This window comes from Lissotriton vulgaris, unplaced genomic scaffold (assembly GCF_964263255.1).
Source record: "Lissotriton vulgaris unplaced genomic scaffold, aLisVul1.2 SCAFFOLD_555, whole genome shotgun sequence".
NCBI lineage: Eukaryota > Metazoa > Chordata > Amphibia > Caudata > Salamandridae > Lissotriton > Lissotriton vulgaris.
This window is the reverse complement of record NW_028243517.1, coordinates 522,643-666,821: the sequence shown is the minus strand read 5'-3', so window position 1 is coordinate 666,821 and position 144,179 is coordinate 522,643. Positions and strand designations below refer to the sequence as shown.

Genomic DNA, 144,179 nt, shown 5'->3' with positions numbered 1-144,179 from the left:
AAATGTCAGTACAAGCACTGAAAATGTGCTCCCGTGAGGAAAGGATATTACGCACCGATTGGGGCTTACTAAAAGTTAATAAAAATACAGTCCCCCATGATTTTTTGTGGGATAAACCAACCCACCCCACTCTACGCACCATCAGTATTTCATGCAAGTTAGCGGGATTTAAACCTTTATTTTTCTTAAGCCAGTCCACACACTTGTTCCGTAGGTTGACCCATGACTCCCTCCCATTAGATGACAAACTAGGAACGCCTGCCAGAACCAAGACATAGGGGCAGGAAGCCGGGGAAGATTCAAGACATCAGTATTAGGCTGTTAACAGATGGGCAACACTCTAGTATTAACCAATTTGTTCTTAAGCGTTAGAAGATATACAAGAAGGGTGCTGTTTATTACAATCCTCCAACCCAGGGCCAGTAGCAGCAATGGGTTTTAAAGTGGTGCCATCTTGACCATTAGTACATGAATTACTGACACTAGCTGCCATGGTCACCAAGGTATGATCGATAATCGGAGGAGGAGCACAGTCTCTGAAATTATTTATACCAGGCTCTGGTGTAATCAACCGTTCTAAGTCATCCAATCTTTTTTGTAATATACCAATGTTCTTTTCAAAAAGAGCTTTAATATAACTCATCATGGTTCTCAAGCTAGAGTCCAAAACATCAATAATGTTACCTGTTCTTAGTGGGGGTGGTGCGTCATCAGTCTGAATACCAATAGAAGAGGTGGTCAGTATGGATGCAGAAGGAACGATGCTTCTTATATTTTTAGGAGGAATTTTGGGTTTCCTTAAAACAGGTGGAATGAATCGTTTCCGTTTTGCTGCAGGCTCCTGTAGATTGGTAGAGGCCATGGTTTTGGGGGCGCGTGCCCGGGCAACGAAATTTGAGCCATTAGGTGGAACAATAGGTGGAGTCTCCGTAATCAATAATGTTGGCGAGGGTGATGCCTCAGACAGTGGCTGTAAGTTTGGCGATAAAGAAAGACGAGGATAAAGGGTATCGCCCTGATTTAACGTCCAAGGATGCTGGTTAGAGCATCCAAGGACAAACGCCGTACAGTAAGCTCAATTTCGTGTGGTAAATAGTTGTCAGCCCTGACAAGAAAATCATCCAGAGTTCCTGCAGCTCCCTTGCGTTTAGTCATTGTCAAAAACTTCTTGGCCCCTACAAATTACCAAAAGAGTTACTAATAGGTATATATGCAATCGGGGTATTTGTGCTACAATATTAATAATCAGTACCTTCTGGCCGATGTGGCCCAAGTAGCAGATGTCAAGGGATGGGCCCAGCCCGGCCTCCTCCGGACTGTGACGGCCTTGGACAGTCCCGCCCTTGTCCCGGGCTTCTCCCGGGATGCTCCCGCACGCTCCATGCAGCGGGTGCCCAGGCTACTAACATGTCGAGGGAGGGATCCAGTGGGCAGAGTCACAATGCGGGACCAGGTGGTGTTGATGAAGCAGGGACTCCTGGTAGAGTTAGTCCCTGCAGGCATTCTCTGCGTAATCTCCTTCAGTTGAGGAGCCGCCCCAGGTCGCAGGCGCCAGCAAATGCCCAGGGAAGTGTATATTCTCGTCCAGAAACCGCGATGCGGCAAGCAGTGGCGGTAATTAGCGGTAAGATCTCCCCAAAGCGGCAGCCAGACAAGGACAGTCAGTACTCCTCTCACAGCAACTACGGCACCCCTTTGTTAGTTTAGAGATTGTGGGAGACAATGCTGGACACTATTACCTTACTGTTACATGTCATGGCAAAGTCACTGGAGTGAAGAAAGAACAGTTACAATGATAGTTTACTGTAAAAATACTTCAGTTCTTAGGTGTGCAACCTAGAACCATTAAGACTGGATCATGCCAGGTATTCCAGATCTTCCTATAAAACAAATATACATAACACATTCGAAAAGAAGATCATTCCAACACTGTGGTCAATCCAGGAATCTATCCTGAAACTTGCCTTGCGAGACCTTTTTGAAACCCCCTGATCATGATTAAAACTAATATGTGAATGGAAATGTCTCATCTTTAGCTATTTTAGACCTAACAATGTTATGTTGAGTGTCATATAAAGGAGAAATGTCTGAAAGAGCAAACATTCATACCTTGTTCCTACTCTGGGTATGGACAGTTGAAAAAAATAAAGAAATATGGCACCAGGAAAAGGTTAATGATTACCAATGCAAAAACAATGAGGGACCTATTCACAAAAGTAAATTTACACACATGTGTACATTTACTCTTAGACTTTGCAGTAACTTTACTGCTTTTGCCACGGCACCATTTCCCTAAGCGTATATACATATACAACCATTCTCCTTAGTAGCAAAGATTGGCCAGAGACACTACCATTGCTTGAAATCTGCAGAGGTTGTTTACTACAAGTGATGACTCCACACACTACATATATATTGAAATTGAGGGAGATCAAAATTAAGGGGCTCATTACGATGGCGGATAGTTGCGGTGCTGGGACTACCCGCCGGTATGGCGGCGGTCCCACTGAGTGAATTAGGAGGTGCCCGCCACTATGGCAGGCACATTCAGGGCCCTGATCATTGTGGACACACAATGCCAAAATGCCACGTAGCGCATTTCCATACACAACGTGGCAGGCACCACGCAGTGCGTGCCACCTTGTGAATGAAAATGTAAGGGGTGCCATGGGTACCCCCAGTGCACAAACATCCTCCCCCCATACAGAGGGGGCCCGCAAGGGGTCCCCAAACCCATCCTCCGCCAGCCTTTCCATGGTAGAGACTGTCTGGCGCTAGCATTGTCATCTGGTGGGCTGTGGCGGCTAGGCACTGCCGCCATTTTACCCATGCTGACCGCTCCGCCAGGCAATCGTGACGATTGTCTGTGGTGAAAGGGTGAAGGGCGGTCTTTGTTACCGCCGCGGTAACAAGGCTGATTCCACCTGCCATTCTAATGTGGCTGGGGAAATGGGAGTCAGGTGGCGGGAGGACCGCCACCGCCGGCCCAGCGGTGGTGGTCCTTCCGCTATCATAATGAACCCCTAAGTGCCAATTTTGTTAATTGATGCTGCTGTTGTACATTCTCTTGGTACATGCCATGGTTTGTAAGTACCGGAAATAAACAAACTGTAGGATCTAAATACGCAGCCTATACAATGCTAGACATTTGGAGCAGCCTCTTTAGGAAGTTTATACAAAAGAGGTTTCACACATGATAAGCATGCATGTTTTATATAGGTTGCACAGCAGTGTAGGGAATGGAATGTCCATTTCACGATGACTAGCATCATTGAGGGATTACAGGCATCCTTGAAGTACATTTTCGACATTTATTTATTTATTTAATATAACATTCGTGCTTTAGAAATTGGGTAAATAGATACATAGATTAGGAGACAAGTATTTATTTAAATCATGATAGTTGATTCTGTAAACTGTACGCGCAATCATGTTTTTATTGTGAAGTTTATGGTAAATGGCAAATCTATTCCGATTTATTAAGAAACATTAACATTAACTTTAAATATTAATCATGTGCAACACAAAAGATTATGTATTCTATGTCTGCATGTGACTACAAAATGGCTGCCTCGTTTTTAATCTTTTGAGATTGATTTGAACAGTTCTCTGTTTATGTATATGCTTTAAGATTCTGCCAATCATAATGCATTGTTTTTAGATTGAACATATTTTGTCACTATGGGTAGCTGACATTGACAAAGGCCAGGGAGCCGAAAAGTGTTGCCAGCTGTAGTTTGCACGTACAATTGAAAATGAAATATCAAGAAACAAGAAGCCTTGAGTGTCCAGCGTCTTTCTGAGGGAAAACAACATATATATACTATATATATATATATATATATATACAGGAAAATGGCACATTTTGATTCTGAGCAGCCCCTGAAAATTTGGGGGGGTTTCGTCAAGGGGGGGCCGAGAAAAAAGGGGGGTCCCAAAACGCGTTTTTCCCATTCATTTTTCCATAGGGCGGTTGGAATCACTTTTAGCTCGAACGGCTGAATGAATTTACACGAAACTTGGCAAAATTGTAGATATGGTTTGCCCGTCGTGCCTTTGCTATGTCTCAATATATGTGCTCCAGTGGATTTTGAGAAATTAGCGTTTCAAAAAACAGATATATCTGTAACAGCCCTCCGGTTAGCGCTCCGGTTTGCGTACCTGACGCGTAACGGAACTTCGCTAGGAGAAGCGGATTGGCTCCCCGGTGACTGTGAACATTCTAAACAGTCCGGAGCGGCCGCCATCTTGTGTCTCGGTAGGATCGAGACACAAGATGTGGCAAAAACAAAGGGGGAAATGAGCATAAGGGGGCAGAGTACATCCTCCCTGACCCCCTAGGTTTGATGAGGGGGCTTTAAAAGGGCCCCGCGGGGGAAAAAAAAAAATGTTATTATCGTTTTTGCGCGGGGGAGCGCTCGGTACGCGCACCGGGAAGCGGTCCGGGAAGTGTAATATTCGGAAAATAGGATAAAAGAATGTTCAAATATTGTATGTTTATTGATTGTCCTTTTTGTTTTATTTTTTTTAAATTATTTTTATTTAAGTACCAACATTTAGGTACCAATGCAGAGTCTAAAAATAAAAATGCACCGTTTTCTTTGTAGATATCTTGCATGTTGTTTCAGAAGTTATTGTGGTATATGGAATTCATAGCGTAGTCTGTCAGGAAAGCAGAAACACCATGGAGGCAGGAGATGATAAAGAGATGTTAAATACACATTGGAGATAATATAGTGGAAGAAAGGAAGTAACTATGAGCAAACTTACTATGTAACACAAAAAAGTTGCACAGTATATTTAAAATCTAATTTTACATTATAATCAATTTGCTACTAGTTTAAAAAATACATATAAAAATGAACAATTTTTGAATTATTAAATATAAATTTATTTTTCTGATTCGTTTTCAAAATTAAAAAGGACTTTTAATAATTCATTGTCAGAAATTTTCTCATTTTCAATTAGGTAATCTACTGATTCTACACATTGCAGAAGTTCAAAGTCCCGTGTTTCATCAAAGAATTCAGAGTCAATTTCTGTATCTTTGTTGCTTTCTGCAACAATTTCGAAGTTATTTTTTTTCTCTCCTTCCATTTTTGTGCTGTAAAATGAATTTTAAAAAAATATATCAGTACAGATAGGGCACTGTTGGGTTTAAGTACAGACAGGTAGTTTGGTTTTTTAAACAGTGATTTTATCTTTGGGCAGTGCATGGTATCAGACTGGAAGTAGAAATATAAAAAAATGTATGTGATAAAGCCTAAGTCAATTCTTAATTATACAAGACAAGCCTAACTCCATCCATAACTAAAACAGAGAAGTCTATCTTATTCTATAAGTATTACAGAGGGATAGTATATAACTATCAGAAAATGTTTTCCTAATTAACTTAAAGTGCAGAACATACTTCAGTTTTTAAAATAACATCTTACCTTTCCAAAAGAAGTTTAAGTTCTCAGTTGAAATGCACTTGATATGTACTTCAGGAAGTAGTAGTCAAAATGGCTGTGTTTCTCTCTCTTTCTTTATATATATTCGGGTACATAACCAATCAAATGTCATGAAATAATAGAAGATATTGAAAGTAGTATTTTGATTGGCTGTCAATTCTAACACTTTATAAGTGTTTTTGTTAGGTAATTTACCTCAGGATATTTAGTCAGGCTTACAGTATAATGTTCTCAATGGAATTCCATCAAATTTGGTTAAATGGTAGGGACTGCTATGTAGTAGGGCCTATTCTATATTTGATGAAAGTGTCTGTAGTGGTTTTTCTGTAAATTACTTTCCCACCTTTTTTTATCGAGCGCTTACCGGTGCGCTCCCCGGTACGCGAACCGGCAGCGTTACGGGAGTCCTCCATTTTGTGTATCGGTAGAATTGAGACATAAGATGGAGGACAAACAATGTTCGGAATGGGTAGAAGGGGGCACGGTAGACACTTTGTGACCGTCTAGGTTTTCTGAGGGGGGATTAGGACGCTGATATATGCAAAAATAAAAAAATAAAAATTTTGAAAATTTCGCGGAGGAGCGCCCGGTACGCGCACCGGTAAGCGAACCGGGGAGCGTACTTTGGTGAAAAAAAAAAAAGTTTGAAAAATATAAACGTTTTGAATGATCAGAGGTAGGGTAGCTATGAAAAGAGCTATTGGGTTCTGTGGCTAATTTAGGTACCTACAAGTAGGTTCCAATGCACACTTTTAAATAAAGGACGAATATTCTATTCCCTTTATCGGAGAAGTGCACACCATCTCTTCTGTAGATGTCTTGAATGTTGTAACGCAAGTTATTGTTGTATATTAAACCCATTCCATAGTCTCTCATGTAAGCAGAAACAGATTTATTCACATGTTTCCGTGCTTTCTCAAATTGGGGAAAAAATTGGTTGGACCACTTACATTTCTGTCTTTGACATATATTGGAATATACCAAGGCAGTTTGGGGAAAAAGTGTCAACAATTGAAGAAAGGTGTTCTTTAAAAGCATTTCCAGACCAACCCCAGTCATAGTGCCCAAATCATTTCCACCACAGTGCACTATTAAGAGGTCAGGGTTTGGCAGATGCATAATTTTTTTTAATTAAAAACATATAAAATATATTTTTGCATTAAAATAAGAATACATTTTACAGCTTTTGATATTTACTATTAAAAAACTATTGAAATTCACTGAAAAAACCATATGTTATAGACCATATATAGTTAGGAATTAGCATTTACAAAACCTTAAAAATTCACTGAAAAAACCATAGGTTATAGACCATATATAGTTAGGGATTAGCATTTACAAAACCTTATTTTACTCGCATATATAGTTAGTTCCACTAACTATATATCGCGCACCCGCAATCCACTGCTAATGATGTCACATATTACATCATTCATGACATGGTCAGTGACATCACTGATGACATCACTGATGACATCTCAAATGACATCACTGATGACATCACTGATGACATCTCATTTGACATTACTGATTACATCACTGATGATATCATTCATGTGATAATACGTTGAACCTCTTCAGACTCTAATATAACCTTACATACACACAGTGTAAACAGACACTCACAGACTGTCACTCATCCATGGAGTTACTCACACACCTAGTCAGTCATGCAAAGAATCAATCACACCTCCATTTCCTCAACTATACAGTTATACACACCTTACTTATTCAAACATATACTAACACATATTTACTCTTTTATACAATCCTTGATTGAAGTTCACAATGATCCATACAGCCACTCACACATTCACTGGCTCTTATGCACAGTTATTTATATATGTCAACTCTCACATGTACTGTGTTTTACATATGTACTTACTTTGACATGTAGCACTGAGATATCCATTCACTCACCAATACACTCATGCACACAGTCAACTACCCATATAGCTGTTTCCACATGCACTTTTGAACTCATACATCTAGTGAATCAACTGCTCACACATCTATGCACAGAGTCATACCCCTCCCAGCCACCCACACACATACTCAGTCTCCCATACAAATACTTGGACAACCAATCAATAACCCATATAGTTACTCATATAGCTACTGATTAACACATGCAGCAGTTTACAGAACAACAGACATAATGATGCACAAATTAAGACAGTTTAGTCACTAACCCATGCACTCAGTGAGACACATTTAATCACTCACTCATACAGTCAGTCATGCACCTACTAAATCCTTCATCCAGACACTTATACATCCACTCATTCTTCAATATGTAAGACATATTTTAACTTTACAGAAACATACAGTCACTGATGTTGTCATCAGTGATGTCATTTGAGATGTCATCAGTGATGTCATCAGTGATATCACTGACCATGTCATGAATGATGTAATATGTGACATCATTAGCAGTGGATTGCGGGTGCGCGATATATAGTTAGTGGAACTAACTATATACGCGAATTTCAATGGTTTTGTGCGAGTAAAATAAGGTTTTGTAAATGCTAATCCCTAACTATATATGGTCTATAACCTATGGTTTTTTTCAGTGAATATATATATATATATATATATATATATATATATATATATATATATATATATATATATATATATATATATATATATATATATATATATATATATATATACACTTTCAGAGTATTTGCCTGCTTTTCCGCCCAGAGGCCCAGTAGGATTCTAATGTACTTTCATACAGGGCTGAACTACAGTGCCCACTGTGGTAGTACTGCGCTATTCATCATAAAGAGTCTACAGGTACCAGCTTGCCATCAGAGAAACACACAACTGTGAAATAATTAGCGCATGTGCTCAAGTATCGTAGCAGCAGCTTCTACTGTTGTTCTTCACTGGCCTCAAAACACGTTAGGAAGATGTCGTAATTAAAACTTTGGACGGAGCCAGCATGGTGTGAGTTTTTTATGTCCCCCACAACGGTGAGATCCTACAGCAGGCGGCGGCGCAGGTAACACATCAGGCCGACGAGGAGGCCCCAGCCACCAAGGCATTCATGATGGAGCTCTTTGCTGCTATCAAGGAGGACATTCTGAAGGTACGCTCCCAGCTCTCCTCGGACATGCGGGAGATGCGCTGCGATGTTGACTCTATTGGGGAGCGGGTGGCCACTCTGGATGAGCATGATGTGGGCACCACAGACGAATTGCACCACCTCCAACAAGACATCATTCGCCTGACAGAGCAAAATCTGGATTTACAAGCGCATGCGGAGGTCTTGGAAAACCGCTCGAGGAGGAGCAACATCAGGTTTAGAGCGGTGCCCTGGAAGGGTGAGGGGGGAAAGCCTCCGAGACTACGTCTTGGCTCTGTTCCGCCAGGTCCTGGGCAAGGGGGACGGCTTCGAGCTCAAACTGGACAGAGTGCACAGGGTTGGCCTGCCAAGAGGGGCACAGGCCCCGCCACCGGACATACTGGTTTGCGTCCATGACTTCCAGATTAAGGAAAAAATCCTGCGCAAAGCAAGGGACCCTGCGGGCATCCAATTCCGTGGGCACCTTCCTGCCCTCTTTCAGGATTTGGTGACCTCCACCCTCATCAAACGCCGCAGTTTCAGGCCTATCACCTCCTTTCTACGAGAGCAGGGCATCCCTTACTGTTGGGGCCACCCGTTTCGCATCATCTTCAAATACAAAGGGAAGCTCCTGCAGCTACGCTCTCTGGAGGCAGCATTTGAGGCATTGGGCCTGGCTCGTCCGGATCCAGCAGCAGCCACTGACAACTCCCCGCGCCGACGACGCAGGCGGTCTAGCGAATGGCAAACAGTGGGGAGACCACTACCGACAGGGAAGCCTGACCCTTCTGCAAGCCTCTTGGAAAGGGAGGCGGCCGTCTCCTCTGTGGCGCTGGTGACTGAAAATGACCCGGCACCTTGACACTAATATGAAGACCAGGTCTGTTCTGCAGGGTGGTGTCGGGAGGGTTTGCAGTCTTGAGCTCTAGATCTTCGCTCATGACGGATTCCTGCACTACGACCCGGAGACCAACTGTCGGGTACCATGCCCGCCTTCCTTTGGGTCTTGTTTCATATTGGTTTCTATATTCTGTTTTGCTTTTGAGGGGTTTGGGGAGAGTGGGTGGGGGGGTTAGGGTGGGACGTGGTGGTAGCAGGGTATTGTTCACTGAGGGTACAGAACTACTGATGGCATCCTACATACGAAACGGGCCGCAGGGGGTAGGACAGGAGGGCCGGGGGTCTGCGTACTGGGAAATGGCTTGATCCGGGTTGGATGGTCCTATGCCGTTACCGCCAAGGGGAAAGAGATACGCAGTGGAGAAACTATGCTTTCATGGGCTCAATATGGAGGTAAGGGGTGGATGGCCCCCACAGAGAAGTCCCGATGGTTCCATAGACGATGCCGATAACACTGGGGACGTGGAATGTAAAGGGGCTTAACTCACCCCAAAAACGCCAAAAGGTCTGGAAATATATTATTCACCACCAGTTGGATATCGTGGGCCTACAGGAGACACACCTAACTAAATTAGATGACTCCCGCCTTAAGCATAAACAGTTCCCACTTATTTATAGGTCCTCAGTCTCCACGAAACAGAGAGGGGTGGCCCTTATGTTCCGCTCAGCCCTGCACTTTTAGCCCATGGGGGTCCAAGGTGACAAAGAGGGGCGCTGGATCATGGTGAAGGGGCTTCTGCGGGGTAGACCATGCACTTTTGTTGTATTGTACGCTCCAAACACAGGCCAGAATGGGTTCCTTCAGACTCTACTGGGGAAAGTGGTAGACTTTGCTGAAGGGCCGCTGTTCATTATGGGGGACTTTAACTTGGTATGGCAGAAAGACCTGGATAGTACTCACTCGCAGAGGTCTGACATGGGCTCCTTTTCCCCTGAGACACAACAGCAGGTCAGGGATATGGGGCTTTTCAATGCGTGGCGCTCCCTACATCCCCAATCCAGAGACTACACCTTTTTCTCACATGTTCATCGCTCTTACTCCGGACTAGATCACTTCTTCCTGAGTCAGTCCCTCCGAGGCGATCTACACAAAGCCAAGATTTTCCCATTGTCTGTGTCCGATCATAGTTTGCATGCAATAGGCCTACACTGGGGTGTGAAGAGTGGGACAAGCCCTAGATGGTACTTTCCGGCATCCCTGGTGCAGGACAAAACCTCCTGTACTGCGCTGAGGGGAGCTATACAGGAGTTTTTCACACTTAACGACACGGGGGACACTTCCATCTTTACCACCTGGGACGCGTTTAAAGCATGCATACGGGGACAGTGCCTGGGCCTGAATGCTTCCCTAAATAAACAGCGGGGTCGAGAATGGGAACAATTAGAGGAGGAACTCTCCACCCTAGAACAAGCTCATAAGGCTAACCCCTCCAGACGCGCAGTGCGACAACTCACAGCAGTCAGAGGGAAACTCAGAGCACACTACAATAATAGGGCAGAAGACACGCTGCTCAAACTGAGGCGTCTCTCCTACTCCCAAGGCAACAAAGTGGGGAGGCATCTCGCCAGGCAGCTCAGAGACAAAAGGGACAGAGAATATATAAAGGGGGGATTCTGGACAATCAGGGGGAACTGACACACATGGACGAGTTAAAAGCCGAGCTTTTTGGTACCTTCTATAAATACCTCTACTCGGGGGAGACCCATGATACCGCCCAGCAAACGGAGTACTTACGAATGCTACCGCTACCCCAGGTGTCGGCGGAATGGAATGAGACGCTTTCTGCACCCTTTACCAGAGATGACGTGTTAGCGGCCATTAAGGGTCTGAAATCCCACAAGGCCTCGGTGGCAGATGGATACACAGCCATCTTCTATAAGACCTTCGCCTCTGAACTTAGTCCATTCTTGGTCAGATTTATTTATTTATTTATTTTGAAGTTTGTAAAGCGCGCAGCTACCTCCGACGGAGGTGTCCCGGCGCTGAAGACAATATCTTGTGAGGTTCAGAGGGGTTCAGGAGGAAAAGAGTGGGCTAGATCAGAGAGAAGAGCCAGGTCTTAAGTTTGTTCCGAAACAGAGGCTCAGAAGTCAGTAATCTCAGTTCTGTTGGGAGGTGATTCCACAGTCTGGAGGTGGCTACTGCAAAGGCCCTTCCTCCCGTTCGCGCTAGACGAAAACGGGGGCAGATCATAAGGCGGAGATGATTAGATCTGAGATTTCTGGATGCCTGTGAGATCTTCAGCTTGTGTCTCAGGTAGGCGGGGCCTCGGCCATTAAGAGCTCTAAAAGTAAGGGTAAGGGATTTAAACTGAATACGTAGTCTCACTGGGAGCCAATGGAGTTTGATCAGATGGGGTGAGATGGAATGACGGTATGGGATATTACAGATCAGCCTGGCCGCTGAGTTCTGTACTGTCTGTAATCGATTGATGAGATACGCCGGGGCTCCAACGTACAGGCTATTTGCGTAGTCCAGATTAGAAGTTATGAGGGTGTGGACTACTGTCTTGCGTGAGTCTAATGGCAGGAAAGGGATGATTTTTTTAATCATGCGGAGCTTTCCAAAACAAGATACTGTGACTTTGTTAATTTGGGTCTTGCAGGGGAGGACAGTGTCAAATTGGAAGCCCAGATTGCGAGCAGCTTGGACAGGTACAGGGGGAGGATCTAATTCAGCCGGCTACCAGAGGCTGGAAGAGATGGGGGATTTCTGGTTAAAAAATAAGACTTCTGTCTTATCTGTATTCAGTTTTAAATTGTTAGAGGACATCCAGGTTGCGATGTTCACCATGCAGGGGCGAAAATTTTGCAACAAGCTTTCAGAATGATCTTTGAAGGAGAACACCAGCTGAGTGTCGTCAGCATAGAAGATCACTCTGACGCCCCATGATTCCACCACTTTTGCCAAAAGCTTCAGGTATACATTGAACAGGAGCGGGCTAAGGGCAGATCCCTGTGGAACCCCCCATGTCAACGGTTTCTTGGTGGAAAAGAAGGAGCCCAGCATCACTTGTTGGAATCTATCCGAGAGGAATGATTTGACCCAGGCGAGAGGGGTCCCACCAACTCCCACCTCTTGCAAGCGTGTGAGTAGTGTTTCATGGGAGATGGTGTCGAATGTTGTGGATAGGTCGAGAAGGACCAGCATGGCATCCTCTCCCCTATCCGTGCACTTACGAATCGACTTGTACACTTCTAGTAGTGCTGATTCGGTACTAAAGTCCGGCCTGAATCCTGACTGAGAGTCGTGGAACAGCGAATTTGACTCAAGATAGTTGGACAGCTGTTCTTGTACCGCCTTCTCGAGCACTTTGGCTGGCTTAGGTAGGAGTGAGATCGGTCGGTAGTTTCTCAAACATGTAGGATTGACACCGGCTTTTTTTTAATGGGGATTAGTAACGCGTGTTTCCATATGGAACGGACAACACCTGAATATAAGGAGGAGTTCCAGATTTCAAGCAGGGGGTTAATAACTAGTGGGGCAATCTCATTCAGAATCAGAGCCGGGGCTGGATCCAATGGTGAGCCTGATGTGCATTTTAGAAATAGATTCAGGGCATACTCCTTGGTGAGTGGTTTAAAAGTTGTAAATGCTTTAGTGCAGGTGGTGTCAGAATCTAAGGTGATTTCTGTACGATTCTGAAGGATTGTTGCCGTGATATTGGCAATTTTTTCCGCAAAAAAGTCAGATAGGCCTTCGCTAAGTGCTTGGGAGGGGATGACGGGAGCGGACAGAGCCGTGGGATTGGTGAACTCTTTAACGATGGTAAAGAGGGCCTTAGTGGAGTTTTTTGCGTTGACAATAGTTTCTGCAAAGTATACACTCATGGTATTACGTTTGAGTTTATGAAACTCTTTAAGGGCCTGTCTGTAAAGAGATTTGGTTGCAGGATCATAGGTCTGACGCCATAGGCGCTCCAGTTTTTTACATTTGCTTCTGTTTTCCCTTAATTCCAGGGTAAACCAGGGAGCTGAAGGTTTAGATCTGAGGGAGGTAAGGGTCTGTAGGGGCGCGACTTTCTCAATGGCGTTCATGAGATCTTTATTAAATGTAAGAACCGCTCCATTGAGATCGTCAGGGAGTGAGTCTGAGCTATTATTGTACGATTGCTCTAGGGCAGTACATGAGATCTTGTGCCATTTTCTGCCTTGTGCTCTGATGGCAGATTCCTTCTTAGGAGATTGGGGTAAGGACACCTCGAATGGAATCAGGGAATAGTCAGACCATGGCAGAGGTGTGGAAGGAAGAATTTTAAGCTTCGTACAATTAGAAAAGATTAGATCAAGGGTGTGTCCCACAACATGTGTGGGGCCTCAACCCCTTGTGTCAGATTCATACTTTGCATGGAGTCGAGGAGATATGTGGCGCGGCTGCAGCCACTTACCTCTACGTGATGGTTAAAGTCTCCCAATACCGTGAAATGAGGGTGCTTAAGAGACAGATCTGCGGTGACTGCTTATAGTTCAGAAATGGCAGACTGTGGGGTGTTAGGGGGGCTGTAAACCAGGATCCCTGACAAGATGGCTGTAGTAGTGTCCGATATGGAGAAATATAGTGCCTCTATGGGCCCTATATTTGTGATTTTTCTCGACGTGATCGTCAGGTGAGTCTGTAAGATTACCGCGATTCCACCTCCCGTCTTGGGGCCTTCGCGGCTTATACCTGTAAGGCGGTATCTCGGGGGCAAGGCAAGGGAAATGTCTGGGTTGGAGGAGTCTTTAATCCATGTCTCAGTCAGGAACAGTAGGTCCCAGGACATGGAAGACAGCAGCAACCAAATGTCACTAGCGTGGCATGGTAAAGAGCGACAATTTACCAATCCCATAGAATATGTTTTTATGGGTGTGGGATGACTAACTAATTAGTCATGGGGACATTTTGTGTAAGGGGAGAACGAAAAAGGGCAGCTATGATATTTAAACAGGAGGGGGCTAGTCAGAGAGAGGTTGCATGGTGTTGAGGGAGTGCAAGGCGCATTATTTAACAACCTGGCAAGCGAGGGGGAGACGTCGGGCACAATGGCGGAAGCTCTGATATCCGTCATACCCAAACCCGGGAAGGACCCCAAGAAGTGCGCCTCTTATAGGCCAATAGCCCTCCTGAATCTGGATGCAAAACTCTATTCCTCTATCATCGCCCGACGGCTCAATGACCTGATGCCGGCTCTCATACACCCAGACCAGTCAGGGTTCATCAAGGGTCACCAGACCCAAGACAATATGAGGCGGGTACTACATTTGATCGAAAAAGCCAACAAGTTTAAAATCCCAGCGTTCCTGGTGGGGCTCGACGCTGAAAAAGCGTTTGACCGGGTAGACTGGGGATTCCTCTTCCAGACGCTGGCCGCCTTCGGCTTCTCCTCAAGGTTTCTGACGATGATTCGGGTGAACTACCTCTCCCCTAGATCCAGAGTGGTAGTAAATGGGCACCCGTCCTCCTTCTTTGAGCAGTCCTGGGGGACTAGACAGGGTTGCCCCCTTTCTCCCCTGCTCTTCGCCCTCAGTATAGAGCCCCTAGCGATGGCAGTGAGAGACAATCCCAATATTCAAGGCCTACCCTTCACTGGGGAAGCACACAAACTCACGCTCTTTGCAGACAACGTCCTCCTCTCCCTCTCGGGCCCGGGCCATTCTCTCCCCCACGTGCAGACGGAACTGGAGCGCTTCGAGGCGGTTGCCGGATTCAAGGTTAACTATGACAAATCATGCGTGTTGAACCTCACACTACCCCACTCTGAAGTCCTCCGTCTGCAGTCATCAACACGTCTCTCATGGGCCAACTCCTCCATTGTATACCTGGGGATCCACTTGACCCCCACACTGGGGAAACTCTACTCAGCCAACTTTCCCCCGCTTCTCGCCCAGATACAGACCGACCTGAACCGCTGGAAGCCCATGTTCATATCATGGTTGGGGAGGGTCCACGCGATTAAAATGTCTCTTCTTCCCCAACTACTTTATTTATTCCAGGCTCTTTCTATTGACCTTGACAGGGAGTTCTTTCGGCGAGTAAAATCCATGATGCTACGGTTTATCTGGCAGGGGGGTCGTGTGCGCTTTTCCTTCACCATCCTGCGCAGACCAAGGAAAGAGGGAGGTGTGGAACTACCTGACATTCACCTGTACTATAAAGCTGCGCAACTCCAAGTGCTAGTAGAATGGTCGCAAAAGGAATCAGAAAAACACTGGCTCCATATGGATCAAAGCATAGCGGGAAGGACGATCTGGGATCTAGTGTGGTTAGCCAAGAGCGACAGACCTAAAAATGTGTACCTCAGTACCCCCACTAGCACTACGTTGAAGGTCTGGGACTCGGTTTCCAGGGACGAAAGGTAGACAACATTCACCTCCCCCTTCACTCCCTTGCACTTTAATCCTGATTTCCAACCAGCAATGACGGAGGGCCCCTTTGATACTTGGAGGGAAGGGGGCTGTTTAGCTCTAACACATCATTTCCATAACTGGGACCCACTCACCTTCGACAACTGTAAGAGGGACTATGGAGTTCAGGAGACCGAACGCTACCACCACATACAGCTACTACATTGGGCACTATCTCCTTAGGTGAGAGAAGCAGCTACACATCCCCTCACCAAGTTTGACGCCTTTATGACCAAATCCTCTTCCATGAAGGGCGCTATCACCTTTATTTATGGGTTCCTTCTTTCCACCGCCATTTCCCCTCGGCCTCACTACATATCCATGTGGGAGGGGGTGCTCCAACGGGATATTCCTGACACGGAATGGACACACTTATGGTCGGATATAGCTAAGTTTAACCACTCTGTGGAACTAAGGGAGGCACATATGAAAACCATGATGGACTGGTACTTGTACCCGGCCAACCTGCGACAGATATTCCCCGACACTTCAGATAGATGCTGGAGGGGGTGTGGAATTTTGGGAGACTTCCAGCACATATGGTGGGATTGCCCTATCATACGACCATTTTGGGAGGAAATTCTGCCCCACATTAAGGAGATGCTGGGGTACCCCATTCCTACCTCGATAGCCACTACCCTCCTGGGTCTCTGTGATCCTAGTCTCGACCATCAAACTAGGGCGGACAAGAGGAACATGTGGCTCAGCATCGGGGCTGCCAAACTCACCCTCATTGCTGCATGGAAACAGAGGGAAGCACCGGCCATCTCTCTTTGGCACTCGCGCCTTTGGAGGCTATTAAGTATGGAAAGAATGGCCGACATATTCCTAGACGACTTTAAGAATTTTGAATTCCGCTGGGGCCCCTTGGTTGCTTTCCTCTCCAAAGGACTGCCTTCCACAGTGTGTCCTGCCAGTGCTAGAGCCCTCCACTTGTTTCAACTGTGATCTGTCCACACTGTGCGCCTGTCTTTAGTACCTACAAGTTGCTACCACCACGGGGGAGGGGGAGGATTGTGGAGGGGGGATGGGGGGGGTTCCTAATTTTGTTATCATTACTGTGTATCCCGCTGATCGCTTCTTCATGGCGAACCCCACCAGGGTGCCACGCGAGGATGTTCGCCTTTGACCCACCATGAGAGGATGGTTATTGACTTTATGTTGGACAATACCGGTCAGACTTTGATTGATTAGCACTGCAGGGGTCTGGCCTACCTGCCACTGGTTGTGCATTTACCCAGCGAGCTGGGAGGCACCCCTCTTCGTCAAGCTTGCACCTATTTGAACCCTAATTGATGTGCCTGGGGCCTGGTTGAAATGAGTTCGGTCCGGTAAGGTGGGTTGAAGGTGGGCTCTAATTTCACAGCTAACCCCTGTGTGGGAGTTGCGCGGCATTGTCGTAATTTCATCCTTTTTTCTGTGTTTTACAAAGAAATGCCAATAAAAATACTTTTGAAAAAAATATATAATTTACAATAAAAGCATATAAGAACATTATTAAAAACGCCCAATATCTTTTAAAACGTCCATTGTCAGTGGACCAGCCGGGAGGAGGGAACTCTATCTCTCACATAGATTTAACTCCAGATGCCTTGCTGCAGGGTTAACTATAACAGAGTGGAGAATCACAGGTAACAAAAAAGCAAAACTAAGTGCCAGTCTTCAAAAAAATACCTTCGTTTAGACCACATAGCAAGGAGCAATTTCGAAAGTAAAGCAACATAAACTGGGTCAGTGTCAGATTTTAGGATCCTAAAGAATTCACGGTGGTTCCTAATGCCCAGTTTTCTGCACAATAGTATAACCCATTTAGACCTGGCCTGTTTGTATGCCGAGCATGAGAACAATACATGAATTACTGTTTCCTCCTCCACTAGGCATCCAGGACAGAGGCAATGGGTTGAGCCCGCCCACTTATTAGTTATTGCATAGAGCGGGAGCGTCCCATATCTAAATTGCAGAAACAACTTCCTTGCTAATGGGGGCTGTATTAAATCTAGCACCTGCTTAAATTGATAATGTGACTTAAAATCCAAGAACCCATGTGTTAAACTCATAGTTTTGACTGCCTGTATAAGGCTAGTCAATTTAAACTCTTTCACTACTTTAGCTAAAGTTTTTTTAGGGATGGCTAGACAAGATTCTTCGGTAGTGATCTATAAGTCCTCCATGCCCATAGCTCGAAAAGAATCCCTAAATAAAGGACAACCAAGGTATACTAAACACAGCCCCAGTGATGACATTACCGCTTTTAGTTCTTCCCGATAGTGTCTCAACTCTGGTGTACTCCACAGCCGTTGCCAATAAAGCAACGGTCGGGATGAAATTAAATCCACCATTGGGAGGATACCCAAATCCATCCTTAGTGGTACTAGGGGTGTGTTTGTTGGCAAAGCCAGGATTTGTCTAATGAACCTATTTTCAGTGAGGGTCAGGGCATTAGATGGACTGTGCCCCCACATTTCTGACCCATTGGACTCTGTATATTTCTAGCGGTGGGCTTATGACCTTTAAGGCACAACTCTTCTGGACTTTTAGGATTCCCCCAATTGCCTGGGTTAGCTTCAGATTGGCCTTGTTGATTTGGGGACCCCAACCCATTTTATCATTTAGGGAAAGGCCCAAATAATCAAAGATATGGACCCGCTCGAGCGGCCTGTCATCCATCATTGGGTGTGGGCAGTTAGTGGAATTGACATTGAAGACCATATATTTTGTTTTATTGATATTTACTACAAGGTTCCTCTTTTTGCAAAACTGGCTAAACTCCTTTAACACTCTCTACATCCCCATCGGAGATTTCGAGAGGAGCAGGGTGTCATCCGCAAACATTAGTGCGGGAAATTTGCGGAATGATATTTTAGGGGAATCCAAATCCTTGGCGGCAAGTAGATCTTCAATTAAACCGTTTAGGAAGAGGGTCTGCGCAAGCACGCATCCCTGCCTCACCCCCTTACCGACAGGGAAGGGGGCTGTTAGTTGGCCATTCTTGTCTTATCTTACTCTAGCGTATGTGCCCGCGTGGAGGCGTTTAAGTTGGAAACAAAGATATGGTGGAATTCCCATGTCCAGCAGGATGCTCCACAGATGGTCACGGTCCACCATATCAAACGCTGATTTCAAATCCACGATAAGTAAGATACAGGCTCCCACCTTCCCGAACCGCATGCTTCCAATAGATCAACTGAAGGCTAAACAGCTGATCTACAGTTGAAGTTTTAGCTCTAAAGCCTGCTTGCAACGGAGTTAGAACATCACAGTCTTCCATCCAATCCTGTAGTCTTTCTAATAACACCCCTGCAAAGATTTTTTGAGTAACATCAATGAGGCTAATTGGCCTATAATTTGCAGGTTCAATGGGGGACCCTTTTTTATAGATCGGAATGATCTCTGCACCAGCCCACGTGGACGGTGCTGGGAGGCCATGAAGAATTGCATTAAAAAGTAATAATAGATATGGAGCCCACACAATAGATATGGAGCCCACACATAGATATGGAGCCCACAAATAGAATGTTGCGGATTTCCTATGGGAAATAGGTCCTAACTATAACTACCTACTGGCGACCACCAGTTGGTAATATATATATATACACACACACACAATTATATGTGTATATACGTAGGTTTTAAAAGTCAAAATAAGTTCATGTATTTTAACATTCATTTATATCTCCATTATTTGCAATGGAATAGTGTTGCAATTTCAATAGTTTGCCTTGTGTGACTGCACTTTATCCAGATATGGCCCGAAAAACATTTGTAACTACTTTATGACCTGTATGGCTGAAGTAATAACATTTGTACAGTTTGTAAATAGCAAGAAGCTTAAACCTTTGGCGGTGGATGTTTGTCTCTTCCTAAACACATCAATAATTCTTCCTTTTCCCCTCCTTACCTTTTCCTAAACCTCTATCATTTTGTAATAAGAGTTCCCATTTTCCAGCCAGGAACCCCTGTTCTTCCCACAGGTAGAACAAAACGGTAGGTGTACATGTGGGGCAGATATCTCCTTGTAAAAAAGATAAGAGAGGTCTTCAGATATAGGTTTTGGGGAAACATTTTGTAGTATGTTGCACTTTGTGAATAAGTCCCTGATTCATCCTGTTGTTCACATGTATGAAATGTGCTTTTTCTCCCAGTTAACACCCCTGCAGGAACTAGCCATTGTACGTTGTATGTATACTACCATCACTCAAAGGGAGGTGACAAAGAGGACCATGTTTGTGACAGCTGACACTCTGGATCGCATCCTGACAGGCTCGGTAAGCACAGGGTCTCACTGACAGATGGTGCTCATTCACTCAGTCATGGAAAACCTCAGGACCTTCCGGCAGGGGCTGCAAAGCACTGCATCTTTCCTGACACGGCAAAGCAGAATTACTGCTGATCATTCAGTCAGACCTTTGGTATCCCAGATAGTTCCGTCATGGTTTGCAGCCAGTATAGAAACCAGCAAAGGTGTGATTGGATGGTTAATAGGGTTATACAGATGGCTCTCTTAGAGTATCTGCAATAATTAGCACTGGAAGATTAACTTGTCTCTGCAATAGATGTGAGTTAAGAGCCCAGCAAAAGTAGTACATGGGAGATACAATGAGGCATACAAAATAGCAAGATCTTCTTGACATGAAAAAGTCACATTTTTTACCCAATGGGAATAGGAGGGATTTTGTAGGATGTACCACAGGATGTTAGATTGGAGATCTCATTGAGCTGCAAGAAATGTGGCAGCTCTTTGAAAGACAGCACAGACTTAGTTTTACAGTGGGTGGGAATGTAATAATCAATAGGACTATATATCAGAATATTATATATAGAATATCATTTGACATCACCATCATGTCCTAAATGTGGCAAAAACTTTTTTGTACAATGTTTGTTAAAAAAATGTATTTCAGACAATATACTGACGAAGATATTCTGGTACCACACCTTCAATAGAATGTGGCATAGGATGATAGATTAAAAATTATAAGGGGTGATAGCGGGTAAATCCGTAGCACTCAGACAGGCAGGTACACCATATGAAAATCCAGTTTGTATGGCCATACTTTGATCTTGTGCATGGGCATGTGCATTGAAGGCAGAGTAGAATAACTATGCATTGACACCAGATGCTTCTGCATCATCAGATTATGTCAGGTGGACCTATACGATATATTAGATGCTGGTCCAGTAGTACTTGCAGTAAAAAGGTAGAATTTGGTTTCACATAGTGTAAAATGCAGTCATAGTATTTCTATTTCAATTAAAATGCAAACGCTTAACGTATCACTGTGTGCACACACATTATTTTTAACAATGACCTTTTCAACTGAGTAAGTTTAAGTATGTAAGTTTTATTTGTAAAGTGCATGGTTATTCAAAACCATTACATGGATAATAAAATCAGAAAAGTAATTAACCATAAAAATATGGCATTTTCCAAACAGTTTTGTCATTTACACACCAGTTTCTCATTTATTTCCATTAAGAAGCCTTTAAGGAGGAGTAAAATACAAAGTGCTGCCTTTTTTGTTGCCATTGCTGATACTATTGTGGGTGCAATATTCTATTATTCCCATTTAAGAGTTTTAGTAGAGAATCTCTCTACAGAAAGCACTCACAAGACAACAGTTAATCATTTTGTTACCTAGTATTTGCATGTTATTTTCTGTGATCCTTCTAGGTCCTTTATTCTGGTGTAGTGGTAATTTAGAGTTGATAGGGATGAATTATTATATTGATAATGAGGCGTGTCCTGAGGAAGGAAGTAATAGTGTGCCTCAAATGGTCTGCCTCTATAGAATGAGTGCAGTGAACATCAGGTTGCAATACAAACTAGTGTAAACATGCCACTCTGATACATGTTTAGGGACATCTGACATCACCAGCTAAACTCTAACCTGCACCTACACTGCACTTACACACCACACCTTCACTACCTACATCATACATGAAACCTACTTCCTAATGTTTGCTGTTCTACACTCTTGCAACTACATCAGGTACGACTAGCTAACATGTACATCCTTCAGCACCACATGCAGCCTACACTGCCGTCAGCACTCTTTAAAACAGGTGTCTTCAACCTTTCCTGAGCTACTATCTAATATAGGGAGTTTATACATGTACATAGATACCAAGGGGCGGATGTATCAAGATTCCAATTTGCGAATTCTAATAGCGATTTTTTGGGAATCGCTATTTAGAATTCGCAAAATGGAATGTATGTACAAAATCGCTATTTTTTAGCGATTCCTTATTATTCTTTATTTGCAAATTCGCGAATAATTTCCAATGCATTCCTATGGGCCAGGAGGCCCATAGGAATGATTTTGAACTAATTCTCAAATTGCGAATTCGCAATTTTCTAATCGCAATTTGAGAATTAATTCAAGGGTGCTGGGGTGTCTGAAAGACACCCTGCTGCACCACTGAAATGTACATATGTGTGCATATGGCGCACATACATGCCCCATGGGCATGTGTGCGCGTCACATGCCACCTTAAAAATTTTTTAATTGTGCATTTGTTGAGGACTTCGCAAATTACCATCAACTACAAGTTGGTGGTAATTTGCGATTCCTTAACCAAAATTCGCAACAGAAAAATGCTTCATACATAGCATTTAAGGAATCACAAAATTTGGGATTCCTTAAATGCTGTGGCAAATTAAGGAATCGCAAATCTTTGCGATTTCTTAATTTGCAAATTCTTGATACATTCTAAATCATGCAAAATGACTATTTGCTAAGTCGCAAAGGCCAAAATTCTGCGAATTTCGGCCTTTGCGAGTCGCAAAACGGTTGATACATCTGCCCCCAAATAACTTAAATACTTCCCCTAGAGTACCTCATTCCAGATACAGGGAACATAAAGTATTAATAGAACAGGAGATGCATTGCAAAGGTTTACTTTTGGGATCCTTGGGGATCAGCTGTGTCCCTTTGCCCTTGAAAGAACAAAAGAGAGTGAATTAGAGAGAGTGAGAGAAAGAGAGACAGACAATGATCTGAGAGAAAAAAGAGAGGAAGTGAGAAGAGAAAGAAAATAAAAGGAAAGAATGAAAGAATTAGGGGGAAACGGCAAGAAACAAAGAAAACAAATTAAATAGGAAAGAGGAAGCGATATTCAGAAAGACCGCAAAATAAAGGTGAATATCTACATTACTAGAGAAAAGAGCACAATACAGGAAATGAAGGAAGAAAGAAATTAAGAAGAAACGAAAAACGAAGAATCAAACTGTGAAGGTATGAATGAAAAGAGGGTAAGAATAAAGAAGGCATGACAAAGGAAGAGGTAGAAGGAGAAAGAATAAAGAGCACAACAGAGAAAGAGTAGCGAAAGAAGGTAAGAGAAAGAAAAAGACAACGAGAAAACAATAGAAAGGAAAGAAAGGAAAAAATAAGAGAACGAAAGTAGAAGAAAAAAGAATGAAGGAGATCAGGTCACTAGGGGATGAAGAAAGGAGAAAAAGAAAGAAAAAAGAACAACAGGTAAATACAACAAAAGGAGGAAGACAGAAAAAGAATAACAGAGGAGGAAAAGTGAAGGCAGAGAAAACAGATTGAACAAAAGGAGGGATAGAAGGAAACAACAAGAGAAAAATACAGAGAAAGAAAGACATTGAGAAAGACAGAGATAGGACAAAAGAAAAGAAGGAGAGGAGAGAAATCAAGTAAAGGTGAAAGAAATAAAAATAAAAATGGAAAAAAGAAACACAGAAATGGGAGGAAAAGAAAGAATGAAAGAACAAAGGAAAGAATCACTGAGAGAAACAGGGAGAGAAAGAAAGGTGGAGAAGAAGGAATTAGTTGGAAAAAAGAAATATGCCAAGAAAAAGAGAAAAAATAAAGAGATTTAAAGAGGGGAAAAAAAGTAAGAAAGAGACAAAGAATGGGAAAATGGAGGAAAAGGACCAAATAGAGATGGAAATGAGAAAAAAAGGGAAAAGAGCAAGAATAAAAATTAAGCTTAGAAGATAAAAGAGGTAGAACTGAAAAAGGTTGCACAAAAAGTGTTAAAGAAAGAAATAGTGCAAACAAATAGGAAGAAAGTGAGAAAGATAGAGAACGAGAGAGAACAAGAGAAAGCAAGAAAGAGGGAATAAAATACAGTGAGAATGGAAATGGAAAGAGAGACAGGAAAGCAAGAAAAAAGAAAGACAAGGAAAGAAGGTGGAAATAAAGTAGAAAAAAAAGAAATTATTTTTCAGAAAAGGATAGTCTGCATCATCTAGTACTGTCAGCTTTTGCCTAAATCATAGAAACAGGCACAGTGTTTTTAATAGCTGTGTTATCAGGTGGGCACCTGCCTTTTCACAAGCCTGTTGACAAGCAAGTATCATATGCGAGCCCAAATTCCACATGTAGGCAAGAGCTGAGAACACAAAATATATTCAATCTGTATGTAACAGACTTATAGATTCAAAAGCAAAGCTGTCTTGTAGATTTTGATTTGTGTTTTGTAGAATTACTTGCCTATTTTAGTGCCTGACGTGCACACAGAAATGTGTGTTCATGTCCGTATGTGTTTGTTTGTGTAGTTGTGTATGTGTGTGAGAAACAGAGAAAGGAGAGAGAAAGAAAGGGAGAGAGAGATGAAACCGCATTTCTTTTCACAAAACACACAATTATTGCTGGACGGAATGCAGAAAAAAATCAAAACATTCACCCCAGTCAAGGGATCTGGGTTAAATCCATCAAGCTTTTGCTCACCATGCCACCCCAGTTTAGACCTGACCAGTCATTTTCACCTCATGGACTAGGGGCCAGATGTAGGTAGACCTTTACCGATCGGAATCGGCCGAAAATACCGATTTTCGGCCGTTTCCGATCGGTAAAGGGCTAGGGAGATGTAGGTGCACATATTCGGTAATTTTACCGAATCTTTATTATTACCGAATCGGTAATAAGTACCGATTCGGTAATAATTACCGAATCGGTAATATTTACCGATTCGGTAATATTTACCGATTCGGTAAAATTACCGAAAATGCTATGTGGGTAGCCAATTTTCTATTGGCACATGGCTTACAGAATCGGTATTTTACCATGGAATACAAATCCATGGTAAAATACCGATTCCTGTGTACATGCACATCTGTGCATGTACACATGTGCCATGTGACAGACAGACGTGCCCTTAGGGCATGTCTGTGTGCCACATTGCACACATGCCCGTTTTGGGGGTGCTAGAGGGTGTCAAAGTGACACCCCCTGCACCCTTTAAGGATTCGGTAACGAATCCAGATGTTGGGACCTACATCCCATTTACCGATTTTGAAATACTGAATCGGTAAAATTCGGTATTTCAAAATCGGTAAATGGGATTTACCTACATCGGGCCCTAGATCAGCAAAGTGCACAGGAAATAGGTGGTGCTAGCTCCTTTTTTTGCACCCCATTGAGCCTTCTGTTTTGCAGCAGATGCTGCCAAGGCATGTGCGGGTCCTTTTTTAACAAGGTTTGTACTTACACCCATTTCACCCCCTCAGTGTGTCAAGATGCATTAAACCACTTGTTAGGTTTAGCCCCATACAAATGAGGGACCACTTTTGTCCAGGTTTTTCTGTCAAATTACTAAGCACTGACAAAGGCAAACTGGATCCCAGAAGATGTCTTTGGGAAGCGGTGCAAAGCTAGCACACCTACCCAGGCACACTTTGGGAGGAGCCATGAGGAGTCTCAGGGACCCAGTCATTCCCATAAAGAAAGATGAAGTTAAGCAATGTATCCACTTCAACATGCAGTCCGATATGCTGGCAGTACAAAACAGAACAGCATGGAAGTGCCACACATCCTCAACTCTTTGGCCTCTGAGAGTTCAGAACTTCACTGGAGAGGTCAACTTTTTAACAAAATATACAAAGAGACTAAGCAGTTGTAGACCTATTTTGTAATACATCGCATGGTCATTAAGATGCAGTTTATGTATGTTATTATTATAGTACTTTTGATTTATTGGCATGATGCTTTATCATGTATTTCCCGTTATGGCTACCTAAAACAGTCCATCATTTTTAGAGTGTTAGTCCTAAAATAAGATAAATGTTTGTTAAAATAATTATTCAGTGTTTTTAAAGCCTGTTTACTATTTGTTCTGATAAAAAAGATATTGCAGTCTCTATGTCATATATTGTGTTTGAAAAGAAGTTAAATATTTCACAAAATCACACATTAAAGTACAGCTATTTTATAGGTAGAAAACACTAACAGTCACATGCATCAAAGGATTTTGCAATCGCAAACGGTGCGATTCGCAAAAATCGGCCGTTTGCGATCGCAAAATCTGCTTTTGGAATGCATGAAGGGTGAAGGCCCTTGCAATTAAAGAATTCGCAAATATTTGCAAATTCTCAAATTGCGATTGCATTTAACGAATCGCATTTTGCGATTCCTTAAATGCAATGCATGAAACTTAAAAAACATTGCAAATTCGCAATTAGGGGGAGCAAATTACCATGAGGTTGAACCTCATGGTAATTTGCCAAAACTTTGAAAAATGCACTTTTGTGCATTTTTCAAAGTTTCATGTTGTACGGACACATGCCCTAAGGGCATGTGTGTACACAACATATGTGCATAGATTGATTTCAGGGGTGCAACAGGGTGTGCTTTGGACACCCCTGCACCCTTGAAATCGCATTCTCAATTTGCGATTCGCTAATTGCTAATCGCAAATTGAGAATATCTTCCCATTCATTCCTGTGGGCCACTAGGCCCATAGGAATGAATGGGAAGGTATTCCTTAATTGGGATTCGCAATTTGCGAGTTGCAATTAAGGAATTTTAAGAAATCGCTAATTTTTCAGTGATTTCTTCATGCATAGGCTTTTGCGATTTCTTAATTGCGATTCCTTAAAAATCGCAATTAAGAAATCGCAAAAGCCAACAATGATGCATGTACCTGTAAGTTAATACAAGTCTAGAGAATAGCCAAATGCAATTAATTACTTTTGATTGTAATGCCCATTTCAAGTACAGAAAGTGGCTATGAAAATAGTTCACACCTCCCAGCCAGTCCCTAGAAATACATTTGGTGCACACTCTAAATGGTATCAATCGCTTTTGGTATTCTCTGCAGTGCAGAAAGACATACATTTATAAAAAATAAAACTATCTTGGATGTGAAATAGAGGCAAGAATTTCTGATATTGTTCACGGGTGCACCACTATATTTATTCTATATATGACCCATCTTTATCCTAAACACTTTCTTGCTGCTAGTGCTCAAGAAATCTTAGGCTACATCCTTATTTTCAATCTGTTTTGGCAACTCATGGTTCTACTTGGTGTATTTCAAGGAGTGAATATATTTCTCTTATCTGCTCCGGTTCTGTCTTATTGTTGATTGAGTCGTAGGGCCTGATTCCGAGTTTGCCGGAAAGGGTTAGTGTGCCGCAAACTTGAGGGATAGCCTGTCTGCAATATTACAACTTCATTATATCCATGGATCTAATTAGGTGGACGGGATATCCATCATGTTTGTGACTAAGTATCCCAGCCACCAAACTCATAATCAGGCCCTTAATGATGGGTTTAAGCCTCTCCTGTGTCACAATAACTGCTCAATGCCTGATACGTTTTACTTAATTCTTGTTTTGGGTTTGTTTGTCTCTTCTTGTTTGTCATAAATCATTCAAATTACCAATATTTCCTTTTTCTGCATCTTTAGGAGAATGCAGCTGAACTTGAAAGGATGGCATTAATGTGTCAAATTGCGCTTACCAAGGGGATACCACGTTCAATATCCTCTAGGATTGTAAATCTATTTACGGTGCCTTCTATTCCAGAGGAGATTGTATTTTGGGCCATCCATCAAATGGCAATTCTATACGGTAATTTGAAATAATGCTATTTAGTTGTGGAACACTGTGATCTGTGGCAATCTACTGGAATTACTTAACAAAAGAAGAAAAGTGAGGAGGGAACATAGGCGCTCGTTCGTCTCCACTAACCTTGAATTAGACTAAGAAAGAGAACAAACTCAAAGCTAAGCTTCAATTATACCAATCATCAGGGTCACCAGAAAAACTCTCCAGTGCAGGGAACCCATTTCGTTTATGGAAGAACCCTCACCCACCAACCTAGTTGGTGTCATGTTCCATCATAGGGTTCCCACCCAGGGGGCCGAGTATCTCCTAGGTGTGCTTCGATGCCTAATTACAGCGGATATCTTTTTTTGTTGAGTTTCTTTTTGGTGAGGAGTGAATACCGTGAGAGAGAAAAATGAAGGTTAAAACTACCTCCGCGGTACCAAATTATTTATTATGTGGTCTAAGGGGTAGTGTTAAACGCAAGTTCTTTGGACATGAGTGAGAGATTGTGATCTCACACGTCTCTTAAAGGGTGTTCAATAGTCTACATGTTTCAGCCAATTAATTTTGCAATTGATTGGCTTTCTTAAGGATCTATGCTTCAGAGTAAATATAGCCCTGAACCTGCATGAACTATGCATACACGCTAAGGTGTGCATAGGTGTTTAGGGTGCATAACTTACCCTGAACCGCTTTGGTTCTATGTCCCAAAGGATGACAAAAGTGCTTTTAGATGGCTTGTGATTTTCCACTGTCCTTGAGAGGTAAAGGTTAATTCACCAGAGGGGCTCACCCCAACTGATCAGAAAGCCTCATCCCCTTGTCAATGTGCACCGCTCATTACTGTAGGAAGGATGATGTAGTCTTTTAAACCTCCCGGGAACACTGCTTCACCGAGATTCCAGAAGAGACGAATGAGTAGGTAAGTATGCAGGCGGCTGACCTTGATGCAGTGAGTAACTAAAGCACAATACCACTCACTTGAGATGTCACATGACAGGTACAGCCTGTGTTAAAACCATTTTTTCCCTGGTTTTTTCACCCTTACTACCATGTACAGAGTGTGACAATAGGCACCGCCTCCCACCGGGAACTATGTTGTGAAAAAGTTTAGTGCATTAAGTAGTTTGTACTTAAAAACCATTTGCTGACACTTGCATTTTATTCTGACAGTCTGCTATAATATCCTTATGCACCTTCCTTGACTCAAATTCAAATTCAAAAGTACTTTATTCGGTTTTCATTTTCAGAAACCATAAAAGGTAAATAATCCAAGATACAGTACAAACACATAATACATTTTCGTTACCCTACGGCAAGACATTAACAGGAAATTGATTACTTCGTTGTAGAGATGTTGGTGACATAAAAACATTTTCATATTAAAAAGAACCTTAAAAATACAATATCCAATTAAAAATCTAGACTTTTTCTACATTTCATTGCACTTTTTAAAAAAACGGCCACTAAAGGGACACATTTGGGATTCAGCAACTGCAGGTAAAAAAGAGCTGGACGTATATGCCGGAAATTTAACTTTTTTGAAATGGGTTTTAAAAAAAGGGATATGGGCATTTCATAGTATTTACAGAGGAACGTAAAGTGGAGCAGATCCTGTGGAGACTTGTTGTCGCAGCCACAGGATGCTAACACTTTCCCTTTGTGACTTTCCCTTGGTACTGCTAATAACAGGTGGAAAAGATTTAGTCTAAACCTAGTAAGTAGAAAACGATCATATGCAGATATTGGCAAGGACAGATATGGTTCCATATCTGGGGAGGTTTTAAGCGTCAGGTTTTGTTGAGAATAAAGGAGTGTTTTACGAACGTTATATCCTTTCTAGTTATACCTTCAGGTTTTGTGAATAAGTCCAGACGTCCCAGATCGTTAAAACTAGGGGCATATTACCAACAACTAGCAATAATTATCGGTATGTTGGTTTAGCAGCGATATTTTTATCGCCGAGCTGCGGCGATTTGTATCGCTAAGGAACCTTGCTATTATCAAGGTTTATCTTCTAAGCGATAAAAATCGGCCGAAATGCATGAATATCGCTGAAAAGTCAGCGATATTCATGCATTACCGAGCTAATGCTCTTAGCCATGTTATCCACCTACCATTGGATAACATGGCTAAGAACTGCTCAGGGGCAGGTGTTAGCTTTTTGAGATATTCGCGCTTAGCGCGAATATCTCCAAAAGTTGGTAATAGGAGATAGTGATGTTAGCGACTGTTTCCAGTCGCTAGCATCTTGGCACGCCCACTTTGCATGTCATTAGTGATAAATATCACTGACATGCAAAGCGGGGCCCAAGATGGTCGCTATCTCCTACTAGCTGTCGCTAACTGGTGTTAGCGACAGCTAGGTAATAGGGAGATAATTTACCTCCTCTTTCTTGGCTTTTAAAGCCAAAAAAGCGGAGATAAACCCCCTTGATAATATGCCCCAAGATTTTGAATACTTGATCCAGGGCATTTTGGTCCTGTGATCTAAGTTTAAAATGTCCCTCATAAGGTTATGTGTAAGACCTAGGTGCTTGTTGAGCCAACATTGAGGCCAAAAGGTCAACGGGCGTAAGACCAGCGTGTCACTTACATAGGGTAAACCAGTTTCTTCGCGGACTGACAGATTCGCTGTCCCTTTTGGGACGCTCAGTAGTTGTTTAAAAAAGTTATTTTCAGTCACCTGTAGGCCTACAAGGCCAGTGTACCCCATGTGTCACTCCCGTAGCTGGCTATCGATAGACTTTTGGCTCAATATATTTTTAACAAAGCTGCCACTGGTCGACTGCCCATTTTGTTGGCAAATCCGAATAAAGCGGCATTTTCCCTTGTAAATTCGCGCCTTTTTTTATTTAGGAGTGCTACCCAGTTAAGCCGGTGATCTAAAAGAACACCCAAATAGGAGAAGGTTGAACAGGTGGGCACTCTGGTTCCATTCACAGCAAAAATGTACTTACTTTTGGAACTAGACCCCACCTGCATCATGTAGGATTTGGTGTTGTTCATGGCCAGATCTCGCTTGGTCATGAATCCATTAAAGGCGTCAAGTAGGGTTTGTAAACCCTTAGGGGTGCGTGTGCGGAGGACTGCATCGCCTGCATAGAGCACGACAGGCAGTCCTCTCTGTCCTACATAAGGCTAATCATCCCCCGTGTCCAGCAAAACTCCTTCTAGGTTGTTAATATATAGATTAAAAAGAAAGGGCGCTAAAATGCACCCTTGTTGTACCCCCCGTTCGGTGTTAAAATTCCTGTATACCTTCAGTTCTATTGAGTATCGGATGTTGGCCTTGGTATCTCTGTGAAGGTCCCTTAGGAAATTCACCAGAGATCGCTCCACCCCCATGGCCTCCATGGACTGCCACAACCTTCCTCGGTTGACACAGTCAAAGGCCGAGGAAAGATCCATGAAGGCCATGTAGATCGTCCCAGGGCGGGCGATGGTGTATTTACCCAGGATCAGATAAAGGTTGAGGCACTGGGCCATTGTCGAGTGACCTGGGAGGAACCCGTACTGGATATCCAAGATTGTCTTATTCTCCTCAGCCCAGGTACTCAGTCTATTTCACTCACCCTGCCTTATTAATTGACGTGCTGGGGCATTTTGATGTTTTAATTTTAAATGGTAATAAATGGTAATAACAGGCTAATTTATAATCCGATGGCACACGAGGTGTGATTCGGATTTTCTCAAAAATCTGAATTACCATCTGATAGCCCCTATTTACTAGGCCATAGGCCTAGTAGAGCCCTCCTGCATTCAGTGCTGCATGCCAGACGATGCAACCACTACTCTCACAGGCACACCTATCAGTAGAGGATAATTAACTACCCGGGACACATGCATGGATGACAGGTCCCTACCATGGGGGACCTTTTAATTGTTTGTAATTATGTTGTGTCTCCTTTTCTCATGCATAAATGATCAAATCTGACGGTGAACCGTAACTGTAAGTTATGTACCTTACACACCTATGCACACATTAGCATGTATGCTTAGTTCATGTAGGTTCAGGGCTATTTTTACTCTGAACCACAGGCCCTGAAGAAAGACAATTAATTGGAAACGCATTGGCTGAAACATGTAGACCATTTCACACCCTTTCAGAGACGTGCAAGATCACACTCTCTCACTCACATCCAAATAACTTGCTTTGAACCCTACCCCAGGGACCACATAATAAAGAATTTGGTACCCCGGAGATAGTTTTAACCTTCATTTTTCACTCTCATGGTATTTACTCCTCACCAAAAAGAAACACAACAATAAAAACAGCTCAGCTGTAATGAGGCGTCAAAGCACACCTAGGAGGCACTTGCCCCCTGGGTGGGAACCGTATGATGAAGCATGCCACCAACTAGTTTCGTGGGTGAGGTTTCTTCGATAAACCAAATGGGTTCCCTGCAAGGCAGACTTTTTCTGATGACCATGATGACTGGCTTGATTGAAACTTAGCTTTGATCTTGTTCTCTTTGTTTGTTGAATCTACTGGAATCTACATTACTTTTAGGTCTGGCTGCAAATAGTGTTATCTTACTATGGCTCATGCCATCACCACACTCAAATACACAGAGAGTGGGCTTTGAAACATGTTCCAACAGATGTTGGCTTGTTCATTCAGGTCCCTTAATACATTGCTTGTGAAAGGTTTTTCACATATTGAATAAACCAATGACAGTATTGTGGATTTATACATTTTATAGTGGTGATTGAAAATGGGTCAATCACTAGCATTGCATATACAATACAAATTGAAAGCAGAAAAAAGCCATACACAGTAATTTTAAGTTCTCTCCTACAAATATTTCAAACAATGGCGGCATTGAGAATAGAGGCCCGTGCATTTTTGTCATTTTAACCTGCATATTTAAAACACTTCATTTTTGAGGAATGTGACAACTGAAATGAAGGAAATAAAACATCACTACTATGCTTTTCTACCAAGTGTCATAATGGGTACACACATAAACTCTAAAATGATTCCTTTTTAGACAGTGCTCATGAAAGAAACAAGCATGCCATCAGGAAGCTTCAAAATATGCAACTCCAGCAAAAGGCCTTAGAAGTGTATGGTTGTAACTTTAGCTAAATACAGGTCCACTGACAGCCACTTTTGAAGGACAAAATGTATTGCTGCTATTTTGGATATTATGTTAAAATGATGAATATTGTTTTAGATTTGTTGACGTTTGTGGTCATTTCAAATTGCAGATACACATTTCAGCACCACATACCAGCAGAAGATGTTCCTTACAAGTGTTATTTCATTATGTCGCTTGCTAAAAAACAGTTAAAAAGTAAAACAGCTCTACACCAACTAGCTACTTAACTATTATTATTAAGCCTTTATTTGTACAAGGAAATGCAGCAACTCTGCTATAATTCTGAACTCCTTAATCACCGTCATAAAAAGGTGCAAGTGAATCCAGGGAAAAAACAATGTGAAACTTTCTTTTCTGCCTACTGATAAAGGTCGATTGCGTAACGTGCGTTGTGAAAAGATGCATTTTGGGAACATTGTTTTGGCTTGGCTTAGGCAACAGAGGCTCCCTTGGCTAGACTCCCTACTTGCTTTCTCCAGAACTGTTAGTATAAACGTTGCTGTACATGCAGAAAAGTGTCGACTACACCAAGATGCAAAAATTGTAGTAAAGTCTTACTTGTGTGAGTCATGTTAAGGAAGAGTTGCAGTCATTTTGTCAGAAAAGAAAGGTCCTCATTTCTCTGTATCAAAAATGGTGAAACCTGGTTCCCATATACCTGGAGGGTTTGAAGTTTTATGGTCTACTGAGTAGAATATTTAGAAAGCAATACATCAAGTTATTTTACAAAATGTATTATAAAAAAACATAAGCTTTACAGCACACTCTTCATTTCAAGTTTTTAATCATCTTTTATTTTATTATTGATGTTTTTTCTATTTTCTCTTTTAGAACCAGAAATGGAACAATGCCTCAGTCTTATTCTCAGAACATTCTGTCCTGTAATGAAGACTGCTTCTACAGTCAACCAGAAATTTTGGTTTAGCCTTGGTGTGTACTTGCAATGGTGTAATGGTGGGGCTCTGTTTGATGCTTGGGGAGTGTGGGGAGAGTACACCTTTATTAAGTTCTCTTTTGTAACATTACATGAGAACACCCTTCATGCAAAGAGATGCAATTTCTGTTTGATGCAGCGAATACCAGTCCATATTCATCTTTTTTTTAATCTACATTGAACTCTTATTTGTTGCCCAAATCAGAATTCAACTGCAACATTGGTCTGCATAAAGTGTAACTCCCCTACTTTCTAGTACATCTGCATATTGAACTGGCATGCTGAGCTGCTGTGTCAAGTTTGCTATGTCATGACTGGAACACATCTCTTGTCTGAAGAGTACACCTCTGAGAGACACCCTATTAATTTCCGTACCAAAAATCTAAGGGTCTGATTTAAAGTTTTGGGGGACATGTTGCTCCATCACAAACGTGACGTATGTTCCATCAACTGATTTATTATAAGTTCTTTATAACATATTGTATTTGTAATAAGACGGAAGGGGCTATCCCGTCATGCTTTTGATGGGATACCCATCTGTAGAGGATGTATCCTTATGGCTAGATCAGATGATCTCGAAGCTGGGGAATAGGGTTCAAGTCTCGGCAACGACTCTGAACATCCTGTGACTCTGGGCAAATCACTTAATCTCCCTGTGCCTAACAAAATGAATATGTCCTTGTGTAATGAAACTGGTGCTCATGTACAGCACTCTGATACCTGATATCTTCGGGTCTAGTATGCGCTATATAACACTAAAAAAATACAGGCCTTATGTTGTGAAATCACATCCATGGAAAGAGGAGAATTAAAGCCTGTAGAAATTGTACATAAATTTCAAGAGGTCATTGTTCATTTCCATGGCACAGACATCTAGTTGCAACCTACAGCTCGCACAATTGCAAACTCGGCACCATATTAAGTAAAGGTTTAGACTGGTGCAAATCAGGGAGTACACATATTTTAACCATTTTTCCCACAGGAAAAATAAAGAATGCAGGAAGCAAGATCTGCACCCAAAAAACATGTGCAATAATAGGACATAAAAAGTAGAAATGTAATTTCACACTTTTTGCTATGTTTAAAATAGGAAATTGAGTAAATTAGTGTTTTTTCAGATATGTGATATTAAATCAGTCCAGTTTCTTCCTGCCTGAGCAGTAAAATAGTGTATAACCACTATACCACATTTTTACTCTGAATCAGCACTTCTTTGTTAACCACATAAAATGATTCACAAAATTACTAATAAGGAATGTTTTAATGCATCATCTTTTATATTTTTACATGCACTTTTTTTTATTTTGCCCAGAGGGCCAATATCTTCATACACTATGAACTTGTGCAAATCTGATTTATCCACTCTTATTTCAAAAACAACAATACTGTGCAAAATGGAATTGCGTTGCAACAAATTTTAAGTAGAAAGCAACCTGGTGACACGAATTCGGCCTTTCATTTCCTTTGAGTTCAAAACAATGAGTTGCATTAATGTGGAATTATTACCATGTATTGTCTAGAATGCTACAAAAGTGCAATAGGATGCAGAAGCGAAATGGAAACCATTACATGACCCATGAGAGTCAGAGAAAAGCTATGTGTATTGAGACTATTACCTGTGAATAATCGTTTAATATCAGCAGACACATTGCACTGTGTTTGCTCAGTATGTCCTATGCACTACCAGGCAAGGTGGGAAATATGTAGATAAATGCAACACTTAAGCCTTTGAGCTTTAACTGTGATTTTCTGTTTTTCTGCAAGTCATTGAGATGTTATCAGGCCAGTTTGCTGCCAGTGTAGACACTCCTGTAGTCACACTTTTCTTTGAAGCCTACTCAACCTGTAAGGCATTTCTTCTAGAAACCATCCCCAATCTCCAGGAGGTAAGTTGGGAAAGTGGGAAAAGAACAGAGCGCAGTGGATGAAGGTTGAGAGCTGTTACGTTTTGTGAGATGACTGATGCATACACATTGACTGCCCCTTCCTCTACCTTTGCATATGTACTTCATTTGATGAAATACAAAAAAAGGAAATTCATTCTCTTGACCCACATTTGTGATCTCCATTATTGTAGATAACTAAAATGTGTAAAAACCTTTATTGTACCACACCAAGTATCAAAAGAATATCAGGTCCGCTATATCAGACAAAATCAAAGCTAAACCATGTTATAATACTAAAGTATTAAGCAACACTTTTAAGTCTAATAAGCATTTTTGAAAAACGAAAGTGCCATAGAGAGATTCTATGGCAATTTAATAAAATAAGTGTTACAGTAGTCTCTTTTTTATGTCTACCACAGCCTGTACATGAAGAGGAGTCAGGGAGGACATTGGGATAAAATGATGGCACAGCTGAAAAGTGGTTGTGAGGGTTAATGGCAGGAGTTGTAATGAGGAGCTTCTGGGAAGAGATGACTTAAGTAGGGGAGTAGAAATTGTTAAAAACAGCTGAGAGACGTGGTGGAGTGGCAGGGGAAATACATACATTTAAAGAATGGATGAGGGGGAGAAAACAAAGAGGGTGGGTGGGGACCCTCATCCAAGTAAAACAAGAGAGGGTTGTGAGGGGTGCAGCATAGGAAGGTATGGTGGCGAACAAAAGGATCAATGCAATTTTAGCAAAGGAATATGAGGCAATTATTCTGATATTACATTCAATAATTATTATAAATATAACAACTTGGTACTATAATTTATTTGAAATATTTGTGGAAACAAATTCTTGGATAACATTTCAAATTTGTCTTGTAGATTATGCTGCCAGTAAAAACAAACCACTGCCTTTGCATGGCAGAATCACCTCCTAGGTAACAGATGTCTAGTGCAGCTGCCTCTCCAGGGAACCCCCACCTTCCACATGTGGCTCATGTTTTCTTAGTAGTTAATGTCTAGTGTGTGGAACTGAAAACCTGCTGTGATTTATCTTAACAGGTCTGGGGACAGGTCATCACCACTCTGGGACATTTGGCCTCCGTCCTGCCAGAGGAGCAACTAGATAAAGAGCTTCCATGGTTGGTCAATGAGGTTAAAAGGCTCCAGCCCCAACTGCCTGCTGATATGGCATTTCGTTTGCTCACGGTGAGTGTGACCTCTATTTGCTGTCCATGCATGTCACTTCAACCAATCCCAAGTGATCCACTCATAATGAACACCGTCTCCTATAGTGAGTGATTAGCTGCAATGAAACAATACATTATTGAGAAATGAGGGCTGAATACAGAACTAAAGGGTTCTATTGGTGAGTCAGTTACACCACATTTAGAGTCCGAGATGGTTCAGGCCTCCATCATGTGACTATTAGGTCATCACATTGGTATTCCACACCTGACAGTACAAATGTTGCGGGTATCAATAATTTTGAGATGTAAGAAAAATGCATGATTCCAAGCTTGCTCCTTAGGTACCCGTGAGAAATAGAAATACTATACAATTCAGACTGTAGTACCCCACTATTTGACACATTCAAGCATGGTAGTTTCTTAAGCATTGATCTGGTGTATTGTTTGGGGAGATTAAGGGATTAGGGGGAATATCGTTTTCCAGCATTCAGTCTAAATACTGAACTAAATACATTTTGATTTGTACACAATACGTGAAGGCAGCCTGAGAAGCAAAACTAACATTTTTATTTGTTACATATGAAATTGGGATAAATAAAAAATAAATATGAACCAAACAGTGGTGTTGAAATTTAAATAAACATTAGCATTGCAGTATTTTTCTCCACCTGTTGTTGTGATACTGAGTAAGTAAAATGTGGTTATGGAAGTGAAATCAAGCATACTGACGCTCCATATTGGTGCGTTGATCATAACGAAACAGCAAATCTTCAGACACTAGAGCCCTGTGATAGATCCTGAGCAGTTGGGAGGCTTACTGAAGCCTCAGTGTGCTCTTGAAAGTATGCTGTTTTAATTGTGCATAGAGCAAGATCATTACAGCAGCATTTAACCCTTGTTGTTGATTTTATGAATAGCTTGGACCTGCGACCAATTTTATTAAATCACATGTTATGAACCTGACACTAAAGTACATGAAAAGTGCCACTTTTTGCCCCAGGGCCATATTTAAGTAAGGTGGACAACTTTCCGTATTTAAGTATCGTATTAGGTGGAAACCATTAGTTAAAAAGAACATATGTTCCTTTATGAGAGCATGTGCAGGTGTTAATGAATTCTCCTCCTGTTTGTGCCACAAACCTCTGAAAATTATTCTGGATATATACAAAGGCAAATGCATACCAATTGCAACCTTTGGCAGTGAAATATGGGGTAATCGAATATAAAACAACTAATGATAGCAGAGAATAACAATCTCAGAGGACTTTTGGCATTGGGACAATATATCATCACTGAAATTATACATTAGGAATTAAGTATCAGTTGCATTATGGATTATATCAGGTCACAGCTCTAACAGCTCCGGTGTAGCGTTTGGTTAAAAGAAGTTCTAAGCCTGAACAGATTAATCATACTTGATTGCATGAAATTAGGCAATGTATGCAATATACCATGGCTGGTTTACATCAGAGATAATTTTATAAACTTAGAAAGACCAGGTTTATTTTCTAATCCATCCAACATTACCAAACAAGACAGGACCTGGTTAAAGGAAGCTTTTAATGTAAGAATGGCTGCTGAGCGAGAAGCATGTAATCTCTTTATTGTTTAGTTAATTAAAACCATACCATTTTTTTATACATGTATCAACTTTGATTAAAAACATACATTGAAATTATTTCATCAACCCAATATGTCACAATATAATATCACACAGTCATAAAACAAAAATCCTCAATTATCAGTGTTGGCAGAAACTCTCAAAATTGGTATGTAAACTATGTAAGACTATTGATTTGTTTAGGACTGACATGGAAAACCATCAAATAATGGGTGACAAAAGTATTACTTTCATTTATGATAGGAGTAATTAATAAATGAAATGTTGGGGCCCTAGGTCTATTATATTAGTCATTAGGACCGGTTGCTGTAGGCATTGTTTCTTCAGTGGATGAACCCTCACATGGTGGCTAAGACTTCCGAGCCTGATCATGTATATGAAGAAACTTAACCAGTTTTCAGTTCATCTGAGGGTCAGATGGATCAAGCCCTGTAATAACAGCGGCCCTGCGGGATCATATTCCTCTACTCCAGAAGGCTTCCTTTAGTAAAGTGACACATTCTGGATGAAGTTTCTGACAGGTATATATCAGGTGTGTAAGATCTTCCTGATGACTACCACACAAGCAACGCATTTTTAAGCCAATGTTTTTCCACCTGGGAGCGCCTGATAGTGGGGGATAATTTCCAAACCGTAGTGCCATCAGCCTTTTTTTGTGGACTTAAAAAGTTAGGTCTAAATAAGCCGCTGGTTTGAGGACTTTATAGTTGTTGAGTACTGTCCAGGAATGAGATCTTTGACTAAAAGTACTTTTGTTCAATCATAAAGAATGGAGTTTTGCAGCTTTGTTTGGTGTTAACTTAATTGTTAAAAAGGAAAGATTTTTATTCCAAAGGCCCAAAGTGCAAGAGGATTTAAGTGCGTTGTGCAAAAAAACAGTGTATGGTGATTTATTCCCTTTCTCGAGTTCTTGCCACAATGCCTCATTAAGGCTAGCATTCTCCACATATTGTTTTATCCAATACCAAACTTTTATTGATGAGTAAAGTCGGCCCAGTGTTTCATTAATTAGGCCAAATTGTAAGGGCATTTGAGCTGGCGAAGCGGTTTAAGGGAGTTGGAAGACCTTTTTAAAAATAATAGTTATTAAGTTATTCAGAAAAGTTGAGTCTTTTCGTAAAGGGCAGCACTGGCATACATTAAAGTTGGGAGTGTTTTGGCTGCCATTACTGAAATCAGTGGTCTAAATGATTGGCCCTCCAGTTTTTTTGCAAGTGAATTATAAGCAAAAGTTAGTGCACTTTCCTGTTGATCCATATAATTCTGCTGTTCGCAATGAGTCAGTTTATTGCCAATGTAATATCCTAGATATTTGTAGCTAGACACATTTTCTAAGGATTTTTCTTTCAGACAGATGTTATTCAGGCGGGCTACCCGATGACTAATAAGCATGGTTTTTGTTTTTGTTGTGTTGGGTTCTAACTTGTTTGCTGTTAGAAATTGTGGAAGTTCGGGGGGCGGAGCTTGCGGCGAAGAAAATGGCTGCATAAGCCTCGAGCTCCGCTCGGTGATATCAATAATCCTGCACTAATCCTACATTAGCAGTAAATATAGCGTGCAAATTCTGACCTCCTGTCCGGAGGAGAGCTGTGCTGTGCCGAGTGGGAATCCCGACTCTGCGCCGACCCTGGATCCCTGCGAACAAGAAGTAGGCAGGGCCGAACTGTGGTGGGCCGAGAAGCAGCAGCCTCGAGTGCTGAGGCGATCTGCACGCTGTAGCAGTGCGTGCAGCCGAGGAGTGACGTCCACCCGAGAGTGTTGCGGACCCTAACCAACTGCCCGAAACGGGTGCTGAGGGACAACGGCTGAGACTGCCTTGTGACGGCGCCTCGCTGCCGCGAAGCCGGAGGACTTAATTTGAGCTTCCACCGCGAGATAGACCGCGTTTGGCGGCTGTGGCGATTCAAGAACAAAGGAGGCCTGGCGAAAGGGGGAGCGTAGCACGGCGCTTGCTGCTGTCTGGTTTGGGCGCCACATTGAGGGGTTTGACTGCGGGGCCCCGAGTCAACTAAGGCGGTCGGCGTTGGCAGTGTGCACCCTCGAAAGTGCCCAGGGGTAGTAACCCATAACTTGGAGTTTGCTGGGCACCTGCTAAGACAGGAAGGCGGACGCCAGCGGGTGAGCCTAAATTGACAGCCTTACTGTGCTTCGGGACTGAACTCCTGAAGCTTATACATAATAAATTGGGCATAATTTGGCTGGAGGTGAAAGTCGGGCACTAAGGACGGATCTAGCGGGTGCGTGCTCTGGAATGCACATGGGGTGCCTGACCCGAGCCTTCCACTCCTCGATAGCCGAAACAACGGAGGTGTGGGGCCCTGCTGGATAGTTGCCAAGCACTAGGGCAGTAGTTGCGACCTAATCCCGCTGATAGCCCGATACTAGGCTGTAACGAACCCGGATCGTTATCCGGAAGACGGAGCCGCCCGGCGGCGACAGAGTTGGGGCCAACATTAAGGCAAGGGCACGACAGCACCAGATAAACACCGCCCTAGCCCAGAGTGCTGCACGGCTATTGTGCGCTCATCAAAGGTACACATTTTGCATCGCGGGGAGGGCTACCCCTGCAGGTGCCATACATGATGGGTCGAGGAGACAAGTCTCAGACTAAACTTTCCTTTGATCAACGGCGGTCTAAGTCACAGGACGAAGTTCACACGAAAAATGGCGCTTCACAGGAGGGCGAAGGCGCCGACGGAGATGCTGACATAAAATCTATGCTGCTAGCGATGGACAAGGGCCTTCAAAATAGCATGGCGGCATTGAGGTCTAAAATTGACGCCCTTACATACCGAATGGACCGGATGGCTGAAAGAATAGACAAGCATGCAGAAAGACTTGATATGTTGGAGCGGAGGCTAACTGAAGTGGAGGAAGCGCACATGGAGCTGAACACCGGGCATCAAAAAATTTAATCATTGATGAAGGCCCTGCAGGACAAGACTGAGGACTTGGAGGCGTGGTCTCGACGCTGTATCCTACGGATCACGGGTCTTCCGGAAACAACACAGACGGGAAACATGGAGAGATTTGTGGAAAAGCTACTCATCACTCTGCTTGGTGAGGAAACTTTTTCTCCACTGTTTGTGATCGAGCGCGCCCACCGATCCTTGGGACCGCGACCGAAGCCGGGTGCCCCCCCCAAGCCCAATCATTGCTAAAGTGCTGAATTACAGGGACAGGGACGCGGCTCTACGACAAGCCAGAGACAAGAAAAAGCTCCAATATGAGGGATCGGAGATCTCGTTGTACCCGGATTACACCGCCAGAGTACAGGAAGCTCGCAAACATTTTGCTCCGTATAAGAAACAGTTGCGAGACTTAGGCTTGGACTACGCGATGTTGTACCCGGCGAAGCTAAGGGTCAATAGTAATAGCACTCTCACCTGTTTACGGACCCACACGCCCTGCAGCAGGCTCTAAAAGGTTGGTCGAGGGAAAATCGCAAGGCTGCTGACGTACCTAGCAGCAAGGCTGAAGGGAGCAGTCAACTGGACAAGCAGGAGTGATTCGCCGCTTACAACTGTTCCTGTGTTACGGTGAGGTACAGGGGTAGTGCCTCATGGAGGAGCAATTCCAGACTGCCAGGGATTGAGGGGAGGGGGGATTTCGCCTGAAGGACTGCGCAGATTTCAAAGCTGCTGTGGAGAGACTAACGTTACAAGTGAATTTACAGCAGCAGTCACAAGAGATTAAGGGTCCGGGAAGTGCTCTATGCGCACAGGCTACGCACTGTTGATATGGGGTCTGAAATGCAATATTATGCTGTAGTTTTGCTATGATTACTCACAAGGATGGGGGTTGTTGCACTATGCTTGCAGATTTTTCTTTGCACTCCCCAACTCTAAGTGTGAGTGACCAGTTCCCCCCTAGAACTGCTGATGTGTGATTAACACCGTTGTGGGCAGTGGGTTTCATGTCTCCGGCGTAGTGCGACTTAGCACTGTTTGCTGACAACATGGCAACCTCGGCCCCAGCGCTTAATGATCTTATTTGACTCTCAGGAGTTGGAACCGGTTGGGGAGGGAAAGAGAGGGAGGGGGGATGGGATAGGGTTCGGCAAGATCAGGTTTTGGGAGGTCTGCTGTGGGAGGGGGGAGGTTACTGCTGGTTATTGTTATTTTGAGGGGGAATTTATTGTTTGCGCACACTGCCTGCCCTGGGCTTAAGCATCTCTCTGCCACCTATGTTACACGCGCTCCTGACAGATAGCAAATTCATTGTTGGGGTCTCACGACACTGTCTGCCACTCAACTCACACTTCGATCGACCTGATGTTGGGTGCACCTAACTCGAACACACACGACTCACCTACTAGGCTTCGGGCTCTTACGTGGAACGTACGTGGCCTCAATGACTATCGGAAGCTTAGGAAGGTAGTCAGCTACTTGCAGCGACAGAGGATAGACTTAGCACTCTCGCAAGAGACACACCTACCACTCACAAGCAAGATGTTACAGAGCAGAGGTCTGGTGGGTTGAATAGCGGCGGCAGGATTCACGTCGCACTCCAGGGGAGTGTTAACCTGGGTCAACCCTAGATCGAAGCTGACACTGAAGCCACTACAAGCAGACAGGGAGGGCCGTTATGGGATCACACGGTGTACAGGGATGGGACTGGATTTACTAGTCATTAATGTGTATGGCCCTAACTACTGAGTTCTACCGTAACTTGGCCAGTGTGGCTCGCACCTTTCCCACGTCGCAGTCGCTGTGGGGGGGAGATTTAAACTTAATACTAGACCCGGCTCTGGATATATCAGCTGGCCCACCACGTAGACCTTCTGCTGCAGCGCAGGCGATGCAAGCTGAAATGATTAGCCATGACGTGGAAGATGTATGGAGGTATAAACACAAAGCACAGGGTGGATTTACGCACTACTCTGCCTACCATGACATTCACACGCGAATAGACTACTGGCTGGCAAGTTCCTGTTTGCTGCGGCGCGTCAGTGCTTGCACAGTTCTGGCGCGCACTCTCTCAGAACACTCTCCGCTTCTGCTGGAGTTGGAGTCCCCTAAAAAGGCATTACCCCCGTTCACATGGCGCTTCCCTCCGTTTTCGCTTCTAGACCCACAGTTCCGAGGTGAGCTTGCAGAAGAGATCAATGTCTTTTTTGAAGCTAACATAGGGTCTGTAGACAATTTCCAATCAATCTGGGAGGCCTTTAAAGTATACATTAGGGGCATAGCTATGCCCAAGCACTCGAGCGTCCTTAAATCCATCCGGCAAAGACTGTCATTGTTAGAAAAGAAACTAGCTATATTGGAGGAACGACAAAGGAACACCACGGACTTAGCGATAGTTGAGGAAATTAAAGCACTTATAATCGAATACAACAAGGAGGCGGACAGAGAGGTACAACACATGGGCAAATATGCCACTGCACGAACGTATGGAGAGGGAGACCGACCTAGCTCACTCCTAGCCAGAATACAGAAGGGCAACAGGGGGAGGTCTCAGATTTCGGAGTTGAAGACGACAGATGGTAAAGTAATTATAGACGAGAGGGAGATAGCTACTGAGTTTAGGAACTATTATACTGACCTGTACTCCTCCAGAGGCGGAGACCTATTGGATGAAATCTCAGACTATCTTGAACACATATCATTGCCCATGCTTACTAACGCGCACCTGGAGTTCCTCATGCAGCCCATAGACAAAGATGAAATAGTTAAGGCCCTGTCGGGTATGCGCTCTGGCAGTGCTCCGGGAGCGGATGGGCTCACAGTGGGATTTTATAAGGCATTCCAGGAGAAACTAATCCTGCACTTGTCCACACTGTTTGATGACATCTGCGTGGAGGGGAGCATGCCACGATCAATGAGAGAAGCTCTAATAGTCACAATTCTTTAACCCGGAAAACCTCCCAATGAGTGCAGCTCCTATAGGCCACTTTCGTTATTAAATGTTGAAGCTAAGCTATATGCGAAGGTATTGGCTACTCGCCTCACACTTCTGGCCCCCGAGCTGGTCGCACCGGAGCAGGCGGGTTTCATATCGGAGAGAAATTTGACCTATAATATTCGAACAGTGCTAGATACTATGCAACACATCAGGCAGGACACTGAGGCCATCGCGGTCTTTCTCGACATGGAGAAGGCCTTCGACTCCGTCGAGTGGCCATTCTTAAGTAGAGTACTGCGACGAATGGGACTGGGCGAGCCATTTCTCCAAATGCTAGGCGCTCTATATCACAAACCAACGGCCAGGCTCCGACTGGGGGATCTGGTGACAGACTCGCTCCCTATTAGCAGGGGTACTAGGCAGGGCTGCCCATTGTCTCCCCTGTTATATAAGCTGGTGGCAGAGCCTCTTGCCTGTGCGCTCCGGGAATACCATGGGAATGAAGGAGTCAGCTTTCCAACATATAAGATAGTTGTGTCGATATACGCAGACAACACACAGCTGCATGTTCGTGACCCAGAAAATAATTTGTCATCAATGTTGAGAGACGTGGTACATTTTGGAGCTCTATCGGGTCTTAGAGTCAATTGGACGAAATCAGTAGCATTTCCCCTCACCCCAGTGACCTATAGGGTTGACATGGAATATCCATTGCAGTGGTCCACAGACCCGTTTCGATACTTAGGAGTCAAGCTGCACATAGATTCAGAAATATTACTACGAGAAAACTATGGGGTGGCATATGGTAGGCTGGAGGACGATGTAGAAGCGTGGTGCAAGCTCCCGCTCTCCATCCTAGGACGTATAGCCATCATGAAAATGGTGGTCCTCCCCAGATTCCTCTTCTTGTTTAGTGCCATTCCAATGGTACTCTCTAAAACCTTCTTCCAGACCCTGATGCAACTCATGATTAAGCTAGCGTGGGGAGACAAACAACCCAGAGCGAAGTGGACTCTGCTTATGCTGCCGTGTGACATGGCGGACTGGGTGTCCCTGATCTAGAACTATATTACAGAGTGGCACAGGCATCCCACCTTCACACGTGGATCCACGGAGATGCAAGGATCCCCCACCTCCGCATGGAAAGGCTCTTTGCGGACCCTCTGCCACTCCCAGCCACGGTCTTCAGACCAGTAGATCGAAGAACGGGTGTCTTGGACTCCATTGCAGCTACCAATCATGCATGGTACTCTCTTTTTCAGGCTCGGAGGTGCGCGCTTTTATATTCTCCTAGCATGCCCATTGAGTGTGCCTTGTGGATAGCGCCGGGGAGAGAAAAAGGCGTGGTGCAAGCGTTAAGCAAACTGCACATCAAGATGGCGGGAGACTTATTCGCGGATGGGACAGTGAAAATAAGCGATCAAATAACAATGGAGGGAGGTGAAGTACCCCTGCTATACCGCATCCAATAACATAGGGTGCATAGTGCATTAACGGACCTTTTAGGCCCTGACATGGCGGAACCGCCGGAGGTCCCAGAACTCACTCGTGTGATCAGAGCTGAGACCCCCAGGAATTTGATCACTAAGCTGTATAAACTTGCTCTGGAGCACAAAGGGTCTCAATTCACGAAAGCGAGAACAGCATGGCAAACTGACCTGCAAGTCGAAATCAATGATGACATGTGGAGGTACTGCTGTGCGAACACTAAGAAGGTGTCGCTGAATGGTAGGCATAGGTTGGTGCATTTCAAGTTTCTCCAGAGGGTTTATTACACCCCGGAGCATCTACACAGATATGGCCTGAGACAATCTGCTGAGTGTGAAAGATGCCATGAGCCGGTTGCAGATTTTATGCACCTAGCGTGGTATTGCCCAGGGGTACTGCAATATTGGGTCTATATCTTCACAGCCATAAACACGATCCTGGACCTTCAGCTGACCCCAGACCCGGCGCTTGCGCTGCTAGGATATTCCAGAGGCTTGCCGGTAGCAGTCAGACGACTCACAGATATGGGTATGTTAATAGCCAGGAGAGTTGTGGCGAGGTGCTGGATGAGGGGGCCACTACCAACAGCCAAAAGATGGGCTAATGACATGCTGTATTGCTGTACACAATCTGAGCTTTATAGCGACCTTCTCCCCCATATGTCCCAACCCAAGAACTTCTGGGGCCTGTATCTGACGCACTTTAAGGCTGGGGATACAAACGATGATGCAGGTATAGCCCAGAACGGGGAAGGACAGAGTCCTGATGTACTTACACACACAGGGGATGCACAACACACCAACGCTACGGGGTAACGTACTTGAGGCGACACATGGGAGAAATTCGCAGATAGGGGTGGCGGTTTTCAGCAACTCGGAGAGGCAGACAGAGACCAACAGGTCATGATCACATTTAAGAGAAATGAGTTGGCTCATGCTACACTGTGCGGCACTGTCCGGCTGCAGACATAAGTGAGAATGCTACTTGATTACCCAGCAAACACAGGGATATCTGGGGGCACTTGGACTCCAATCCTAGATGGAAAGTCCACAGGGAAGGGAGTAGGTTAGCGCAGGGCAGTTGGGGGGGAGGGGATAGTTAATACATGCTACATGGTTTTCTCTAGCCAGTAACATAACATGAATGCAATAGCACCTAGTGGGGCTAGATACATACGCACTGGGGGATAAGTTCAGTGTGACACAAGATTAACCCCTTCCCTGCCCATGATGAGCTCAGCTCGTCATGAGGCACAGTGGAGCTGTGCTTATGACGAGCTGAGCTCGTCATGAACAATGGTAAATCTGGAGTAACAGCACAGGAGGTGAAATCCATAGCAGCCAAGGTGTTAACAGAGGGGTAGGGATGCCCCATTACTTTTGCAATGGCAGCAGAGACTTGATTTCTGAATGAACAGTTTGCCGCCGGACCCCAGGGTTGTCGGCTAAATGGCTGTCATGCTACTGTAAAGTTTCTTGTTTCGGATTCAAGATACTCTGCCGCCGGCCCCCCTGGGTTGTAGGCTACAGGCTGTGTACATCCATTGAAAGAAAACAATAAAGGTTGTTTGAAAATAAAAAAAATAAAAAAAGAAATTGTGCAAGTTCAGTTAATATTCTGGTTAGGCCAATCTTGGTTAAGCTGACTAACACAATATCATCAGCGTGAGCAAGGTGTGATAGGGCTAAGGTGCCAAGATATGGGGAATGAGAGTTAATTGCATTAAGGTTTATTGACAGATCAGATATGAAAAGATTAAATAGATGTGGGGCCAGCACATATCCCTGCATCAGGCCTTTGTTCATATATATTTTTCTTGAGACTCTTGAACTGTCCCCGAGTTATACTCTTACCCATGTATCAGTATAAAATAACATTTAGTCCATTTAGAATTCTTTCTAGAATGTTCCATGCTCGCAGTTTAGTCCACAGAAGATTCCGGTCCACGCTATCAAATGCAGCTTTTAGATCAATAAAAACGAGATGCAGATTCTGTTTGTTTTGTCTTGCATTTCTCTGCAATAGGGGGGTGGATAAAATGTTAGATATAGTTCCTATCCCTTCTCTAAAGCCCGGTTGATTTGCAGGAATCAGATTGAGTTTGTTAGACCAATTAACCAGATCTCCCAGGATCAGGGAGGCAAGGTAATTTGATTCGACATCCAGCAGTACTATTAGCCTATAGTTGGATGGGTTTGTTTGTTCTCCTTCTTTGTATATTGGTGTAAAAATAGATCCTTGCCAGCTCTCTGGAATTTGGTTTAGGAGCTCAGCCTAAAAAAAAGGTTCTCTAGTGTTGAGCTCCAGAAAGCTGGGTCATGTTTAACAAAGGCTTACGGGACACCATTGTGCCCCGTTGCTTCATCTCTTTTGCTTTGTTTTTTTATACTTTTTATTGCATCTGCTGTGTAAGGGGACTTGTTTGTATTAGATTCCGTTATTTTGCCAAAGATCTTGTTTGTGGCATATGCAAAGGTGGTTGGTCGTCAGCACCTGGTTGCTGTGGATGACTTATGTGAACCTGCACTGTCTGTGTCCGTTGGGAAATATGGTGCTGTATTCCAAATTTCTGATTTATATAGTTTGTCCATTCTTGTTCCTGCATATTTAATGTTAGAGTGTTCCTTGGCCGATTCAATTCGTTTATTGTTTGCCAACATTTGTTTGAGTTATGATTTCTTGTGTTGTGTAATAGTTTTACCCAGAAGTTATCCGCTTTTGATCTTTTGTTCCCCCCATGGCTTTTTTAATAATGTTTTCTCTGCTCTTATAATGCTTCCCATGCAGGGCATTACTGTTTTTTGTTTGTAGCTTCCTTAGTGTTTTATTTAAGTCTCTTCTTAAATGTTGTACCTCACTTGTTAATCCTTTATGTGGGTTGAAGCATGGTATCTTGTGACAAGGTTTAATCCTTACAGTTGCTTGAGTAGACTCACGAGTTGCACTTTCGCTGTTGTAAATTGCAGCTGATTGCTTCCACTTGACAAGGTGAGGCATTTTAGTTTTATTGTGTTCAAGTTGCCTTACTGAGATGTAGAGGCTTGAAATCGTGTCAAGTTCAAGTTAAAAACAATGTGCTGAATTGAATGGTCGCTCAGTGTGGTGTATTCAATATAATAATGAGTAAGAAGTGGCGTTAATGGTAGCGTTATGATCGTTTAATCAAGTGTCGGCAGTGACATTGGGCAGTGGTATGTGTATTTGGGTGGGGTATCTTCTTCCGATCTTCCATTAATCACACACATTCCCTGGTATTCTAGAGCTTTTACCAGCTGTCGCTGATTTTGTCCTGTTGAGTCGGTCTATTTGAGAGCTGTTGCAGTACGCTCCAGAAAATATTGTCAGATCCCAGAATTTCATCTTCTTCAGATGTGTGGAACAAGTTTAGTTGAAATCCCCAGTTAGAACTATATCCCATGCTGGTTCAGCCCAATGTTATTCCGAGATGGTTTTAAGTAAAAGTGCGTTGTTGTTCTTTTTGGAGGGGACATTCGGCTGCGTGTAGTAGTTGATCAATATTACTGATGTCTTTTTCCCAAGCAATGGTATGTAAGTTTAATATGTTGAATACTCTAATCTGGAGAATTCAACTATTAAGAGGTAAAGTTTAGAGCAAATGCAAACTGTCAGGACCCCATTGTCCAGCCATGTTGTTTGCATTTTTCTGCCACCACTGTGTAATGAGCAAATCCAACTATAGGAAGGTCTTCCAATGCCTATGTCTCCTGTAAGGTTAATTATGTCACAGAAGACCACACACAGTGGAAGACCTTCTTCAAGAAATGTATTTGCTCCAGCTATATTCCAGGATAGAATGTGAATCTCGTTCTCGTAAGGATTTCTAGTTTTGTTTGTTCTTTGTCATTCTCTGTTACTGGGGGGCTAGTGTACCCGGAAGCCAGTGTCATTCATTTAAACTTCAGTTGTTTACTGGGTGACGATCTATGGCTATTCTGTCCAATGTTGCATGTGAACTGCTGCGTCCCTTAGCGCTCTGCAGTATGGAATAAACTTGTTTAGTAACCAGAAGATTGTTGAGATCTTGTTTAGGTTGATGTAAGTGATTATCAATCAGTGGAGAGGGGTAGCAAGGGTTTGTTGGTATAGATAGTTTTATACCGCAGTCCGCATATTGTTGGGAGCTGTTTATTATTAGCTGAGCAATTTCTGCTGATTGCCATGTAGTTAATGTTTGTTCCCTAGAGTCTTTTCGGTCTGCTGTAAGGAACTGGACTGCCAGAATTTTGGTTGTATGTATCAGTTTTAGGTTCCGGGATTACAGCCATGAGCCTTAGTATCTTACTTCTGTTCAAGATATCATGGCTGCCTTGTAAATTATATTCTGGAGTCCATATTATCTGCTAAATTGGGCTGTTGAGCTCAGTTATGTCCCTTAAGCTTTCCTTAAGTGTACTCTCCTTTGATACAGGGTTTATCTGGCTTTCAATATGATATCGTAGTGGTACTTGTGATAGCTGGGTTCCCTTTATCGTTTCTTTGCTTACGGCAATGATTCCGGAAATCTCTGGTGGGTCTGTATTATTATTTATTTCCTGCTGCTGGGAGCCCAGTGTATCGTCGTTGATTAGTTGACAGGTTTAGGACCTACTGTTATTCTGGGTAAAAGATTCTGAACTGGAGGCAGTGAGTGTGCGGTTGATCAGAGATGCAAGTTTAAAGGAGCTTGGTTTCCCCTTTTTTTGGATCCTTCTCTGTCTGTTCGCCTCTTGAGTTCTGATGCACACAAACCAGCTCTGTCAACTGACTTGTGTATTTCCATTTCCTCCTGGGGTTATAGCATAAACAGAGACAGTGGTATCAGTGGTTTTGTTTTTAAGAGACCCAGAGCCTTCTGTATTCATTCCTCCGGTCTCTTTAATTGAATTAGTTTGGGTTAGCGGGGGATTTGCAAGTGTTGATGACGATAGACTCTCATCTAAGTTTTTAGTTTGACATGATGTAGTAAAGATTGGGTATAGTTTGGTGAAGCTTTTCAGTAGGATGTTCCTTTATTCTATTTCTTGCTTTCCTTACTCTCTTTTTTTGCCTTCTGGATTGCAACAGTGTGTTTGGTTGACCTGGATATAGCAATAGTTTTGTTAATTGCTCCGCATTTGCATATTCACCAGTTTCTGTGGTAGAAGACTGGGTTGTGCTATTAATTCCAAGTGCGGAGACTGGCACTACTTATGAGGCTGCTTGTTTGAAGTTGAATCGGTATGATCTGTAATGATACTCTCCGGATGGGGGTTAAAGTGAACCATGTGTTTGTTAAGACAAAGAATCTGTTCCATTAAAGCTGGTAGAAAGCTTACCTTATCTAGTATTGGGCCGCATGCACATGAAGTGGGCTGGGTGGAGTCAATGGATGGTTTTAACTTTATACCTGCAATGTAAGATGCAATAAAGTTTATTAGGTCTATTTGAATGTCAAGCCTGTCTGACTGCATAATCAGAGTTTCTGTGGATGCTTGCAGCAACAGGGGTATGAGTTCCATCGGAATCTGTGTCGTGGTCCTTGCCCCGCTGTCTGTTAGGGGAATTTGTCTGGCATTTTCCTTAGGTCCGAGTGGAAAATTTGTACCTAAACTGGCAATTACAGTGAGCTCGGGGGGTGGGCAAGACTTAATAGCGCATTTTTGAGGCAACATTGTTTGTTGAACTGGCACATTGTTATTGCTATGTAGGAGTTCTTCCATGTCCTCTCTTCGCCACACCTCAGGCAAACCATCTTGCGAGTTTTGTTTGAACTTATTAGTGTGCGAGTAAACCTTGTCAATTTCTGGGATATGTAGGTTTAGCCATAAAAGATCTAGGTCCTCGTTACTCAATTGAGACGTTTGGGAGATAAATATGTGACCTTGGTCTTGAGTCCTAGAGAGTGCCCCAGGTGGGATGTCTTGTGCTTGTTTCTCTTGTTTAGTGACTAGACTTACTGGGATATTGTCTCCTTCAGTTTTTATTAGCCTAAGTGGCTGGACATGGGTTCCCCTTATATTGTTTTCTTTGCAGTCTGTGTGTACAAGAGCTGTTGTTGTTGAGATGTTATCTCTTGTTATAATTGGACTGAGTGGCAGCAAATGGGGAGTCACTAAACCTGGAGTATCTCCTGTTGCTGCAAAGATTACTAAACCCGGGTCCTTGAGCAACTGAAATATCAGGTGTTTCGTATTGCCTGAGTGCTCTTAGTCGATCTTCCAAACATAGTGGCTATTGGTGAGATCAATGGACTCCTTCATGTAGTACTAGCGCCGGTTGTTTTGGACGCTTCCCTAGTGTTTTGTTTTCCTTTAGGTCCTTTTTTGTGGGCTCCTGGTTTGTCGCCTGGTCCTTCCTGACCTAGCCAGATCACATATTTTTTTAAGGTTGTTACCTTCCTTGAGTTCCTGTTGAGTTTTCGTATTTGCCTTAATCAGGTTATGTTTACTCGTTTCTGTAGGAGAGTAGGATCTGCTTACTATGGCACGTTTTGCTGGTGTTTCACTGTTTTTCAACTTAAGTCTAGCTGGGACCCTGCTATTCAGGATCCCAGCCCAGCTGCTTCCTCTCTAACTTGATTTCATGTACTTTAGGTACACTCCAGATTGGTTACTTGTTTACCCTTGTGAGTCTCTAGTATGTGGTACCTAGGCACCAAGGGCATATGTGCCCAAGAGGCCTACCAGGGGCTGAAGCATGTACTATGCCACTTCTGGGAAGCCTTCCAAAATGGCACCACAGGTCTACTACTGCAGCCTGGGTAAGGTGGCGCTTGCACCCTTTACTAGGATATAGGTTAGCTATATCGACCTTCAATCACTGACACATATAAAGCTATAAGTCACTCCTATGGCAGGCCTTATCAATCCTGAAGGCATAGTGCTTGGTTTTGTGTGAAAGGGTGCCCAATCATGAGATGAGCCACTCTGCAGCTTTCTGAATCTATTCTCTGAGGCTGTTCTGTGATGCAGCATGACCATATATTCTTAAGCTCATTATATCCTTGTGGTAAATGCTAACTTTGAAATGGCTGCATGGAAACATGTGTCAAACACTTTGGAATCCTACCCCCCCCCCCCCCTCACCCCCACCGGTCCTGGTGGCGGGGGTAGAATTCCACCCTTCTAGAGGGAGAAGACATGTACACACTTACCTAACCGGTAATAGTTTAAAAGAGCCCCAGTATCACAAAACGGATGCTGCAGCCACAGACACGGGTCTAACCTCCTGCTGCTGGATGAAACCCCGGCAGGGGAGGCCTAGACAATAGGTTTCCTGTCACAGGGAGGTGTAACCACCATCCAGACAGGCTGTAGAGTATTGGGGCTGGATGGGTGCATTCATAGAATGCTTTTCAGACAGTGCTGGGGGCACACTTGGTGTCCCTGTGCATACCCCAGTTCAAACCGGTTGCAGGGGCACTCAGCCCCTGCTCTGGTGCGCAACTGGACAAAGGGAAAGGGGTGTTACCACCCCCTCCCTGGGCCCTCCCATAGGTGGGCCCCTAGAGTAAGTCCAACCCCTAAACATAGTATGAGATTAGGAAACCAGTCCTTAAGACTTTAGATTATATCTGGACGAAATTCTGCAACATACATCCTGGAAATTCAACATTCTATTTCAACTAGAAGACAGACAGATCTCCCTTGGGGGTCAAGGAGTGACTCCCCTGTTCAATCAGGCACCAAAGAAGCATCTTGCCAGTCTGCATTTCCTAGGCTTCCGCTGGATCCCGATGGATTTGCGACACAAGACATAGAGTTGCAGACTTCTCCAAAGCCAACACGAGATCACAGCAAAGCTGAGACCCGCAGCCCTCACATGTGACGTGGAACCGGAACTCCTGGACACCATGCGCATTTGCTAATGCATCGACTTCTCGAGCTTTCCCGAAGTTGCGCATTGGGCTAAATATAGTACAATACCGAGACCATCTGCACCAAAGATTGTGTGCCTACACTCCACAATTGTTCAGAGAGCCCGCTTCTAGCATTTCTGCTCGGGCCCCTTCGCGATCCCTGGTCCATCGACTGGTGGGTCCCCACAAAGGTAGCTCTTTTGTTTCTTTAGCTTCGCTATTTGCTCTAGATGTGCCCTGACTCCCCTCCAAAGGGTGAGTCCCTTAGACCTTGCTGGTCTGCACCAAAGCCAATCTTTGCTTTCTGCGTGGGATGCTGTTGCCAAGGCTTGTTGGGTCCAATCCGGATACCGACGCCGCAGTACTTGACATCCTTCGTGGGACAGCTCCGATCCAGCTCCGGGTTGTTGTTGACTTCTCCTGGTCCTCGTGGCTGAAGAGTCAAGCTTCACCTTCTGTACCTGAAATCACCCGACATGGGTGGGCATCTGCTCATCGCCTTTCTGGTCAATGGCTAGTGAACCAGACTCTGTCTCCTCTGCTTTTAGGTTCTTCAGATCTCCAATCCACCCTTGGATCCATTCGGACACTCTCTACTTGGTTGCCTGCAGCACTTTTCTGTAGCTCGCCATCGAAAACGACGACAAAACCCGACACGAAAAGACACCTATGCACCCGGCTTCCCTGGGTGAGATAACTTGAGTACTCTGGTGCTCCCATGGGTATTGACTCTAGAAATGTCTAGTTCTAAAGGGGTTTGCTCCAAGTCCACTTCTAAGTGTCCATAATCTTTAAAATTCTAATTGCAACTTTCTCCATAGAAATCAATGGTGATTCTCTCCTGTGTCACTACCTTGGGTAGTTCCGGGTTGCCCCAGCGGTTCTACAGGCCTGAGGCCTTGTCCCTATGTCTATCTTGGTTCTTATACCACTTTCTTAGTATATGGTCTGTTACGCCCCCTAGGGCTAGTCAAATATTGTGCTAATTTACTCTGTGCTAAATAAATTTACCGAATGTACTTTTGCCTCTAGCCTCATAAGGAGAGGGATGTGTTTAGAATAAATGCATATATTTTATATACATATGCCTAGTGTGGTTCTCCTTTTATTTTGTCATTCATGAGAATATAGACTGGTAAAACAAGCTGCTTTACATTCCTTCACGACTTAGCCTGAAGGCTGCTCCCCACAGCTACCACTAAGATAGCTTTCTATATAGGTTGTCTTTAAATCTACCATCAATAAGGGTCGTTTGGGCTAGTGCAAGGTGCCCAATAGAATAGTGGACAGCATATGCCAGGCCAACTTCTCACATTGATGTGCAGTGTGTGGGATTCCAGCTTGCCATTGTTTTACCAGAAAATCATAATCATTTGAAAACCACTAAAGGTACCAGAGGTACACATAATGCAAGCTTAAATACAGTAAGTTTTACTGAACTTAGGGTTGTCTCTCAAGGTCTTAAGTACACCCTTTCTACAACTCAAGAGAGGTTTAGTAGGTAAACAACTAGAGTAGGTAGTGCATACACCACACCTCACTAGTCATGACTTCAAGGACAGGGCCCAATGGGTCTCTGCCAGATGTCAGTCAAGTCTAGACATCCAAATATGACACATTCCCTATTCAAGAGTTAAGGGCTCTGTGTGCTATGAGGAAATTGAAGCTATGACAAAATCCCAATACCCAAAGCCTCATTGAGGCATTGCTGCTTGAAGACTTTAGACAGGCCTCAGAGCCTGAAAGGGTAGGCAGTGGGATGGGGACAGCAGAGGAAGAAGGGCCCAGTGGGGCAAACCAACAGGACCTAGACTCTGATGCTGACCAGGCAGGTAAACAGGACCTAGACCTGGACAATCCAGCTCTAACTGGAGATGAAGAAGGCCATGGTGGCCCTCTCTGTGTCCCCCCAGGAAGAGTTGAGGGTGTGCCTAGAAGACCCAGGTCACTTTCAGTGGAATCTGACCATTCTGACGACTCTGTAGGGACTTCTGTCTCTTCTCATAGGAGGGACACCTCCCAGGAGAAGAGAGAGACAGCTGAGGCTTAAAGAAGCTCATCTGAGAATAAGGAGACAAAAGTTAGCCTTAGAAAGGGAGTCCCTAGAGCTTGAAAAAGCTAGAAAAAAGATGGGACTAGAGTCCCAGGGTGACAGCAACTTCCCTAGTAGTAGGGAAAGGTCCTATGAAAATAGACACTTAAATAGATTCTCCCTCCCTACCAGAGTGGGGATGACATCCACAAATGGATAACTGCACTGGAAAAGGCCTGCAAAGTAGAAAAGGTCCCCGAGGAGCAGTGGGCAGCAATTTTGTTGCTCTCCTTTGCAGACAAAGGTAGAGACACGGTCCTCGATAAGGAGAAGAGGATGCTGATGATTACAAAGTCATGAAGAGTGCTCCAATAGATGGGTTTGGCTTAACCACTGAGCAGTATAGAATACAGTTCAGAGATACCCAGAAGACACAGACACAGGACTGGGTTGACGTCGTTGATTGTGCTACTAAGGCTCTGGAGGACTTGTTACTGGGCAGTAACGTGTGTGATTATACAGGATTGTATAACTTGATCATGAGGGAGCAGATCCTTAATAACTGTCAATATCAGCTGTTGCATCAGCACCTGGTAAACTCTGATCTGACCTCTCCCCAAGAATTGGGAAAGGTGGCAGACAAATGGGTCAGAATCATGGCTACTGATGAGGGACAGGAGGAAGAGAGTGACCCTCTCCGAGATTTGCTCTCCCAGAACCCTGATGATGGGTCAGTTGATGGTGTAACCTTGGCATGCAGCCTTACTGACCAGCAGCAAACTGATTGCAGACAAGTTCTCAATCAGTTCAGAAAAATGTTTTCTCTGACTCCAAGTCAGACCACCTGGTGCACTCATGAAGTGGACACTGAGGACAGTCTGCCTGTTAAAAATAAGATTTACAGGCAACCTGATCATGTCAGGGACTGTATCAGGACTGAAGTCCAGAAAATGTTGGATTTGGGAGTTATTGAACCCGCAGATAGCCCTTGGGCTAGTCAGTAAACTTGGTACCTAAACCTCACACCCAAGGTGGTAAGAGAGAGATGAGGTTGTGTGTTGACTACAGAGGTCTCAATGCAGTCACTAGGACTGATGCCCATCCAATCCCAAAAACAGATGAGTTTATAGATATGTTGGCCTCAGCCAAATTTCTGAGCACATTTGATCTTACAGCAGGCTACTGGCAGATCAGATCAGCTGATGATGTGAAGCCAAAGACAGCATTCTCAACCCCTGTGGGCACTATCAATTTGTGGTAATGCCCTTTGGTCTGAGGAATGCACCTGCCACTTTTCAAATGTTGGTGAATAAAGTCCTAACAGACCTGGAAGACTATAGTGCAGGATATCTAGATGATATTGCTGTCTTTAGCTCCACCTGAGAAGATCACCTGGTCTACCTGTGAAATGTTTTCTAGGCCCTGCAAAAGGCAGGCCTAACTATCAAGGCTACTTAGTGCCAGATAGGGTAGAGTCAGGTTGTGTACTTGGGCCACCTTGTAGGTGGAGGCCAGGTTCAACCATTGCAGAGCAAAATCCAAACCATCATGGAATGGGTTGCTCCAACTACCCAGACTCAGGCCAGAGCTTTCCTGGGCCTGACTGGGTACTACAGAAGATTTGTCAAGGGGTATAGTTCCATTGTGACACCCCTGAATGACTTTTGTTTAAATCTTTTTATTAGGGTTTTACTTTACAGATTCCCATGTGGGACGTCAGACAGGTCACAGGTCAATCATCACATAAGTTATTGATTACACATCAGCTACAGTTATAGCACATCATTATCATTCGGGTTCCATTCCTACAAATATGGTAACACATCATCTCTCAGGTATCTGTTAATAAATCGTCTTGTTACATGATGCTGTGCAGTATTGCGTCCGGTCCCTTGTGTTGTATAATGGCGAGGACTGGTGTAACTTCCTCCCCTCTACCTGTGTATGATTATCCTTTACTGCGTGTTCAATCGGTAGTGCTCTGTGAATAGGTCGGCTTCTGAATCGCCGCCTGGAACTTAACTGGAAACTGTGGGAAGAAACCTCTCACAAAAGAGAGGGGAGGGGGAGTACAAGGGGCGAGTGAGGACAGGTGGCCGTGGCGGGCGGTATGTGAGCCTGGTACTGGCCTAGGGGGTGGGGTCGCGTGCCACCCGTGATGGGGAATGAGTGATCTGTCATGGGAGCAGACGATAGTCTCAGTAGTATTGACTGCCTGTCCTATTCTATCCTCTCAGCGGGGGCTTCACTCGGCTGGCATTGAGACCTGTGACCTGGGGTGTTGGGAAGAATTGCGGTGTGGGGGTTGTGTCGGCTCCGGTGCCTTCTCTACTGTTGTCTCTTGTTTAATTGTATTAATAGTTGCGCCCACTCCATAGAGATTGGGTGTTTAAGTGTGCCTTTCACCTCTTCCTCTCTCAGGGTCTCTTCCTCCGCTGCCCCCCATTTGCTCACCGCTCCCACCCAAGCTGCTTTTGGGGGTCCTGTAGGGGCTCTCCAGTGCATGGCTATGTTTCTTTTTTCTAGGAGGATAGCTAGGGATGCGAATCGCCGCTGCAGCTTATCAGACTTTTTTTCGGTAAATTCCAAAGGCACACTCCTCCTATGTGGTAATGTGTGGCAGGTTGACTATTGTTTGTAGTGTACGATGTATTTTGTCCCAATAGCCTTGTATGGATGGGCAGTCCCAGAACATGTGTCTGAAGTTCGCCTCTAGTGTCAGGATATTAAACTGTATGTTTTTGAAACGTCCATTCCTGTAAACCTTTTTAGGGTATTCTGAGGCCAGGGACCATTCTTTGTCGTGGAGGGCTCGACCCACTTCGTCCTCCCACGAATGTCTCAATCCGTCCAGGGAGACATTGGTCAATTCCCCGATCGCTTTGTAGTGCCATGTTACCAGGTGTCTGCCTGCCCCCATTCGTAATATCGTGTGCAGTACCGGGTGTATTGGGGGTTCCCCATCTCGTAGGTCCCAGCATTGGCGACCGCTATCCAAGAGTTGCCTATCTGTTAAGAATTGCCCCTGCGGGAGGTCGTACCATTCAACCATGTCCTCATATGTTTTTAGTTGCCCTTCGTGGAACAGAGCTTCTGCTTCCGTCACGTTGTGATCGGTCCATACCTGCAGGGCTCTCGCGGTGTAGTAGTCTTCCTTTCGGGGGAGGCCCACCAAGGGAAGCAGTGGGGAGTATAGCAGCCGCCCTTTCAACATTCTGTGCACTCGCATCATGGGAGGAACGAGGTGGGATCACTGGAAGATTTGTGAAGTAATATAGCATTCTGGGAACCATAATCATTTTAGCTATAGCTACCCACCCAATAGGTGTCAGGGGTAGTGTCTTCCAGAAGCCCACCGCTGATCGTAGGCCTGCTAACACTTTGCAATGGTTACCTTCGTAGAGGTCCTCCGGGGAGTGATATAGGCGTACTCCCAGATATCTGGGGTCGCTTCGCTCCACTTCAATGTCTGTGTGCCTATCTCTATGTTCTGTGGCGCCAATTGGGGACCGAGTGGGTAAACTGTTGATTTTCCCCAGTTGACTTTGAGACCGGAGGTCTCTCCAAATTCCTGTAAAGCTGCCCATATTGAGGTGAAGCTGCCTGTTACGTCCCGAACGTATATCAGCAGACCATCTGCATATAGCGATACGCAGTGTAGTGTTTCCGCTATCGGGATACCCCATGCTTCCCCCTCTCGTCGTAATCGTATGGCCAGGGGTTCCACTGCCAGTGCAAAAAGGAGGGGGGAGAGGGGGCACCCCTGTCTAGTCCCCCTCTCCACCGGGAATGGGGCTGAGATAAGTTTGCTGACTCTCACCCTAGAGGTGACGCCTCTGTATAGGAGCTTTGTGTATGCCATCAGTGTTGGGCCAATATTTATTTTCCAAGGGACTTCAAACAGAGGGGCCCATGTCAGTGTGTTAAATGCCTTTTCTAAATCAAGGATCAGGCACGCCGCAAGTGGGAATCTGTCTTTTACCCTGTCCTGTATATGAAACAGTCTACGTAAATTATGCGAAGTATTAAATCGTGGCACGAAGCCGCATTGGTCAGGATGTACCAAGGCTGGGAGAATTTGACCGTAGCGATTGGCCAATAGATTTCCCAGGATCTTGCAGTCTGCGTTCAGAAGTGTTATCGGCCTGTAAGAGGCCGGGAGTGTTGGGTCTCTATGGGGTTTCGGAAATGTCACCAACACCGATTCGCAGAACGACTCCGGTAAAATGCCTCTGGTTAGGGTGTCGTCATATGTGGATGCTAGGTGGGGCACTATCTGGGCAGCGAACGTGCTGTAGTACTCTAGTGTGAATCCGTCCATACCCAGCGCTTTTTTCTTTGCTAACGGCCCGATTGTATGCTTTATGTCGGAGGGTGTAATTTTGCTGTCTAAATCATTCCTATCTGCCAGGGAGATTGTGGGCATAGGCGATGGGTCCATAAATTGTACCAGCTCACTTGGTGTCTCCGGTGTCGGGGCACGGTATACTTCTGTGTAATAGTCCTGAAATATGTGCAAGATGTCGATTTGGGAGTGTTTTAGGTGCCCATTCCTGACTGTGAGCTCTGTGATGGGATGTGACGCTGTTTTCTGTTTGACTACCCATGCCAGTAACGCTCCCGTTCTATTGCCCTCCCTGTGTGCCCTGGTTGCATATACGCCGAAGTTGTATTTGCGTAGGTCTCGTAGCGCCTCTGCGTGTAAGAGTTTTGCCACTGAGAGCTGCGCTAGTGTGGCCATCCCCTGGTCCGTGTCTCAGGACATGTCTGCCAATCTTTTCTCTGCTCCGTTTAGTGTCTGTTATAGTGTTCTCCGTACCCCCACCACCTGTTGGATACATTGTCCTCTGGCGCTGACCTTATATGTATCCCACTCTATTGCCCTGGAGGAGGCCGAGCCAGCGTTCCGTAGAAAATGTTCCTGGATATATTCCCCATGGATGTGGCGAAAGGCCTGATCAGTGAGACAGTCTTGGGGCAGTTTCCATGTTGGGACTGGGGGTTGGGGCGGTCTCCATCTAAGGGTCCCTATGTGTGCATCATGGTCCGACACTATCCTTCCCATAGAGTAAGCGTATTGCATCTTGGGTAAGAGGTCTGTGGAGCACAGGAACCTATTATGTATAACTCGCAAGTTGTGAGGGATGGAGTGAAAGGAGTACATCCTGGCGTCTGGGTTCCGAACCTCCAGGCATCCACTAGTGCCCAGTGCTCTACCCATCTACGGAAGCGGTCAGTTTGTTTATGCGCAGGCGAGTATAGTGGTGGGGAATGTGATCTATCTAGGTGTAAATCTAGTACGCAGTTGTAGTCTCCCCCTAGGAGCCATGGGATGGCTGTGTAGTGAGCTAGCACGTTTGTAAGTTTTTCCCAATACTGGTCTTGTTCCACATTGGAGGCGTATATACATCCTATGAGTATAGGTTGACCCTCTAATAGCCCTGTCATGCTTACATATCGCCCTTCCCTATCTATGTGTCGAGTTTGTTCCTTAAAGGGCACCCCTGGTCTTATCCATATAAGTGTACCTCTGATGAAGGCGGAGTACACAGTGGCACAAGAGTATGCCCGCCATTTTTTGTGCAGGCGGCCTACTACCTGTTCTGTCAGATGTGTCTCCTGTAGGAGGGCCACTTGGGTCTGTTGCCTCTTAACATAGGCGTAGACAGAGTAATGTTTCATAGCTGTATGCATACCCCTGACGTTCAGTGTGACGAATTTTATGTTTGTGGTTGGTGTTTTATGTGTCGTGTCTTACGAACAATCCGCGTTCTTCTCTAGCTGTATTGTCCCCTTCCCCCTACCCACCCCACCCGCCCCCCACCGCTCACCGTCTCTGAGAACTCTGTATTGTCCAGTCTCTTCACATCTCACCCGCTTAAGGATATCTGGGAAATTTAGGAAAGAAAGGGGGACAAACTGCAACTCTGGGGAACAGTCCCAACTTGGGGGACCTACTGCTGGAGGCAATACGTTCAAACTGGTCATCATAGGTAGACTTTAGTTCATTGTTGTGGGGTAGTGGCGGTTCCTCTCCCTGACTTCTGCCGGTGCGGCCGCACATTCATAAAAGACTGCGGGAATGTGCCCCCTTGCATCACAGTGAGTGTTGATTGTTTTCACTGGATTAGAGTGACTTTGTGTTATAATCATCATAATAAGTCCTGACGGTCGCCGCTCTACATCCCGGTGACTGGATGCCATTGCGCATGCACGCGGTTCAGTTCCGGGTCATGCAACTCTCACTGTGTGTCCTGGGCGCCCACTAGACTGTTATATCAATGTGTCAGCTGTTTGAGGAGTCACTATTGGAGGTGTCCTTGAGCCTTCTCAAGACGCAGGTGCGTCACTGCCCTCATCGTCAGAGCTGAACAGGCGAGGGCCTTCCTCCACGTCCGACCCTGACCCGGAGGCACTTAAAAGATCAGGGCGCCTCCCGCAGCGCGAGAAACTTTTACTTGCATTCTCTGGAAAATCCTACCTTTTGGGGTACATCAGCAGTATCGCCGCTGGTCCGGCTCACCTGCCGGAGTGAACCGCCGCCCACGCAGCACCGTGATTCACAGACTACACCTCCCAGGGTGCTTTGGGGGCTGCGCACCTGATTGACATCACCTCTAAGCGCCCGGAGGCGCTTAAAAGATCAGGGCGCCTCCCGTGGTGCGGGAAACTTTTACTTGCATTCTCTGGATAACCCTACCTGTTTGGGGACATCAGCAGTATCGCCGCTGGTCCGGCTCGCCTGCTAGAGTGAACTGCCGCCCACTCACCACCGGGACCCACAGACTACACCTCCCAGGGTGCTTTGGGGGCCGCGCACCTGATTGACATCACCTCTAAGCGCCCGGAGGCGTTTAAAAGATCAGGGCGCCTCCTGCGACGCGGGACACTTTTACTTGCATTCTCTGGATAATCCTACTTGTTTGGGGACATCAGCAGTATCGCTGCTGGTCCGGCTCGCCTGCCGGAGTGAACTGCCGCCCACGCAGCACCGGAACCAGCAGACTAAACCTCCCAGGGTGCTTTGGGGGCCGCGCACCTGATTGACATCACCTCTAAGCACCCGGAGGCGCTTAAAAGATCAGGGCGCCTACTGCGGTCCGTGTTTAAATTGTATTAATAGTTGCGCCCACTCCATAGAGATTGGGTGTTTAAGTGTGCCTTTCACCTCTTCCTCTCTCAGGGTCTCTTCCTCCGCTGCCCCCCATTTGCTCACCGCTCCCACCCAAGCTGCTTTTGGGGGTCCTGTAGGGGCTCTCCAGTGCATGGCTATGTTTCTTTTTGCTAGGAGGATAGCTAGGGATGTGAATCGCCACTGCAGCTTATCAGACTTTTTTCGGTAAATTCCAAAGGCACACTCCTCCTATGTGGTAATGTGTGGCAGGTTGACTATTGTTTGTAGTGTACGATGTATTTTGTCCCAATAGCATTGTATGGATGGGCAGTCCCAGAACATGTGTCTGAAGTTCGCCTCTAGTGTCAGGATATTAAACTGTATGTTTTTGAAACGTCCATTCCTTTAAACCTTTTTAGGGTATTCTGAGGCCAGGGACCATTCTTTGTCGTGGAGGGCTCGACCCACTTCGTCCTCCCACGAATGTCTCAATCCGTCCAGGGAGACATTGGTCAATTCCCCGATCGCTTTGTAGTGCCATGTTACCAGGTGTCTGCCTGCCCCCATTCGTAATATCGTGTGCAGTACCGGGTGTATTGGGGGTTCCCCATCTCGTAGGTCCCAGCATTGGCGACCGCTATCCAAGAGTTGCCTATCTGTTAAGAATTGCCCCTGCGGGAGGTCGTACCATTCAACCATGTCCTCATATGTTTTTAGTTGCCCTTCAGGGAACAGAGCTTCTGCTTCCGTCACGTTGTGATCGGTCCATACCTGCAGGGCTCTCGCGGTGTAGTAGTCTTCCTTTCGGGGGAGGCCCACCAAGGGAAGCAGTGGGGAGTATAGCAGCCGCCCTTTCAATATTCTGTGCACTCGCATCATGGGAGGAACGAGGTGGGATCACTGGAAGATTTGTGAAGTAATATAGCATTCTGGGAACCATAATCATTTTAGCTATAGCTACCCACCCAATAGGTGTCAGGGGTAGTGTCTTCCAGAAGCCCACCGCTGATCGTAGGCCTGCGAACACTTTGCAATGGTTACCTTCATAGAGGTCCTCCGGGGAGTGATATAGGCGTACTCCCAGATATCTGGGGTCGCTTCGCTCCACTTCAATGTCTGTGTGCCTATCTCTATGTTCTGTGGCGCCAATTGGGGACCGAGTGGGTAAACTGTTGATTTTCCCCAGTTGACTTTGAGACCGGAGGTCTCTCCAAATTCCTGTAAAGCTGCCCATATTGAGGTGAAGCTGCCTGTTACGTCCCGAACGTATATCAGCAGACCATCTGCATATAGCGATACGCAGTGTAGTGTTTCCGCTATCGGGATACCCCATGCTTCCCCCTCTCGTCGTAATCGTATGGCCAGGGGTTCCACTGCCAGTGCAAAAAGGAGGGGGGAGAGGGGGCACCCCTGTCTAGTCCCCCTCTCCACCGGGAATGGGGCTGAGATAAGTTTGCTGACTCTCACCCTAGAGGTGACGCCTCTGTATAGGAGCTTTGTGTATGCCATCAGTGTTGGGCCAATATTTATTTTCCAAGGGACTTCAAACAGAGGGGGCCATGTCAGTGTGTTAAATGCCTTTTCTAAATCAAGGATCAGGCACACCGCAAGTGGGAATCTGTCTTTTACCCTGTCCTGTATATGAAACAGTCTACGTAAATTATGCGAAGTATTAAATCGTGGCACGAAGCCGCATTGGTCAGGATGTACCAAGGCTGGGAGAATTTGACTGTAGCGATTGGCCAATAGATTTCCCAGGATCTTGCAGTCTGCGTTCAGAAGTGTTATCGGCCTGTAAGAGGCCGGGAGTGTTGGGTCTCTATGGGGTTTCGGAAATGTCACCAACACCGATTCGCAGAACAACTCCGGTAAAATGCCTCTGGTTAGGGTGTCGTCATATGTGGATGCTAGGTGGGGCACTATCTGGGCAGCGAACGTGCTGTAGTACTCTAGTGGGAATCCGTCCATACCCGGCGCTTTTTTCTTTGCTAACGGCCCGATTGCATGCTTTATGTCGGAGGGTGTAATTTTGCTGTCTAAATCATTCCTATCTGCCAGGGAGATTGTGGGCATAGGCGATGGGTCCATAAATTGTGCCAGCTCACTTGGTGTCTCCGGTGTCAGGGCACGGTATACTTCTGTATAATAGTCCTGAAATATGTGCAAGATGTCGATTTGTGAGTGTTTTAGGTGCCCATTCCTGACTGTGAGCTCTGTGATGGGATGTGACGCCGTTTCCTGTTTGACTACCCATGCCAGTAACGCTCCCGTTCTATTGCCCTCCCTGTGTGCCCTGGTTGCATATGCGCCGAAGTTGTATTTGCGTAGGTCTCGTGGCGCCTCTGCGTGTAAGAGTTTTGCCACTGAGAGCTGCGCTAGTGTGGCCATCCCCTGGTCCGTGTCTCGGGACATGTCTGCCAATCTTTTCTCTGCTCCGTTTAGTGTCTGTTTTAGTGTTCTCCGTACCCCCACCACCTGTTGGATACATTGTCCTCTGGCGCTGACCTTATATGCATCCCACTCTATTGCCCTGGAGGAGGCCGAGCCAGCGTTCCGTAGAAAATGTTCCTGGATATATTCCCCATGGATGTGGCGAAAGGCCTGATCAGTGAGACAGTCTTGGGGCAGTTTCCATGTTGGGACTGGGGGTTGGGGCGGTCTCCATCTAAGGGTCCCTATGTGTGCATCATGGTCCGACACTATCCTTCCCATATAGTAAGCGTATTGCATCTTGGGTAAGAGGTCTGTGGAGCACAGGAACCTATTATGTCTAACTCGCAAGTTGTGAGGGATGGAGTGAAAGGAGTACATCCTGGAGTCTTGGTTCCGCGCCCTCCAGGCATCCACTAGTGCCCAGTGCTCTACCCATCTACGGAAGCGGTCAGTTTGTTTATGCGCAGGCGAGTATAGTGGTGGGGAATGTGATCTATCTAGGTGTAAATCTAGTACGCAGTTGTAGTCTCCCCCTAGGAGCCATGGGATGGCTGTGTAGTGAGCTAGCACGTTTGTAAGTTTTTCCCAATACTGGTCTTGTTCCACATTGGGGGCGTATATACATCATATGAGTATAGGTTGACCCTCTAATAGCCCTGTCATGATTACATATCGCCCTTCCCTATCTATGTGTCGAGTTTGTTCCTTAAAGGGCACCCCTGGTCTTATCCATATAAGTGTACCTCTGGTGAAGGTGGAGTACACAGTGGCACAAGAGTATGCCCGCCATTTTTTGTGCAGGCGGCCTACTTCCTGTTCTGGCAGATGTGTCTCCTGTAGGAGGGCCACTTGGGTCTGTTGCCTCTTAACATAGGCGTAGACAGAGTAACGTTTCGTAGCTGTATGCATACCCCTGAGGTTCAGTGTGACGAATTTTATGTCTGTGTTTGGTGTTTTATGTGTCGTGTCACATGAACAATCTGCGTTCTTCTCTAGCTGTATTGTCCCCTTCCCCCTACCCACCCCACCCGCCCCCCACCGCTCACCGTCTCTGAGAACTCTGTATTGTCCAGTCTCTTCACATCTCACCCGCTTAAGGATATCTGGGAAATTTAGGAAAGAAAGGGGGACAAACTGCAACTCTGGGGAACAGTCCCAACTTGGGGGACCTACTGATGGAGGCAATACGTTCAAACTGGTCATCATAGGTAGACTTTAGTTCATTGTTGTGGGGTAGTGGCGGTTCCTCTCCCTGACTTCTGCCGGTGCGGCTGCACATTCATAAAAGACTGCGGGAATGTGCCCCCTTGCATCACAGTGAGTGTTGATTGTTTTCACTGGATTAGAGTGACTTTGTCTTACATTCATCATAATAAGTCCTAACGGTCGCCGCTCTACATCCCGGTGACTGGATGCCATTGTGCATGCACGCGGTTCAGTTCCGGGTCATGCAACTCTCACTGTGTGTCCTGGGCGCCCACTAGACTGTTATATCAATGTGTTAGCTGTTTGAGGAGTCACTATTGGAGGCGTCATTGAGCCTTCTCAAGACGCAGGTGCGTCACTGCCCTCATCGTCAGAGCTGAACAGGCGAGGGCCTCCCTCCACGTCCGATCCTGACCCGGAGGCACTTAAAAGATCAGGGCGCCTCCCGCAGCGCGAGAAACTTTTACTTGCATTCTCTGGATAATCCTGCCTTTTTGGGTACATCAGCAGTATCGCCGCTGGTCCGGCTCACCTGCCGGAGTGAACCGCCGCCCACGCAGCACCGTGACTCACAGACTACACCTCCCAGGGTGCTTTGGGGGCCGCGCAACTGATTGACATCACCTCTAAGCGCCCGGAGGCGCTTAAAAGATCAGGGCGCCTCCCGTGGTGCGGGAAACTTTTACTTGCATTCTCTGGATAATCCTACCTGTTTGGGGACATCAGCAGTATCGCCGCTGGTCCGGCTCGCCTGCTGAAGTGAACTGCCGCCCACGCACCACCGGGACCCGCAGACTACACCTCCCAGGGTGCTTTGGGGGCCGCGCACCTGATTGACACCACCTCTAAGCGCCCGGAGGCGTTTAATAGATCAGGGCGCCTCCTGCGACGCGGGACACTTTTACTTGCATTCTCTGGATAAACCTACTTTTTTGGGGACATCAGCAGTATCGCTGCTGGTCCGGCTCGCCTGCCGGAGTGAACTGCCGCCCACGCAGCACCGGAACCAGCAGACTACACCTCCCAGGGTGCTTTGGGGGCCGCGCACCTGATTGACATCACCTCTAAGCACCCGGAGGCGCTTAAAAGATCAGGGCGCTTCCCGCGGTGCGGGACGTGCACGGGCGTGCCCGGGCAAAGCCCGGGCCAAGGGCGGGCCCGTCCGCGCCCGTCAAAGGCCGGAGGAGGCTGGGCTGGGCTGGACCAGGTCTTTTGGTTTCATCACTAGCTTTGGAGCAGATTGAAATACTGAACCACGGGTAAATGACACTATAGACTTTATTGTGTGTAATCCTTGCTGTCTGCAATAACCCATAATCGACTCGGGGTCTGCAACCCCATATTCTTATTGGGTCTGCTAATCAACCTAGAGGGCCAACAGGGGGACCAGGAAAGAAAGCTGGTGATAATTATCAACCGCACTGTAAGTTAAATACCCGGATATTTACTTTTGCACTCTGTCTATTGTGTCTAGTTTGTACATGTAAGTGGCGAGGGCGTGCAGGGCTGTTTACTCATAAGTACGTACCAACTTTGTGAAACAACAGCAAGGGTATAGTTCCATCAACCGATCAGGGTATAGCAGTTACTAACTGGCCTTTTGTTAAATGGGGAAAAGAAAGCTACACACTAGCCCACCGGGCAAGAAAACGTCTATTGTTAAAGAGTCGAGTACGACCCTAATGAAATATTTGACGGATGCAGTAGGAGCCATAGAGAAGCGAATTTCTAACGTAGAGGAAAAACTCAATATAGGGCTGTCCGCAACAAGCATCATTGAACCTGTTAGAAACGAGTTGAGTGATGTACCTGCAATTTTTATAGCAAATGTATCTCCCCTGGATCACCACAATGTGTGTTTACAGCAGGGTAGCGACGAGATTTCTGTAATTGACCTAGAGGGCTCTGATCTCCCCTGCCAAAAAAGAGTATGCATGTCCAAGAATCCTCCCCACACTATTTTAGTACCTCAGATCCATGAATTTCCAGCAACCCCAAATGTCCTAAAGAGTAAAAGTAAATCACATATAGGGAAAGAGGTAAGAAAAAGCAGAAAGGAACAAAAGAAAAATGTGTCCAAAATCCACTAACGATGAACGCTTAAGCAAGGGCCAACACTACACTGATTATGGAGACATCATGAAGTCAATAGTTGATCTCACCATATTCGTGAAAGAAGCTATAACTTTAATGGGGAACAGATTGGGACAGATAGAGTCCACTTTGACAATACTCACAGTGCAAGGGAAAGAGGTACACAGTAAACAGGTTGCTCCTAGTAGTACTAGCAACACTCAGCCTAGCCGGCCTTGCAGTCCGCACAAAGTTAGGCCCCCCACTTCTGCCAGTCAAAATAATAGTGGGCATCGTTCTTCCATGCCCACGGTAGATGGACCTGGAAAAACAGGGAGTAGTACACTTCCTTACCAAGATGACGGCTATTTTTTGCCAAATCTGAACCTCCCACCCGCGGCAGCTCCCTATACGTTGGTTTTGGCCAACGTTCCCATAGTGGAGGACGGGGTGAGGGAAAACTGGGAAACACTGAGAAACAAAGCTATTCATTTCCTGGGTCAGAAAACGGGATTAACACGAGATATGTTACATTCATTTAAAATGGCAAAGCGAGTAAGGTGGCTTGCCCCAAATAATAAGTCCTTTGTTGGGGATTGCTTAGTTTTATCATTTGCCTCCCCACCCTTAGTCAAAGAAATCTTGGATCGGGACGGGGATAATAGAAGGCGGACGGCGGGCATAAATGTGCTCCCACTTGGTTTTTCGCTTAACTACATTTTCTAAAGTAAACGATTGGTCCAGAATGCTCTGCAAATGCCCGTGCGATAATATATCAGACCAATCTACTCTGCATGTAATATGTTTTGGTAAATTTTATTCAACAGAAAGGACAAGATGGATCAAACCATTTAAAAAAAAACAAGGTTCATGGCATCAATGTCGCCCGGCTCTATTGTTTCTACAATCCTTAAATGATACATACTGTGTTGGAATAATGACAGGTTTTTTAAAAAGTATCTTGAGGAAAAGGAAAAGTTTAATTAGCTCTTAAAACTTTTATGAACCTATTTACTGTTCTCATCTGTAATTCATTGGAATGTTTGACTTAACAAATGAATTGTCGCTTTTATGATTTTATATTTTGTGAAATCGAATAAAGCTTTTCTACTACTACTACTACACTGCCACCTATAAACCTATAAGTCACTCCTTGGCAGGCCTTATCAATACTGAAGGCAGAGTGCTTGGTTTTGTGTGAGAGGGTGCCCAAGTATGAGCTGAGCCACTCTGCAGCTTTCGGAATCTATTCTCTGATGCTGTTCTGTGATGCAGCCAGACCATATACTCTTAAGTGCATTATAACCTCGCGGTAAATGCTAACTTTGGAATGGCTGTATGGAAGCATGTGTTTGGTGTCAAACACTTTGGAATCCTACACCCCACCAGTCCTGGCGGCGGGGGTAGAATTCCACCCTTCTAGAGGAAGAAGACATGTACACACTTACCTAACCGGTAATAGTTTAAAAGAACCCCAGCATCACAAAATGGATGCTGCAGCCACAGACACGGGCCTGACCTCCTGCTGCTGGACCAAACTCCAGCAGGGAAGGACTGGGCAATAGGTTTCCTGTCACAGGGAGGTGTAACCACCTCCCAGGTAGGCTTTAGTGTATTGGGGCTGGGTGGGTGCATTTATAGAATGCTTTTCAGACAGTGCTGCGGACACACTTGGTGTCCCTGTGCATAGCCAAGTTCAAACCGGTTGCAGGGGCACTCAGCCCCTGCTCTGGCGCGAAACTGGACAAGGGGAAAGGGGTGTAACCACCCCCTCCCTGGGTCCTCCAGTAGTTGGGACCCTAGAGTAAGTCCAACCACTAAACTTAGAATAAGTATAGGAACCCAGTCCTTAATACTTTGGATTATACCTGGACGAAACTCTACAACATATATCCTGGAACTTTGACATTCTATTTCGACTAGAAGACAGAAGGATCTCCCTTGTGGTCAAGGAGTGACTTCCCTGTTCAAACCGGCACCAAAGAAGCATCTTCCAAGGCTCCCGCCGGATCCCGACAGATTTGCAACACAGGACACAGACTTCCAGACTTCCCCGAGGCCGACATGAGATCCCAGCAAAGCTGAGACCCGCAGCCCTCACAAGTGACTTGAAATCGGAACTCCTGGACACTATGCACATTTGCTAGTGCATCAACTTACCAAGCTTTCCCGAAGTTGTGCATTGGGCTAATTATAGTCCCTGGGCCGTTGACTGGTGGGTCCCCATGAAGGTAACTCTTTTGTTTCTTGGGCTTCCCTGATTGCTCCAGATGTGCCCTGACTCCCCTCCAAAATGTGAGTCCCTCAGACCTTTCTGGTCTGCACCAACGCCAATTTATTTGCTTTCTACATGGGTTGCTGTTGCCAAGGCTTGTTGGGTCCAATCCAGATACCGACACCACAGCACTCGACATCCCTCATGGCACTGCTCAAATCCAGCTCCTTATTGTTGTTGAGGCATCCTGGTCCTCATTGCTGAAGAGTCAAGCTTCACCTTCTGTACCTGTAATCACCGGACATCGGTGGGCGTCTGCTCATCGCCTTCCTGGTCACTGGCTAGTAACCCAGACTCTGTCCTCTCTGCTTTCAGGTTCTTCATCTCTCTGATCCACCCTTGGATCCATCCGGACACTTTCTACTTGGTCGCTGCAGCTCTTTTCCGCAGCTCACCATAGAAAACGACGACGAAACCTGACACAAAAAGACACCTATGCACCCGGCTTCCACGGGTGATGTAACTCGAGTACTCCGGTGCTCCCGTGGGTATTGACTCTAGAGCTGCCTAGTTCTAAATGGGTTTGCTCCAAGTCCACTTCTAAGTGTCCCTAATCTTTAAAATTCTAACCTCAACTATCTCCATAGAAGTCAATGGTGATTCTCGGCTGTGTTTAGACACTGCACGTGTGCCCCGTGGGTCATCTCTGTCACTTCCTTGGGTGGTTCCTGGTTGCCCCAGCGGTTTTACAGGCCCTAGGCCTTGTCTCTATGTCTATTGTAGTTCTTATACTACTTTCTTAGTATATGGTTTATTACGCCCCTAGGGCTAATCATATATTGTGCTAATTTACTGTGTGCTAAATATGTTTACCAAATGTACTTTCGCCTCTAGCCTCATAAAGAGACTAGAGGGATGTGTTTAGAATAAATACATATATGTTATATATATACCTAGCGTGGTTCTCCTTTCAATTGGTCATTCATGAGATTATACACTGGCAAAACAAGCTGCTTTACATACCTTCAAGACTTAGCCTGAAGGTTGCTCTCCACAGCTACCACTAGGATAGCTTTCTATATAGATTATCTTTAAACCTACCATCAATAAGGGTCGTTTGGACTGGTGCAAGGTGCCCACTAGAATAGTGGACAGCATATGCCAGGCCAACTTCTCACAGTTTCACTTCCAGTGGATCTGCTTGTTGGCTCTAGTTGCATCTTAGTGTACCAGACAGTTTCACCAGCAAGGAGGAATAGACGCTGAGAGCAGAGGACGGCTGGTCAGCCACCACTAAGTGCACTGAGAAACACCTACTGGAACCCCTCTTGGACTAGGTGCAGTAAGAAGCCGGGGGCCCGAGTCTCTCAACCCCCAGCGACAGGACAAGAAAGAACTCTTAACCCCACAGGGCTGCTACCATCTCTGGTTGTCTTTGTACACCGCTTTGCCCTTGTTTTATTCTCTGCTGCTAATCTGCTCTCCTTTCTGTTTCTGCGATGCTGCTCCTGAATGCAAGAGGAGAAGTGGGAGGCAATCGGGGCCAACAAGTGGGGACAATGCAGTTCGCTTGCAAGCTGCACCCGGTCCTGTTCTGGCCGCTTCTGCTGGCTACCGGGTCTCTCACTTAGCAGCCACCTACTAATGGTGGCTGCGCTTGTGCTTGGCTTCCCAACCTGCTGGTCCCGCGACCCGTCTAATTAGCCTGACGGCTGCTCTACTGTGGCTGATGCTGCATCTCTGGATTTCAGGGGGCTTAGTCCTCCTGACTACCGTTTACTCCTCTGCACGGGTCCCCAGGCAGGAATTCGTTAAGAGTTGAGGCAGCAGGACGAGAAAGAGCAATAGGGCCTTATGGCCATCAGGGTTTGAAGAGGGGCTGGGCAGAGCCAAGAGGGTCAAGTGGGATTCAAGAGGGGGCCGCAACTAAGCGAAAGTAAGTACTTGACCACGGCTCTCCCCTCAGCTTAGCTCTCCCCTCTCTCTTCTCCTCACCTCCAGATGACATTGATGCTCCGTGTTCTTTGCCGGCACAAGGGCTCTTGGCTCATATCACTTCAGCTGCAACTGCAATTGCTGCCGCAAGAGGCTGCAAAAGGCCGTGAGCAACCGTGACAAACACCGCCTGGTTCTTGAAGGAGCAGCACCAGCAGTGGGAGCGCCCAATACAGCCCTCAGAGGAGTGGCAGAGGAGTTACGGTTACGGCTACGGCTACAATGAGGCAAATCCAGCAATGTCACTTTCAAACGGCCGTTCCACTCTCCAACACCGCAGCCTCACTCGCTTGCTGACAAGAATGCACATGACCGCAGGGAGGAGTCCAACAGACAGTTAGTTCCAGGCTGCTGAGAGAGAAGCTCTATCACTGGCCAAACCATTATTTAAAAAAATGATCATGTTTAAGACAGTTCCAGTCATACTTACTCTATGGGATGCCTGTTCACCAGTACTGTCTTTTAACTTTTTTAGGCTGGGTCTGTTTCATCAGTTGTTAAATCCAGAGGAAAAATGGTTTAAGTATACCGATTCTCCATTTTGTTCCTGTAATTTGTCTTTTAAAAGTGATATTTTGCACATCGTGTTGATATGTCCTATGTTTGAACATCTCCATCACAAATTTTCAAATCCACTTCTTTTAATTGGTTCCTATGATTGGGACAGGGCAACTTTTTTGTTTTACAACTTCTAAATTCGCAATTAATATATTATAAAGTATCAATGTTTCATATGAGGGGTTCATAAAGTGGTACGATAGGGGACAATGCCACTTGTATTGTATGGCATATGAATCTATTCATATACTTTTTTTTACTGTGATGGATTCTCTTATGTACTTGTATGATTGTATCGCAAAATCAAATATAAGTCTCCTATCATTATATTAGGACGAGCAGCTAGGTGAAATGTATCAGTATAATGACATCCATTTATGTTTTATTGCTTGAAAATTATATTATTTCAATCATTGCAGGGCTCATTAGTACCCCACCTATTTTAGTGAATATTTTTGACCTCCCCATACTAGACAATAATATAGATAACACAGGTAACATAGGCGACCCCTAATGAGGCCACTTCCTAGAACTTTTTTCTGAGGTTTTTGTCCCTTCGGCTTTCGTCTTAGTATTGTTTTAGCATTTTCACAATCAATGTATTATTAATGTAATTGTTTTATATATTACACTGCTATGACCTGTAATTCGTATCTATTGTGCTTTTATGTATTTATATTGCTTTTGTCCTGTGCACTTTTATGGTTTCTTGAAACGAAATAAAGTTGGTTGAAGAAGAAGACCTCTTAGAACAAACTGTGTGCCATTGTATCTTCTCTAGTCTGAGGGGCTGCATACACCCTTTGAAATAAAAGTTAGACAGTCCAAGTAAATGTATAAATGACCTTCACTAAAGATCACAATGACTTTGCATTACACTCCTGGTGACCAAACAGGTAAAACAAAGGAGTCTTAAGAGGAGCCCTTGAAATGTACCATGTTGGAAATCAATAATGTGTTTGCATTATTGAATACTATTTGTGGTTGCGATGTGAACTTAAAAAATATTTTTGCAAATTAAATAGTCTACAGTTACTGGGGTGTGAATTATATTTGCTGGAAAAGCAAGAGAGACAGACCTTGGTGGACTCGCTATTGGAATCATTACTTCTTGAATCTGCCAATTTTCATTTGAACAGAAATATACTTTTATGAGCCTTGAGACTAGAAGATTAATGTTGAGGTCCAAAGTGATTCAGTTTCTGCCTGGTCTGAGCTCTTACAGTTCAAAGGACAGGGTTTTACGATTCCCTTATGGGCCTTCTTTTGAAAGCCTCCACTTAGAATAAAAATTTGAAAGCCAGCTACAAACCAAAAACAAATGACAACATTTTGGTGTAAACCCTACTGGCCATGCACATTTGAGGCTGTTCCCCTGATGAGTCTTCTGAGCCTTCACTGCAGGTGATCATTCTCCTCATTAACATCTGTGAACCTAAATGTGTTCCTAAATCTACTTTCAGTCACCCATCTTATGTGCTGCAGCTACTGCCTCTAAGTCACCTCTGTGTCTCTTCTAAGCAACCCCTCCCCCTATTAGGCACATCTGCACTCCCTTGGTTCACAATGTGCAGGGCTGCAAGAGGGACATTGAAAAATACCTTATCCACTAATGCTAATACTGAAACAGGTGTAGTGGCACCTAGGTCCAGGGTTTAGGGGAACATCCAAATTATGACTGTATTTTACTGTCTAAATGTAAACAAGGGGCTAATTTCCTTTCAATGGTGTCCATCTAAACATTCTCAATCTCAGTGTGTCCTCTGACTGGAGGCTGTATCTGGTTGACTTTGGATGAGGATATATTGGTGAAGCACTTGCAGAATCAGGCAGATACCCAGAGGACCTGTGGGATGAAGAGGGAGAACTAAGGGGTGAAGCGGTTACACAGACGAGGAGGACAAGGGTACAAGAATCTCACAAAGGACCAGAAAAAGGGCCAGTACAACTGAATGAAGGAGGAGGCGAATGACCAGGTCCACCAGTAGGGTTAGGAACTGGATGTCCAAAAGAAGGAAGAGAAAGCAATATCAGTAGGGCCATGAAAAAGACCTGGAGGATCAGGCACCAAAGACCAAGTCTGCTAGAATGACTGATGCCACAAGGACATGAGGACCAGCATGCCCAAGACAAAGGGAAGGATCAGTAAAACCAGGAGGAGAATTAGAATGAGGAATACCAGAACCAGGAGGCCAAAGAGGAGGAGAATGATTGGCAAGTGGAAAACGAGGGGCATCAGGAGGACTAGGACACAAGAACAAGAAGGAAGAAGACGGCCAGATCCACAAGGAGGACTTAGACCACTACAAAGACCACACACAGGATGAGGAGAAGGAAGATGGCCATGAGGATGACTAGAGGAGTTGAAGGGGGTCCAGGACCACTAAGAAGTTTATGAACTCCAGGACCACCAGAAGGATTTGGGTCACTTGACCAACAGGGGGCCAATACCTTGTCCAAGTACTAGGGAAACCAAGAGGATCAAGACCAGGAGGACTGGGAAAAGGACTTCCAAGAGGACTAGGAGAATAAGGAGGAAACCCAGGAGGAGCAGGAACAGAAAAAGGAGGAGAATTAAAAAGAGAAGGAGAAAGAGGAGGCCAGGAGGAACAGAACAGCAGTCACCGCCATGATCACCATGAGGGTCAACATCAGGACCGCTAGGAGGAATGGCACTAGAGGATCCAGAGGACTAGGAAGAGGATGACCAAGACTAGTTGGACCATAAACACAAGGACAAGCAAGATCATGAGGACCAGCAGGACTGGGAACAGAAGGATGAAAAGTTCCAAGAACACCAGGGCAAGATCGCCAGAAGAACAACAAGGAGGGACACAGCAAGAAGCACCATGGTAAAGATAATATTTACCAACAGGACAAGGGTCTCAGGAGGATGAGGGCCACTTATGACCAATTATCAATACCCAGAAGATCAGGACCAAGAATATGTGGATGAAGACCAGAAGTATGAGTTTGAGGAAAACTACGAGGTGGGACAGGGTAAAGAAGATTAAGAAGATAATCAGGAGGAAGAGATCTAGAAAAAAGGATAGCTTGAAAACCAACATGAAATTAGGAGAACTAGGAAAAGGAAGAGCTGGTAAACCAGGAGCATGAAGAGGAAAACCTGCTGGTGGAAGACCAGGATGAGGAGAATGACCAGGAGGAGCAGAGGGACCAGGGCAGCCGAGAAGACTAGGAGCACTAGGATTACCAGGTCCACCAAGAGAATCAGTGGACCATGACCTGGAGGACCAGGATACAAGCAACAAGAGAATCGTGAGAACAAGCATTAGGAGGACTAGGGATGGGTGTAGCAAATGCAGAATAAGGATTTGAAAAAGGAAAGGGAGAGAAACAAAACTAGTTAGTACCATCAAGACCAGCAGGAGGATGAGGAACAAGAAGACCATGACTGGGGGGAGGGACTAAAATGGCCAAGAGGATCTAGACAAGAGTGCCATAAGAAGCAGGCATAGCAGACAACCCAGAGAACTAGAATCACCAAGAGAACTAGGACAACCAAAACGAGGGCCTTCAGCAACTGTGGTTAGGAATACAGGGCCCACAATGACAAGAAGTGATTCTAGGCTACATGCGTTAGGGCATGCCCCAGTTAAATGCAAAAGAAACAATTGATGGACAGAATTCTGGACAATCCAAACATTCACCCACAGTCACAAAGACCTGGGTTAAATCCATCATTCTTTTGTTCACCACACCACCACAGTTTGGACCCAGCCATATGCAATTCAGTCTTAGACCTGTTCCTTGAGGGAACAGTCCAGCCTGAGCTACCAAGCCAGGTCCTCCCTGGACTGGAAGCAAGCATCCTAGGACCAGTTTCAGGGCATCACCCTTCATCAGCCAGGCTAGCTTGAATCCAGTGGTGAATTGAGCACGGCGCCCACGTCTGGGCATACCCTTCCCACTTAGGGCGACATTTGCAAAGGAACAATTGATGAGCGGGCTGCTTGGCAATGGAAACCTTCAAGCCCAGTTACAGGGATCTGGGTTAAATCCATCATTCTATTGCTCACCACACCACCCCAGTGTGGACCCAGCCTTAAGCAAATCAGTCTTCACCCTGTTCCTTATAGGAACCATCCAGCCTGAACTGCAAAGCCTTTCTTCCCATGGACTAGAAACAAGCATCCTGGGACCCGTTTCAGGACATCACCCTTCATCAGCCAGGCTAGCTTGAATCCAGTGGTGTAATGAGCACGAGACCCACGTCTGGGCATACCCTTCCCACTTGGGGTGACATATGCAAAGGAGCAATTGATGGACGGAATGCTGGACAATGCAAACAGTAACCCCAAGTCACAAAGATCTGGGTAAAATCCATCATTCCTTTGCTCACCACACCACCTCAATTTGGACCCAGCCATATGCAAATCAGTCTTGACCAAGTTCCTTGAGGGAACAGTCCAACACGAACTGCCAAGCCAGGTCTTCCCTGGACCAGAAACAAGCATCCTGGGACCGGTTTCAGGGCATCTCCCTTCATCCTCCAGGCTAGCTTGAATCCAGTGGTGTAGTGCACACCGGACCCACATCTGGGCATACCCGTACTACTCAGGACGACATATGCAAAAGGAACAATTGATGGATAGAATGGTGGACAATGCAAACATTCACCCCAAGTCACAACAATCTGTGTCAAATCCATCATTCTTTTGCTAACAAACTACCCCAGTTTGGACCCATCCATATGCAAATCAGTCTTGACCCAGTTCCTTGTGGGAACTTCCAGACCAAACTGCCATGCCAGGTCCTCCATGGACTGGAAACAATCATCCTGGGACTGGCTTCAGAGCATCACCCTGCATCAGCCAGGCTAGCTTGAATCCAGTGGTGTAGTGAGCATGGGACCCACCCACTTAGGGCAACATATGTAAAGGAACAATTGATGGACGAAATGCTGGACAATGCAAACATTCACCCCCTGTCACAAGGATTTGGGTTAAATCTATCATTCTTTTGCTCACCGCACCACCCCAGTTGCGACACAGCCATATGCAAATCAGTCTTGACCCTGTTCCTTGTGAGAACCATCCAGCTCAAACTGCCAAGCCAGGTCCTCCGTGGACCGGAAACAAGCATCCTGGGACCGGTTTCAGGGCATCACCCTTCATCAGCCAAGCTAGCTTGAATCCAGTGGTGTAGTGAGTTAGGGACCAACGTCTGGGCATACCCTTCCAACTTGGGGTGACATACGCAAAGGAAACCCAGATCTCTTGACTGGGGGAGAATGTTTGAATCATTCAGCATTCCGTCCATCATTTGTTGCAGTTACACTTATCGCCCTAAGTGGGATGAGTATGCGCCAGACGTGGGCCCCTTGCTCAGTGTGCCACTGGATTCAAGCTAGCCTGGCTGATGAAGGGTGAAATAAAACCGGTCCCAGGATGCTTGTTTCCTGTCCAGGGAGACCTGGCTTGGCAGTTCGTTCTGGACTGTTCCCATGAGGCACAAGGTCAAGGCTGATTGCATATGGGTGGGTCCAAACTGGGGTGCAGCAGTGGGCAAAAGAACAATGGATTTAACCCAGATCTCTTGACTTGGGGAGTATGTTTGAATCATTCAGCATTCCGTCCATCATTTGTTGCAGTTACACTTTTCACCCTAAGTGGGAAGGACATTCACAGACATGGGTCCCTTGCTCACTGTGCCACTGTATTGAAGCTAGCCTGGCTGATAAAGGGTGACATAACCTGAAACCGGTCCCAGGATGCTTGTTTCTGGTCCAGGGAGGACCTGGTTTGGCGATTTTCTCTGGACTGTTCCCATGAGACACAGTGTCAAGACTGATTTGCATAAGGCTGCGTCCAAACTCTGGTGGCATAGTGGGCAAAAGAATGATGGATTTAAACCATATCTCTTGACTGGGGGAGAATGTTTGAATCATTCAGCATTCCATCCATCATTTATTACAGTTACACCAGTTAAATGCTGCATGTGTCCTCTTGTGGTTCCTTGAAGGTCTATAATCCAAAATCTGACTCCATTAGGTAACCTCTACAGACATCCCTATGGACATTAGAGATCTTGATTGCTGACAGGCATTAATTATAAAAGGGTACTCCTGTGTGAGGCACTGTGAGTCAAAAAAACAGAGCCATCAATGAAGAAACAATTAGACATATTAATGGTCACCTTTCTAAAAATACTTGTGGTCATGTGTATTTAGAATTAGTACATAAGAGAGCTTGTTCACACACAAACTCACTCTAGCATTCATACAGAATGTATAATTTGATGTTTGTCATTTACCATTGACCCTCACCATGTCCTCAATTTTGCCCTTTGGCCTCATCTCAATTGACTTATCTCCTTGCAGACCCTTGAGTTATGCATGAAGGCAGCTGTTACCAAGAGTTGCAGAGCACTGAAGGAAACTGTGCCAACCGTGCTTACGGCTCTGCATCACCTGGTAAGTATATACATGAGGACATGCAAAGTATTTCAGCAGGAGACAACTGACATTTCCTAACAAAGAGGGTCCTGCATTAATCCAATTTATAGTAAGAGTATTTTTAGAGGGGAACATTTGGGAACTCGCTTGTATAAAATATTAAATGATCACCCATAAAGAGCCTACATGAACCAATTTGCTTCAAGGATGCAAAGAAAGAATACAATGCAAATACCTCTGTCAGATCTTTCAGCGTTGAGAGGTCATCAGCAGGAACCACCCATAAGTCTACCTCTCAGCAACTCTGGCTCTGATAATAGGTAGCAACAGAGTGGCCTGACAAGGGAAGGGACACAGGGAGGTACACCAAGGATGGAGACATGAAAAAGAAAAGATTTGCCCAATAACAATGGTTTACAAACAAATATATAATCACTAACAATGATTATCTCTGAGGGTCAATTGTCCAACTAGACTTTACTATATAACATATACTTATATAAATAATGATAAATAGTATATATCATATACATCTGATTAATGTCATCGATCAAAGTAAATTCATTATTTATCCAGCTGGGGTTCCTAAAGTCAATATGTACAGAAACTACCCTACAAATAAGTTCAAACAATCCAAATGCATAATTCAAAATCAAGTTAAAGCCATTCGCTTTGCTATACAATAGCATTAGCAAAGCTAATGCCTTTAACTTAATCAAAAGCAAGACCTATGCATTTTCAATGCTTGTTTTTTTTTATTGCTGCTATGAGTACTTTCCAAGAGACTGGGAGCATACTACATTTACTCAGATCCTGCTTAATATCTTTTACTAATGCTAACCATTTATCAGGGACCATCTTTGGCAGTGATGGAGTGATGCAAAGTCTTTAATATTTAGTGTAATAGAAGTTATTTTTTAAATCCCTTCACTTCTGTTTGTGCAGGCATCAGTGCAAGTGTTTCAGATTTATTTATATTTAGACAAAACCATGCTATCCCATAAACAGTCTCCTTGTTCCGAGAGTCGTGTATCAAGTCTTGGAAAACCGTCCCTTTACAGGTTCCTCTTTGAATGGTCTTCTGTTTGCTCCTCTCTGCAAGAATTAATATATTCAGATGGTATGTGGTATCTTGGCAAACACAAGGAGATCTTTGCCACAATGTCCTGAGGTCTAGCTTTGTCATATAGCTCTTTCTCACCCTTTGTGGTCTCTTTCAATCCCTATAGGGAAGTCTAAAGAGCTGTTCAAGCACTCCACCACATATTCTCCTTCTTCTCCCTTTCCTTTTCCATATTACAGCCTCTTAGATTGCCTGTCTGGACCTATTTTCTAGGTCTTCACATCTATTAATTAATTATATGCTCTCGGTCTCCGGAGTAACTATCGACGTGGTGGCAACCTGGCTCATGTTACATGAAAATTGCTCTTCAAAGCCATGCCTCCAGCCTGGTAATATAGATTCTACCATCTAGTGCAGTGGTTCTTAACCTGGATTCTGCAACACCTACTCAGGCTGCCCACAATAGAAAATCAAATCAAATAGCAAATTAATTAAGCAAACCTAGCTAAACATCGAATATGTATTAATGTTCTATAAATTAGTAGGAATTTGCAACTGGGAGTCTAAAAATTAAGTTGGTACTGTTAGCACGATTCGTGGGAGCAGCACAAGAACAGCAACTAGAATCCAGTTGGACAAATGGTGGCCTCAACTGGAGCACTGCTAGACACGAAAAACGCCAGCAGTAGGAACAAAAAAGAAAGTGATTTGCAACAGTCTAGCATATTGTTTTGAATCTGAGAAATAAAAACACATTTTGAAAAGTTCCAACCTTCCAATTAAAATGTCAACTTTTTCATAGTTTTTTATTTGTGAGTGAAATAATTGCATATGTTGTGTATTTTTTTTGATGTACACTTGTTTCTTTATTTTCCTGTATTGTTTAGATGTTTGAATCGAAGCAATTGTGCTCAGGCAGGGTCCAGCTTCTAGTAGTGATTCAGTCGGTGTCTGTTTACAGATGTCAAAAGTTTAAACACCACTTAATTGTAGTGGCAATTCCGCCTCACTTCAACATATGCAATGTTCCTAACCCCTTCCTACTAGTGTCATGCTTATCACCCACTTAAAGTTGTTCAGTATTTTCATGTGTCACGCTGTGTCTTCCCGGTAGCAAGCCTCAATGTGCAGGTGTTCCGCTACTAGCAGTTGTCATCATGCATCAAGCCGTCTCCCTTACGCCATGTCAAAGTCCTCATGCCCTAGTCTCTCTTCCTCCACCCATAACAATACATATAACCCTCATACACTGCCTGTCATTCTTCATAACCCACCTTGTCGCACACCATACCCGGATGGTGTCAGGCTTCAATCGGGGTAGAACGCATCTGAGCTGGGTTTTGCTTCTAACATCTGAAGTCACAGGTCTCGCCTTTTCAGACGAATAGCCAAGGCTATTGTGAAATATCCTTCAGGCTTAAAGAGCATCTTCATGCATCCCAGACATACCAACTTTCAATGCATGTACCTGTCTTGTCATTCTCTATATCTCCTATTGTGTCACAATCCTTGTCCCCGTCTCGGACTTTAACCTGCAAGCAGCATACCTACAAGCCAAGTTGTCAAAATCCCATGATGTCAAACTCCTAGAATCAAGTTCCCTGCAATGAACCTCGAACCACGAGTATCATAGGGTTTTACCAATTGTCTCTAGAAGGAAATGCCACTGTTCAGTGGAGTCGCTCTATCCATTACTGTTTCGGTTTCATCCAATCACCTACAAGATGCTGCTTTAGGTTTCACACGTGTTCAAAGATGACTTACAAAGATGTCGTGCTCATGTCAAAACATACCTGCTGTTATCATGGAATGTATGACCTTACAACGCGGTCTTTACACTGCGATACGTTCACAACGCGGTCATTACAATGCAAGTTGTTAGAACGACTTGCACTAGAGGCGAGGGACTTAGGAATAGTATGATTTACTATTCCAACTCCAGCTACGTAACAGTAGGGAAGGTATTGGAATAGTAAATCATACTATTCCTTACTATATAGCGCCATCCAGTGCAAGTCGTTGTAACGACTTGCGTTGTAATGACCGCGTTGTAAACATATTGCGGTGTAAAGACCGCGTTGTAACTGTTGTCTCCCATTATCATGCTCTTCCCTACTAACAGACCTACATAGTCATCTTCCGTGCGGCTGCTCACCCGCAATTATGGCACCAACCGGTCATCAGAATGGCTGGAGTCGAAGACCAGTGTCACAACTCCTTAAATGACTGGTTCAGGTGTGGCACGTTCAGCCAGAATAATTGATGACAAATCACCCTTAAAGTAATATTCAGTATTCCCTTCTACAAAAGTATGTGTCACTTAATAGCTACTACATAAAACAAGCTTACAAAAAAAAGTGCTGCAATGAACAAAATAAATAATTATGAGAAGCATACGCTTACCGTCATGGCGGCAGAGAATAAAGAAGCTTACAAAAAAAGTGTGGCAAGCTGATAATATACCTACTGTGTCACGCCACGGGTAAGAGATCCAATCCCGCTAGGCATGGCTAAAAGGAGACAGGATGGCAACAAGCAGCGATTTACATGCCTTGCATGCAATCATTGCACTGCTATCGGCATAATTTGTGATGCCAAACGCCGCGCACGAATCAAAGCTGAAGGTGGAGCTAAGACGAGGCTTTTGGAATTGTATCAATTCCAAGAAGATTCGTAAGACGAGAGCAGCACATGCACTGCCTATGTCACAAGACCTAAAAAAGGAAGTACACAACTTGACGACCATGGCATGAAATTCTAAATAGCAATGCTGGTGTGCGGAATTTGCAATGAACAGGAACCAAAAAGACATGCAGCTCTGATGGGGACCAATCTGCGAGAACTGAATGCAAGCAAAGAACAAAAAAAAGAAATTATTGCTAGCGGTACGGCAGAAGCAGCGAGTGGCGGTGAGACCTGAAAAAGACCCTAATGCAGGCACCAACAGAAACACTCGCTCACTACTCTGCCAACCAGAAACTGGGGACACAAAAGGGAGGAAAAGTGCACAAAAGAGGCCCGCTCTGAAAAGCATGCAACCCACCTTGCTAGCCAGACACTGTGAGATGCAAAGGGGGAACGCACTTACAGTCCCTGGAGATAAACTAAGTTGAAGTGCAACAACAGCCTCTGTCTTGATTTCCTTGAACAGCAGACGCTGTCACTAGTGCCAACTGTGTTAAATAGCATTCAGTACGACTGCCTGCTGCAATGTTGTGAGACTTCAGTCTCCAAACCATGCAGAAACCATAGGAAACTAAGGCGTTAATCTTAGAATGGCAACTGAGAATTTGCAATTCCACCATCATGGCCCCACAAATCCTGACAAACTCTTATGCCGTCATTTCCCCACTGAATGGAATTTGCTTTCCAGATGTATAGGGTTGGCTTTCAAATAGCCTAGCTTCCATTATTGTTTAATATGGCTTTGTTATTGACAGATCTGCGCACCCTACCGTGGAGGTTCAGATGAAAGGGAAGAGTCAGTCAAGGTGTCCACGGCCATTATCCTGTCACTGGGTGAGTTGGTCATAAATGTATATATGTATATATTTGTGATACTGCAAGTATATGACGGTCTTTACCAGTGATCGGGTCCTCCGAAACATTAATTTCTGTCCACTGCTCTGCACATCACTTGATCTTCTTAAAAGCTATTGTTGCTTCAGTAATTACCTCCCTTCCCAGTGCATTTGTTAGCTTTCTATTAGAACACGTTGTCCAATTTACTATATACAGCTATAGTAGTCACATGAGTACCATGTGCTCCACCGATCATCATTAAATGTTGTAAACTATTGATATTGTACCTCCTGGATATGCGTTGAAAATTTCCTTACATTTGGCCTTGATGACCTGCTCCCCTGCGTTTAGTTCCTCCGTGCATGATTTTATTGTATGTCATTTTTCATGTATGTCTATTTTTCTCTTCACTTTACTCTTGCAGCCCATTCTAGCTCTAGTGAGGTCCTTAAATATTTTGGAAGTAGCTTGATCCATATGGGTGCAGAGTCCCGTGCCACAACAATAAAGCTGCTCTGCAAGCTTCTTGCTGAAACTGGTAAGCCTCTCAGTGGGTGGGTGGCAGCATGTGATTTCGATAGACATGGAAGATAGTTAAAGGACTGAATGCTTTCATGGAATGTGGAGCCCTAAGTTATAATTCCAACTTACCCTCTTACTTAACCAACATGGTGCAGCTATGAGCAAATCACCTCAATTTCATATTCCTCAGCTACACTGACTGCCAACAGTTCCTGGTAGAGCACTGTAATTTAAGAATAAATCCTCCCATCGTTAACATGAGTCGTGGTGAAGAAATAAAGTAGTGGTCAAACATTTCCACATCTGTCTTTTTGATAAATTGCTCCCACTGTGAGCCAATAATGGGACAGGGACACTGTGGAAAGAGATCCTGACATAGACTTCGGTGAGGAACAAAAAGGGACATAAAATATGGGGCAGGAAGACACAGACACACTCAGTGGTACATGATGGCACAGACATGCACAGTAGAACAGGAAGACATTGATAGGCCCATGAGGCTCACAGTCACAGACACACACACCAAGACTTGACAGGACCCTCAGGTAGGTAGGCACATGTAATAGTGGAAGCTTCATCTACTTATCTATTATTCCTGATCGTACTAGACAAAGACAATATCTATGTGTTATGAACATTTGATGTATGGCTTCATTTCATAGATTCAGAAGGTGCCTCTTATCTGGATGCTGTCCGTCACGTGCTTGAGGATGACAATCACAAGGTACCATCAAGTTATTATGTGTGCAGCATTCTGTGGTCAAGCAGTTTCATAATTAGCAACGCAATCTAATTTAAGTTATGCACTTTTTGAATAGTGCAGTATTCTCTACTTACGTGGACTCATTGCAGTGGTGCGTATACCACAGTCTGTTGTATTTTTCTAAGGCTGGTCTTTCGTGCAGGTGTTGGGTCATGCAACCTCCATCCATGTGTGTCTCCTCAGTGTCTTGTGTCTACTGTTTCCCTGTTCAAGTGGACATATCCAAGTTTTCCTGTCCTTCTCTGTGTCAACTCATTTTCAGACCCAATATATAGTATAGTGTAGGTCTGCTAAATCCTGCAGGTTGAGTTAGACAGTGGCCATCATTCTTCCCACAGACTACTCTAGTTTTTTTTCATTTCCACATTATTGGAATCTACAGCCTACTGATTTCTCATTTGCATTTTTGTAATCCATACAAGGTCCTGAGAGCTTCTTTGCTAGTTGTAACCTACCTAGACATCTTTTGCAATGTATCTTTCAATCTTTTACCAAGTTCCAATCACCTATAGAAGGCGTACACCACCTGGAATGTTTGAATATTCCCTCAATCACGCTTTGGTCAGACATTCTGTAAAAACAGTTTAATTAAATTGATTCAAGTTTTATTCTCAGAGTGTCTTAATAACCATTTTCCAATATTTTTTCAAAGGCTATATCCAGGTACTAGCTTTCCACACATACAAGTGTATTTCTATTTCCTCTATGAACAAAAAGGAAGGAGAGATTGTATGGTTTTCTCACACTCCCGTGCTGCTCCCTCACCAGAATGTGGGATTTGGTTTTATTTATACATCAAAAGGGTTTCTCACTAACCATTTTTTGCTTCATCACAGGTTATTCTTGCCACTTTAAGTTTAATATCCAATTTAACAACCAAAGGATATTATGATATGAATGGAAGAGCTTTGATGGAATATGTGCTTAGGAAAAACAGTCTCATCATTGAAGAACAGGTAAGTGGCAGATGTACATATTTGGGTGGGTGAATGTGCTAGGGGAACAGCAACCGTAGTCAGCCCAAAAGAAATAAGTGGACCTTTTAGCCCCTTTGTGCCCCAATGTAGCTTGTTTGCCACGTAATACAGATCTGCAGTGTTCCATATTTGCCCCTGGTGGTGGAATATAGACCTATGTACCTCTATTTAGTTCACATAGGCCCACTTAACATTCCATGTTCTCCATTTGAGCCTGATGTTCCCCACTTGCATTCCAGTGCGTCTTTCACCCTCCCTCAACCGTATGGGTCTCCCTTGCTCCATCAGGCTGATTACATTTGAACCTGAAATTCAGCTGCTGACTACCAGTGTCAACACTGTATATGCCATTTCTTTATGTCTTGTTCTTTCAGGGTGCCCATGACGTGAACCAAGCCACTCAAGTGCTTTCCATTATATTTACTTGTAGCTTCACTTGGACAGTCATCCTTTCAGTATACCTAGGCTTTCCTGTTTTCAGTTTCTATTTGTGGTCCATTCTCGTGTTTTTTTTCAATGTTTTCAAGTTATTTCAATACCTTTAAAAACAAGCATTGGCATAGTCAATAGAGCTCGCCTTTGGGACCTTTGGGACCTTATAAGTGTTTAGTTATCCAGCACAATATCCTGGTGCAACAGCAAGTGTTGCATGGCTAAACACTTATAAGGTCCCAGAGGAAATACCTATTGGCTATGCCAATGCTTGTTTTAAAATCCCTTCTCAATGGTTTATACAATGATCAAAATTACAGCTTTCCTAGAAAATCTCATATCTCCACAATTTCCCAAGCAAAACACCCGGTAAGTAGGAGTAAATGTAAATTCTGCTGTGCAAATCACCAATATCCCTGTTATGCCCTCTTTTAAAGGGCACCACTTGTAACAGGCAAAAATGATGGCACCTTTTAATTTACGATCCCCGTGGTGTTAGATGTAAAAGAATGCCATAAATATCACATCCCCAGCAGGCCACTCGTAATGAGCTCCTAAACCATCCTTTCCGATTAGGATGTTTAAGAACTACTGATAAAAGGGTTTCCAAAGGGAGTAAATGTGTTAATTTATTGAGCATAATGGAGCATAATGGTGGAAAGAATTGGCAGAGGTGGGCTGCAGAGTTCCTCACAGAACGCTAGCAGCTTAAAGCCATCTGTGGCTACACCAGGACTGGTAAGGGACGAGATAGGACTGGGCAAATGTGTCGGAATTATTATGATTTATGGAGTCCTGCAGCAGGGTAGCAGCACCGGCCCAGCTCCGAAACAACTATCTCGCACTTCCATGTAAAAGAAGATGTGTGCCCACACTTTTCATCAGTTGTTCATGATAAATGGGCAGATAGTGCGGTTTTAATATTACATAAAGTTCCATGCAGCAGGACCATGACTCGCATAAGGCGAAATGAGGCAGCAATGTTAGGGTATTAGGACTAGGTGGCGCAATAAATCAAGGAAAGGCCATTAAAATAGACGGCTTTCCTTCTTTGCCTGGAGCACCGAGTATGCTAAACAAAATGGACTACTAGTGAGGAACAACAGTGGCTTGTGAGCTGCACTGCTTTAACAATGCTTTTGTTTACTTTTAACAATAACGGGAAAAATAGAGACTATGGGGATACGCAAAACAATATGGTTTATCTGTTAAACTTTTGAAGATCAGAAGTTGGCGTTGCACCTATAAAGCACTTCAAAATCCTAGAAAGGTGCAAAGACGCGATTTGACAGACTGGTACCCCAGTACTCATTTGCTTGGGCTTGTTTGGAAGCTCTGTGGGATCCAATATTTAATTACTTCCAGGGCTTACCAGCCTAGCAAACACATTACAAATCTACAGTCACACATCCTGCACAGCTAGAGTAAATATCTATTGCCAGTCTTTTACAAGACATACGTTAAGCGACGAGCGACCACGTTTACCCAGTCAAATGCAGCACTGAATAATCCAAACATACCAATGCTCGAATTGATAGGCAGGTTCTCTCTGCTCGCTACCTCCACTAGGTGGAGCCTAACCTCCATCACAGCTTCCTTGTGGTGCAGACTGAGCATGGACTCCCACAGGGCCTTCTCGCCAAAGAATGTAAGAAAACTAGAAACAACCGGAACTAAACAAAACCATGCATTTGTATTCTACCATTTGCTTTAGAATCTGCCCGGCACATAACAGAGAGCATACAGCTGCATGCTGGAAGAAACAGAGACGCCACATGTATCTCACTTGGTTTCATTATAGATGAACATTGAAAGTATAATAGTGAAAGAAACAGAAAAAAATACAAGCTTCAGCAGCACACGAGTGGTGCGCGCACGAGGCAAGAAGTAAACGAGAGGGAGGGGTGGGAGAGTGCCCGCGCGCATGCTAAACATCTAAAGGACATTTTGAAAAAAGCACGTAGGTGGTGGCCGAAAAAGCATTGTAGGTGCAAATGATGTTTAAACATGAAGCACAGCAACCTAAAGTGGGTCATCGCGATCGTTGTGAAAACGAAAGTGATTGCGATGACGTGCCAAAACACGTAAGGGATGCGCGCGCAGCAGGCCGCATGCTTGTGCGCATTCTAGCAAGCTGGTGGCTGCTTTGGGAGCACTTCCCAAAGCCGCTACTATATGGACAGCGCATGCGCGCTGACTCATCGAGACCTAATCAGTGGTGTCAGGGGTTACAACTTTTTCGCGCCATGAAAAGCAACAGAATCAGTGTTTTTCTGGTGTGTATGGAACATTTTGCTTTTATTATTGCTTGCTTTCTACACTGATAATGCATGGTATATAGACAGTGTATGTACAGTGTATATGAGGTCCAAATACATTTTTGCAAATCAAACGTATTGTAGTACACCATAGACCAGAGACTTCAATGAGTCTTTGGTCATGTGCGCTCGCTTTTTCCTTCCCATGTCCCTTTTTTCTGTGAAAAGGCCCTCTCAACATTGGCACTTGAAATGGGCAATGACAAGACAGCCAGTACACTATTTGCTAACGCTGGCCACTGACATAGCTTTCTATACCTACACTGTGCCCTTGAAGATTGCAATTCTCTGGACAGGTTCTGCAGCATTTGCTTTGAACTGGGCGATTCTGCCCTCCGAGTTATTGAAGTGGTCAAAAATAAAGCAGCACTTTTGAAACTACTGAGAAAATTCCCCTTTACTGAAGGGAACTAGAACTTGCACAGTGTACCACAGTGAGGATTCATTGACTTCAAATGCCATGGTTGATGAAGGGACATTTCTATGTCAAGCCGTTTCTCGTACATTGTAAAATAAAAGTTCCTGAATTGCTCTTCAACACTGATTTGTTTACCATATGGCAAGCACTCTAACATGGAACATGTTGCAGCTCCAAAGTCAATTTAAGGTGTCACCCAGACAACTCTCAAGACGATGTTTCACATTTACACCAAGTATGCAGAACACTTGGCAGACCAGGGTGTTTTCCGCCTCTAGTTTTTTTTATGTCCACTACAGCAGTTATGTTTTCCTGTAAACATCTAAGACTTTAGTAGAGTGTACTTCTTTTCACATCACTAGTAATTTGCGAACAAATATCCTCACATTTCTTGCCTTTGGCATCATCATTCAGCAAACATGTTGTAAACGGTTTCCACATGGGTACTATAGCATTTCACAGCCCCTTGGTCCAAGAACCATCAGCTAAGTGACACAGTTCACAGTGGGATGACTTTTTCTTTGATGCCACACAAAGCACAAAATGAGAAATATTTGTGTTTTAGTCCCCTCGCACAACAAAACAGTGCACTAGGATGGACTAAAAAGTCAATAGCATTCTTCATTAACTCTGAAGATTGTAAAGATGCTTTTAGCATACCATCTAACAAGTGGAAAGGATCTCTTACAGGTATCAATTTTGAAAGGTCATTACACAGCTTTTTTGTATATGTAGCTGAATCACTGCAAGTACAATCAAAATCACTCCAATCTGTGTTGAATTTAGAAAGAAACATTTTGCAGCGGCATACCGAGTGACACTGCGATCCATGTTTCATCCTGTCATGTTTTCACCACTATCCCAGATGCTTGGCGATAGCACTTTTTTCACATATACTTGTCATTATACATTGCATTGAATGTTTAAAGCCTGTGGTGTTGTCAATTCACCTACTATCAATACTGACTCACTAGAAACTTGGGGCTGATCTATCAAGGGCTTTTACCCATTCTCTGTGGATAAATGTGATGGCACATTTTGGGACAGATTTGTATGAAACCAGCCATTTTACCTATCAGTTACAGAATCAAACACAGCCAAAATATCAAATATGATTTTGATATTTCCTGATTCTCTACAGTTTATCAAATTATTAAACACGACCTAAAACATGCTTCTAAACTCTGCATCTTTAGACCAAAGACCACAAAACTTCAAAAAGCAAAAGGAAGAAAAAACATTATTTCAGTGACATCCCTCAACAGCAAAACTCAAGCAGAATAATGTTAGCCCAGTCTTTCTTGCTGCCACCTTATATAACAAAGTTATATTGTATAGGCCCCCTCAGGAAAAAATGACTCTTTCACTCTCCTTTTCCTTTCTTTGAGTGGCATTTAATTAGTAGTACGCAGGTGTTTTTTCAGTGTTTATAAGTTTAAACTGGTGAGGGTTTATCAGTTATTATAGGCTTAAAACTAAGACAGCCAAAGTATACCCTATCCATGGTTTTTCAATTATTGCGAAACGATTAACACAGTGTACCCTTACTATTGTGGGGTCCGAGTTTTGATGTCAAACACAAGTGCAGTCAGTGTCCCCAAATAAGAGTCATTGCCACTGGTTTGAGTAGGACTGTGGCCCTTCTGATCCTTTGATGGCTTTCATCAAGCTCTTGTGGTGTGAAAAATTGTTCAATGTTGTGAACAACGCACATCAGAAAAGGGTCCAATAATATCCTTTAGTTATTCTCATTCTAATTATTTGCCCTCCTCTTCCTCCACAGATCCAATGAGTGATTTTGTATTGGGCACGTCTTCTGCCTCTTCTCTTTTCTTGGACCTTCTCAAGTCCTATGGACGCTTACACTTTGATCATATCTCTAGTCGCTGTAGAAACACCTGTCATCTGACTAGGGGACAGGAATGAGTTTTGGATCAGTGCCCTTCACCAGTGTTTGTGGGGCTGCAGGTGATGGTGTGAAAGCATGGGCAATGGGAGGTGGCATGGTGCCTGAAGGCTGCAGGACACTTGGCTTTGTCAGTGTCCCTGTGAGAGTAGGCCACAGTTGCTTATGCTCTCCCCAATCCCTCCAGAACAGCAAACGTACCATGTCCTTTTTGATCACTGTGAAAGATGGCGGGACCTTATTGAAGCTTGTAAGGAGAGGAACATGCACCACTTTTGGAGCCTGATAAAATGGGGTGCAGGAAGCACATGTAATCACTGCAAAATCATGTGGAGCCTGCTCTGTAGGTTAAGTTTTTTCAGATCAATATGCATCTAATAATAAAATTGATTATGACCCTTCTTGGGTTTATTTTAAATCATCGGATACTGTCTTCAACTTAGCTGATGTGACAATGGCGCTGAGCACTGTTACCATTGGGAGAGCGCCAGGCATAGTCAAGGTCCCCGCAGATATTTTTCTCCAGGATAAAGACAATGGAATTAAAACATAATGTTTTTAGCAAATGCAATTGCTCATGGAGCTCTGATCCCGTATACCTGGAGAGGGGCGGAAATCATCCCGATTTATAAAAAAAGGAGATACATCCTTACCCGGGAACTACAGGCAAATAAGCCTGTTAAACTCAATCCAGAAAGTCGTAGCTCAACTTATCTTGGCAAAAATTAAAACCTGTATTGATGATAATGACATTTTGAGTCCTCTTCTGGGCTAATATGAGCACTATTTATAAAGTATTCCGATTAATTAAAATTTATCGGTGGACAGTAACACTTGGAAAAGGAAGCCTTTGTGCAGCCTTTGTTGATCTTAAGTCTGCTTTTGACTTGATATCACGGCCCAAACTGTGGAGGGTACTGCAGGAACTCGGCTTGCCCCCGACCTACTTTTCCTAATTGTGCGCCTCTACGAATACAACTATGACCACATTTGTTGGGGGGCGCCAGGAAACAAGACTGACCAGTTCCCGGTAATGATGGGAGTACGTCAGGGTTGCGTTTTAGCACCTACGTTATTCTCACTCCTTATTAATGGTATTATTAGCTTTTTAGCTTCCTTTTCCACAGATGCTCCAGTTTTAGCAGGCACAAAAAGTCCCATAATAATGTTTGCGGACGATATGCTTATACTGTCTAAAACACTGAGTGGGCTACAGCATTCGCTGTTGCATTTTGAAGAATTTTGCTTATTGCCTGGCCTAACAGTCAATAGTTCAAATAAAAGTTCATGACCTTTAAACCACATAGGTCATTTAATGGGGGGTAATGGATGGGCAATCCGTGGATCAGGTTAATGCATTACTTATCTAGGCATCACCCTGCATAAACGACTTAGCTGGAGGCCGCATATTGACACCATGGCCTTAAAGCACATGCAGTTGGCCGGAGCCATGAAAAAAAGGAACATAAGACATCACTGACTAAGCCCCTTTACCCCGGCACTGCACATCTATATTATGGGGCTTAGAGAAAATGCATCCTCTAGCTTTCTCCGAGAATAAGTTCCTGAGTGGGATAACAAGCCTACATCAAAGTACCCCTATGATTTAGGCAGAAAAGCCATAGTAGACCTTGCAAGGCTGTGCCCTATTCTCTTCTGGCGTAGAATCTGGCGTACCCCAGAATTGGCCATCTTTGCAGACGGTCTTAAAGATATAATGGAGGCAGATCACTTCCACAAGATTGGCTGGCTATGCAACATCAGATCATTACTAATTAGCATGGGTATGCCATCACTGTGGGATGATCCTAGTGCTACTGGGTTCCCACCAAAACATTTAATTAAGCAAAAGTACTGGGAACCGATGGTGCAAGAAGCAAATAGAATGAGCGATGCCACCTCTCTAACAGGGAAGTTCTAACAAATTAAACCAAATCCATGTTTTACTGTGACGTAATTAGTACTAAGCCGCTAGATCGCAAACTGTGTTTTCAGTTTAGAGCAGGCTGCTTACCTTTGAAGTCCTTTACAGCTGCATGGTCCACTGCGGCCGATGACAAATGTCTAAACTGCACTGACACTGAAGAATCATACGCGCATGTGCTGTTTGTCTGTCCGGCGTACGCTGCTCCCCGCAAAGCCTGGCTGACACCCATTTGTAGGAACATGGGTACTCACTTGTTAAGTGTAGCAATGAGAATATTGTGTTCTGATCCATCAGTCCAGTGCGCAGTATCAGTGGAAACGTTTTTGAGATGGATGTGGACAATTAGATCTAGGCTCCTTTTGTACCTCTGTAAATGAAGTCTCCTACCGATAATAATAATAATATGCTATATTTTAATGCTTGGACACTTTTTTAAACTATCTATCAATTAGTAGCATTAATTTTGTCTATCAACATATAGTATATGCTCTTTTAATGTGTTTGATTATCTCTTTTTATTGAAATTTTCAATTTATTGTATTTTTTTTATAACTTGAAAAATCGTTTTTATGTGAATTGCTTTTGTGACATCTGTCGAATAAAGCTCATGTTGACTGACAGTTAAGCAAGGCCCAACCTTAAAAAAACAAAACCTATGAAAAGCCATTTTTTGGAAAGGCAAGGGTCAGTTTTGGTCATGATTCAAAATGGTGGCCAAAGATAAAATGGTGCCGCAAATGCAAATTTTTACATGAATAAGTGCATAATCAAAACAGCAAAAACAATTTTATTCTAACAAGGTCTGATGCTGGGGACAATTCAGATGCCTGTCCTTGTGTTGCATCGCACTGTAAGAATGATGCTTGTACACCTAGATCCCATCTTAGTTAACCTGATGCACATGTTGACTGGCTTAAGCGCAAAGAAATAAAATGCTCAGACACTTTGGGAATGGGACTGGCTCAACAGCAGTGCTCACAGGCAGTACAGAGGCCAACCACACAATCCAGCCTATGAGATCCAACTGCCCCTTAGACTTTACCAAGGCTAACTGGGCTATTTCTGGGGTGATTGGGGAAGGCACATGGGCATTCAGCTACTGCACTGATAAGCTGGGCTTTTCACTGACAGTGCATTATCTAGTGGGTTATTTTCTGTTGCATACCCCACTTTACAGTTTAAATGCCTAACATGGCAAACCACCAAATCCAGCGCAAAGTAGCATGAACATACTTCAAATCAGTATTTTATATCAAAACTGCCTACCATAAACGTGGTTCCTGGTATTCTTTAGTCTTTATTGAGTGTATTAAGTCCCATAAGGTATCACATACTTCCTCATCAAGTCATAGGGGAAGGGCAAATCTGTGTGGTGAGCACGAGATACTACTGTGTGGTGCCAGAGGCGCAATTTCTCAGGGGTAGTGTCCCATGTATCAGAACCTTATATATTATAAGTGAGTCCACCGGTATTTTGACAGTATATGAATGCTATACCCTCCCACGCCTAATGGCTGGGTACTTTTATACTCAACAGAGCGGAGCATGAGAGCATAATCGCATTTGTACATTTCTATTTACATGTTTGAGGCTAGTAGTTTTGCTTTCACATTTGGATTTGTCAAGAGGTTCTCTTTGTGCTTGACAACTTTGATTAGAAAGTTGTGATGTTTTAACTCTCAAATCTCTTGTCCCTCCATAAGGAGAGAAAATACAATTAAAATTATGTGCAAATACATCGTATTTTACTTTGCTTTCTTTTCCACATTTCCACAGATCGCTAGTCACCTGGATGATGAATCTGATGTTGAGGAAGAGACCATCCTCATCCAAATCTCTCAGCTCCTCAATACAATTGCATTACACCATAGAAATACTGATGAGGTAAGCAAGGGGGATGTGAAACAAGGTGGGTTATTTAACTAGGTGTATAGAAAATATAACTTGCAGAATGTCCAAAGACTCCTAAATTCCCGGGTGATCTTCATTATCCTCCGGCTCACATACAAGCACATTTTTGTAAAGCTCCCTCTGCTGCAGGGTTGTATGTTGGAACCATGCAGGAATTTATCACACCTGCCTTAACAACGTGTTCTGAACCACGATTGCATGTTTGAAACGCATTCCTTTACCAGAGAAGTCGTTACAATGAATTGCCTTAGGGAAAGCGCTGGACTTTGGAATAGTAAAATGTACTATTCCAACTCCATTATGTGCAACAGTAGGGAAAGTGTTGGCCTTAAAGTCCAAAATTAGTCCAACAACGCTTTCCTTTAGGCGAGGCATCGCAACTACCTGTGTGGTAAAGGAATACATTGTAAAGATGCATTAGTGAGTTGGATCACATTGTTAATGCACACAGTGGTTCGAGATACGATGTAAAAGTTGTGTCCTCTGATGGAGGAATGGAGGTCTGCTGTCCCATGCAGAACTTCCCAGGGTTTGGAGCATTTGTACAAGAGCACCAATTGAATCCTACCTCATTCATTAGAATGAGGCAGAAGGGTTTGCAGCTTCTTCTAAATAGACTGAAATGAGACTTAATGGTACATCGGTTATATTGCATAACTTTGCTTCTCAATTTGCATCTCCTATTTGCTACCTGTCCCATGATACATCAGGCACCAATATTTCATATCAACATGGTTGTTCATTCCCAGCCATTGCTTTTCGTATTCTGGCACATTCCTAAAGATGATTCTATGAAGATTCCAACAGATAATGAGCTAATTTGCAAACTTCAGCTCACTTGTAGGGTTTTTGGAAAGTAACATGTTTCACACATTCTCTGCACATAATGGGTTCATTTTGATTGGATGCAGAATCCCAGATTGTAGCATTAAACACGGTTAGTGCTACATCAGTGTAATACTAGGCATCTGCCTTGGACCCCATCAGCGAGGAATTATATCAGCAAGGGGATGAATCAAATATAGCCCCATCTCTTGGATATGGGAGCTTGCAAAATGCCCTATGAACTAAATAAAATGCCAAAAACCCTCCCACCAGCCATGATTGTTTATCTGTGGGAATAAAGCCTTATTAAATGCTAATGATACAAATAACACGTTCACCACTCTTTCTTGCAGGACTTTTGGAAAGAGATTTTGCTCTACATGCTGGAAGAGGGCTATACTTCATCTGTGCCAGCACTGTGCCAGATGGTACTTGTTGTAGATAAGAAAGCAAGCATCAACTTTAAGGAATGTGGTGAGTCTTAAACATCCTACTCATTGATGCCGTGGGATCTACCATTGAAGGTGGTTAATGCTTCCTCCTCCTCTCCCCAGATTCCCTCATATTTAGTAATGATCTGGCATGAGGTGAAGAACCAGTCCATTAGCTCAGGAGTTTGGTTAATTTACTATAGTATGTGGGTGTCATTCTTTCAATAACAGTGTTTGCTCTCACTTTAGTGATATATGTATCTGTGTTGATGTTGCTGCTTTCTATATAATAATAAATCTTCATTCGGAAGTAGTCACATCCATAAAAGATTCAAAAAAATATAAAATATAACTATAAGAAGAACTTCATTACATTAAAAGAGATACTGTGCAAATTTGCAAGGTCCAAGCTGACGTCAGTCGCATCTTGAGCTTCTTGATCTAAAAGAATCCCTCAGGAAATTTGTGGCAACAAAAAGGGTATGGTTGTTAGGCAAAAGCTGCAAATGCATTACTACAACCCAGGCTTGTCTAAATTTCATGGCTTTTAAAAGGAGCCTAAGAATCAATCTCCTGGGGTGGGGAAAATATTTACATAAGAAGACAAAGTGTAAGGTGTCCTGTGGCGGCCAAAAGTGTGGCAGGGTATGCTCAGACGTGAGTCCCTTGCTCACTTTGCCACTGGATTCAATCAAGCCGGGCTGAAGACGGCTGGAATGCCAGAAACCGGTCCTCGGAAGCTTGTTTCCGGGCCAGGGAAGGCATGGCTTGGCAGTTTGGGCTGGACTGTTCCCATGAGGCACAGGGTCAGACTAATTAGCATATAGCCATGTCTGAACTGGGGGGGGGCAGAGTGGGCTAAAGAATGGTGATGGATTAAACCCAGATCTTTTGACTGGGTGTGAGTGTTTGATTGGTTTAGATGCTCCGTCCATTACCACCCCCTTTTGTACTGCTTTTGGCCGCCATAAGTGTGGCAGGGTATGCTCAGACGTGAGTCCCTTGCTCACTTTGCCACTGGATTCAAGCAAGCCGGGCTGAAGACGGCTGGAATGCCAGAAAACGGTCCTCGGAAGCTTGTTTCCGGTCCAGGGAAGGCATGGCTTCGCAGTTTGGACTGGACTGTTCCCATGAGGCACAGGGTCAGACTGATTTGCATATATCCATGTCTGAACTGGGGTGGCAGAGTGGGCTAAAGAACGGTGATGGATTAAACCCAGATCTTTTGACTGGGTGTGAGTGTTTGATTGGTTCAGATGCTCCGTCCATTACCACCCCCTTTTGTACTTCTATCTGTGACTAGCATAGATGCCTCCCCTTGTCGCTTAAAGATAATGTGCCCGGTGATATGGGAGGGTCCGCCGCCTTGTTCTCTATATACTTATTGTAGTTTGTCAGCCATAAAGTTACTTTCTGTTGGTTTCAGCTCTTCATCTGGTTATTACCCTCACGCCACTTAAATGCAATGTGCTGACTGTCTCAGGTTTCCACACTCTGTGAGACTTCTCAGGCCTCTAATGGTCCTCTTCAAACCTTGGAGTATTCTTGCTCTCCATGGAGTTACCTATCTCTGGTATGGTGATCAGACCTTTCTGGGTATGGTACCTATTTATACGCTTTTACTTTAGTCAGCCGCAAAATGGATGTATTTTATTTCTCTATGGAGTTACTTTTGGTTATGATATTTGTCTCTTCAATGTTTCTGGTTCATTATTTTGGACTTCAGATCCAGACTAAATTGCTAGTTATTGGCTCTCACTTGACATATGGACCTGATAGACAAGGAGGCCTACTCAATGAGGGTAAGTGAAAATAATTATTTGGACTGACTCCAAGGTCAAGAAGTAGATTAGCATCATGTGGTGAGAACCTGTAATTGAAAACTACATTTCCAGAGCTCCAATTAGCAGTCCCCACTCAACTTTCCAATGAATATGTGGATAAAGTACAAGTAACCTGGGCAGATGGTATCATAGTCTATTTCTTTGTCACTCATGTAAAGGGTCCTAAGCAGAACAGAACAGGTAATTATGTATTCATTATAGCCTGCTCCCCAGGTGGTTAACATTATTAGAAAATGGTTATGCAAGAACATGTTTTGGTGTCCTCTTTCTGTTGGGATATCCGCTGTCGCAGAATGACTCCTCTTTAGCATGGTCCATTCAATATGTAGGGCGTGTCCACGGCTCCTGTTGCATCCTCTCTTATCCCACTGTAGTCTTCTGTCACTCAATGACAGCTGAAGCAGGACCATTGCATGACAGCTTAGGTAGCATCTTCTGCGGCTGTCATTCCTTGACAGCAATTGTTGGGGTAGGGAGGTGGAGCATTGTAGCACAGACCATTGAGGTACTGTATACCACTAGCAGCATCCTTTGTGGTGGGGTTGTCTTTGTCAGTATCTGCAGGGACATTAAAGCATCCTCATGACCTCTAGTGCCTTATTGAACTACCACCCATCACTCCATCCTCTTCTTTGCAGATACTACTGAGTGTCTTAAGTGTGTTTGTCAGCCACATGTCTTCCTTTGGCAAGTGTTGCTCAGTATTTTATGGACTGAGTATGACATGTCTTCTTTCTTTTGTATCTAAACAGCTAAAGGAATTCCAATACACAGCCTCTTCATAAGATTGCTTGTGAGTATCCACCCCCACCATATTCCAACAGATCCCTCTCCTCAAGTTCTTTGCTGGCATTTCTATGCAACCTGCCCATGGAGAGCTTGCATTCAACTCGGCTTTTATCCTTTTGAACTTGATGGTTTTATTTCTAGTCAATTGGTTATCAGTAAGACATACTATTTATATCACACAGAAACAGCCAAAATGAGGTATTAAGTACTGTATAGAAAACAAGGTAGCATTTCCAGATGCTTTAAAGACCAGTGAGTATTCTCTTGCTGAATTCTTTGTTGTGGGTTTTCAGGTCATTTCTTCACATCCTCGCTGGGATGTCGAAAAGGGAACCGCTGTCTTGGCTCTTCTCGAACGCCTGATTCCTGCAAACTACCCGTTTTTAGCGAGGCTCATCAGAATGAAGATCCCCCCATTGATAACATATTTGGAAGGTGAGTTCCCAAAGCACAAGCCATTGAGCACCCAATTTAAACAAGCATTAATGGTATTTCAAACAAGCATTGACAAAGCTATTAAGCCTGGTGTTGGCTGCTAGTTTTTAGGCTTTGTCCACGCTTGTTTTTTTTCACAGTTTTTGTAAGCCTTTACTGTGGGAGGAGATGCCAGGTACTCAAAAAGCCCACATTCCTTTAGTAGTCCCTGGAACTAAAGAAAAATACTTTGTGGATGTGCTCCTTGTGACCCTCACGGGTGAGTAGTGCGCTCTACAAGTGTATTGATTGATTGATTGAAAAAGCAAAATGCCATCACTTACAGTGAAGTTAGCTTAAGGCTGATTTGGCCCATGATGAATGCTGTGGAGGGCAGAAGAGAATGTGAATGATATGAAACAATAGGTCAACAGATGAGGAGGTCGAACTATGAAGTGTTATAATCATTTTGGTCTTGGTTATAATAAAGGAGTATTTTTCTATATGTATGTAATTTTAGAGCAGGTATGCACTTTTTATCTCTGAACCACGACGGCCATCCCCTATGTGATCAAGGCTGCATCTGACAGCCAAATGCTTTCAGGCTAAAGCTCTGTAAAAATAGATCTTCTGCAAACAAGTGATGTGGCAGCCTTTCGGTTATATAAGAAAGGAAACAAAAATATATAAACCTAAAATTACAACCAGATACAAGGATGTAAGAGTGACATCAAGGGCACATGAACAACTGATGACATTGAATTCAAATCCCAGGACAGGCTGAGCCAACAGCCAGATTTTGCACACTTTGAATTGTGTGACTCTACTTCTGCTAGTGCTTGGTATTTAAGCCCATGGCATTTGAAATGTTGCCTGCTGTTCACTTTTACTTACATATTTTCTTTTTTCCCAACTGCTATTTCAGCTGCAACTGAAAGAAACTTTGACTTGGAACAGTGGAAATGCGCGCTTGTTTCAGTAAGGATTAATTGCTAATGAATGTCACACATGGCTCTTAACGCATTGTCTTTCATATTCACTCATTTAGAGTGAATTAATGCAGATATTAAATTCACCCCATCATAGTGCTGTTCTGCTATGTGGTTGCAATATGTTCACCATATGCCTATTGTTTCTCTGGATTGTGAATGGGCACGGTGAGGGAGAAGCCAATCTCGGTACACAACTTTTTCCTAGAATGCAATATTTACCAGAACCATTTAAAACCTCATTGGCCATATTCACATTCAGAACCTTGGAATTACGTGCTTACTGCAGATAGTCCTGCATGTATAAGATTTTATCTCCATGTTTTACCTACATAAATTACAGGCACTGCAGTGATTATTGCATTAAATCAATCTGACTGTTTTTACACAGGGTTAGAAATGTAGCCCCGTGTTGGAAATCAGGTCCTCTGACTCTTTTTGTCCCCAGGATAGTCACACTAGCACAACATTCTTCTTTCCCTGGATTGTCACAATATCACTCTTCCGGGTCTGCCAACTGCTTTTCACATCATCAGAATGTTTATATTCTGCAATCAGTTTGGCATGTGATCAGTGCTCTCCATATTCATCTGAATTGTTACTCTGTCACTGTTCTAGTGTAACCTTGTAATGGCCAGGTTATAACTGTCTCTATTCAATCCTTGGTTATCGCACTCCTACTTGGTTCCTTTGTAACAGTGTATTCTTTGCCAGGTCATCACACTTCACTTTGCTTTTATTGTGCTCCTGTGAGGTAATTTTCTTTTCCTTGTGTTCAGTCTTCACCCTTATTAACACTACATTTTCATTCAGCCCTAACTCTGGTGATCTAAGGGTATATGGAGCAGATTTACAACCCTGTCCGCCCCTTTTGCGTCACTTTTCCCACTTTTCCCATGTTAAAAGTGGCTCAAGGGGCTTGTAAATCAGCCCCTAGAGGTTTGCATTCTGCTCCTAAGTATATGATATAGCTGCAAAATCCCCATGTGTTTTCTGTCTGGATGGCTGCACTGTAACTCTTTTCACAATAATTTGCAGGCAGCATGCTTTTGGTGCGTATGTTTCTGTGTAAATCACTGCCACTGTAAAGGCATCCTATTTCTTCTGACCACTGATTTCACACCACACTATTTACGTGCTGCTCTATGTGTTCTCTGGTTCTTCTGTCCACACATTATTTCATCATTACTGAGGTTGTTGTCAGCTGAAGTTTGTTTTCCCATATCTTCTCAAAGTCACTGCAAACATCAGCTGTGGATACTGCATTAATGTTTATATTACTGCATTAAAGTCTCTCACTGTTTTCTTTTTAGTTCCTGGGGACTATCCTGAAGCAAGCACCATACAGAAAATGGCATGCCTTTTTTATGGAAGAACTCACCGCACAAATTGACAGTTTTGCCCATCATGAGAATGAGGAGGTTAGTGCTCTCAAGGGTCATTTGGAAAGGCAGTTTAATACAAAGTCAGAGAAGGATATAACTTTGTATTCCAATCGCACTGTGATTGGTAAACTACACTTGTATACTATGGGTGCACAGCACTGGAATTAGTCAGTCGGGAAAATCAGGTATGGTTCTCCAACTCCCTGGAAAAGCCAACCTTCTTAGAGTCAGATGGAGATAAACACCATGAGGTAATTCCTCTCCACCTGGCTCGTTAGGAGACACCACATACCAGGGCTATACTCCTTGCCCTAATGGATCTTCTTTAGCCAATAGGTATTATTCATTAGAGCCACTCCCCATTCAGTGGATGTAAGGTCATATTCATGCAAAAATCAGTGGAGCTATTGTTCCTATTGAAAAGCAAGGATGAAAGAAAGGCAGACAAGAAGGGGGAACCCTAAGGATTATTTCTTGGTGCCCTCACACATCAATGAGGATGTCATGCTTCATAGTGGGCGTGCTCCTTGTAAGGCCATCACTGTAATGCTCTATGGGCCCCACAAAGAGTCGCTTTAGCGGGGATCTTTTTATTTTTGCTGTCTGATGAAAAGTGTCTGTGTGAGGGCATTTTGAATGTGGGGGTGGAGTGAAAGTCTAAAGTGAAGGGAAGGGAGACTAAAACTATCTAAGAGATACCAAACTGGACCTTAATGTGATGGGTCCCTTGCAAGGATTAAAAAACATAATTTAGTAGGGTGATGTACCCAAGTAGCCTAAAGTGTGGGCAGGTCGCTATGTTTCACGCCCAATGGCCTAAAAAGGATCCACAATGCTTCTTCAGTACCTAAAAAACGGGTGGATAACCCTTTCCCACACCTAAGGCGTGACATCCAGTATAGGTATTCCCTCAAAAGAAAATACCCGGTTCAACAAGTTAAAAATTGATCATCCAATCTAGAAAATAAATGAGAATATAAAAAAAAACACACAGTAAGCAAATGTTTTGTATATATGGTCCAATGATTCACTGGAATCGCTTTTCCAGCTCACTGTATCACATTGTCTCCAAAGGTACAAATGTTCATGCTAATATTGGTGCTGATCAGTCACCACAATGTGAAAAATGTGAAAAACACACTTGTACTTACAATATAACAGATAAAGCAAGTGGACATACGTGGAACAGACAACATAAAACCAATCTCTGGTGGTGTTACACATCGCTTCATGAGTGATTGGTTGTCTTCAGGTGTGAGTGCAGGGTCTTACACTTTGATACAATGTATTATGCCCCATAGTTCAAAAGCACAAGAGTCTATTCTCCTCTGCTTTAAGGTGCAGGTAATTGGAGTGATTTTTACAGGTGTGGTGTGTGCATTTGCGGGAAGAAGTGATGACCAAATGGCCAATGAGGAGAGGAGGGGTAACCTTGAGCCAGTAGGAGCAAGCCCCTCACGTGCTGGTGTAACAGAGGTATCATCCCTCATTGGCGGCCATCTCAGAGTGTGTAGTGCTGAAATGCTGGCCGACCCAAAGTCAACCATGGTTTTTGAAAGGTGGCATCTAAGCAGTAAACTAAGACAGTTGAAGGTTTTCTTAATGGAAGGTGATGGTAAGAGAAATGTATGGGGCACCTAAGTGCTCACGCATATATAGTGACGGGAAGCAAGTCAGGTGCACATAAGTGCTTGCCATCCCTCATGGATTATTCTAGGCATATTGGCGTCTATGTTCATGTTGTAAATATGGGCGGTCACATTTAATAAGTAACAAGGGCGGCTAACTGGTCTACTGCCAATGGATTTGCATGCTTGGAGAGCACTGTTGGGCAAATGGCTAATGAGGATAAGAGAGAAGAGTAGGGGTGTGCTAGAAGTCATAGGAGTGAGACCCTCATGTGCTGGTGTAACAGAAGTATCATCCTTCAGTGGTGGCCATCCTGGAGTCTGTGGTGCGGTTAAATGTGGGCTGGCCCAAAGTCATCAATTATATTAGTAAAACGGCGTCTAAAACAGTAGACTAACACAGTTAAATGTTTTCTTATGAAGGGTACCACCTCATTGTTTCCACAGAAACATTTGTAGTAATGAAGAAGATACCCATGGCAAGTCGCAAAAGGCTTATCATAAGCACTGCTTTTTGTGGTATATGAGACTCTAAAGCAGGTATGTTACATGGTCTCAATGGTGAAATGGTAGATCAGATCCCCTGTATGACGGCATGTCAATAAATCCATTGTAAGGGAGTATCTGATTTAGCAGGAGTCTGACATGGGAATTACACCTTGCACCAAGGGATTTCATCATTCAGACCTTTGCTGTTCATGGAGAGGCAGAAAATACACCATTGCTCCCTTCTGAAAAGTTTAACAGGACTACATGAGTTACTTGCCATACATGAAACAAATTTGTTTACAGTGTGTCTTCTTTATTTTCTAATTTAGTTTCTAGGTTGGATGATCAATTTTAAAATTTTTTAACAAGAAGTTGTTTTCTAGGGCAATACCTACACTGCATATTACGTCTTAGGTGTGGGGTAGGGTTACCCCCCCTTTTAGGTTCTGAAGAAGCACTTTGGATCCTTTTTGGACCATCATGCGCAAAACATGTTGACCTGACCACACTTACAGATTTAGGCTACTTGGATACATCACGTCCCTGTAATAGCCCCTACCAAATTAAGTTTTTCAATCTTGCAGAGGGAACTGTCACATTAAAGTCCTGCGTGGTATCTCTTAGACTGTTTTAGTCTCCTTTCATTTCACTATACCCATTCACTCCACCCCACACATTCAAAATGCCATCACACTGGCACATGTCATCAGATAGCAAACCTAAAAAGGTCTTTGCTAAAGCGACCCTTCGTGGGGCACTGCAGCACCAGCCCTATGAGGAGCACGTCCTATGATGATATAGTACATCTTCATGGATGTGTGATGGCACCAAGATATAATCAAAGGGATTCTCCCTTCTTTGTCAGCCTTTCTTTCTTCTTTGCTTCCTGAAAGGAACAGTACCTCAACTGCTTTTTGGATTAGCAGTTTCGGAGCATAGGTACTGGACCTTTACTGGCTCCCAGTCCTCCCTCTTCATTGTTTTGAGTCATATTCATGGCCATATCCAAATCTCTACAATGTCCAGAAGATATAACATGACATAACATAACAAACATTTCGCTCAACTCATTAAGAGTTGTTTCATAGTGTGAGTTGAAGACATGTGTAGAGTGAATCAAAGATGAATACTCCTCTATAAGTATTACTCTCATAGAGTGGGCAGGAGTTTCTTTTCATTCTTAACTCAGACTGTCTTTAATTTACTCCTATATTAGGGTTTTATTTTCCGGTGCCTCGGGAAGTGCCTCGCTGCATGCGATGATACTGAGCTGATCTTACGTTACCTTCGAAAGATGTTCAATTCTACTAAGTTTATTACAACTCCTCACCATGCAGTAAGTATCAAGTGTATTTCTATTCCCCTTAGGTAAAATTTGACCCTGTATGACCAGAACAAGCACATGGAGTCTTACGGGACTGAAGAGCATCTGGGTTATATTGTTCTGGATTGTAACTTCATTAAAGGAGCTTGATGGTAAATTAATGATAACAGGAAACACCTTCCTCACTTAGCACATCCTGTCACCCAAAAGTGTGATATCTACCCCATGGATAGCCAAATCATATCAGAGTGGAAACCCTCCGCAGAGTGGGTGAAGACTAAGCTAGCTGAAACTAGAAGTGTAGCGCCTTTGTTCGGGTTACTACTGCTGCATTTCATCAGGGATTATTTTTGCCTCTTTAGGTGATCCGTCTTGATGGACACAAGTGAATTATTTATATAAATCAAGCTTAATCAATGTAGCAGATAAATGGGATGACGATCTAAAGCTTTGTGAAGCTTTCAGAAAGGCCCAAATAGATAACAGAGCTGTCTGTTTCTACCTGTTGTCAGAGGGGGGCGATTTATCAAAGAATGAAGGACAGAGCAGAATCTGGTATAATCCTTGCACAGTACCCTTGAGGAAGAGAGGATAAGCATTCCTTCTAAAGAAAGTGCACTCCTTCTTCCCAAATGCTTGTGTACTAAAAAGTCCTTGCAGTTTCTTTAGGTGAAAACCAGAAAGAACTAAGTTACAGAACAGAAATAGTGACTGAACTCTCATCTTATTGTCCATAGATGTTTCTTCAGTAGCATGGTAAGGACACTCCAGCATAGTTGTATAGGGGGTATCCTTAAATCATGCTTTCTGGAAACTGAATATATTTGCTTTACTAGTGGAGAACCATTTGTAATTGCCAGTTGTAAACACTGAAGGTCCAATCAAGAACCGTATCATTATAATTTCTTTCGAATATGGAATCTCTATTCCAAAATGCCTGTGTTTGGTTAATGTTTCCCTAATGCTGTGAGTTGTCTTTCACTCTTTGCAGGATATAATAATTGGATTTCAAACATGTGCCAAGACTCATCCATTCGAAAGCCGTCGGGTGATTGAAGAGTACAAAGGCTATCTTTTTGCTATTGACCTGGTAAGAACCATGCATCTCTTTTTGTCTCATATTTCCAACTTTCCTCAGCAGTGGCGATTTACATCTATAAAAGTGTAATTTGCAATTAGATAACAGTTTACAAGAAAGAAAAGCAAAAATATGTCTAAAGGCGTAGGTGGTCTACAATACCGAAAACAAAAGAAATTTAAATATTTATTTTGAATGGGCTTATGATACCAAATGCAACAATGTCTTAAATTCACTATAAACAACAAGAACATTCAACCTTTACTTCCTCCTTTGCATTACTCATGACTTCAGAAGTGATAGAGCACAGAGGGAAAGGCTGCCCTCCAAGGCGACTCGCATTTAGGAATCAATACAAGACAGGGTCTAAGACCGGTCCCTGCACTCCGAGGTGGCGGAGTACTCAGGATCAAACACCAGGCCTGGCTAAAGGCTGGGCTCTGTATCCACAGGATACACAATACAGTTACATTGAGGAAAGGGGAAGGGCTCTGTTCATAACTCCAGTTGAAATAGTGACTGGCTTAAGCCAGGAGGCAACCTTCACTGGCCCTGGTGTGTTGTGCTACATTCAGGACATCCTGGGGCCGAATAGCAAAGGCAATCTGAGACAAAAGTCTAACTTTACAACTTTTGGTATTCACAGAAGTTATTTATGACTTTTGGTATTCAAAGAGGTCATTTATGAGTCGTATCTATACGTTTGCAGTCGGGCCGGAATCTTCGCCTCTGTCCCAAACTCTACACACCCAGGCCTTACTCTCCGGCTGGGGCCGTACTCTCCAGCTGTGGCATTACTCTCCATTTTGAGTCGTTCTTTCCAGCTCAGGCCGGATGAAGTGTAATAAATTGGCTGGAATGCAAAATTTACAAAAAGGAACATTAGGAACATGTGATAAATTATAGAGGAGGCCATTTAAAACAGTCTGGCAGGGAAAAGGGTATGGCCAGACACTGCATCATGACCCAGATAAGTTTGCTCCTCTGTATCATGGTACAATTTGTGCTTACCTCAGTGTTGACTGTAGTTTAAACACTACAGTCAACACTTAGGGCGCTCCCCTTAGTGTTGACTGTAGTGTTAATACCAGAGAGTGTGTGTGTGTGTGTGTGAATAAGAGCTACAGTAGGAGTAATGGGACACATTAAAGTTAGGTGCAGTGATAGACTCCAGGTTGTGTATATTGTGCCAATTATGGAACAGTTTTTGTTTAATGTTAGTCTTAGGGATACCTTTATGGCTAGAGATGAAGTATGGGTTTGATACAGGGTATTGGTAAATGATTTTCTTAAGGTTAAGGATACTTTACAGGATTGAACTAGGTTTAGGTTTATGGAATGTAGGTGTAAATAATGCTGCTAGTGTTAGGGGTTTTGTGTTTGGGTTACATTGCATAAGAGTAATGGGCAATTGATGAGGATAGCGTTATCGTTAGGCATAGGATTTGCAGTTCGTGTACCTGGTTCGTGAATGAGAAAATGAGCTGGGTGTCGGAAGCGTGGAATACTATCCTGAGTCTGTGTTTTCTGACAATGGTGGCAAGAAGGACCATGCAGATGTTGAGGAGCGTGGGGCTGATAGAGGATCCTTGGGGTACTCCGCAGCTGATCTCTGTTGGTTCAGAGAGGAAGGGCGGGAGTCTGATTATTTGAGTTCGGCCGGTGAGAAAGGAATGGATCCATTCCCCTGAATGCCGGCGTCGCAGAGTCTGGCGGTTAGTGCACGGTGGGAGACGGTGTCGAAGGCTGCAGATAGGTCTAGTGGGATGAGGGCAGCCATGTGTCCTTGGTCAAGGAGGGTGAGGATGTCGCCCATGGCGGCTAGTTGGGTAGTCTCATGCGGAGGTTGCTACGGAATACAGATTAGGAAGTGTAGAGGATCGAGTTGGATTCAATAAAGTTCGTGAGCTGGTTGTTGATGATCTTCTGTTTGACTTTGGCTGTGAAGGGGAGGAGAGAGGTGAGAAAGGAACGGATCCATTCCCCTGAATTCCGGCGTCGCAGAGACTGGCGGTTAATGCACAGTGGGAGACGGTGTCGAAGGCTGCTGATAGATCTAATAGGATGAGGGCAGTCATGTGTCCCTGGTCGAGGAGGGTGCGGATGTTGCCCGTGGTGGCTATAAGGGCAGTCTTAGTGCTAAGGTTACTACGTAATACAAATTGGGAAGTGTAGAGGATTGAGTTGGATTCTATAAGTTTGTGAGCTGGTTGTTGACGATCTTCTCGGTGACTTTGGCTGCAAAGGGGAGGAGAACGATGGATCTATAGTTCTGGAGGTTGTCAGCTCTGCGGAGGGCTTCTTGAGGAGGATCTTGACATCAGTGTGTTTCCAATCACCGGGAAACATGCCTGTTTTGAGGGTGTTATAGGGGAGGTGGCTCTGTGGTAGATGTACGTCGGGCTGGGGTCAGTGGGGGCTCCTGAGTGTATGCTTCTCATGGTTTTAGCTGTGTCTTCTGTGGTGACAGGGGTCCATGCGGTGATGGTAGGCTGGTTGGCATTGCTGGTTGTAGGTGTAGTAGCGGTGCCTAGGTTCCGCTGAGTAAGTCCCAGATTTCTACTGCATGTCTGTGCAGGGAGCGTATGCTGAGGAGTATGCAGCTCAGGGGAATGGGTGCACTGGCATCCGGTGGGTAGGCACAAATAAATATCACGTAGTCCCAGGGCTTTAAGTGGGCTGGGTCTTGACGGTGCACCAGCAGTACTAAAAAACAGGTGCTGAGATGGGTCCCTATTGGGCTTTTTCATTTGTATAACGTGCCCTTATTATTGCTCTCTCTTTCTAACTCCTGGGGCTAGGTACCCTCTCACACTCCAGTGGATTTGAAAATGCAAAAGCTTATGTGTCCCTTGCCACTGCCTACCTGGGCTCTCTGCAGGAGGGGCCTTTCACTGCAGTGTGGGCCGCACTGAAGCAACCTCTCAATCCGTGTGCCACCTCTTCAATAAAATAGGAACAACGCCTACTTTTCTCAGAACGTAACTGTGGGTCGAAAGGTTGGTATGTGATCGAAAAGAGTGGCAGATTGTAAGGTACTACACTATGAACATTTTGAGAACCATCGGAGTCATTTTACACTCATCTAATTTGAAGAAACCTGTTACATATGTTTCTTTTATTATATTGGATTACACCATATTTGCATGTACATGTGATTTTCCTAGGATTACATTTGTACACATGTGTGCTACTTTGTGTGCATACCCCCAAGGACAGGATGCCATATTGCACATTTATGTCTGCATCTACAAATTTGTCCACTACCCCTATACCGTGGCCAAAACACACGCAGCCATTTTTGTTGTCAGGCATACTGCTCCCACTTACTCATAAACCACAGTGTCTGCTTGGTCAGTCTATCTTGCTCTATGCCTCAATCTGAGAATGCGAAGAAAACATATATGCATTGGTACAGGCAAAGCCTTGCAACGCTATTCAGGTATCTCTCTGATGGTAAATTACACAGTTAGATTAAGTCATGTTTTTAGGTCTTGGCTCTAGACAGCACACATGAGCTGTCTCAAACCAAGAAATACTGCATCTACTACATAGGCTTCAGCCTGCCCATGGGCTTCCAATTTGCTGAAACCTTTGTCACTCTTAAATTCTATCCGCATAATTCCACAGCACACCATGCCACATATTTCCACTACACAACTTCACACTACGCCACACAATTCCACAACAAACAATTTCAATCCAACACTTGCACTACCACCAAACCTGTCATCTCTCTTCCACATACCCACAGCCCCTCTCATCTCTCCCTCACACTCACAGTACCCGCTCTCATCTTGCAATACCACTGCCCTCTCATCCCTCCCTCACATACACTGTCTCCTCTCTATACTGCCTGCTCACACACGCTACCTTCCTGTACCTCCTCACGCTCTGCACTGGTCCGCTTCTCCCCCATGGGTGCCCCTTCCACTCATGCCTTTTTCTCTCTCTCTCTCTCACTTGTATTCTCTCTCACCCCTCTCTCTCGCTCCCTCACACACGCTTACCGCCTCTCTCATATGGTTCTCTTCAGGTCTTGAAGCACAGTTTCTTTCTCGTGCCTTTTCAAAATTTCAATCCCTCAAACCCATCCTCTCCTCCTCTTCTTTGGGTGTCTTCTGCTTACACACGTGGTCCCACTGTATGCATCTGTGGCCTGCTGTCCCCTTCTTTTTGCTACCCTATCTCAATATCAATCACCACTTCCTGCACAAACTACCTATTCCTCTCGATCTTCTTTTCTATCTATTCTGTGCAGCTCTCATCCCTATCTATTCACTATGCCACAACATTCCCTTTCACAAATACACAACACAATTTCAAAACTAACAATGTCCAATACAACCCACATATTTCCACTCTACACCACATACATCCACTTCACTCCAAACCAAAATATATAGGTAAAAGGCATTGTCATGTACGTCAATTGCTCTAAATATCAAAAATCTGAGTCCTAATGTATTGCAAATGCTTGTTAAATTATGCAATCCAATAACTGTGAAGGTCTCTGTGCATTGGCTGAGGGTTATGAAAGGGATAATGTAGATGATCAGTGGCTAATAAAGCAAGACAATGAAAGGCTCAGACTAGATGAAGAGTTTAGAGAAATGCAACAGCACCTACAAAGGCTGAAGTGAGGTGCCTACTTTAACCAATAGTTGTCAATCTAGAAACATGTAATTTGATTCTCTTAGAATACATCAGTCACAACAGCAGTCCCACCTCTTCCTAGGTAACCTAACACTCTACACTGATATTGCATGTATGTATGCATAGATATTTCTATAATCTGAACTTCATAAATATTGTAGTGTTGATGGATGGGCCAGACCATCAAATAGTGTACTCCGTTTGGACAGGACAGTGGTGGCATGTACTCTACTGACCTGGCAGACATACAGCCAACCATATTGAGGGATTTCTTCCCTCTGAAAATCCCATGCTAGTTTGTAGGACTTGGGTCAATAATACCAAAAGTTGTGAAGAAATTCAGCCGGCACATCTGCAGGGTCAGCTTTGACTGTGATGTGAACAGATTGGTGGAGATTCATTGCTGCATTTCACTCTGATTCGAGAGTAGCTATTGCACAAGAGATAATTCTTGTTGTATTTCCTGTAGCTGGATAGTAATTTATTTCTTTAAAAAAATTATTTTACTTAGTTTTCAACAATTTTAAGATCACAATACTGTGACACTGCTTCGCCATCCACCTGATTTTCCCCTTTCTTAATATCCCATTTAGTTCCAAAATACCATGAAGTAGACCACAGTCAAGTCCACTGCAACCAGTCCGGTGCACTATAGATGGGTCTGTGCCCCAGTCAACTGTGTGCTTTTCCCCAACAACTTCCTATGGGTGGGCCGCTCTGGGTATTTTGTGAAGTGCTTTTTACTGTCCCCAGATGTTATCATACTTTTGTGGTCCCCCTCTGGACCTATTCACGGCTTCCTCAGCTGAAAAGAAGAAATCCATCCCTCTTAGCCACTTTGAGATTGGGAGGGCCCCCCGGATCCTCAATGGCCCGCTATGTGATGTTTAGCCAAAAAACAACTGATCCCAACCATCAATTTTTGTCCCCTTACCTGTCCCAACCCGGGAATAAGTTCTGTGTAAATGGCATTCAGCTTTGAGATGGTCAGAGAACATCATATGGTGTGTCTGCCAGACGTCTCCCAATTTTGAGATCCCCAACTTATTTCAGTGTACTTGAGCCCTACTGTTTTCCATAGCCATGTACCCTTCCACAATGGCTTCTTCCTAGTGGGCACCCTCCACTTTCATATCCATTGCAATGCCTCTTTCCAGCTAATCACTGGAATGGCTGGAATGGCTGGAATGGCTGGAATGGCCGGGGGAGTGGGTAGGAGGGACTCCCCATACAGCCAAAACCCTGGTGCTTACCTGGTAAAGTCCATGTGCGTCTCGTAGTGGGTCCCCGTGCACCAAAGATCCAATCAATAACCACAACCAGCTGGGCAGCCCAGTAAAGTAATACAGTCTGATGTCTACTGCCCCTAGTCCACCATCATAAGGGGATTTTATGCAGTTCTTATGGGAGATTCACAGCAACGATCCTCGCTACTTGTTGCTATTGACGTTGGCCTCTAGGGTTGTAAACAAAAGGCTAGGGATTTTGTGGGGGTAGTGTTGCAAAACATACAACAGCTGTGACCAGGCCACAATTTTGAAGACGGCTATAGACCCCATCATGATCAGGGGGAGAGAGTTCCATCTTGCCATATGTCCCTTAATTTTGCATGTCAAAGGGGTTATATTCCTGCCCTAGCGTTCCTCTGGGTCTCTTGATAAGAGCATGCCTCAGTGTTTGAAATTGGCTTTCTGGTTGGCACAGGTACGCACCCTGTCCAAGCAGAAGCCATAATACTGGTCAGGATAAGCAAGATACACACTAAAAGATAACCTGTGCTCAGCTTGGCACAGAACACTCAGGGGTATCCAGAGACAATGTGCAAAGTATGTGTGCAACACACACACATGCACAGTAACACAATGAATACACCACAACAAGACTCTAGACAGGTTTAGAAAATGATAGACAATTATATTATAACCAAAACAAGCCTAAAATGACAAAAATCCAATGTATAGAAGTTGAGATATATAACATTTTTAAATGAATAAATGCATTAAAGCACCTAGAAGCAAGCAGCTCTAAAAAGGTTACTTCAGGTTGCGCTGTATCGGGTCAAAGTTCAGGCCAAACGCGTGGAAGCGCAGGCCAGCTACTGAACCCCGGCAGGAAGAAGTGAAAAAAGTACCTTTCCTGGTCTCAAACAGTGAGATGTGCTGATCTGCTCCACGTAGTGAAGGCGATACGTCAGTTCTGAAAATGGGTGGTAGATGTGTTGAGTGATGTGCCACATCGGATTCTGCGACACAGTCGAGGGGATGCATCGATCTTACCAAGCTGCCGCCGAGGCGATACGCAGTCTAATGTATCGATCTCTGAGGGCAAAGCGCTAGTTCTGATGCGCTGTGCCCATTTTACTCCTGCAACTGGTTGATGCGCCAGTTCTGTTAAACACAGACATACAATTCATCAAATTCCATGCTGCAAGTGTCTGGGCCACTTCCAGTGAGTTCAGGTACTGGAGCAGGGATAGAGACTTTGATGTCCCTCAGTCTCATGCAATAGGAGGCCAGCCAACAAGCCCTTGGAGATCACTTGGAGGATAGGCAGAGCCCAGCTCTCCTTCAGGGCAGTCAGAGAAAAGCAGACAGCAGAGAAACACCAGAGAAAAGCAGGCCTTCCAAGCCTGCAAGCCAAAGATAAGTCATTTAAGCAGAACAGCAGTCCTTCTGACATAGATTCAGTTCAAGATCCAGAAGTGCCTGATTTTGAGTGGGGCGTGTTGGTCAGAGACCCAGACTTATAGCCAAAAGTGCCTTTGATGCTGGTTGGTGAATTCAAAGCAGCTCTCTGAAGTGCACAGCTTCCTCTTTCAGCCCAGTCCTGTCCTCCAGGCTATCTATAGGGGATAATCAGTCCTTTGTGTGAGGACAGGCCACTGCCTATTCAAGTAAAGTGTTAGACCCTCTGTTGCACTCTGCCCAGGTAAGGCCATCAGAATACAAATGCATGTTGATGGCTACTCAGACACACCTATCTTTTCTGGGTTGTGGCTGTCAAGAGGGAATGCAAAAAGTGTAGCTGTCACTTACTCCAATTATTGGAGATGGGCTGTCAGGCACACAACGCAGTATGTGCAGATAAATGTCTACTTTCTTATTGTGAACAAAGCAAACACAAGGAAATGATGTACGGAGCGCTGACACTTTTCAGACACTCACCCCCTGTCACAGATTGGGATGAATGCATCATCATTCTTTAGCTCACTTCGCCACTTCAGTTCAGACCCAGCTACATGCAAATCAGTCTTGAACCTGGCTTGGCAGTTCAGGCTGGACTGCTCCCATAAGGAACAGGGTCAAGACTGATTTGCATATGGCTGGGTCCAAACTGGGGTGGTGTGGTAAGCAAAAGAATGATAGATTAAACCCAGATCCTTGTGACCGGGGGTGAATGTTTGCATTGTCCAGCATTCTGTCCAGCAATTGTTTCTTTTGCATACTTTCTTAAAGCATAGCGGCATTTCTAAAATAGCAATGTTAAATTCAACTTCACCAGTAAGTAGGATATATCACTACCATTCCAAACATACGAAACACAAAAAAGCCTCATTGTAGTGAAAAGTGAAATATGCTGTTTGTCACTATCAGGACACGCAAAACAGAAAAGTACATGTCCTACGTTTTACTTGCATACACTGTGCCCTTAGGGCTACATAGGGCCTACCTTAGGGGTGACTTATAAGTAATAAAGGGGGAGTTTAAGGCTTAGTAAGTAGTTCTAAATGCCAAATCAAAGTAGCATTAAACTGCAAACACAGGCACTGCAGTTGCAGGCCTGAGAGAGGTTTGAAAGGCTTCTTCTGTTGGTGGCACGATCAGAGCTGCAGCCCACTAGTAGCACTACATTTACAGGCCCTGGGTATATGATATACCACCTTACAAGGGACTTACAAGTTAAATAAACAGGTCAATTAAGTATACACCAATTATACACATGTTTAAGGAAGAAGCACATGCTCTTTAGCACTGATTCAGAGTGGTAAAGCGCTCAGAGTCTTAGGACCAACAATAGATTCAGCCAAATGTGGAGGCAAAAAGATTGGGGAACACCACCCTCGGGCTGACAGGTCAAACACCAACTATTTAAATGCTCCAGATCACCTGGAAGTAACTCTGGAGGAATGGCACCACAGGGATTATGACTGATTTCCCCCAGTTCACTCTCAGGCCTGTTTCTTCTTTGTAGATTTCTAGAATGCAAATCAGCTGTAGGATCAGTTGGTTTAGGTGCTGAATATAAAGGAGGACATCATACCACATACAAAGAGATGCAGTACCCTAATTCTACACCCCACCTCAAGCCCCAAACCTGCGCATCCCCCGATCTATTTGGCCAGTGTTTCAATCACAAGAGCGAACAGGAGAGTAGACAGCAGGTGGCCCTGCCAGTGGCCTCTGCCTAGCTGGAACTGTTGTGAGTAAATGGTGTTCACTCTGACCCTATCACATGGCACTGTGTATAACATCTTTACAGACTGAAGGACTTTAGGGCCAAAATTAATCTTTTCCATGATGCGTGGAGGAAAGGTCATTCAATTGAGTCGAAGGCCTTCTCTAAGTCCAGTTGCATCACTAGGAATCTCACCTGTTTCAGTACCCTGGTGCTACGGCCTTTGCAAATATTTTGGTTTAAATATTACTTAGGGGAATCAGGCTGTAAAATGCACAGTCTGTAGGTGGCCTATATGGTTTGGGGAAAACTACAACTGAGGCCCCCTAGATATGATAGGGAATTATCATAGCTGTACCTGCAGCTTCGACCATTGTAAAGAAGTGAGAGAGTAGTGTTGGTGTAACCTTTTCTGCACTTGAACCGGGCACCTTCTCAGAATGCATCTCCTGCAAGGCTGAAAATATTTCCTCCTTAGACAGAGGTGCATCCAAGTCCTGCAGCATGATCAGGTCCGCAGCTATGGGGTGTTGTTGCTCCACGTGCCCGACGTGTTTGATTGGTAAAGTTTCTCATAGTAATGTGTGCAGTCATTGCCGATTGCCTCAGCATCATGTGTCACCTCACCGTCGGGCCCCGTGTCTATGGGACAAACCTGTCTGCCTGTGTAGCAATGTTCCCATATTCTCGCTGTTTTTGAGAATCGGACACTGCTGCCCATGCAGGGTCTGCTATTGTGTTCCCCTGAAGAACTGCTTTCCTTCCCTCCCACAATGTGATTGGGGAGACATCTGTTGTGGAGTTTGTTCTGAGGTAAAGTTATATCTTTACCTTCATGTGTTCCGAAAATCTAACATACTTCAGTCACCCAACCTGAAGGTTTCAGTGCGTATTAGACCTAGGCATCCCCAATTAGTTAAATCGGTCAGTGGTCCAATGGTACCCTTCTGAGAAATCGGAGTCCAGCAGTGAAAATAATACATACTGACTAGTTCTTTGCTTTCCATTGATTGCAAAGCATCAGGGACTCCACCCATGGCACCAGGGTTGAGCCTCTCTTTTCACATCAAGTTGTGGGTGCATGACATTATTGAAGTGGCCTGCTACAGTAAGGTCCCACTCCGAGACTGTGGTGATAACTGTCATCAGATCTTTCATTGTGGTCGCCTGCAGGTTCGGTGAAATATACACAGACACTACCATCCATAGGATGCCATTCAGGAATTGAGTAACCACCACATATCTATCCATGGTGTCTCAGATAGCATGCGTGACCATCAGGGGAAAGGTAACTCTTGTTGAGCACCTAGTAAACCCTGCATGATATACGCAGTTAAAGCCATGCTGTACCAAAAAGGAACCCCTACTCCCAAGCAAATATGTCTCTTGCAACAATAGAACCACCAGGGTCAGCTTGTGGACCTATTGAGAATTGTTGTGCATTTTATTTTATCCAGCAACCCACTGACATTGCAAGACAACAGCTTTTAGTGGATGGTTTTGTTGTCAGAGGTCTTGGCGAGTCGTTGAGCCTGTTTGACTAGGGTCCGTGGCCGTGTAATGTGTCTTGCGTGAGGCATAGTGTTGCAACCGAAATCAGCCCTATAGTACGCAACTTCAGGCGCGGCTGGCACAGGTAACAGCGGTGGGGTGTGAAGGGGTGGGAGGGATGAAGTCGGCAGAAAGTAATCACCATAGTTTTGTGTAGCTTCGCTCCAAGCAAGCCCCTCTATCTGGAGGCAATGTGTCTCTTCTCCATAAGTGAATGAGACAACATTTGTAGCTATACATGGAGGAAAGGAAGGAAGGGTACCAAAATTCTCCTGTCTGAGGAGGATGCTCTACGTCTGTCCTCTGGTTGTGACCAGAGTTGCCCTCCTATCAGTCTGCTACACTTCTTCTTAGGGTGGGATGGTTGACCCCCTACAGTCTCCCGAGATGTCATTGGCTCCTTTGTTTATATGGGCAGTTATTTCCTCTCCACTGCTCACTCCCAGGCCTCTTCCGGGCTCTCAAAGAAAATGGTTCTCCACTGTGACATTAATTTCAATTTGGCAGGTTATATCAGCATATATTGAATGTCCACAGCCCTGACTTTCTACTTAATCTCTAAGAAAGATTTACAAAGGAGCTGCACTTTAGTTGTGTAATAATGGATGTCTAGATGTTGGCGTACCTGCCACAGGATATATTATCAGTTCACAAAGTTCAGTACCCTGATGACAATGGCTCTAGTGGGTCCCCCCCGTCGGAGGCCTTAGGGCAACCACCCTGTGTGCCCTTTCCAGAACAAAGTAGGGGGAAAACTCACAATCCAGGATCCAGGGTCTGAAGCATTCCATGAGGAATTTCTCTGGGTGCTGGTTTTACATGCCCTCTGGGAGGCCCACCAGCCATAAGGGCAGAGGAGGGTCACCCCCTACACCTGATACAGGGAACATCTGCCTACGCTGGTCCAGGACAGGGGCCACGCCCTCTATCCTCTTGAGACACCACAGTGAGGTGGAGTATTGCTGTACTTGTTTGACCGTCCAAGCCCAGTGTTTGCTGTAGTGGGCTCCTGGGGGGTCACCTCCTGAGGGGGAAGCTGTGTGCCCATCTCCTACCTTTGGGGTGAGACGTCATGTGCGGGTTTCCACCCACCCAGGCTGCAATCGTAGTCCTGGATTCTCATGTTGCTCAGTCTGTCTCATCTACCCTTGTCCGCCAATTTGGCTGGGCTGTCACAAGCCCATGTGGCTGCCTAGAGGTGAAAGGGGGTCCCTACCTCTCTTCTCCATGTGACTGTTTCTTCTGACTCGCTGTGCCCCAAGAGTGAATGCTGAGGTAAACGTGGGTCGCTGCTGTGGGATTGCAGCTCCAGGTTGTGTCCGTTAGCGTCATGCCAGTCTCACGGCAGGGCGTTGTTTGCCTAATGCGTTTCTCTTGTCCCCGGCTTGGGTAAGCTGAAGGGGAAAAGCGCGGAGGCCGCCTCATGGATTTTTGCCTCAGAGAAAAGGTTGCCCCATAGTCAGCTCTTCCAGGATGCAGTTGCAGTCCTGGCTACTTATAGCGCCCAGCCCATCTCCTCCACTTTAAGGTACCCGTTCCGCTATTACGAGCTACCGCTTGGAAGTGAAAACAGCTTTGTCCCACACCCCGGCTAATCAGCTGTCTTCTCTCCCTCGCTCATCCCAGGAATCGATGCAAAGGGGGGTTTGCCACGGTGGGTTCACAGCTCCAGGTGGAGTTTGCCACCGGCAGGCCATACGCACACCCATGTTGTCGATCACCAAAATGATCTCTCTCATCCCGGGCTCCCTGGATGGGCCAAAGGGGGTGAATATGAGGGCCATTGTTCAGGTGCTTGCAACCGAAAAAAGGTCGCCTAAGGGTCGGATTCAGCACGATTCTCAGAGCAGACACCAGTTTGTTAAAAATGTGGCCACAATCCTAGGGTGCTTGGCCACGCCCCCCAGTAATTTCTTCCCTGATGCTCTTTACAATGTAGTTGAGGAGAGTGATATGTCAATGGTAGATGATCCCTTTGGAGCCGGGATGGTATTCATCAATAAGGTAGAAAAAGGTAGAAAATGTATTGTTTAGGAGTCATATAAGATTTCTTGAGTAAAGAGCAGAGTGAGCACTTCTAGTAGCAGTACACTTGTACACTGCCAGCTCACCATTATTCACTATTTCTGCATCTTTGATCTATTACTCACAAATAGAAACATTTCACTCACACATATCTTCTACTTTAAAAGGTGATGAACGCAAGGTGCTATGGATGTGAAATGCCAAAATAGGAAGCAAGCATAGTATGCAGTTACTTGTACAATTTTTTTTCTCCATTTTTAGTTGTTTGAGGTGTGCAGCGTTTCATGACTTCCATCTCTGGAAACTCATAACAGTCCACCTTTGTTGACAATGGTCTTGGTAATGCTGATCTTTTTTATTATATTTTCAGTATCCATATAAACTACTTGAAGAAGTAACACCACCGGAACACAGAGATGCCTTCAACATCCCCACCTTAGCAGCTGAGAAACATGTGAGTCTTCTTTAAAATACCATAACATCATGTTTATGTGCCTCCTCTCTCGGACTCAGTTTCTTCCATTCCATCTTCACAAATCAAAGTAAATCTGCAAGATATCACAGGAATAACTGCCTGTGGAAAATGCACTCCATTCTCAGAAACAAAGGAATTCTTTACGATACTAGCAAGGAGTGAATGGTGTAGCAACTCAATCCGTCTCTCAGCCACTGGTACCCTTAGAAAGCTAGAGCTGATTTCTTAATTTCAAAGACGGTTTTAGTGCATAGAGTAAACAGATAGAGTTGGAATCTATCTCCTGCTGGTAACAGGGATTAATTAAAACAATTGTCTTGACTACTAGACTAACCTCTTCTGTGAGAGATGAGAAAACAATACACTGGGTTGATCCTACTTGTGGACAAGCAAGAACTTATGGGCTCAAAAATTCCATTTCACTCTAGGATCAAATTTTGCCTCACTTCTAAACTAGACAAAGGAAACAGCTGGCATTGGCTTTGAGCAAAGAATAAAAAAATCTTCTCTTAAAAAATTGGTCACTCCCAGATTTCGCAGGTGCAAGTGGGGTGGCCGCTCCGTTTCTGTGGCAGCCGTAAAACTCTGGAAATCTTTGCCCCTTCTGATATCCAAGGCAGACTCCCTTCCGGTCTTTAGGAAGCTCTTGAAGACCTGGGACCAGATGCATGACCCATTTTTGCATGCACAAATGGGTTAGCGACCTGTTTGCACATGCAAAATCTAATAGGGCCATGTACAAACCCTATTTAGCAAGTAGCAATTTATTTGCAATTTGATAAATAGGATTTGCAACTCACAATTAGGATGGGGCATTCTGAGGGTGTCCCTTCCTAATTGCGATTTGCTACCCTATGTAAGGATGTTTTGCGATTGCAATTGCAGTCCCAAAACACTCACAATTTACCGCCCTCTTCAAGAGGGTGATAATGCACTCTCAAATGAGAAGGTGTCCCCAGGGGACCCTTCCACTTTGCAAATGCAGGGGAAAACAAAAACGTTAATTTGTAAACACATCCAGTTTTCCTTTAAGGAAAAGGAAAAGGGGCTGGATTTAAAAAAAACTGCTTTATTGAAAAGCAGTCCCAGACATGGAGGTCTTCTAAGTCGAGCAAGTCGCCATACCTTTGAAGGCCAGCCATTCTTACTGGGGTCGCAAACTGCGAGTGCCTCATGAATACTGATGAGGCATGTATTGTGCAACCCCATTGGGAATCACAAACAGTGTCTATGACACTGTTGTACATGGCATTTAGCGACTCGCAAATTGCGACTCGAAATTGAGCGTAATTTGCAAGTCGCTAAATGCCCCGGTCGTACATCTGGCCCCTGGTTATTTGCCTCCTAGCAGGTTGTTGTTGCTGTCACTTCTCTCTGTTCACTTAGCGCCTTGACACCAGCTGGTATAAGTGCGCTTTATAAATACTATCCTATCGTATTACCTAGGATCAACCAGTTTTGCCATTTTAGAGAGAAATATATCAACAGTTTTACAAGTCTAAATAGCCTTCTTGTTTCCATTCTCTCTATCTATCAGCTTGAGAACATGATCAAAATGATGAACAGCACTCTCAGGTTGTGCGAGTTCATACTATCTACAGAGGGCGAGGTAAGATTTTGATGCTTTTTTCTGTCAATGTGAGAGAGAGTGTGAGTACTATCCAATTGAAAGAATCACACAACTAACCGTTACTAATCAATGTGGTCTCTGGAATGTAATGTAAATGTAAGGTGGATTTGTAAAGCAGTGCTTGTCACCCATGAGGGTATCCAGGGGTTTCTCCCATCCAATTATGGGTTTGCTTTACTTGCCAAATAATCCATCCTATGATACACACTTTGCAGTTTTCCACAAATAAATGTTTGGCTTGTTTAGAAGGATCAAATATAACACATGGTGCTGCGCGGTGGCAAACGTTAACTACTCACCTGATTGTTTCACCCAAGTGTTATATTGGTACTAGAGAGGCAGAACGTCTTGTGAGAACAGCATTAATATGTGATGAAACAGCAAAATAGTATTATCACAGAATGCACTACATTATGTTGCATCATTTTCACTGTGTTCAATAATTTGGCCTTCCAAATGTGTCTCTGAACATGAATATTGTGAGGCACTAATATCATTGACAAAAAGTCGAGAGACAAAATGTCAAAAGGTATTTGCATAGATTTTCTGTACCTAATTCCACATCTGTGTATAAAAAAAAACATACACATATATCTTCATTTATGTGGCGTTAATAATGGCAAATGTATACATCTCTCTGTGCATTTACCATTCGATATTTTGTCCCTCTATATTTTGTCCACTGTTTTACTGTGCCACAATATTCTTGTCCTAGATATTAAAGAATACAATCGGCCCTTCATAGTCTTGGAATTCCAGAACCACTTCTGATGGAAGACATTTGATTAATGTTTTAAATTACATTACAGTTGGGTGTGTAGAAAAAGAAGTAAATGCATAGGTTTTCAAGAGTCTTGGGAAAAAGTTAAATCAACATACGACATGGAGAGACTGAGGCTCACATCCCAATGGTGCTGTAGAAGGAGCGTTTCTGGGGTAGGGTCATTCAAAGCAGTCCTCATCATATAAGAAACACATTTATGTTGATTAAGATTGGGTGCAAAACCTTTTAAAAGAGAAAGACTTTGTTTATATGAATTAATTACATGCATCATGTGAGAATAGAGCTCCCAAGAGCTTGACTGTCATCCCTATATGGATGATTTGGGATTGCCACAGAAGAGCAAAATAATTCTGCAAATCTAGTTCAGATGCAAGGGGGGCCCGATGGGTAAGTAACATTATCTGCCCCCTAGAGTCCAAGACTGGTGTTTATCAGGTCGCGGTCAGATTGTTATAAATAATCTGAATGAGTACAAAACTCCTACTGGCTGTTTAGAGACTTCAAAGAGTAGTAGAATTCTGTGGAGTAGCTCCTGCGTGGGAGAGGTTGTGACACTGGAGAAGAGATGAGGCCGCTACTGGAGTACAATATTGTATGGAAGCACATTTTTATGAACTGTCTTACCTCTTGTAGTGTTTAAAGAGGCATAATCTCTTCCCAGCTAACTCCCCCTTTACCTTACTTAAAGTTATTTAAATTCTTTGCAAGCCAACATTTAAAGCAAGGCAAAAGATATTTTATGAGCTCATGGTGCCTCCACGTTGCTTGCTAGACTGTGAGGATGGGCAATTGCCTACTTTACCAATCTGACCTTGTACCTTTCAACTTTCAGGTTCCAGCCGAAATGCCATCTTTCGATTCTGACCACTGTGACTGATATCACTGATCACATTTATGGAGGATCCCTCACCATTTCCTTTCTTTACATATTTATTTAAATAAACATTTAGTATATACCTATTTATGTATTCCATATTTATTTGTTTTATTCAACAGCAAATGTTATACCTCCATTGATATCTTTTTTTAGTATTGTATTTATTAACCACTTATTGATGCCTTATTATTAACTTGTATTATGTTATAAAACTCAATACAAATTTTCAACACAAAAAATATGTGTAATGTGAATGTTCCTACCCACACTTAACTGAAGGTAAACATTGTCCCATTTTTTGTTTGTTATGCATTTTAAGGTGCCCTTGGAACATAATAAATTAAATAAAGAAAATCCATACTCTTGCCTTTAATGAGAGCTATCATATATTCTTGGCTACATGACTGGCATAATCCTTCAAGATAGAGTTTTAAAACTAAGTAGGTGTGGGGCATATTGCAACACTCTTGAAAAGGCCCACTCAGCAAGGTTTTTTAATGCAGAATTTAAGATTTGGGTGGAACATGTTTCTTAAATCACATTCCCAAATTTGAAACACAGGGACACACTGGTCTTTGTCTATGAATTTGCTTGGTTCAGACATGTGCAAGAGAATCAACACGAAGAAAAGAATTCTGTTTATTAGCTGGGCAGTAAACTCTGCTGCACTTCCGGAGTTTGCAGAGTATTTCCCACTCTGTGCCCTGCACAGAGCACGGAGATCCGAAAAACTCTGCAAAGTGGCATGGAGTGGAGTATTTCCTCTCTCCTGGCTCACCAAGGCTAGACTATCTCTTGGCGAGAATCCTCAACATGGGTTGTCACAGCAGATCGTTACTGCTCACGTTGAAAAACCGGCCACTTGCATTGAGGAAGCTGCCACTCAAGTTAAACATGTTTTCAATTGGCAGAAAGAAGCTTGCTCCTCTTGCTCTGCTTGTGGTGCTGTTCACGCTGTTTTACTTCTTGTGGTAAAAATCAGCAGTGTGACTTATCTCACTCTGCTGCTTGTGGACCTCCATGCAGCACTGTGGAATTTTTTGTCACTCAAGCCTACTAATTTGTCCCTTGTTTATGTAAACGCTTATGCCAGCCATTAAAAAGCCATGAAGAATCTAAGAAACCACATTTACACAAATCACCATAAAAAACAAATCCATGCTGATCACATTTATGAATCTTCTTCAACTATTTTCAACCATCTTCGTTATTTGGGATGTTTCAATGGACAAAAATAATCTCACTGTTTCAATTATTATGTAGTGTCCTTGAGCAGGGTAATGGGCCCATACATCTTTCTTGAGGAAATAAATAACAAAGTAAAAAAAAAGTGAAAGAGTATCTAAGCCCCTAACTCGCAGGAGATTTTTCGCTTTTTACCCCAAATGATTTTTTCGACTCCTGACTCATTCTAAGAAGGAAGAGATGTAACTGAGGATCATATGGCTTCTCTGGCATAAGTAAGAGACAAGGTAATTAGTAAACAAACCCCGTAGCTGTGTGTCTCAAAATGTCCTTTCTTATTGTTAGATTTGGGGGTCTGTAGTTGGCCCAGGTAGGTACTTGTGACAAATAGGGCCCCTTGCCTCTAGTCTGGGTAAGGGGGGTATACTCCTAAAATAACCCCTGCTCACCCTATTGGTAGCTTGGCACGAGCAGACAGGTTTATCTCAGAGGAAGTGTGTAAAGCATTTGTGAACACATACAGTAATCAAGTGACAACACTACAGATGGATACCACACAGGTTTTATATAAAAAATAAGTATTCTTTATATAGGCTTATCACAAGACCACTACCAACAAAAATTCACAATCCTAAAATTAAGATGGTCGTTTTAGCTTAGTTCTCTTTAGTTCTTAAAATGCAACACTTTGAGTCTATGTACCTTAAGATGCGACACGAAGGGCAACGAAAGTGTTGCAACGATGGAAATGCAGCTAATATCCGGTGCAAAGAAATAAAGATGGTGCTTTCTCCTTGATGCGACGCGCTTCCCGGTAATGCGGCTGCATCTGCTGCAATGTCGATCCTCTTCTCCGGCGATGAGCGGCGACAGGCCCTGCGACATGCTACTCGGAGATGCGGCGGCAACTGATACAACGTCGATCCTCTACTCCTACGACACGCTTCCCGGTGAGGCGGCGGCGTCTGCTGCAACATCGATACTCTCCTCTGGCGATGCGAGGCACCTCATGTTGTGAAGAGGCAGCTCTGCGACACACTTCTCGATCTTGAGTCGTGCTACCAGCTCCTTGCGACGCGCAAGTCCCTAAAAAGTCCAACACAACTGCAGGCTCTTCAGGAGAACTCTTGAGGAGCCAGTGGGTGAAGTCTGCTGTGGTGTGGAGTGCAAAAAAACGATGGATTTGGGCCCAGATCTTTTGACTGGGGTGAATGTGTGACATTGATCCACATTCGGTCCATCACTTGTTGTTTTTGCAATTGCCATCCCTGAGACTTCAGCAGGAGGCAAGCTCTGTTGCAAGCCCTTGGAGAGCCTTACACAAGTTGATGAAAGTACACACAAAGTTCCTCTCACCTTTCTTTGGCAGTTAGGCAACCACTGTAGGCCAGTCCCCCAAGCAGCACTTCAGCTTAGGGATAATCTTTCCTCAGTTTCGTCAGGTTCCTCTCCTCAGCAAAGGTTTTTTCTTGTTGTCCAAAAGTGATCTAATTTCTTGGGATGAGGGTCCCAATATTTATACCCCAAAATTATTTGTCCTCTGAGGGCAGAGGGGGTTTTGCCTAGTCCAAACCAGTTCAGATGTCTTGTGTGGGTTTCCACTCACCCAGGCTGCAATCGTAGTCCTGGAGTCTCATGCTGCTCAGTCTGTCTCATCTACCCTTGTCCATCAGCTCAGCTGGGCTGTCACAAACTCTTGTGGTTGCCTAAAGGTGAAAGGGGGTCCTTATCTCTCTTCTTCTTGAGACTGACTCCTCAGCCTCGCTGTGCCCCAACAGTCAATGCTGAGGTAAAGGTGGGTCTCTACTGTGCGATTGCAGCTCCAGGTTGTGTCCATTGCCGGCATGCCAGTCTCACGGCAGGGCGTTGTATGGACTAATGCGTTTCTCTTGTCCCCGGCTCCCAGCATGGACTTGGGTAAGCCAAAGGGGACAAGGGTTCGGGCCACCTTATGGATTTTTGTATCAGAGAAAAGGTTGCCCCATAGTCGGCTCGTCCAGGCAGCCCATCTCCTCCACTCTAATTTACCCATTCCGGTATTACGGGCTACCACTTGGAAGTGAAAACAGCTTTGTCCCACACCCCGGCTAATCAGCTGTCTTCTCTCCCTCGCTCATCCAGGAGTTGATGCAAAGGGGTGTTCGCCACTGTGGGTTCACAGCTCCAGGTGGTATTTGCCACCGGCAGGCAGTCTTCTGGCAGGTCATATGCACACCCATGTTGTCGATCACCGAAATTATCTCTCTCATCACAGGCTCCCTGGATGGGCTCAGGTGAGTCAAAGGGGGTGAAAATAAGGACCATTGTTTGGGTGCTTGCGACCGAAAAAGGTCGCCTAAGGGTCAGATTCAGCAGGATTCTCAGAGCTGACACCAGCTTGCTTAAAACGCGGCCACCATTTTAGGCTGCTTGGCCACGCCCACCAGTAATTTCTTTCCTGATGCTCTTTACAATGTAGGGGAGGAGAGTGATATATAATGGTAGGTGAGCCCTTTGCAGACATGATGGTATTTATCAGATAAGGTAGAAACTGTATTCTTTTTTTTTTTTTGCAAGACCTTTATTGTCATTTGATAATCGTACACAGCCAGGAGCCTACAACCCTGGGGCCGGCTGCGAGGTAAGAAATAGGACAAGCCAATGAAGGAGTTACACAGCCCTTCAGCCGACAACGCTAGGTCCGGTGGCTTAATGCATTACATGAAGTCTTACAGTTTTATGGTTCTTTTGTAGATGTCCAACGACAAACAGAAAACAATTACTTAGAAACCTGAAAATGAGACCATTACAATCCAGCTGTCACAACAGTGTAATCTGTATGATTCATGACATGTACAATCCGACGGGACAGTACGGCACACAACCATCACAACATCGACCCTTACATTGTAACTCATGTATATGGATCACTCACGCGCGTCCACATCCAGTGTACCCATATAATCTGTGAAGTAGTCCCAAAAGTTCTTGGGCCTAGATTTCACCGGTAGCTCTTCCTCGTATGTTAACAGCTTATCTCTACAGCTGGACATGTTGTGTAGCCATCTGGATGCTTTTGGCACTTTCCTACTGTGCCAGCATTGTGCAATCTGTCTTTTGGCCAACAGTAGGGAAATCACACAAAATTTGCGTTTGGCGGCTTTAAGATGTGGTACGATTCCTAGCAGGCAGGACCGTATTGTGCATTCTACCTCTACCCCTATCATAGTAGAGAGTGTTGTGGTTACCTCCGCCCAGTAGTCTTGGACCTTTAGGCATGACCAAGCCAAGTGTGCGAAATCTGCGCCCTCCACCCCACTTCTCTTACACCTGTCTTCTACTTGTAGGCCACATTTACACATACGCGCAGGCGTGTAGTACGCCTGATGTACAAACATCAGGATTTGTGTTAATGCGCAAGTTTGCTGCCATTCTTGGTCTGTCAGTGAATCCTCTAATACCGTGTCCCATCGTGCTTTAGCCTTCTCAGTGGTGTGTGGTATCTCAGCCTGTGCTGTGGAGTATAGTCTTGATACTAGGTGCGATAAGTCTTGGGTTTCAATGAGCAGCTGTAGTGTGTCTAAACTATCTGGTTCGTTGGGGAATGTAGGATAAAGTTCTTTCAGTGCGCGTTTCAATCTGAGGTGCGAGAAGTGGAACATGGGCGACTTGTTTTGAATATATGTTAGGTCCTCAATGTCAAGAAATGTGCCCTCATGAAACAGGTCACCCATTATTTCTATGCCCACTTGTTGTAATAGTGACATGCCCACTTTTTCACCTGTGACCGACAACACCTGATGGTGATGTAATGGCATTGCAGGTGCATATAGCGGGGTCTTATGCGCCAGTTGCCCGAGTTTCTGCCAGGCTTTGACTGTGGTGTCGATAGTGTTGATGTCTTGAGCATGAAGGGGTTGTCTGACATGAGACAGGATTGCTGTCAATGGGATTGGTTCCCCGTCCCCTTCCTCAATGGCAGTATGAGCGATGTACGGTAACTCGTGGTACCAATAAGCAGCATATTGGGCCTGGGCACATAAATAATACAATAGAAAGTCCGGCACCCCGAAACCTCCCCGGATATATGGAAGAGTTAGATCCACGCGAGCCTGTTTGCCTGCCCATATGAGCTTTAGTACGAGTGATTTTATGCGGCGGAAAACCTCTCCAGGGGGTGTGATAGGGATGTTATTAAAAAGGTATAATAGTTTAGGTAACACATTCATTTTCACGATCGCTATGTGATCCGCCAAAGATAGTGGCAATTGTATCCAACGCTGTACCTTGTCTTCCAATTTGGAGATCGCTGACCCATAGTTCGACCTGATAATCACCTCAGGGATTCTATGATACATCACACCCAGATACCGTATGGGATCTTTCTGCCATTCTAGCGGATATTCAGTGTCAAAGGGAGTCGTCGTATCCGTTAGAGGGATAATGGAGGATTTGGACCAGTTTATGGCCAATCCTGAGTGTCCCCCGAATTTGATATACTCTCGCAGCAGCCGATTTAAATGTATGTTGGGATCGCGAACGTATAACAACATATCGTCTGCGTACAGCGAGATATGAAGTGGTCTGGAAGGGAACTGCAGGGCCGACGATTTGTATTTCTGTCTGATCAGGCAGGCCAATGGCTCCAGTGCTAGCGTGAAGAGCAAGGGTGAAAGCGGGCACCCTTGCCTGGTACCTCGCTCTATATTAAAGATGTCAGAGAAGTAACCATTCACTCGAACTCGGGCGCACAGATTGGTGTATATCAACGATACCCATTGTACGAAACGTTTGGGGAAGCCCATTCTCTGCAGAATAGCAATCAGATAGCTCCCTTCAATAGAATCGAAAGCCTTAGCGGCATTGAGCATGACTGCCACTGCCTTCGTGGAAGGCTGAAGATAGTGCGAGAGGGCAAACAGTGTCCTAGTGTTATGGGATGTTGCCCGCGTAGGGATAAACCCTGCCTGGTCCGGGAGGACCAATTTCGTCATCAGTGGAGTCAGCCGAACAGCCAGTAATTTCGCGAGTATTTTGGAATCAGTATTGATAAGCGATAGCGGTCTGTAAGAGTTGCACAATTCCGGGTCTTTGGAGGGTTTTAAAAGGGCGATTATCACAGCTTCCGAAGTGTAGGGGGTAATTCTGCCCGGTCGAAAGCTGCACCGTACATTTCTACCATATAAGGCGCAAGCACATCTACGTATTGTTTATAAAATTCATTTGTGTACTCGTCTGGGCCAGGTGCCTTCCCGTTCGGAAGTGATTTGATCACGTCAGTCACTTCCTCTACCGTAATGGGTAACGCCAAATATTCCCTCTGGTGAGGTACCGGGTTTTTACCCGGTGCCGGGGGAAACACCCAAAGACCTCGAGTCCCTCCTGTTTTGGACCACAGAAACACAGAGTCTTCTAGGTGATGGCAAAGATCGTATTTATTGGCTGCAACCAGTAACAGGTATCCTAGAAGTACAATAACATGAAGCACATGTATGTTCTCAGGAGACTGCTTGTTTTTACAGAACCAGCCTTCTCTTTTTATACAAAATATTGAGCTTCAGGCAAGAATTCCTTGTTTTACAGTTTGACCATATACATATTTTCACTACAAAGAAAAAGCAGAGTCACGATGACAAGCCCACATTTCAGTCTGTCCAGTTTGTGATAGATTACCCGGCAAGGCCCAGAACTTTCATCAGATATCGACAGACCCCTAATAAAATCGGGCACCTCCTCCTTGTAAAACAGGTCATAAAGAAGAAACAGGGCAGGTGTGTGTGAGATAAAACATAGCTTGTATGCGATGAACGGTTTATGACATGTTATGCCTTGATACTAATCTTGTTCGGCCATTGGGAAAGGAACTGCCCGAACAGGTTTGGCATGAGGCAGTGGAGTCAACTCGCCCAGGTCACAGAGGAGTCAGCAAAGGTGTACGTTGTACGTGTCCTTTTAGATCGAATTCGGCCTTTGGTCGTTTTGACTATGTAAGGGCAATCACAAAATGGATGCCGCTCACAAAATGGAACCCGAGGGTTCAAAGACAAAAACTACGATTTCAGGGTGATTGCGTCACTCGATCATGACGCAAATGTTGATGTATAGTATCCCAATCATTACCGGTCTGCCGATACCAAAATCGTCATGGTACAATGATATTTATGAAACGGATGCAGAGCTGCGGTACCACACAATAGCGGGGTCCAGAATTTTCAGTACCACAGACCCTTCTTTTGCCCTTATATAGGCAATAACCTATACTCATTCTAATCTGAGTCTAGGTCTGTATACATAAAGTCATTGAGATGCTTCTGTAGCATCATCCTATTACTTTACCTCTTGATACAGGTTTCCTTACACATGATGTAGCACAGAGGGCACATATTGCAGGAGCACACTGCACGCACAGGCAGAACATAAACAGAACGGCTAAGACCATCCCAATGACTATCAGAATCTTCCATCCCCAGGCAGATATCAGTTCCCAGAACCACCCCATTAAGGACCAGTCTCTTTTGTCCACATGAATGGACTCAGAGATCTTATGCAATTTGGAGATGGCCTGGTATACTGTCGGAGAGTTATCTGGGATGAAGATGCAGCAACTGGATTGGATCACCTTACATACCCCACCACGATCTGCAAGTATGACATCTAGGGCAACCCTGTTCGGAAGAGTCATAAGGCGGTCCGACTGGAGCTCCGCAGTCAAGTTACTAAGGGCACCAGCCGTTTCAATCACGGCGGATTCAACTACCCTCGTCAATTGGCGAATGTTCTTGTTGTTCACCATAGGCCCCCAAAACGGCAGAAAACCTTTTGCGAAATCCCCAAACTCCTGTTCCGCAGTGTCGTCTTTACTCACAACACCCCTAACTGTCCTTGTCCTATGGTAATCTGCCGCGGCCGTGTAGGTGGGTGGCAGCAGGAACGAGATAAAACATGTGCCCGAAAAGTCAGGGGGCAGCCATGTATATGCTCTATCATGGCAGATGAAATATGTACCCTTAGCTGCTAAGAATGAAGGGGAGGTCTGAGACGCGAAAACATATGTTTCGGTACAGACGCTCTTTCCTAGCTGAGCTCTGGGGTTTTTGCCATTTCCCTGCAGACATAGGTGACCCTGATGGGGTACTATCCAGATTGGGGAGGACTTCTTTGCTCGCTGGCTCTCACTCAAGGAAATTTCATAGTTTGTTATATTCCATCTACTGTAAGCCTGCAATTCGTCTCTGGGAATCGTTCTATACGTGTCGATATCTCTACTCATATTTCTGATTCCCACAACTAGTGCCTTGTTGCTCGAGTTGCTTCCTGTGGAACGTGAGGAATATGGTTCGAGGGCAAATAGGAACATTGTTTGAAATGCCCACAGAGAACCATAGTAGCTAAATGGCAAGACAAAATAAGGGATACCTTTATCTGTCGTGTGCGGCATAAGTCCACACACCCAACAATTTGTCGTGTTCACTACAAACTGGTGTTGGTGTAGGAGCTGAACGAATGAGTTATTTATAAATTCTAATCTCCTAGAGGACTCATGTTCGGGCAGGGGGTGAAAAGAATGCGAGGAAACAGTAGGAGGAGGTATGGGCTGTGTAGTGGGTGCAAATGAAACTCGAAAGGTGTATAAAGCATAGCCAATTAAAAACATCATTATACTACACAACATAAAAATGCATACTATTAAAAATCGTGTTTTTGCCATTACAGTGCATATTCTGGTTTCAAAGTTCGTTGATCTGGCAGGTCTCTCTATGTTGGGAAACTCCATCCTCCCTAATTTGCTGCCCGCGGTGGGAGGTTGTTTCTGCTAAGGAGTGCTTCTGTCAGTCCAGGGTAACTCTCTTGAACCGACCAGAACTGTCGACCTAACCGTCTCCAGCTGCACTCCAAAGACTGTGGCAACCGCGACCCTAGCAGCACAACCGGATGGCGGTTCAAAAAAAACTAAAATGAGCAAGTTTCCTAGATGAGAGAGCTGCACAATAAAAAGTAAAAAAGGTTTATTTGTCCATAGTCATAGGTCTCAGCCTCAAATTATAACGATTGGTACCAGGTGCCGTTTGGTCTAGAAACAGAAGTTCAGGCTCTGTAGTGTCCAATCGCATTGACGGTGGCGCAGATCCTTGCAGAATGTCGTCACTTTCGCGTACAGAGTTTGTTCCTTTTATCTGTGCATCACTAAAGAGCAAGAAGCGAGGCAAAGTCTCGGTCTCAGAGTCAGCAATCCCTTCCTGGACCCGCTGGTCGTAAGGCAGAGGTAACGGGACCCTCTTGCAATGGGTCCCGTGGATCCAGTTTTTCTTTCCTTCCACTCGAACCGACGATCTTGTGGAGAGGATAACTAGGTGGGGACCGGTCCAGCGGGGCTCATCATTCTTTGTCCGCTGGAAGTTTTTCACGAGGACATAGGTTCCAGGATCGATAGGGTGTCCTGGAGCTTCAGAGGCCTGAGGTAGGATGTCGTGGACCTGTTGGTGTAAAACACGCAATTTAGCCGTCAATTCATACAGATAGTCAAGCAGTACAGGATGCTCTATTTCACTAAACCTGGTGGGCCTTGGCACTCCCCATATGTTGGCCGGGCGGCCGAACACAATTTCATGTGGAATAAGTCCCACTCTAGAGTGAACAGTCATTCTTGTGGATAGGAGTGCCAAGGGCAGGGCGTCAGGCCATTTAAGACCTGTGCTTGCTTGAATCTTGGCCAGTTTCAGTTTTAAAGTGCCATTATAGCACTCTACTAGTCCAGCTGATTGGGGGTGATTTGCAGCGTGGAACTTCTGTTGTATGCCTAGCCCCTCACACACTTTCTTCCTCACTCGTCCCACAAATTCACTTCCATTATCACTCCAAACCATACTAGGCATTCCAAACCTAGGGAAGAATTCCTTGACAAGGGCTTTAGCTGTGGATAAGGCAGTGTTGTCCTTAAGGGGATATGCTTCCACCCACCTGGAGAAGGCACAAACAACAACGAGTACGTATTTCAGATTGTTGCACCTTTCCATGTGGATGAAATCTAGCTGCAAAACCTCGAACCGATACGTTGGAGGCGCAAAATGACCAGCTGGAGTTGGGGTTCCTCTACCAGGGTTGTATTTCAGACACACCATACAATTCTTGACCACATTCTCTGCACACTTAGGGATCCCAACATTTTGCCATACTGGAGCCAACAACTTACAGATCCCTTTCACGCTAATGTGAGCCATTCCATGAGCCATTGTCACCACGGCAAGCACATACGCATCGGGTAACAACCATCTCTGATGTTCTGACAATTCGACCCAACAACCATTCGCATCCAATTTACCCTTACTTTCTCTCCATTCATTCACCTCTTTCTCTGTGGCTTCGGCTTGGATAGACTTCACACTCTCAATCGCATCTTCACACATACCAACATCACCAATCCATCTCGCAGGGCCTGCAACATACATTCGGCTCATTACATGCAGTTTCTTTCGCGACTTCATCCGCAAATGCATTTCCACGACCAACATCATCCGTCACCTTTTTGTGTGCACTGCATTTCACAATCGCAACTTGTAATGGCAAGGTCAGTGACTCGAAAAGCTTATTTACTAACTGACCATGCTGGATCTTAGCATCATGCGAAGTCAGGAACCCACGTTCTCGCCACAAACGTCCAAAACTGTGAGCCACGCCAAAGGCGTATTGGCTGTCCGTGTACACATTCACTCGTTTCCCTTTTGCCAAAACACATGCTCTTGTAAGTGCAATCAACTCTGCTGCTTGCGCGGAATTGTGGGGGATACGTGCAGCTTCAACAATAGTATGCAACGTCGTTACAGCATATGCTGCAGTCGTATCGCCATTCGGCAACTTGAAACATGAACCATCAACCTATAAGGTATCATCACATTCAGGAAGAGGAGTGTCCTGTAAATCTATTCTCCCTCTTGTCTCTTCTTCTGTCCTAAAACAGCACTCATGTTCCTCGACTTCATCTGTCTCTACTGGAATGGGCAATAACGTGGCTGGGTTTAGTGTGTCGCACATCTTTATATGTACATGACTTGCTAACAGTGTCAGCTCATAACTTGACAATCGAGCACTAGTTACGTGCTGTGTCCTTGTTCTGTTTAGCAAAATGTCTACTGCATGTTTGACCATGACAATTAGCATGTTATTCATTACTAACCCAGCAGACTGTCGAATACAGACAGCTGCTGCCGCAGTGGCTCTCAAGCAACTTGGCAATGCCTTAGCTACCGGATCTAGAGTCGCTGAAAAGTATGCGCATGGACGCTGTTTGTCCCCGAAAGATTGTGTCAGAACTGATAAAGCACAACCTTCTTTCTCATGGACATACAATGTAAAAGGCTTACTGTAGTCGGGGGTACCCAACACAGGAGCCGAACACAATGCATCACGCAATTTGGAAAAACTTTTCTGACACTCTTCAGACCACGGAATGGGTTTCGGTGTATCTTTACGAGTTAATGCTACCAAAGGTTTGGCCAATAAGGAGAAATTCAATATCCATTGCCTGCAATATAATGTAATGCCCAAGAAAGCACGCACTTCTCTCTGTGTCCTTGGGACACTCAATCTTGCAATTGCCTGAATTCTTTCTGGGGTCAGTTTCCTTCCCTCCTTCGATAAGAGGTGACCTAGGTAGGTCACTTCTTGTCGACAATATTGCAACTTTGAAAGAGAGACTTTGTGGTGCAGATCACATAAATGACGCAACAACGACAATGTGGCTTCCCTACAAATATCCTCAGTATCTGCAGCTATTAGCAAATCATCGACGTACTGAATAAGGGTAGCGCCGTCGGGTAAAACGATCGTGTCAAGCTGCGATTTCAAGGCCTGACTGAATATTGATGGACTTTCACAGTAGCCCTGAGGAGCGCGTTTGAAGCGGAAACTTCGGCCTCCTAAATTGAAGCCAAAAATATCTCTGCTCTCCTCGGCAATCGGGATGCTGAAGAAAGCATTCTTTAAGTCAATCACCGAGAACCAAGTGGCTGAAGCTGGAATCATAGTCAATAGGGCAGTGATATCAGGGACGACTGGAAATTGTGGCACAACAATCTTATTGACCTCTCTAAGATCAATCACAAATCGGTACACAGGTGGCTGGGAAGGATCAGTACGCTTCAGAACCGGCAGAACAGGACTATTACTGATGTTGCCTGCTGTCTCCTCAATGACATCTTTCTCAATCAGATCATAAGTGATCGCTAACAACGCTTTTTCACCTTCACTAGAGATCTTGTATTGGGGAATGCGTGGCATTCTAACATTAGTTTTCAATGTTATAACATATGGCGCTATTTCCAAGAGACCCACATCATTAGAGCCAGTAGCCCAAAGTGTATCCGGAAGAGAAGACAATTCTGCTGGGAGCTTTTCCCTTGACATGTACATTGGAGAAACCACTTTCTTACCCAGTGTAAGCTGTACTCCCGAAGGAGAACAGTACAAGGTTGCATCCAATCTTTTCAACAGATCCAATCCCAACAAGTTTTCGCCACAACCTGTTGTGAGAATAAGGGGTGCTTCTAATTCACATGGCCCAACAGAAAGGGACATAGGACTAGAGATCGGTTCCTAACCGGGGCGCCAGAAAAACCTACTGAAACATTCATTTCGCCAGACAAAGGTGCGCCAGGGAGTTTTGAGTGCATAATAGAACTCTTTGTAGCACCAGTATCTAACAGAAAAGGCTCTGACACACCTGATGTAATCACCTCAACATAAGGTCCGTTCTGATCTACTGGAACTGTTACAACTCCCTCTCTTTGTCCATGGCTGTCCTAGCAATCATACATAATCGTTTTCTGCATAGTAGTCATCAGCATAGTTCTGAGCTGTCCTGGCGAACACGTTATTCTGCTGGTCAAAACTATTCATAGAATTCTGAGGCGGGAAAGAAGGAGCATTCTGGGGGAAATTTCCACGGCCCCTACCTCTAGGAGCCTGTTGAACACCTCGACCTCTTGCACCAGAAGCACCATTCATACGTCGTAACAAAACCGGACAACTACTCTCGAAATGACCCTCTTCCTTGCAATACGCACACTGATTCGGTCCATACTGTAAACGTGGTTGAGAAGACTCGTTTCTTTGCGAGTTTCTCGAATACTGCTGGGGTTGCTGATAGTCACGCTGACTAGTAGTACTAGGTGGATAAGCTTGCTGTAGAAGGACTATAGTTTTCAATTCCTTAGTCTTTTTATCCGCTTTCTCTAGCTCATCTTTGCGCCGATTTTCATAGTACTGGGCCGTAGCTAAAATCTGTGCTGATGTGGAAACGGCCCAAGCACTCTCAGAATCCTTCAACTTATTACATAATTCAGGAAGCAAATTATGTACAAATTTGTCAACAAACAATCTCTGGCCACCCTCAGTAGCCATATCCTGACCACTATTATCGACGAAAGTCTCCTCGAACTGCGTGAAAAAGTCGGACACAGTCTCATCTTTCTTCTGCTTGCACGCAGACAACTTGTCCCAATTCACACGCAATTCGGGCATTAAAGTCTTAATATACGTAATAATTCTACCAGGAAGTTCTGCTACTAAAGGCTCAGGTTTAGCACCACCAACTTGTCTAGCATCAGCAGTTGCAATATTAACCCATGTGTCACCTAACTCTTGATCATGATCTGTATGACGAATCTTTCCCCATAAAGGCTGTGGAACAACATTTCCAAACAACATGTCTATATCGGCTAAATTCATGATGCAGGAGCTCGCAGTCTGTGATAACTCCTTATAATATCCTGCAGGATTTTTACGGGGATCAGGCAATGTCTGTTTAAGAGCCAAAACATCAGATCTCTTCCAAGGAACATGTACCCACACACGCTGAAAATGCGGCGGAATGGCTGGATTAGCATTTGCGTCACCTTCCCTCCAAACTGGGGGAACCTCTCTCATGGGATACTGTTGCGCCTTTTTCCTACCTGGTGCGTCACATTCAGATAGTGATCTGGAAGTGCCCCCTCTACTCCTATAGGATAATAATGTCGCAACCGCTTGTTCAACATCGGTGCCCACAATCATGCCCTCCGCGAACCTGAACCGCACAAGGTACAACTCAGACAGATCGTGTTCCGGATCATTTCCCTTCAGATCTTCGCGGAGAAGTACACACATTTGTTCAAAAACATATCTCTGTTTCGATGCTTCCCATTGACGGAAGACTTCTATAATAGACTCTTCATCATGTCTTGCAGTATCGACAACCCATTTGCGCGCTAACTCATCCAATAATTCTCTCTCCCGATAGTCAGGCAGTTGACTCCGCAACTGTCTTCGTTCTGAGTTAGGGGTCGTATTAGGCGACCCAAAGAAAGGTGAGAAAGGTGAGAAAAGGCCAGTAACAGTGTTTGTTACTCTCTGTCGAACAGAAGGAGAAACTGACGGAAAGGCATAAGCGCCGGAAAAGACAGGCTGATGTAAAGCAGAGGTGGAGGCAGTAATAGAGGAAGTATTAGGATAAGCAGTTGGAGCAGTAGGCGAAGTCGTAGGAAAAACAGATGGAGTAGGTAGCAAAGGCGGCGACCCTTGAGAGGGCTGCGCCGGAGCAGTAGGAACCAGCTGAAGAGGAGCTGTGCTTGTGGTAGAACCTGTGGACCAACAATGGGAGGTTGTTGGGGTGCTGTAGCACTCTGCGCATAAGGCGGTGGTGAACTCAGTAAATGAGACATTAAAGGATCTTTATCGAGTTCTTCTTTTGATCCTCGTCCTTTACGTGGCAAAACTGGGTAGACCTTGTCTACCGCTAACTTCCTACTTCTAAGTGTTTGTTCACTCTCTTGCTCTTCCTCATTATCCCTGAACGCCACGGCAGCTTGTACCATCGACATACCTTGTTTATTTTTCTTTGCTAATTTCATTTCTTTCTGTTTGGCTACTTTGCGCCATAGGCGAAAGGAATCAAACATCGCCGGCCGGGCTTTCTTCTTGAAAAGTTTTACCTGCAGATTATCTAAAATCTCTGTGTCAAAGCTACCATATTGGGGCCATTTTAAGACACCATCGTTTCTGGTGTATCGGATCCACACTTCATTATATGTGATAGGGCCTACGCCATGCTTCACATAGAGCTCATACGTTGGAGTTCCAATCGGAGGAACCGGACACGAGTCCTCCAATCGGGAGTCCCTACTACAACCAAGACAAAACAAATTTCCAAGTCTGCTAAGACCAGGCATCTTCGCTCTCTAGTCTGGCTTCAAACTGCAAAGGATTATCGAATACGATAGTCTCGTGAATACACGAGTCCTTCGGCTTTGGTGCTTGCAAGTTCCAAATCAAAGCGTATCCGAAGGATACCAAACAAAGAACCAAACTAAGGACTGGGAGACGCTCCACTTATACTTAACTGAAGTATCGATGATCGATGACGTCACCAGAAGACTCGTCTATCGTTTCGCTCTACCAATCATCAAGGGTCCAAAACAGGGCGATAGTCAGGGCAGCAGTCCTTCGTAGCCGTCGGGACGTGGGGAACCTCGCAGCAAAGACCTTCGGAACCACGTCGACATACAGGGGTCGCTGAAGTGGCTGGCCGTCCTCCGGAATTTTCACTCGAAGCTCCTCACGAACCTCTGGCTTGGACCGGTACCGCTTGATACCGCCCGAGTTGGGTGCCAACTGAGGTACCGGGTTTTTATGGACCCGGCGGTGCCAGGGGAAACACCCAAAGACCTTGAGTCCTTCCTGTTTTGGACCACAGAAACACAGTCTTCGAGGTGATGGCAAAGATCGTATTTATTGGCTGCAACCAGTAACAGGTATCCTAGAAGTACAATAGCATGAAGCGCATGTATGTTCTCAGGAGACTGCTCGTTTTTACAGAACCAGCCTTCTCTTTTTATACAAAATATTGAGCTTCAGGCAAGAACTCCTTGTTTTACAGTTTGACCATATACATATTTTCACTGCAAAGAAAAAGCAGAGTCACGATGACAAGCCCACATTTCAGTCTGTCCAGTTCGTGATAGATTACCCGGCAAGGCCCAGAACTTTCATCAGATATCGACAGACCCCTAATAAAATCGGGCACCTCCTCCTTGTAAAACAGGTCATAAAGAAGAAACAGGGAAAGGTGTGTGTGAGATAAAACATAGCTTGTATGCGATGAACGGTTTATGACATGTTATGCCTTGATACTAATCTTGTTCGGCCATTGGGAAAGGAACTGCCCGAACAGGTTTGGCTTGAGGCAGTGGAGTCAACTCGCCCAGGTCACAGAGGAGTCAGCAAAGGTGTACGTGTCCTTTTAGATCGAATTCGGCCTTTGGTCGTTTTGACTAGGTAAGGGCAATCACAAAATGGATGCCGCTCACAAAATGGAACCCGAGGGTTCAAAGACGAAAACTACGATTTCAGGGTGATTGCATCACTCGATCATGACGCAAATGTTGATGTATAGTATCCCAATCATTACCGGTCTGCCGATACCAAAATCGTCATGGTACGATGATATTTATGACACGGATGCAGAGCTTCGGTACCACACAATAGCGGGGTCCAGAATTTTCAGTACCACACTGGCCGTCCGACAGCCAACCTATTGCCACATCCTCCAAATAGCTAAAAATCTCCTCCGCCGATGCTATCGGTTGTGATTTGTATAGTGCCCCGTGAGTGTCAACAAAGCCTTTCAGAATGTCCGTGGCTTGTGTCTGTAATGTACCATCCCTAGACTTGATGCGCAGTATAGCCGTGTGTCCCTTGCCCTCGCATATTTTGGTTGCCAGTACGCCGCCAGGTCTACCGCCCTCACCGAAAGATCTAGCCGTGTGTTTTCGATCTATATACTTTATTTCATCGTCAACAAATGTTTGATGTTCTGTGTGTATTAGACGCAGTTCCCCCAGTAGGGTGATATCGTGAGTGGTCTCAAAGGCCATTTCTCGCTCCTTCATGCGCGTCTCGCAGCGCTTTATCTGTTGCCTAATGTCCTTTAATATGCCTATTGTAGTGCTCATGCACACGCCCCGTATTGTGGCCTTAAATGCCTCCCATAACAGCCCTGGATCCTCCACCACTGGTACATTTATCTGAAAATATTCCCTAATCGCTTTATTGATGGTTTTAGCGTAAACATTATCAGCTAGAGCACGTGAGTTGAACCAACTATTGTGGATCGCTGAAATGTGTGTGGCCCCCGGTGTGTCAGGGTGTCTGTGTCTCCAAAGATCTGTTAACGACAGGTCCGTCAGCATATGAACAAGTTTCGTCCTTGCCTGCTTGTGCTGTTCCGAGGAGTGTAAGGAACGGTCTACACCATCCACCATAGCCACATTCCAGTCACCCCCCGCATATGATGTGTGTGTTTGTGAGTGTCTGTAAATGCCCCCACACTTCTTGAAAAAATTCGGGTGCATCCACATTCGGACCGTACACGTTAAGGAGCGTTAGTCGTTGCCCACGTAATGTGCCGGACACAATAACATATCTCCCATTGGTGTACTGTGAAGTTCACACCCCTCCGGATCAGTGTGCTCACCCCTCTCGAATAAGAGGAGTAAGTAGCAGTGTAGGACGACTGCGCCCAGCGTTTGCCTATGTGCTGATGTGTGTTAGGTGCGATGTGTGTGTCTCCTGCAGCACAGCCACATCTATGTCCCATCTATTTAGGTAGGCAAACACCTGTCTTATTTTCTTTGGTTGTGTAAAGCCTCTGATATTCCACGTGAGGAAATTTAAATGTGTTCTACCTGTACCTCTACCTTCCGGAGTCATCGATAAGGCCATTGAGTCCAAGCTAGCAACAACTTACAATCATGATCAGAATCAATACGCACTGCAATGTGTGCGGTCACGTGTGACCTATTAGCCCCTTGCCATACAAAACACAGGAACTTGACATTGTCATGAAAAATACCCCTACCCCTCCCCCCACCCACTCCAGCAACCCAAATCTGCCCTTCTGAAACATACCCTTCAACCTAGAGAACTTCAGAACAATTCCCATCTTAACAGAACTTACGTGGGGGGATACCCTTGCGGAGGTCCGCTTGGCGCACAACTCAACACCCAACTTAATGGATGCGGACGTCTCACTTATCGATCGATTCACACATGTGTGGTATGGCTGGCTGCCCCTATCCCACCCACCACCAACAGGAACCTGGATACAGTCTGTGAGTAGTAACATCAGTGACCTCGTAGAGCATGACAGTCCAGCATGAAGATGCCAGCGATTTAGGGGGCTTTGTGTAAGGCTGATAACAAGGTATACAGTGTGCACATATATCTCACCCGGTCATATCGAACCTTCCGTATTATGACACTGCGTGAGGCCATAATGGCCGCACCACAAATCACAGGTCATGTGCTCCTTTGCCATTGTTCACCCTGGTCCTTTCGTCAAACGGGCAGTGGTCTACAGGACGCATAGGAGCGTGAAACATTATCATGCAGAGTGACAGAGTCCCGAGTGGAGTGGGACAGTATAGAGGGCATGTGCAGACCCATTGGCCAGCACTAACAATCAGCCAGCAAGGCACTTCCTCATTACATCAGAAGTAAGTTAGGGTCGTAATGCAGATATGCCAGTGATGTGCAACCCATAGCGATAAAGGGCCCTCTGGAGGCTAGGATTAATGCATAACAACGCCTTGTTAATGAGCGTAGCAATGATACAGTTCTCATGGCTACACAGTGGGCCAGTCTCTAGTCCTGTCACGTCCAGCGGCCTCCAACGATTACACCCAAAGCAATAGTTTGCATATCTGACAGCCCTTTGAAACAGTTAGTGCAGGCCACGGAAATTGGCAGTCGATGCCACCTGGGGTTTGCACGCCGTGAACATGACCGTACCAGTTATTGGGAACATCAAACCACAAATGATCAGACATCGTCTTACCACAATTTTTGCGGGAGTACTGCCTATCTGTCCATCCCCCTCAGTCGGAATCCGGTTTCTGTTCCACTCGTGCATTAAGTTTATTCTGTTTCATCACCTTTTTCACAAATTCTTGCGCGGCCTTAGGGGTCGACAGCAGTACAGCTTTACCTTCCCAAGACACACGTAATTTGCCGGGTATAACATGGAGTAACTGATGTTGAGATCTCGGAGCTTGGCCTTCACAGACGCAAATTCTTTCCTTGCTTGCTGTACCGCTACAGTGTGGTCCGGGTAGAATTCTAAAGTGTTACCTTGATGGGTGATCGTTCCCTTCTCACGTGCGAGCCTCAAGATGGTGTCCCTGTCACGATAATTAAGAATTCTCGCCACTATGGGCCGTGGTGGAGCTCCCGGCGGTGGACGAGGCGCGAGGGATCTGTGAGCCCTCTCAACTATGAAGATCGGAGATAGCGCGTCTGCACCGAAGAGATCTTTGCACCACTGTTCTATGTATACCTCCATGCGACCGGTGTTTGTTGTTTCCGGAAGGAAGGCCAGTGATACACACATTATTGCGCCTGGACCGCGCTTCCAATTCCTCCTCCTTCGCCTTTATCACTTCCAACATGCGTTCCATGCCGGCGCATTTGTTGGTCGTGGCGCGCGACTCATCTTCTACTGTTGATATCCTGGTTTCGGCCGTTTCCAACCTCTCGCCATGTCCAATTTGCCGTTAATGTCCTGTAAGTTCGCCTGAATGGAAAGCAGTATCTTCTCCATATTGTTACTCGGCGCCAGCCTCCAGGTCGGTCGACACCTCGCCGTCCGCCATCTGCTCCGTGGGTTTAGGTGCTTTTTTGCTTTCAAATGAAATCTTTTGCTGCTGTTTGTCTGGCTTAACCATCTTCACTGGCAGTGGTGGTCTTGGTTCCACAGCCTGAAGCGAGGACCTGGTGATCCTGGTTGATGCCGCCGTCGTTGCTGCCAAGCGATATTTAACTATGTGCACCGCGTGCAAATCAGGGTCCCTAGCGCCGCCGCTCCCGATGTCCAACCGAGGCGTGGTTTGAGCTGCCTGGTGGGGTGCAAAGTGTTATCTTGTAATGGGGCTGAGGGGGGCACCACTGCAATACCCAGCAGGATGGCTGATCCCCACGATGTTTGTTTAAGGGCGAGCAGCCTTCAGCCCTGATGAATCATTGGACGCTGAGTACAGTGTTGGCTTTATCAGGTGCATGAATGGAGCGACACGGCGCATCAAAAGCCACTGCAAGTCCGTATCCTCCCAATGGCACCACAGCGAATCGTCCTAGTCCGTAGGCTTCGCTTGCATACAGGGTTGACCAGTCCGTGCGTTTTCGCGCCCTTTCATTGCCATAGCGCCTGGCGAAGTATCGCCTCCTGGGCCGCGAAGCACCGCGCGTGCTCTGGACGCCACTGCCGCCTACACATCCAAGGGTTGGTTTACAGTGAGCAGTCTTCCCCCAGTCCCACATATCACGTTGGTCGTATAGTAAGTGCAATGCTCGCCTGCCGATCACAGGTTACACGGGCGCTGCCATTTTGCCTCAGTGCATTCCCGGGCGCTTAAAGGAGCCGTACCCCAGCCATTACGGTCCGGCACTGAATCCATACCTTCCGGTGCTCGTCTCAGCCCGCATGTCACAGCCCACACGTACAGCGCTAACGGTGTTGCTGGTCTCCGCGTTGCTTACTTCGGAGTTCTGGGCTTGTACGAGTCGGCAGCAGACGCGGCGACCGCCATCTTGAATCGCCGCACAGTCCCACTCTCTTTTGTCCGCAGTTTTCTCTACTCCACTCGTGATATTGGCGTTCAAACTCGCTTTTTCACCATCCTGATGTATTCACACGTCGGGGCCATATTCCGTCGGCGACATTGCAGGCCTCGGGGCGAGCACAGACCGCGTTTCCTTCGGTTGTCCGGCGGAGCTGCGGTCTCACCAAGCCATTCCGCTGTGCGCCCCCTAGCGCCTCATTTCAGGTAGAAACTGTATTGTTTAGAAGGAGTCACACAAGATTTCTTGGGTAAAGAGCAGAGTGAGCACTTCTGGTAGCAGCACACTTGTACATAGCCAGCTCACCTTTATTCACTGTTTCTGCATCTTTGATCTATTACTCACAGATAGAAATATTTCACTCACACCTATCTTCTACTTTAGAAGGTGATAAACACAAAGTGCTATGGATGTGAAATGCCAAAATGGTAAGCAAGCATAGCATGTAGTTACTTGTACAAATGGTTTTT

The 144,179-nt window shown here is 44.6% G+C and overlaps 1 protein-coding gene across 1 annotated transcript; it reads left to right on the top strand.

The window, feature by feature from the left end:
* Nucleotides 1-35,424: 35,424 nt before the first annotated feature.
* LOC147668322 (maestro heat-like repeat-containing protein family member 1) lies at nt 35,425-122,901 on the top strand. Its single transcript, XM_086948600.1, has 18 exons — nt 35,425-35,538; nt 36,589-36,735; nt 79,479-79,571; nt 84,057-84,135; nt 84,563-84,676; nt 85,323-85,384; nt 86,260-86,379; nt 95,178-95,285; nt 96,491-96,611; nt 99,165-99,205; nt 99,495-99,636; nt 100,541-100,593; nt 101,918-102,025; nt 105,323-105,442; nt 106,422-106,520; nt 119,506-119,589; nt 121,148-121,219; nt 122,857-122,901. Exons 1-18 carry the CDS (start codon nt 35,425-35,427, stop codon nt 122,899-122,901), a joined length of 1,722 nt encoding a protein of 573 aa, XP_086804726.1.
* Nucleotides 122,902-144,179: the final 21,278 nt, after the last annotated feature.

Excerpts from the sequence above, each read along its gene's own strand:
- LOC147668322 (XM_086948600.1), top strand. The coding sequence starts at position 35,425 with ATGTTATCAGGCCAGTTTGCTGCCAGTGTAGACACTCCTGTAGTCACA. Across the intron at positions 36,736-79,478 it reads TGGCATTTCGTTTGCTCACG|ACCCTTGAGTTATGCATGAA; the intron begins GTGAGTGTGACC and ends ATCTCCTTGCAG. Across the intron at positions 119,590-121,147 it reads CCTTAGCAGCTGAGAAACAT|CTTGAGAACATGATCAAAAT; the intron begins GTGAGTCTTCTT and ends TCTATCTATCAG.